Genomic DNA, 131,706 nt, shown 5'->3' with positions numbered 1-131,706 from the left:
GATGATATCACTGGTGCGTTTGCCGAGATTAATCGTAATTACCAATCACAACTAGAACAGCTACGGAAAACAAAAGCACGAAAACACGTTGAGGTGTTAAATCAACTTATATCAGACATGGAATATATTAATGAGCGAATCGTTAAGACAATATCCGATAGCAGCGATGATAATAAACAAAAATTCCTAACCGGGTATAATATCACAGAAGCCGATTTACCCGATTTCAAGTTTCCAGGATACAACGCGCCAGAACTAAGAAAGTCTCTTAATGATTTTCTCGGTCCATCAACTTATATCCTCAGACACGATAACGGAGATGGTGGTAGGCATATTGCTCCATACAACGTAAATATCGCATCGGTGATAGCAATCAATCTAGTGTGTGATGTTATCGAAGGGAGTTACCAGGTAGATATCAATCAATCAAATCAAGCTCAGCAGGGGTATATCCTTTATTCATTTTCACCAACAGCCCCTCCGGGATTTTTAATCGTTGAGAATCCGATTAATCCGGTCTATATGCGATGCCATGATCGGTTTTTAACGAGAATTAATTTTAAACTCACCGATTAGTCAAACAACCTAATTGATCTACAGGAGGAGGAGTTAGTGATCACTCTGTTTGTAAGATCATTGTAAATAACCACTTAGCAGCAGAGGGAGCCGATGACATCGACGCGGTCGTCGATGTGCTTACCGGACGCTGACGACGCTGGGGATCGACGCGCAGAAGGTGTTAATTAAACCAAATGACGACGCGACGATCCCCCAACGACGTCGTCGTTTTTTTTTACCAGCGCTGACTACACCGGATCCGCTGAGTGCAGAAGTAATAATTAAGCAAAATGACGATTGGACAAAATGTCGGATTCGCCCCCTCTGCTGCTCCGTTCGGGGTCCAGAATGCACCCAGAATTTTCACCTAAATGATGAGGAAACTTCCATAAGCTTTAAGAGGGACTGGAGTTTCACATTTCATGGACGATTTGTTATTGGCGACACATACTTGGGAAGAATGCGTGGTTTTACTGAGAAAAGTTCTGGAACGACTTAGAGAGACAGGTCTCACTGCTCGACCATCTAAATGTCACATAGGAGTTTGGAGACTGACTTATCTAGGACACCCTCAGTGAAGATACATTAACCACATACAGTGCTAAAGTCGACCAACTTCGGAACGCCACACGAGCATCTACGAAGACTGAAGTGCGATCTTCTTTTAGGACTTGTAGGTTATTATCGTAAGTATCTCGCAAAATTCAGCCATATTACTAGTCCGTTGACTGACCTGATAAGGAAGAAGGCTTTGACGAAGCTTTTAGAACCGTGTAATCGGCTAGGACTCCGGTCTCTTGCTAAATAAAGTATAAATAACATTCAATCTCTAAAAACATTAATTAATAAATAACTTAAAGAGGTAATATCTAAAAACTTATAAATAACATAACGTAGGAAACACCCTAAACACCTCGACCAGTAATACCATAATAGCCTTGAAAATCTCTCTTCATACATGATTTCTACTAAGAACCTCTATAAACAGCATAGAACATCCCCCCTCCTTTTAGAACATTTTGAAAAAGAAAAAAAAAAGAAGAAAAAAAAATCGAAAAAAAAAATGGCAAGAACACCAGGCAAATGCAACAAGAAACCAGCGATGTAAAGCAAGCAGGACCGTTCCCGAGCTCTCCTTCCCACTAATGACAGCCAAACATTCAACTGTAGGGACCTTTATGGACCCACAGATTGAGGTCAAACTATCAGGGTTCCTTGAATCCATAAAAGCCTGGGGGAGGTGGCACCATCCCCTTCCCCAGGAACAACTAGCAGGCTAGATTTCTTCCGCACCTTCATCCAGTTCTTATTCATCCTCTCAAACTCCTGTTTTTCATTTCCGTTTTCTTTGTCCTTTGTGTTTTCATTTTCGTTTCTCTCCTTTTCCCAGGTATCTTTAATATTTTTCACCTCTACTTCCTACACCATTTTCATCATTTCTTCTGCTTTGTTGAGCTGGTCTAGTTCCCACTTCACAAATTACCACTCTGTACAATACAATGTGTCTTCTAGAAGCACCTGACTTTAATGACATTATCAAGTGCCTCCTTCAAGCTACCCACTCTCACATATTTTGGTGTAATTAATCTTCTTAATTTCTTCACTTCCTCCTCTATCATACTTTCTACCAGATCTCTAGCTAATTTCAAACAGGTCACAAAGTCTATGCTACATGGATACTTCAATTCTTTCTGAAGCCTTTCCACCACATATGCTACATCCATCATCCAGTACCAACTATCATTCAGTTTCTAGAACAACTCTATTGCCATCGTAAATTGTTCAATGCTGAATGGCGCGAACGAGTCATTCATATGAATTTAAGTCGTTGTCGATCATATGGGCATTTACGACTATTTAGTGACCCGTTTGGGGCTAATTGATTTATTTTCGAGGGGGAAGGAATGTTGCCACTTCCTCCAACGCAATAATGAAAGTGCTAATTGATTAGTTCGATTTCGAAACATTGATGTCTCACGGGACTCGTGGCGAGTGGGAATGGCCCACACACACACGCAAACGACGAACGCTTTGACTTTATATCTGTCAAGCACGGAAGTGAAGGAAAACATTCCTTACACTCACTTCACATATTATCTACTATCCATGCAGAAGTAAAGGTAAAAACTATTATATAGTATTAAAAAAATCTACTTTATACACACGGGAAGGAGAACAATCTAACCACACATTTACTATCCACACGCGGTAAGAAGAAAAAGAGAACCACAATTATACTATCAACACAGAGGTAAGGATAAAAAACAAACCACAAATATACTTGCAACACTGAGGTGAGGAAGAAAAACAAATCATACATATACTATCAACACACGGGAAGGAAAAAAAGCAAGCCACAAGTATAGTATCCACACACGGGAAGAGGGGAAAAAAACCACACATATACTGACCACACACGGGAAGGAGAAAAACAAACCGCAATATCTACTATCCACACAAAAGAACGCGAACACATAAAATCACACACTCTACTATCCACACAGAAGGAAGGGAAAAACACTGTATTATCCACACATACGTACGTGCACACACACACACACACACACACACACACACAATGACATCAATAAAGGAGTGAGTGTTTATAATCATGCTGCTCCACTTTCATTCAAATTGGCAACTTGAATAGTCAGTTTTCTAGAGATTTAGATAGCCCTGAGAAGGGCTGTTTTTTTTTTTTTTAAAAACTCCAGATGCACTTGGGTAATGGTGACACCTTCCAGGTCGGGCACCACAAACACAGCGGCGGCTGCAGTCATTGTCCCAGTTGACTGTAGTTGCTGGGAGTGCGTAGGCAGCTTGTGTGACATCATCATCCCAAGGTTCAGTTTGCCGGAACCTGAAGACCTCCCTCTGTCTTCTCCTGTGTCAGACCCGTAGACGATGTGGTTCTCGTGGTTGCTCTCACAACTCCTCCTCACAGTTTTCCGTCTGTGGGATCACTGTCCTTTGCTCAAGTCGTAGAGGTTGTGGCAGTGGTTGATGTGACTGTGGTGCTGGTGCTGCCTGTGGAGGTGTACTGACCATTGGTTTCACCTTACTCAAAGGTCTCAGCATGAGGTGAGGCAGGATGCTTTCCTTCATTTCTTCCTTCTTTTTTTTCTCCTCCTCCTCTTTCTCTATCCTGGCCTCTTCGGCTACGACCTCCACAGCCAGTTCATCCAGGATGCGCCTGATGCATCAACGATGGGTAGCCAGACTATCTATCTATCTATTACTGGATTAACGAGGTGTGTGCACATTAAGTGCATGCACCTTGGATTTATGAATGCACTGCGGCCTGTTAATTGTTCCTGGGGGAGGGAATCAGTGCCTCATCCCCCAGGCATTTATGTGCTCAAAGAGTACTGATAATTTAGCCTCAGGCCGTCAGTCTATACAAGTCCCTAACGACTTGAATGAAGTGCTGACATGAGTGGGAATGGACCCAACACACTCTCATGTGTTAGAAGAAAAAAAATCTGTTTCACTTGATGGGATGAGTAGGAATTGTTCTTATTCACTCATGTGGTTATTGGGAAACATTTATGCGCGCATTGCGTGCTGATAATTGGTGTCTGTCCTTGGCGAGGGAGGATAAGTGCGGGAAGGCAGCTGCTGTCCGTTGTTTCCAGGTTGATCTAAAAATGTTAAATTTATGTTCTATTTTTTTTGGTTGTAATATTGAATTTGGAAATATATTCTGTGTTGTTTAAGTTTAGTATAACATGCAAGTAGAGGTATATTTTTGAAAATAATGTTTTAAAAAATATTTCAAATTTAAGTGTAAATTTAAATTTAAATTTAAAAATAGTTTTTAAAAAATGTAAAATAATTAAATAGATAAATAAATACAGATTGAGGGTTATTGCATTTTATTGTTCCTGTATGTGTGAGGTTTAGGGTTGTTTGGTTTATTTTGCATAGTTTAATTGATGGAGCTATTACTTTATTTCCAGGCTAAGTTTTACTTTATTAAGATAGATATCTTTGCCGAAAGATTGGGTCTCTATGACACGTCAAAGACATCTGATCTTATTTAGTCCCTAGTTTCTAAGTTTATTAGCCTGTTTACTAATATGATAGTTGTTTTATTTTGCTTTATGTGTTGTTATTTTATTTCAGGCTAACTCTTTTTTAATAAGACATATATATTTGCCGAATTACTATGGTCGCTGGGACGGGTCAAGGATATCTGAACTTATATTTTGATTTTCCCCCTAATTTTTAGGTTTGTTAGCCTGACTTCTAGTTATGGTTGTTTTTAGGCTTTTATTTAGAGTAATCGGTTTTTGCATGGAGATAAGTTTAGTGGAGGAGGTTATGTGATATTTGTTAACTGGAGACGAGTTCCTTTGCTGAAAAATCAGGTCTCGTTTGACGTGTCAAAGTCGTCCGTCGTTTGTTAACTGCCTGACAAGGTTGTTTGGGGCTGATTATATCCTATTTTTTAGTTCGTTTTGTTTTCTAGGAATTTTAATATATTGTAGGATGTTAATTGTATGTTAGGGTTTTTCAAGTCTAGGATTTCTGAAAAATGTATAAGGGTTCCAACTGCTTTTGTGCTTTTTGGAAATTGGTTCTTGCTAGTTTTAATTTAGTGCAATAATTGAATACATGTTGCAGGTCTTCCACGGTGTGACAGTGGTAGCAGTTTATGTTTACAGGGTTGGGGCCTATGTATTTGCCAAAACTGCCTGCTAATTTAGTTTTACCTGTCATTATTCGGTTAATTAAGTTTTGGTCAACATTGTTACATTTGGGTTGTTTAATGGACCTGTTAACTGTTGTTAGGACGGAGTGAAGTTACCTACCTTTAGGGGTGGAATTCCAGTGTTCTTGCCATTGTTGATTGATATTGGTTTTTATGAAGCATTGAGCTTCTTGATGCTATATTTAAGTGTGGCTGGGTAGGGGTCTCTTAACATACTTTTTGCGACTTTATCACCCTGTTCATTGCCAGGGATTCCTATATGTGATGGCACCCACATAAACTCGACTATTTGATCTTTTGTGGATAATTCTTTAAGCATATGGAAGATGGAAGGTCCCGGCAAGGAACAGCTGTCTTGATTCAGTGTTTCAGGTTTGAATTGATATTTTTACACCAAGGGAGTCACTCATAATGACTGCTTTTTGGATGTTATTATTTTTGATCCAATGAAGTGATTCAATAATTGCCCAGAATTCTGTAGTGTGTATAGATCAATGGTCTGGTAGCCTGGTTGGTTCCCATTTGGATGTTATATTTAGGGATTACTATTGCAGCTGCCGTTCTGGGTGGCTCAGCTGTTTTGGACCCGTTAGTGTATATTTTAATAAAACCAGGGTAGGTGTCCTGTATGTCCTTTGCGATTATGGATTTTAATTTATTTTCTTGTTCCAGTTTGTTTCCGTATTCTGAGGCCATGGTGTTTATCCTTGGTTTGGTTTGTGTCCAAGGTGTTTGGTCAGGTGGTTTGGTATATTCTTCCTGTTGTTCAAGTATTGTGAGTTGTTCCCTAAGTTCTAGGATTAGTTTGCCACCTAGTATGTTTGGAACTAGTTTGTGGCTAAAAGTAATGTTAATCTGCAACTGACAATTTTAGTGGGATGCGTGTTTAGCGAATCCAGTGGAGTATCTGAGTAACATTTTCTGTCGTCTCTGTTTTAGTGGCGGTAATTCCCAATGAGGACTTGGAGCTCGTCCGATGAGGTGGAGGGAAGTGTGCTTGTGCAAACGATTAAAGCTTTTCTTTGGATGGTATCAAGTTTGTTTAGGAGATGGTTGTTTTGCTGAGTTATACACATGACAACCGTAGTCTAATCTGGATCTTACAAGGGCTCTGTAGATGGTAAGCAAAGTTTCTTGGTTGGACCCCCATGTGGTACCTTTCAGGTTTCTTAAGAGGTTTAACTCTTAATTACAGCTTTGTATAATGATATCTATATGGTGTTCCCCGGTTAGGTGACTGTCAAAATAATTCCTAGGAATCTTACTACCTTAACATATTTGATCAGTTAATTTTGTAAATAGAGGTTAGGGTAGGCTAATTTGTTATTTCATTTTGGGGTAAATATTATTGCTACTGTTTTCTCATGTGAGATTTTAAAACCCCATTTATCCGCCCATCTCCCTATGTTATCTAAACTGTTTTGTATTTCAGTAATGACTGGTTTGCTGGCGGGGTTTCCTGCTCTCCATATGCCGCTGTCGTCGAAAAATTGTGAGATATTAACTTCAGTGGAGTCTATGTTAAGGTCAGGGTCGTTAAAGAGTATTGGACTGAGTACGCTCCCTTGTGCCGTTCCATTTTCAAGGGAGAATTCTTTGGAGTGGGTTCCAACTCTGGTTATAATTTTACGACCTGTTAGAAAGTTTGCAATCCAGTTAAACATGCGTCCAGTAATTCCGAAGTTATTGAGTTTCGCAATCAATCCTTTTGTCCAGACTAGATCAAAAGCTTTTTCTAGGTCAAGAAAGATCGCTATGAGGTTTCTGTCGGTTTTTCTCATGTAGTTGAATGCTAGTTTAATGTCCGTTTCTAATCGTAATAATTGGTCGGTGGCGGAACGCTTGTTACGAAAGCCACGTTGGTTTTCTGATAGCAGATTGTTGCTTTCGAGGTGATGTTTTAATCTATTTGAGAGTATAGTCTCCATAAGTTTACAGATATTATTGGTGAGGGAGATGGGTCGATATGATGTTATGTTGTTAGGGCCTTTGTCTGGTTTGGGGATGGGAATAATAATGGCTTGTTTCCAGAAATTTGGTAGTTTTCCATTATTCCAGATTTTGTGAGTACCTTAATAATGCTTATTGTTATATTGCTGGGGAGATTTGATATATTATATACCCAAATTTATCTTTTCCAGGCGATGCTTCTTTCTTTGACCCTAATGCTGTCCCATTCGTATAACGTGATTTCGCTCTTTAAGTTTGAATCTTTGTCTTGAAAGAGGTGATGGAGCGTGTTTTCTGCCGTATTTCTTTGGTCTTGGAATTTTTTGGAATGATTCTTATCGCTGCTCATGTCGGAAAAAGTGACTAGCACGCATAACGGCTTTTTCTTGATTGGTGGTAGCTTCTTTTAGTTTGGTAGTTGAGTAGGTTGATTTCACCCTAATAGATTTATTTTATCCTAGACTTGTTTCGAATTGGATTTTAGATTTAATTTAGAGCAAAGGATTTGCCAGGATTTTGACTGACTTATGTAAATACCTAGTAATGACTGAGCTATGTAAATACATAGTATGACTGAGCTATGTAAATAGCTAGTAATGACTACCGTATATAAAATTCCAGTAATGACGGACTTATGTCAAATACCTAGTAATGAATGGCATATGTCAAATACCTAGTAATGACTGACCTATGTCAAATACCTAGTATTGTCTGACCTATGTCAGATACCTAGTAATGACTGACCTATGCAAATACCTAGCAATGACTGGCCTATGACAAATACCTAATAAAGACTGACTTATGGCAAGTACCTAATAATGACTGACCTATGTCAAATACCTAATAATGACTGACATAAGGCAAATAATTAATAATGTCTGACTTATGTCAAATACCTAGGAATGACTGACCTATGTAAATACCTAGTAATGACTGGCATATGGCAAATACCTAATAATGACTGACCTAGTCAAATAAATAATAATGACTGACCTAAGGCCAAGATCTAATAATGACTTAACTATGTCAAATACCTAGTAATGACTGACCTAACCTAGAAATAACTGACCTATGTCAAAATACGTAATAATTACTGTACTATGTCAAATACCTAACGGTAACATTTTATCAGAAAAGATGGGGGTATGAATTTATTCCTTTAGAGGTATAATTTGTATCAGAAAAGATAAGGGTATACATTTATTCCTTCAATGGTAAAAATTGTATCAGAAAAGATAAGAGCATGAATTTATTCCTTCAGTGGTAAAATGTTTATCAGAAAAGATAAGGGCATAAATTTATTCCATCAACGGCAAAATTTGTACAAGAAAAAATAAAGGTACGAATTTATTTCACCAACGGTAAAATATGTATCAGAAAATATAAGGATATGAATTTATTTCTCCAACGTTAATAATTTATATCAGAAAAGATAAGGGTATGAATTTATTCCATCAACGGTAAAATTTGTATCCGAAAAGATATGGGTATGAATTTCAGACCGATTGATACTGTGAACAGTGTTAAAAAAATATTAGTTAACATAACAAATTAAACTCAAGTATATTGATCATTAGGGTGTGGAGGACAAAATTAAAATCCAGGAGCTTGGGGGAAATAGAGAAATTTAACATGGAGGGCATTTGGGGTCTTAGTGGAATTTCTATGCGAAAGGCAGCCATACGCTTAAAATGCGGAGGTGGGTGGGGGCGCGAACATGGGGGTTGAACGTGTTTATAGCTTTAAAAGTGTCTATAGAGTCAAAGGGTTTGTGTCAAAAGTATTTTTGGGCTAAATTGGCAAGGTTAACGGTAAATGGTAAGTGTTTATTTTACACTGCTTAACTGTACTGTCTGTCCGTGGCCAAGAAGGGAAAGACGGAACTAAATTTTGCCAGCACGTGTAGCAGGGCTTGATGGTTTTGGGTGGTAACCACCTAATTCAATCTCGAATTCAATCTAGAATTAGGGTCAGTTTGTTAATTTATAAAATCAGATGGGGCCAACGTTTTCCAGACTATTTATAATTTCCGCATTTTTCAGAGAACCATGACGGTCTTGGTTAGCTTAGTACTTTATTATTCTTTCTATGTTTGGGGCGATAAAGTCATTGATTCATTTCTTTATTTTCACAGTTCTTTTCTTGTGTATCTGGGCCTGATGGTTTTGGATTTTGGACAACCTAATAATATGGAAGTTTTAGTCGGCAGCTGTATCTTACTATTCTGCAATAAGGTAAGAATTTTAAATAATCGTGTGGCAGGGCAAGATTGCTTGGGTTTAGAGTCATACGCCATTTTTGTTGGATGTTGTTATTTATAACTGGCTTATTTATGGTTTTTTAATAGCTTAAGACGTATTCAGTTCTATGCGCCATACAGTAATTTATGGAGACAGATTGAAGCTATGTATTTACGGGTTTAAATATTTTATTTTTCCTACTTTTACATATTTGTTAATCTAATATTGGTAGTGAGATAATCTTCCTCCGATATGCTTTTGAAATCATTACAAATCTCAGATAGCTCACATGCAAGAATTTTCAACTTATGCCTAATCCAAGCTGTTTTGTGTGTTTTATCAATCGTAGATATTTGATATTCAATGATCGCAGGCACTTTATTCTGCCAATTCTTTAGTTAAAATATCTTTGGCAAATGTATCACATCAGGTCATCTGTCTTGCTACTGCTTTGTTCTGGAGTTTTTTTTTTTGTATTTCTTCTCACAATCGGTGAGTGTCTATGCCATTAGCATATTATAACACCAATCTCTAATTTATCCTTTATAATCTTCGCTGCTGCTACATGTATTATATCAGTTAATTACGTCATCAGTATAGTACGCACTGCTCACTTGATCCACAATAAATGGCCTACTCAATGCCATCGACTTCCATTTTTCCTACATAATATCCAGTAATAACTTTACACTTTTTTCTATAACATTGGGCAAGCCTAAGTCATTGCGCTTCCAAGATAATCACTAAGTTGATTAATTTATCAAGATTAATTTGATATGTAATTGACATATCATACATATTTTAGGCTCTTTGACAAAACTGTATGATGCAATTAAAAGAAACTGCGAATTAATCTAGTTTGCAATATTAGAAACGCTTCCTTCCACTAGCAATAAAATGAAAATACTCATAAATTCTTTAAAAGTGATATATATATATATATATATATATATATATATATATATATATATATATATATATATATATATATATATATATATATATATATATATATGTCTGTGAATATTTCGATATTTATATACTAGATGCCACGACAATTGTTTAATATTTTTAGGTTACAGAATTTGTATGGGGAAATATGAACGAGTTTTTCAGACGGAATACTGCACGACCTTGGGAGTTTAGTATATCCATCCGACAACACGAGTTCATATTTTCCCATACAAATGCAGTAACCTTGTTATTATTTGCTCATTTTTCTTATTCTACTTATTCTACCTAATGCTTAATTTTATAAATAAAATACACTACAAGAAACAAAGTAACGGAATTTATGCCGTATTCCAAACTAAATACACAAGCACAGATTCATCATTACACAACAACAACATTAATGTGCATATAACTACACCCAGATATATTTGAACTTAGTTGCGCGCTAGACATAACTTTTGAAAGAAAATTGTATTTTGGTCTACTTAAAATTGAAATTTACATTGTGAATGAATGCGCATTGAAACAACTTTTCCATTTGACCTGGAATGAATAGATTTTGGTATTTTTGTCGATTCTACGAAATTTCGTGATTATGGACTGGATTCATCTGTGTAAATTGTACATGAAATACATCGGATAGAAATAGCGAGGGAGAAGCGTGTTGACATCTGCAAGTCTTTCTGTTCTGTCACTGAATATTTGAAATCATTATGTGGGATAAATATCAAGTCCTTCAATTAAAATTATCAAAACGACGCTATGGAATTTCATGTTTATTTAATTTTGAGTGCAGCAAGGAGGATGTAATTGCACTTGGAATATAGTCGAAATTACTGTACAATTTCGAAATGTGTAATCAAGCTTGTGAAAACCAGTTTTCTTACAGTCACAGTGAGCTTGATGTATGACCTCAAAATCACCTCAAGTGAATGCCTTCGACAATCAAAAAAGTGCAGTTGTTGTATGTAATGTAGAACTAATGTTATTTTTAAAAACCAATTTGTTTTTTAGTTACACTGACCTGGACCTTTCACTTCAACAATATAGTTCTTCCTTACCTGAAGTGCAAGCCATTCACAAGGTTTGGTAACTGTAGATGGTGGCGAACTAGCTTAATTCGCGGAAAAACTTTTTATAACAGACAGATGGAGGTGGTGAGTACATAACAAAATTGAGATATTAGTGTGCAATTATTTTAGTCTTTCTAATGTTAAGTTGGTCCCAGCCAAGCAAGCATTGAACTAGGACAATTCAATTTGCACAGTATTAACTAGGACAATTCAATTTGTACAGCATTAACTTGGGACTTAATATTATTGATATTGCTGAATTCAAGTTTAATCGGAATAATTTAATCAATGTTGGAAGAGTTTCTCTTGTAGTTGGAAAACGTATGCTTGACAGAAAAAGATAAGACTTAAGCAGAAATCCATTTTTATCTGTAAACCAAAAGGTGGAACAAAATGGCTTATTTAATGTAAAATATGCATTGCAAAAGACTTTTGAATTGAAAAATTACATAAAGAAAAGTAACAGTTTCAGATTTTAAGGTTCAGAGAGAAGTTGGACAAACAAACTACCTCGGCAAATGCATAATAACTATCAGCTGCATATCTTTGGATTACCAAAAACAATGATGAAAAATACTGGAGTGGCATATCAGATTACAATGCAAAGGAAGAACAAAACGAACATGCTTACTTTCTTCCGATGCCTTTGTAGAAAACTGTAACTATTTCTGAAATAATCATAACAAAGTTTTGCGTGTATAGTAGCATTTTCTCTACTTTGATATGTACACTTGGATAAATTAATATGTCTCCTACAAATGACAAATCACTAACACACACGCACATCTTTTAATGCCATATTAGCATACAAATATGATTTATGTGCATATATACTGTCCTTAAGAAGCATGTAAAAGAATGGACGAACTGACTAAAGGTACTTGTGTCAGTTACAAATAAAATCAACAAATCAAAAGAACTGACGCTTTACTGGAAAAAAAGAATTTTACAGAAATTAGAGATAAGATCATAGTTATAATGGATGTCAGCCTGGAACCAATTTCATTAGGGCCAACAAGGCATCACAAGAAATCTTCTGATGGAAACCCACTGTTGATATGGCCTTCAGTTTTGGATGAATAATAATAACAAGATGGTCTAGACGTGTGCTATGGTGGCTATATTTGGTATCAGATTGTTACAGTTTATACTTAATACCAAGCATGAAAGCACAATTACGACATCACCAGCCATGACTTTTAAGATTACCATCATTTCTTGAGAAAGTCCCTTGTTGAAGTGACCATTTATTCAGAAGGAGTAGTGATACGATTTTCAAGCTAGCAACTGTGGTGACCATATGGGATGTCTAAGCGGTACCATTTTCATAATAGACGACTAATCCATGGGACGAATTTGTGTGCAAAGTTTCAAATTTAGGAGGAATAGTGATAACAAACGTGTGCTAACAGATTATTTGCTGTGAAGTAAAAGCTTGTGTAACAATAATTAGAGGACACACACACACACATGCTTCTGAAATCATTACAAATCTCAGATAGCTCACCTGCAATTATTTTCAACTTATACCTAATCCAAGGTGTTTTGGGTGTGTTAATAATCGTATACATTTGATATTCAGTGATCGTAGGCATTGGACTCAATGAACTGATTTGTGAAAACAAATTTCAAAATTGCCTGACAAAGTACAATGTAATTTTGTCAACAAAATAATTTTTTAAATAATTTAATGGTAATTTTGTCAACAAAATAAATTGTTTCTAATGTAATGGTAATTTGTCAACAAAGCTGACAAAATAGCGTCCAGGTGAGCTTTCCACTTGAGAAAAAGATTTAACAATTTTCAATGCAACAAATAATGAATAAGAAATCTAGGATAAAACAGGAACAAAAATCAATTTCTGCTCCAACACTGTTGGCCCATTTTCACGAATAAAATTGCAAAGTTCATGTTCTTTCTCTTTATATACAAGCAGAATCAAATTTATTTCACAGGTTCAAAATTAAAATGAAAATAATTTGTTGATACAACCCTAAGCATCCCGTGAATCTGAAGAACCATAAAAATGTAATTATCCAGATGACGAAACCTAATAGGACAGCAACCTTTGACTCCACAAATATAATATTACGTTACCATTTTAATAAGATAGGGATGTGTTTAATCTCAAATTCAGACCGCTCCGACGGCCTAGTGGTTAGAGAGTCCGCCTCGGATGCGGGAGGTCGTGGGTTCGATCCCCAGCCGAGTCATACCAAAGACTTTAAAAAGGGTATTAACAGCTGCCTGGCTTGGCGCTCAGCATTAATAGTTAGTGTAAGGACTGGTCGGTCTGGTGTCAGGATAATGTGACTTTGTAGAACATCATGCTACATGTCTGCGGCATGATGCTCCAGTGCTAGACATCACTATAAACTGCCACACTGCAGACATCGTAGCGGTATGACCGAAAATTTGTTAAAGCTACGTTAAAAATCCAAATCACACATACACACACACACACATACACACACTCACACTTACATACACAATCTAAAATTTATACGATTTTGATGATTTATATTTTCTTTGATATCATTATCACGTTGAATCAGACAACAATATATCATTGTTACGATATGTGCTATCACTAATTTACAATTTAATCGAATTTAATGCTTATTGAACTCTGCCATAGTTGATCTTCACGATTTTCTCTTTAGTTTGTTTCTTTCTGTGATCCTTCTGCTTTTATTTGTTTTCTTTAATCCGTCAGTAGATTACGATTTGGCATGTGTTGCTAGCATTCGCTTGGTCTCTTCTTGTTCTCTCTCATTGATTTTTCTGTAGGTAGCTTTTTGATCAGCAGGTGAGGATTGTTTTCTCCCCTCTCCAGGATTCTTCAACGTTTTCTCTGTAAGACAGATTGCATAATAATACATAATTCAAATGTGCGACAGCATTAATTACTTGGAAACATTAACTGATTGTTTAGGAGATATTATGTTGTTTTCTCGCTGTTAGCCATTTTTATCACCATTAAGAATCATAACGCATTACACAAATCATATTGCTAACATCGCTGACAGCCGAGAACAAAACAATACACGAAAGTATAATGTCGTGTGAATGAAAGCACAATGTCATGTGACTGAAAGCATAATTTCATGTGACTGAAACTAATGTAGCATTGCTTTGGCCATTCTCAGCTACACTAACAATGAATTCACAATGATATTCCTTTAGGTACCTAGATAAAAAAAATAAAGAAACAATGCATCTAGATTAACTATACTCGCCATGATATTCCTTTAGGTATATAGAGGGAAAACCCCCACAATGCATCTAGATTAACTAAACTGACCATGATATTCCTTTAGATATCTAGAGAGGGGAAAACAACAATGCATCTAGATTAACTAAACTCGTCATGATATTCGTTTAGGTATCTATATAAAAAACAATGTATCTAGATTAACTAAATTCGCCATGATATTCTTTTAGGTATATAGAGGGAAAAAAACCAATGCATCTAAATTAACTAAATTCGCCTTGATATTCCTTTAGGTATCTAGAGGGAAAAAACCCCCAATGCATCTAAATTAACTAAACTCGCAGTAATATTTCTTTAGGTATCTAGAGGGAAAAAAACTCCAATGCATCTAAATTAACCACCCTCGAGATATTCCTTTAAGTATCTAGATAAAAAACAATGCATCTAGATTAACTAAATTCGCCTTGATATTCATTTAGGTATATAGAGGGAAAAACCGAATGCATCTAAATTAACTAAATTCGCCTTGATATTCCTTTAGGTATATAGAGGGGGAAAAAAAACAAAGCATCTAAATTAACTAAACTCGCCGTAATATTTCTTTAGGTATCTAGAGGGAAAAAAAACTCCAATACATCTAAATTAACCACCCTCGAGATATTCCTTTAAGTATCTAGAAAAAAAATGCATCTAGATTAACTAAATTCGCCATCATATTCCTTTAGGTATCTAGAGGGAAAAACCCCCAATGCATCTAAATTAACTAAACTCGCCATACTATTCCTTTAGGTATCTAGAGCAAACAAACAAAAAACAAACAATGCACCTAAATTAACTAAATTCGCCATAATATTCCTTTAGGTATCTAGAGAGAAAAAACCCACAATTCAGATATATTATCCCAATTCCCCATGATGTTCCCATATGTATCCAAACATAAACAACGACTTTAAATTTACTCATTTCCCCATGGTGTCCATTAGCTATCCAGAAACATGGTCAGCTACCATCAACAAGAGAACCAAGCAGGGCTGATATCGCTCACATGGATTTCTGCATTTTGGTATTGGTAAAATTGTAAAGTCATCTCTGCCAGGATGATGTCTGTTAAATTTGGTAAAATCATGTTGGGCTGGTAAATTTGAACTGGTTTAAGGTTTTTTATTTTTTATATCAGTAGCCATATTTGATAGTGGATTGGCATCATTTAAATAAATCTGCCAAAGTAATGTCAATTAAAATGGTTAATGATGATGAATGATTCTAGAGCAGTTGTTTGAAGTTTTGCCTATATTTTATAATGGCAGCCATATTTTATGGCAGATCAGTTAATCATATGATGAAATATTAATGACCTTTATGTCAGGATGCTTTGTGGGTTTCGTCAAATTATATTAAGCATTTTTGAGTAGAAGTCATTTAAAATTCTACCTATCTGTTATAACATGGGGCATATATGATAGCAGGTTGACATCATTTTAAGAAGTGTGAATGAGCTTTGATAATGCTTTCGTTCAAATTTGGTCAAATTCTGGTTAGAAGTTTTTGAGAAGCAGATGTAAATAACAATCGTGAACAGATCATACCATGCTCCTAGTAATCTAGTTCGACTTTCCTCTGACCCTTGCCACCCAATTTTTGATCTTTGGACATTTATGTTGGGGTGTAACCTGTAGGGTCAGAGTCAATTCCGTATTGAAAAGTTGGAATTCGCCGACACCATTTGGTAGCCGCTTACTAGCCGGCCTAGCAAACTTTAGCGAACTTTCACCGAGATATAACTGAATGAAATCGATAGGAATATCATTTATTTTCTTAGCTGTTGCGAGTAGAGCATTTGTTATACCTTTAATCCGCTGACAGAACAATAGCGTTGATGAAATTTGACCTGGGACTCCCCATTTACATTCCGAGACACAGGACTACACAAATCCCGCGACCTACGTGTCAATGACATCAGAGTTCAAATAGTCACGTGCCATCAACAACAACGAATAAACGGAGAGTTGACGTTTTTTGTTTGTTTTTTTGTGTGGTTTTTTTTTGTAGGGTTTAACGCCATTTTTCAGCACACGATAGGCTGTACATGGCGGCCAGTAATAATGGTGGAGGAAGAACCTGGGAAAACCCCGTAAAAAACCACCGAACCACGAGAAGCTACTGGCAAGCTTTCTCAATACCCACATTAGCCGAATCCGAGACTCGAATCCACGCAGACAGATGTGAGATGGCAGTGATCCGTAACGGAGAGCGCTTTAGGCCTCATAAACGGAGAAAGGAGATGAAGAGAAGAGAGGCAAATGCAGAGAGCAAAGAGATGGAGATGTAGAGAGAGGTAAAAGAGTAGGAAATACAGAGAGAGAGAGAGAGAGAGAGAGAGAGAGACAGACAGAGAAAGAGACAGACAGACAGAGGGAAATGCATTTGCGTGACGAAGAGAATGAAATGCAATTCTTTATATTAAAATAATTGGAAGTACAGGCAAAAATAACTCGTCCGTTTAGCACCCATCTTCAGGGTTTCTTGTTACCAAAATTATTAGGTTAGTACCCCGTTTCAAAGAGAAAGAAATAGATCAATATTTTCCTGAAAATTTGCAATGGCCAAGAGAACATTGTGATTTACTATCACAAAGAGTACATATTGACAGAGCTCGTGAAGTACACACTTTACTGTCAGTACCACAACGTTCTAAGTTTGATGTGCTTAAGGAATGTATGTTGGTAGCTTTGGGGAAAACCCCCCAGACAGATTCATGCCTAATTTTCACGGGAAAATAAAACAATAATTTCGTAGGTGCTGATCAGAAACGAAGGTTGATCAATATTACGATAACCTCAGACAGCTTATATTAAGTGAGGAGTTCAAGAATTGCGTTCATAATGACGAGCAAGAGGTCGAAGCTTTAGATGCTGCTGCTCATGATGATTATTCCTTGACTTACAAAGTTAAATTTGTCAATAAATCTTCCTCTCATCAATGTTTCGGTAAAAAATGACATATCTTATAAGTCTCATTCAGCTGTAAGGATGCGAATTTCTGTCGATCTATGAAGAGCACAATTTTAATTTGGGCCAGAAAACAATTAGATTTATGGGGACAGGTGCTAGTTAAATCGCTATACTGCAATGATTTCTAATGTCTGTGTCGGGAAAGGAAGTGATTCTTAATTAAGCCTTTGTTTACTTTGCTGTTAGACGACTAGAAAATTGACGGTTAACATAGATTTTATATCGGAACTGTCAGATTTGAAAATTTCCAGATCTGTTGTTTGCAATCCTATAAGTCAAGCTGACCGCAATTTTTTGGCGCCTTGTTATAAATGGCTGTAAATATATTTAATCCTGATTGGTTACGCTAAATAAGGGGTGGGGTTTCCACACGAACATTTCTTGGGATAAAATTGCCTCATCGAGAGAAGTCTAGTCAGTCTGCAATTTTCCTGCATGAGTGAAAATATAAAATACTTCGAGACTGAATTTGGAAGAAATTCTCTCGTAAAACATTGGTTGAGGGACCGGATATGTGGAAAGTCAATGGACACAATTTTGGCGGTAGAAGCGAACAAAACTCGTTGGTACCAATATAATGATTTGCTTGAATGTAATTGTTTATGTTTGCATGAATTGATTTGTTTAAATTCGTAGATCAATATTCTTGATGTGTGTATAACTGGTGAGTTCAGATATCTGAATTCGTAAAATGATCTTCTTTATATAAGTTGACGAATTGTTTGAATTAGTCGTCTTGTTTGTATAGGAATTGGGTATTATAAGATTTCATGCTTTACGTTAGTTGATGAATTACGAGAATCCGTTTTGACTTCACCAGTCTTAGATATTTCATGTATGCTAAGGACTTGAATGTGTGTGTTCGCTGTAAATAACATAGTTTAATCATTTAATGAATTTCATTCATTCATTTGTGTAATTGAGACTAGAACGGAACCGTTATGTCTCGTGTAATGTTAATGGGAATCATTAATGAAATAGCCATTAGGAAGTACATTAATCTTGTGAAACTAGGTTTGCTTATGGTCTGCCATGCTTAGCTTGACCAGACAGCCTTTGGTCGGTTGAATTCCGATAGAACGATATCTAACGTAACGAGAGGGGAGTAATGATCTGTTCCCATTAGTACAAATGACAGTGTATATAGGTTGTCACTGTTTATTTTCTATGGGTAGATAGCTCCACGGACGTATCCACTAAAGTATCTACTTACTTATCCACCTACCCACACAAAGTTTGAGGGCCGATAAAAGGCGAGGCAGTAGGGAGATCGGGAAGGGGAAAAAGCGAAAGGACCTGGAGGAACCACCATAGTGAAGTTGGAGTGGACCGGGATAAGCATGTTATGAAGTTGTACAAGGCAATGACTTCGATCGTTCACTCAATTATATGATGAACTAATTCTATCATTTAAAACAGATCGACTATTTATATAAATATATTTGTATTTGAAATTCTGTGAAAGATTTATTCCAAAAAAGAAGCGTATCATCCAAATGTAATGTATTATCCTAGTTGTTTATGTAATTGATTAAATTTTGTTTATCCATATACGGGGGCTCGAGTCATTCTGTTTTATGTGTCTGCTCAGATATCTATTTATTCCATCTATACTTTCAACTTTATTTTAAAATTTACTCGATCCGGACAACAATACATAGGGCGATCACCCTCTAGATAACGACATCCAAATAAAGCGGACACTTTGTAAGAAGGTACAATCCCATAATACCATACCACCAGTAGCAAACCGCTACAACAGCTGATGATTATTCCCTGACTTACAAAGTTTCATTTATCAACGAGACTTTCTCTCATCAGTGTTTTGGTAAACATGACATATCTTCTAAGTTTCGTACTAGTACATCTAAATCACAATCTGGCACATCTTTTAGGAATCATTCTACTGGCGAGACTGGTCAGAAATCCTTATCCCTTCCTAGGTGCGTTAAATGTAGGAAGAAAGGGAACTTTGAATGCTATAGATTGCAAAATAAGCAAAATGAACAAGATAAAGCTATTCCTAAACCCTCTTATTTCCAAGAGGTCACGTATGGAAAGCAATACATATGTTGGGTCCAATTAGACGTAGTATAATTTTATCATTGTGAATTATGAACCATTCATATCGAAAGGTTCTATATCACGTACTGGTGATTCTACCAATCCCATCCATATCAAAATAGAGCTTTTAGCCTGGTGATGGGATTCTGTATCATGCCCTTGCATCAAAATCTTCTTCAGGCTAAGCTGTATTATCCTTATTCAATTGAAAAGAAAGTAAGTGACTTAAATTATATCATGAATACTTACGGAAACAGAAAAAAAAACTCTGTCTTAAGAGCATGTTAAAAAATTATGTCGATAGATATAGCCATAGTAGTCATTCCGTCCCATACAGTGAGGATTTAAACGATGACATGCAATCGGATAGCAATACATTCGGTTTAACTAGTCTTAGGAGTTCGGAACTATTAAACAATCCGAAATAGAAACGTCCACTTCTGCAGCCACAATACGAAGGTGAACCAAAACAACTGTTCTGTTAATATGAGCACTTTCCCCCGATAATCCAGTACAAACAAATACAATTTACCACGACGCTGAAATTGAAGATTCTACACCCATGAAAGAGCATCTTACAAGATGAACCTTCTAAAGTAGGAACGTTTGGAAAAGGATATTCAATATTTGCCGGAGAATGATTTTATTAAACAAGTAAATGTAGCTGGAGTTCACCATGTATTCTTGTACCGAAACCTGATAATAATTTTTGCGTGTCTAAAGACTACAGAAACGCAAACAATGTAACCAAAAACAGATTGACAGAATTGAAAAAGCAAACAATGTCACCAAGTTTGGCCTTTTGAAAGGATTTTGGCAAATTCCACTCATGGAATTTTTTTTATCGACAGTTGGAACTCGAGATGGACGTTATGAATATAAAGTGTGCCCTTTTGGTCTGAAAGGTTCTCATTCAAATTTCCACGATTTCATGAACATGCCACTATCAGATCCAGATAAATGTGAAGATTACATTGATGACGTCGTCATCTACAACGTCACCTGAAAGATCACATTTTGCCATCGTTGTGTTACATTTGTAGGACATATTGTGAGACAAGGTGAAGTTAAACTTGCAGAAGTTATGGTCAAGACGTTACAGTTCAAGTGTATATTAGTAAAAAGCAACTGAGACGATGTCTGGGTATGGCGGAATATTATCGAAATTTGGCACAAAGGCTTCCATAACTTCTGAGATTCTGGTCAATTTGTTGATTAATATATCGATTTCTCATTGGTGTGAGAATTATCAGGAGGTGTTTGATAAATTATGAGGAGATGTTTAATAAATCAAAGGCTATACGTAATGGTGCACCAGAGAATGATTCCACAATTGAGAAGGAATCTTTGGCTTTGATGTTGCCATGGCAACACTTTGAAGTGTATATTAGTTCAGCTTTTTCTCGGATTATGGTAGATAGTTATCACAACTCCCTTACTATCATCAACAAAATGAAAAGCAAAAATCAGATATTGATTCTACAGGAATACATTGGCATTAGGAACATCCGGTGAAAAGATAATCGGATTCCAGATGCATTTTCACGTGCATAGATGGACTATATTGCCTTATGCATATTTTATGACATTCATAACACATCTGTCAATGTAATTTTAATTATCTAGGTATTCTATTTTTATTTGACTAAAATGGAAAAGAGTTACTTATTTCAATTAGTCATTCGAATTGCAAAGTGTTCATTGATACTTTCGGAATAAATCACCATTTTGGGATTATGGAAAATTAAGTTAAAGGCATTTTACATTATATAATTGCTATACATCAATATTGGTAGCACATCAAGCCATTCAAGGCTGTTGGCACATCAACACATTATATAATGCAAGTAGTTCAGAACACTCTATTCTTCTAGAATTGTGATAGAGCATTTAGGACTTTTTCGGATTTAGTCCACAGTACTGTCATTTCTTTTTAAATTTTCACATTGTTGTAGGAAAATATATTATTAGCTGAATTTGAGTAAACTTGTTGCTTTTCATTTTTTTATTACTCAGTTTAAGACCTTAGATTATTAACACATCTTTATTAATCAAATCATATTTATATAAGCAATTTAATGTCCCCCATATCAACCACCATATGATTATATATGCAATTTGAAATTCCTCTGTTTCAATAACAATGTTGCTTTCTTTTCTTTGGCAAATTATGAACTTTATAGCAGATATAATGCTTTATCTTCATTTTCTTTAGGTTCTGTTATAAAAAATAATAAATTAATAAATCACATTTATATAAAAAGATTCTGTCTAAATATATTGAACAGTCATTCTTCCCTTGGACCAAATTTCTCCCAAATGAAGGAATTGTATTAAATTCAATACATCGTTTCTGAGATCATGTATGCTTTTGTGTCTGTGTGATACAGGATGTACTTTCATAATACTCAGATCGCTGCAAAATATTTTAACATGCGTATTCTTTTCTAACAATGTTTATTGTCACGGAATTCAAAATTATCCCTCCTGGAAAATCCCATTTCCTGTTTGTATTACATCTCCTGTGAAACACTAACTTTTCTTATACCTTTCTCCTTTGTAGTTTTTGTTTTTAACTTTTTCTTTGACAATAGTCATTTAAGGCAAAGTGTTTTTCATGAATATCTACCAACTACTCACAGTCTAAATTAGATATCTGATCTTGGTTTAAAATGTCAAATTTTTCTTGCAATCAGAAACAAATCATTTTCATTAATGCCAGATTTTCTTTCAGTCTAAAATTTTTACTGTCAGTTGCTATAAAAGATGAAATAAACACAGCTATCAAGATGGAAGGCAGACGAATACCATTAGCTATAGTGACTCCATCTTCGCAAGCCAAGGTTCTGATGTGATAACCCCATCTACAAGCCACCGCATCCAGTCAAATTATGCTGTTCAAATTTGAACACTCCTCCTACAAGATCGAGACGAGGGGAGCACACAGCTTGAATGGACTGATAAATAAGCAAGTTTCCAGTGCTGGTCCGTGTTTGCACAAATACGTTTCAATTAAATACACCTGTAATACCTTCCCTCTGGTACATAGTCATACTGAAGATGTTAAACTTCCAAAGTATTACTTTCAGGTAAATTACTCCCAGCATTTTCGGCCTTTGTATAATGTACAACGCCATTGGTTAGCTGACATTACATACTAAGGGAGGCAACTCATGAAATCCAATAGATGTCGCTAGGACAAAGCACCAATATATCTGTTCCATCGGCTAAGGTGTATATAGGGTTAACATATCTGAACCTTCGCTAGTGAAAACGAACTGACCCAACTTGCGACGAGAAAGTTGATGAATGAATTGTCATGATGAAGCATCTCGGCGGTAAGTTTCGCATTAAACATATGACGGCAGACGTTTGTTTTATCCACTGTCTATTAATAAACCTCTTAATAATAAACAAAAAACAATAATGACCAGAACAAGACTGCTGCCCTGCCATAAAAAAGATTGTTAGAATTAATAGTGAAACTAGTCTAGAGGAATTCCAACATAGCGAACTTGGTTTTATGGGCCTTTTTCATTTATATGCTCAAGTTATCATGTTTACAATATAAAGATAATAAAGTCTTAGTCACGACCTTTGACCTTGAATATGACGAAACGAAATTAACAAGTCTCCCAGGCATTGTCCAGATATTATGCTTTTATTCCATGATAAGTATTTATTTGAACTGTTCACAAGCCATTCTAGTTTAAATGACAAACTTGCATTCATATAGTTTATTCATCAGATTTGAAACATACCAGGTTTCATAAAATCCAGCCAATCTTATTTCATTCATCACATATTTGAGCCGTTACTAAAAATATTCATAATACAAATAGCACAAAGAGTTGAGTGGTACTAAATTACACCACAGCAGATACTGAATTACACCACATCAGGTATTGATTTAAACCACATTATATACTGATTAACACTATATCAGGTACTGATTTACACCACATTAGCAATTGATTTACACCACATCAGATACTGATTTACACCACATTAGATTGTGATTGACACATCGGGTTCTGATTTACACCACACCAGAAACTGATATACACCACATCAGACACTGATATACACTACACAAGATACTGATTTAAACCACATGCGATAATGATTTGTACCACATGAGATACTGATCTAAGCCACATCTGATACTGATTTACATCACATTAGATACTGATTTACATCACATTAGATACTTAAATACTGATTTACACGGCAACATATGCTGATTTACACCACAGAAGATACTGATTTACACCACATTATATACTAATTTACACTACATTAGATACTGATTTACACTACATTAGATACTGATTTACATCACATTATATACTGATTTACACTACATTAGATACTGATTTACACCACATGTTTACACCATACAAGATACTTTCTTACACCACATTATATACGTATTTACACCTAATAATATACTGATTTAAAGAAAATTGGATACTGATTTACATCACATGAGATTCTGATTTACACTACATGCAATATTGATTTACACCATATCAGACACTGACTTACTGTATCAGATACTGATTAACACTACAACATATATAACCATTCAGAATACAGATGGATTATAGAGTCGAACGATACTGATGTACACTACATCAGGTAAAATAACTGAGATAGTCATGGTTGTTTTTACTGTCACAAATACATATAACAATAATCTTTATATTTGTACTGCATTTTCTCTTATTTATGTCAGAAGAGAATTAATATTAACATTTGAAATGTTATATGAGGAATAATCAAGTGACATAACTATGTCCAATCATTTACCTAAACTTGAGCTGCCTCCCTTGACATAAAAAACCTGCACTGAAAGGTCAGCGAATCTATACTTTCTTATTAATCTATCGAGACTACATTTAGTTTGCTATTATTATAAGTAAACAGAAAGAACACTATACAAAGATTTGAAATTCCTTCAATCAAGACCCCGAGTTGCAGTGTTTGCCACTGAAATCAATATATGAGTGATCGCTATCAGCTTTTTGCCGAAATGCAATACAAAAGTTAATCAAAATGTCCTTGTCACCATCTTTTCAAGTTCAATGAAGAACACAGTCTATGAACTCTGACCTTGGCTCCAAGGTCAAATATCACAGATTATCAAACTGATTCACATTACTGCTGAAATAAACAAGGACATTAGGCTTGGCTGAAATCTGTTTCTAGTTATTAAAGTTATGGTGTTCACACGATATTATACATTGTTACGTTTAGGATCCTGCAAAACGCAATAAGAAAAGAGTGAAGACGACAAGCTTTGTAAAATTTATCAAAAATGTATTTACCTAGAAAAACAAGGTAAAATGAGAAAAAGAACTTACGGTTTTACGAATCAAATCCAAAAATAATCCAAGAATTAAAAAATAGAAGTCCTAGTAATAAAAAGTCCTAACGAAACTGAATTCGAAACCCGATGAACTCCAAAAATGGAAGGCGATGACTGTTGTGGTCAGCGTCGTACTGATGTGTCAACAGTTCTTTGCTGAATCCAGAAAATAATAATCTAGTGTTTGAATTCCGTGCAAATGTCGATAACTGTCCTTATCCAAGAATTAATTTAGAGCACAAGTATTTCCAGGGAAAAATAATCTCTTGAAATCTAAATAGTTTGAAGAAAAATTAAAACTTGAACTCAAACTGGTCACAACAAAACACATTTAAGTGTCAATGGGTTAAAGCCCGATTGCCCAAATTCTCTCTAAAACAGTTATACACTAATTTAAGACGCAAAACAGATTCCCGTATGAGGGTCACATAACCATGATCATCTAGAACAAGATAATAAGCTTTTTACATGCCTAACATTACGTACTACCAGTATGGCCCAACCAATGAATATTACTCTGGGAAAGAATTTTTTAAAAATATTAAAAAGTTGTTTACTTCAACTCTTACTGATTCTGAATCAAAATCAGGAATTAGGTCAGCATTACATACAAAGTTTCTATTATTAGCTATTTATGAAAAAAAGTCAGGTCAAACTCAATTTCTGGAAAATGTCAAATCCGGTAAATATAGCTACATTAATTATACACTAATTTAAGACGCAAAACAGATTCCTGTATGAGGGTCACATAACCATGATCATCTAGAACAAGATATAAATTTTTAACATGCCTAACATCACGTACTTCCAGTATGGCCAAAACCAATGAATTTTACTCTGGGAAAGAATTAAAAATATATTTAAAAAGTTGTTTACTTCAAGTCTTACTGATTCTGAATCAAGGTCAGGAACTAGGTCAGCATTACAAACAAAGTTTCTATTTTTAGTTGTTTATGAAAAACAGTCAGATCAAACTCAATTTCTGGAAAATGTAAAATCCAGTAACTATTGCTACATTACAATAGCATGTAATGGAATAAAAAATTTGAAAACTAACAAACAAACAATTAAATTAAATCAAATATAAATTAAATCAAATATACATAACAACATTCATTCGAACTGATTACAAGGAGCTATAGATCAACTGTCCTCAAGCTCAGAAATGATCCACAGGTCAGTCTGTCCTCCAACTCAGAAAGAGTGCATCTCATAGAAATACAAGAGTCCATTGCAAAGGTGTAGCGATACAATATTTTCAAGATGGCTACGAACATGTTAGTTCACAGCTATCCACAATGTTTATTTAGGTTCAACCTTACTTTGTAATAAATACTTGAGTGAACTGTTCGTGATGATACAAGATAATTAGTTATAATAAATAAATCTGCAAGATAATGGATGCCAGATATGTACCATTTCGATTTAAACCCAACAAAAAATCACTGGAAAAGTTTACGTAAAGCCTTAATGACAGTACGACCATTCATCCTTCCGGAATTTGGGTAAGAAAACATGATTCAAGAAGGCTAGTGTCAAGCATATTGAAAATTAAATTAACTATGTAAATTTGTACTTAAAATTGAATACACAAGTTCTGGTAGTTTTAGTGAAAACGTCAATACGACTTAATCTCTTCTGGATGAGGAGTAATAGAACGATTGTCAAGATGACTGTCATTCAGAACGATTGTCAAGATGACTGTCATACAGAACGATTGTCAAGATGACTGTCCTACCGAACGATTGTCAAAATGACTGTCATACAGAACGATTGTCAAGATGACTGTCATTCAGAACGATTGTCAAGATGACTGTCATACAGAACGATTGTTAAGATGACTGTCCTACCGATCGATTGTCAAGATGACTGTCATACCGAACGATTGTCAAGATGACTGTCATACAGAACTTTTGTCAAAATGACTGTCATACCGAACGATTGTCAAGATGATTGTCCTACAGAACGATTGTCAAAATGACTGTCATACAGAACGATTGTCAAGATGACTGTCATTCACATCATGTTTAAAGTTTCACCATTTTCATTTATGACCATCTCTATATGACATGAAATATTTTGTGTAAACGTAATGCGATCTGAGAATCTGTTCAGGAGAAGTAGGAATTGCCAGATTTTCAAAAACAACGGCACAGCTAATGGTCATTATTTTTATTTACAACCAAGAGTTTCATGAAAAACCATATGTCAATAATACCTTCCATTCTACTGTCATTAATACATATAAAAATACTGAGATAAACAAAAACACTAGAGTTGAATGAAGTCGGTTTCTATTTATTAACATTATGGTGTTCTGACATCATTATTTTCAGATTGGGACCAATTATAAGTTATTAAAAGTTCTACAGGTCATTCCGTCCACTATTTCAGAAAGGGTTTATAGGTCAGTCTGTCCACCAACTCAGAAAGGATCTATATGTCAGTCAGTCAACTAACTCAGTAAAGAAATCAGTCTGTCCACCAACTCATAAAAAGTGAATCGCACTCTGATACGACCTTTCATTGAATCGTACTCTAATATGATCTTTCGTTGAATTGTACTCTAATACGACCTTTCATTGAATTGTTCTCTAATACGACCTTTCATTGGATCGCACTCTAATACGATTTTTCATTGAATCGCACTCTAATACGATTTTTCATTGAATCGTACTCTAATACGACCTTTCACTGAATCGTACTCTAATACGACATTTCATTGAATCGTACTCTAATACGACCTTTCATTGAATCTTACTCTAATACCTTTCATTGAATCGTACTCCAATGCAAAGTTTCGCTAATAACATGTTAGAAGACATCTATTTTTATTCAAGGCCTACCTACCTTATTTGTAAAAAGAATCCGTAGTAAATATTCCGTGGTGATATGGCAAGTTGTTGGGAATTAGTAGTAATAAGAAGATCTCCAAGATACTAGAGGTAATATCTGTACTTTGTCAACTAGAACCAACTAAAGATCACCGTAAAAGTTTACGTGAAAACCTCATATCAATACAACCTTTCGTTCTTTTTGACTTTGGATAAAACCAGAAAAAAAAGATGGCAGCTATTTTTAAAATTAAATCAATAGCTATGCAATATAATCTTCTGGATGACGAGTAATTTAAAGATTTTAAAGATGGCTGACCTTCACATCATCCACATCATTGCTAAAATTCAGATTAACCTCATTATCATTTATGACCAACCACATATGGCACGAAGTGTTTCTGTGAAAACCAAATGCAGTATGAGAATCCGTTCAGAAGAAATAGCGACAGTGTGGCCATTTTGAAATTAGAACAGCATTTTGTTTATTCTGAACAAAACGTTTAATGAAAAATCTTATGTCAATGCTACCATCCCTTCAGAAGTCGTAACAAGAGTTTCAAAATGTTCACTGCTGATTGAAGAATACGTTGAGAAGTAGCTATAGCAAGATTTTTATGACGGTCACCTATAATGGCTGACTTAGGAGCACCATTTTGATTTAAGACCAAGAAGACCCAATTTGTATGACAGCCACCTATAGCGGCTGACTGAGGAGCATCATTCTCACTAATGAACAAGAAGAACACATCATGAAACTGCCAGTTTTTATGACATCCTTCCATGAAATCAAGGGGGGGGGGGGGTGAGTAGTAACAAGAAGAAAGATTTGCTAACAGAAAAAAGGACAGAATGTGACGACTACAGATTGTGAAAGGCACGTGCAATATGAGATATGACTTATGCATAGACGAATTTCTTCAGAAGGTTCCTGATGACTTTTTAACCGCAAAGAAACCTTAGTCACTCCTAAGGTGTTAAATACCATCTTACTATGGATGTGACTCTTATCTCGATTTGTACTTTGAAACGTCACGGACATATACTTTTGTGCAGTAAGACCCTGTTATGTACCCATTTGCACATGAAACTGAGCCGCAAGAACAGTTGGTAGGTGTGCGTCTGGGATATATGCGAGGAACGACAGCATTGACGTGGTTGCAGATTGCATTAACGATAACCAACATCATTATGTAGCCAGTGAAGGGAATAACACAGTGATCCACATGTATCCAGTGAAGGGGATAACACAGTGATCCACAACGTTAACGTTTCTAATACATCCTTGCCATGAAGACCTTTGCACGCCAAATTGTTTTAACGAACCAGCGTGGCACTGTGTATGGCTCGAAAGGTAACCTTGCAAACATCTCTGCAAAAAAGAAATATGCGACTGAGAGGATGCTCACACAAAAACCTCAATGAATTAATAATAGGATGTAAACGATGCTGTAGGATGGGGGCAAGCGGTGTTGTAAGAACAAAGGTTTGACTCAATTACGATTTACAGGAGCTGTTGTGTAAAGTATATGATCTTCATTATTGGTTGTTGCATTCTTAACAAAATCATTTTTGGGTCGTCTGTCCTCGTGCTGTGATCACTGTATCTGGTTAGCCCAAGATTCGACAGCTTTGGTGGCTTCAGTACTCACATCCTCAAGCGTAATGCACTTCCAATTGCCAGATTTAAAATCACTGAATATGATAATCGTTGTTGAGAGGCTTCCTTACAATTCATAACTTGTCTGGTCATCAGCCGACGTCACAATCACAAACAATCAATCCCACTTCAGTCATCGTATCATTATATTCAACAAAAATTGAGTTTATCCTGATCCAGCAAAGCCATTGATCAGTGCACGAACTTAGTTTGGAAATATATCACCATGCCTGAACGGTTTAGGATTTGCCTTTGCAGAGAAGCCACTTCTGTTAAAGGCACCCGCGAATTTCCCTTTTCGTGATGTCATTGCAAAACTACAGTATGCAATACAATCATCTCTCTAGATTGTATACGATGTCGCCCCAAAACAGATACTGCAAATCCAACTCGAGTTCAAACACGTAATTAACGAGCTGTAATAGGTGGAACTTGTGTTAGACGTGGAGTAAAGCTGTTCACAATTAATAGACCTTCAGGTTTATCGAGAATCCCGCAGACATACATGGTCCATTTTAAAAACATTCGGAGGTGATGTCGCTGCTGCATTAACAAAGTTAACGGGAACATCAGAGGGTAAATATTCCGGTGGAAAACACCTTTGTGGATAAAATTACTGTAGGCCTGGTACACGGATGGTTATACGACTCGATTCTAACAACCAACTAAAGCCTGGTGAAGCACCTATGAATTGATGCTGCGTGTTACCGACATGACCCTGCTTACAAGGCATCATACGATATCCGTGCATGTCTACGCGCCGATGTTGATCTCATTCATGGACCTAATGCGATTATGAGACCAGCTCTTGGAGAATGAATTGCAAAGGAGGTATGAAAGCCACGATTGCATTGGGAGGCTCTCATTAAAAGTAAATAATATTAATACAAACAAACAATGGATACAAAGAGCCGGATATTATCGAAAATATCCTATAGTCTGGGTGGATATTGGAGAGGTGAAGACGCCGTGGAAAAAATTAGCAAGTGCGGGAAAGGTCACACCTGGGATTGCTTAAATACGGTTGGCCAGACAAGTTTTGTGACAAATCTTTGTGCCAATGCCAAGAAAATTTAACGTGGTTGATTTGATTTTCAAATACCAAATGTGGTTTAATGGGTTCATTTGTTGTGTCTTCCAAACGATTGTGTACGTGATCGACATAGCCGATTGCAAACGTTACATTATTCACATTAACCATTGTCGATGATGCCAACATATATAAAAAAGCGGAGCAGTTGATCTCAAACGATTCTGCAAGTGTCGCAGATCCACTCCAACACATTTATGCACGCGAACCATTCACGTGGCCATAATTGTTACAATTGGACCCTCGTAAAGCATTTCTCGGATCTGATGCTGAGCTCTTGATCAAACACCGTGTGTTGGACATGTCTACATTCATCGTGACCACACAAATGTGGAGCATTTTAATCGCACTCTCAGAAAGGTTAATCCGTTATCAATAAACGCAGGAATTTTGTATGAGGCCTCAGAGTGATAGCCTTTCGTGTTCTCGGTCTCAAGAATGCGTCACATCAGCACGAAACAGTGAAGTCACACTCAAAAATTGGATTAAAACCAACTAGTGTATGCACCAGGATAGTTAGAAGATGACCCGGTACGGTCCGTCGATATGTTTAGCATTTCAGAACAGATTGATACTCCAAGACAAGCAGCATGTTACCGTTTGGGACCGTCACCGGGTGGATCAAGACCTCCCAGCCAAACGTTTGTGTGAGAGGAATCGCAAATCATTCCAGCAAATACGGAACTAACATATTTGCTTGTACACTCTAGTGCATCTGTTTGACGTGTCATCCGCAAGAGCATAATGGCCAAATGCGTAAGTGGTGATTGCATAGGGGCGTATCCATCGATTGGTATCACGCGGCGACAAACTCACTTTAGTGCATCGGTAAACACCTATGTGATGTTTCCGACAACATATCATTTTGCCGTGTGCGCAAATTCACGTCGGCCTCAAAGACATTCCACGTACATGTAATTCCTGAGATCTTTCTGCCCATTAACCCGTGCGACACCTTTTGTTCTCTTTTATTTGTGGAGGCGTGTGGTCCAACTACGACTGAATAAATATTAGGTCGCAGTTCTACATACTCTTCGATTGGTTTACACGAGCATTCGTCTTTCAACTTACCACTGCCATTCCTAAACAAGAGATGATCTTTCGGATAATCACTGGTAAGAAATTCATTGACATAACATGGTTATGCCATGTCCGCATACACATCGTTAGCTGTGATGTGCATCAACAGCAAATCGGTATCGGTGTACATTATCGTAACCCGATTTGGGTAAAACGTTTTGATTTTGTCATAGTAAAACTCGTACACGAGCAGCTTCGACAAGTCCAACACGGAAGATCCAACGTAGGTTGGTTTTGTCAGCTTAAGTTTTGATTTTCTTTTACTATGAACGGAACAAGTCAACAATCAAAGGTCTTTCTGGATTCAAATGCTGGGTCAGCAATGATTTTCCGAAGCCTATTTTGTTCACTATGGCGAACAAACCGAAATGGATTCTTTTGCGCAGTTTCTCCATTATTTTTCCAAACACAGAATTCTTCATGAGCTTGAAAAGGTCATTCTTAAACTCAATGGTGGCCTTAGTTCTCAGATCTATATTCAGCTGGATGTACGGGGCCATTTATGTTTCCAGGCGATATTCAAACACTCAGTGGATTTTGGTGACACGCATACCCAGTCACAGAAATAGATCTATGTTTCGCACATGCAGTACATAATTGAATTTCGTCCTAAGACATGGTTCTAGTGTAATCATGTTAGTGTATTTGCGTCTGGAATCACGGACGAGCGAGCACTGATACGGAAACAACTACGTACGGCACCAACATCGTTTCTGGTGTTAGAGGATTATCGTTTTTTGCATCAAGTAAATGTTCAGGGTATTCAATATCAACCTCAAAGAAGTACCCGTAGTCGCTGTTGATGTTGTGATGGTTTGTGTTTTTGCACGTCAATGTGTGTGCGATCAATCCACCGAAACCCACCAACCGGTGACAGTTGCATAATTCTTCAGCGACAAAGGTTATTAGGACCACGATGCATGATTTGGCTATTTGGGGCAGCGGGGTCGTATCTGTGCATGTTTAAGTTGTTGGGGTGCGCTAATATGTGACTCAACATAGAATTCACGCCACGAGGTGATTCTCAATACACAGATACAGGTCAATGTCGGTGAGCAATTCCAACTCAATTTTGGTTTTGGACAACAACGCATCACATGCCATACGCGGTGATGTGAAGTAATGATCTAGCCCGTACACCTTCATGGCAGTGTCACTAAATTTCTCAAGCACATCATCACCAATATACAGTACCGCGTAAATACAAATCGTGATAGTCTCCCATGGTTATGCATTTAAATGCAGACCAAACCTTGATCGCGTGCTCGTATCTTTTTCCGAGATACCTTCACGTGTCTGTGACGAATGAAACAATTTTATCGGTGGCAACTGAGTTTCAGCAAATTTTCCCCAGTCACTAATGTACTCGCACTGATACGTTTTTCAATAGGAGGTCTGTCTTGGCTGGAAATTACCAACGAGTGATTGCAAAGTTCTCGAACGTTTGATTACCCACTAATTTCTCCAAGGAAGAATTCATGAACTAATACGAATTGATGAAATGCAGATGAACCTAGCTTAAACGTCGGATATTTTTCCATGTTGATGAGGATCACTCTTTACTGTGACGTTTATGCCGTGGCTACTGCATGCATTATTAAGAGACCACCATAAACACGCAAGTTATGAACACTACAGCGATTTTTGTTTTCTTTTGGTGAATTCTCAGCTACAGATTGCATGCGTTACGTGCAGTTCCTCTATACTCGCCAGTAATGTGACAGTGATCACAAACTTTGGCATCAGTGGAAGTCAAAGCTTCGATACAGACCCAGCAAACACATACTTTGGCATCAACGGAAGCAAAAGCTCCTTCACAGATCTAACAGTGTGTGGCTGTGGAAACATCACGAATATTATCAGGAACCATACTCAGATCAGCTAGTGGATAGAGCTCTTGTCGAATCCATTTCACTGTAACTTCAAGCGATCAAAGTCCGCGTAGATGATATAGGGGACTTTCATCTTTCGTTAGATGCAGTAAATTTGAAAATGTTTGTACCAGATTCTGGCTATATTGTCCCCTGTGGTTTTCACTAATCCCGCCACAGTAAAAGTCATGGTTGGTGAGCAGTTGTTAGGTGTTAAATATATGCATGCAACGTCTATGTAGGTTAAGCAACCGAACAAGATTATTTGTCAGTACGTAGTGTGATGTCGATTCTGATTCTTTCATATCACCCAGCAATAGCAAATCAATATGGACTCCTCCATTACGTCCATGCAAGTGTATAGAAACCAGAGTTAAGTGTTTCAGATTTGTTTAGTGTGACCTTAGTAACCTGCGCGGGAATTTCGATATTAAATGTTGAGTTTACCCAGGTGCTGCCAGTATTTTTGAGTCATGTCTTGGTGATCATTAGCCATATATAAGGAGGAACAAATTGCCTATTCATCACATCTGTTGTCAATTTTATTGACATTTATCACTGACGTTGGTTTGACCCATTTGGTTGTTGGTATAAAACTGGATCCATGAAACGGTTGATATGGTGAAAGATGTAGCTCGACTTGAACACATCTTTCGCGAGCCCATCCAGTTCGTATATCGATGTGTTTCTCCAACGTCTTTATAATCTTTCCCGTGCTTTTGTCAATTTTCATCTTTGACGGCGCTGTTATCGCTACGGTTCAGTACCGGTGTAAATCCATGGTGTAATAGAAATATCATGACTCGATTTATTTAGTCAGCATAACCAAATGCACATTCAGAAATATACTTTAACTCCCGAGGGGCCAAAGTGTTTTTTTTTTATATATCAACGATGTGGTTCTATGATCATATTTATTAACAGTTTTCGGGCGTCTTTACCTGATTCGTATGTGCGTGGAATAATTGTCACGTAATTTTCTACCTTACTATTACATGTATGAAGTTTGAAAGCAGGTACTTGTGATTGCTACACTCGGTCACGTAATTTTCTACCTTACTATTACATGTATGAAATTTGAAAGCAGGTACTTGTGATTGCTACGCTCGGTCACGTAATTTTCTACCTTACTATTACATGTATGAAGTTTGAAAGCAGGTACTTGTGATTGCTACGCTCGGTCACGAACATAATCAGCAGATGCAGGACGTTTTTGTTTACCCTTAATACGACCATGGTATTTTTCACCCTCAATATGGCGAAAGTTTTGCTCGAATGCGTCTACTGTCTCGAGTATATCAGCTTTTCTTGCACCTCTTGGTATTTCTATTTTGCTCTGACGTGCAAAGTGTTTTAATTGTTGTACTGTTGATTTTGTATTATTTTGGATTAGTGACCGGTGATGGATTCAGTGTCAGTATGGGTCTGAATAATTCAAGCCTTTCGCTTATGACTTGGTATGTGTATTCTATGCTGTTATGCAATTTTTTTTTAGGCCGAAGCACGGTAGGCATGCTTATAAAAGGGTAACGGCTTTTCTAATGACGAAATCTGTCAATAACTTGTTTTAGTCTTTGCATTCTCCATATTATTATTAGTTTAATATATTTGTGCAATCACAAGTGTTCGTGCAGTCACAAGTGTTCGTGTTTCGCACGTCTAAGAATATCAACAAATGCACATGACAAGCAGAGATGCCGCATTTAAGACATGGACGAGCGCCTTTTCCAGTACATAAAACTAGTATATGTGTTTTACCGTATTTATATTAGCATGTTCTGCCGCAGTGTTAATACATTCCAAGGCATACACCTTTGCCTTTGTTGCGTGCAAGTACCATTGAGCTCTCTCTCTGTCTCTCTCTCTCTGTCTCTCTAGCTTTCTCTCTCGCTGTTTCTCTCTCTCTGTGTCCTTTCTTTCTGTGTCTCTGTCTCTCTCTGTGTCTCTGTCTTTCTGTCTGTCTCTCTCTATCTATCTATATATATCTATATATATATATATAGACATATTATAGTTTATCTTATTGGGTGTAAATACGTGATATATCGTCAGTGATCTTGATCTCAAATGCATGTTGGATTTTGAAAAATAAACAAACCGGCGCGTTATCTGAAAAATCCTTAACAAATAAATCCATAAATCCATCGAGAATGTCTTCAGTTCATTTCGACTCAGATAAGCTCAAATGATCAATCGCTAAATACTGTACCAACTCCCATAACTACCGTTTGGTGCATAGAATCCAATAATTTTAAACATTGTAGTTTGTTTGTACTTCTCAGATATGTTTGTTGCTTTTTCCTGACTTAGAAAAGGGGGTGTGGGTCATAAAATCGCCACAACGGGTGCATGGATGCCATTGATTCTTCCAGTCACCGACACTGTATCTCGTGGCATCCACACCATGCTGCGTAAGGCACAAATCCGATTGGCTGTCCATGTTGTCCGCATGCCGGTAGAACGCCTACCTAAGAAGGTCTTCTATGGAGAGCTATAGCACGGCAAAAGATCTCACACTGGTCAAAAAAGAGGTACAAGGACACCCTCAAGGCCTCGCTGAAGGACTTATGCATTGATCCTGACAGCTGAGAGAATGTCTCTGCTGATTGATCTGTTCGGCGCAGTCAAGTCAATGCAGATGCGGCATCCTTTGAGCAGAAAAGACTGGTGGACGCATCTGAGAAACGTGATCTGTGTAAATCCAGGAACAGCATTTCCGCAACTCCCAGTCGGCAACCTGTACATCCATGTCTCCACTGCAACAGACTCTTCCGGGCCCGGATCGGGCTGATCAGTCATCTCCTGACCCACCCCAGGGAATCAATGACATTGAATGGTCCTCATCGACAACAATGGACGAACGTCATCATCATCATCATCATCATCTCGTATAAGTCTTCAGTGGTATTTTATACAAAACATGTGCAACCCGTGTAGTCCGTCAAAAGCAATATGAACCTGTAAATCAGCCATTGTCAAATAATTAAAGGTGCCTATTTCAGAGTCCTCATAGTGAAATCCCTTTGCGACGCTAAGAATTTTCAGAGAGGAGTCCGCGTAAATAAGCTCAAATGGCCTATCAATGTGTACAATGCCAGCAAACATTTACCCAATAATGTCAAATATCTTGTAAAGTTCATCAATACGTTTAGGTTGTTTATGTTCGACAACACCCATCATTATTTTCCTCCTGTGCTCGAGGTGTTTCTCATCTGCATCGAGATATATTATTTTGTAAAACAATTCAGATTTCATTCCGTTACAAGGCCCCCAAACCATCTGTTTAAATGACCGGCTCTTGAATGTAATCATCTTTAAAGCTATTACATTCACTAAAGTCTTCCAAAGGTACTCTACTTTGTCTTGCATAAAATTGTTTAACTTTCTCTTGGTTTTATATTCAATGCCTGCTCTAATTTATCCCATTTCATTACAAACATCATCCAAAAGGTAATAAATTTATCGTCGTGTTTGAACTATGTCTCTGAAAACTCATATAACATCCTTTTGCTTTTTATAATTCGATATGATGCACTGAAACCATACAGCGATTTAAGTTTTTCTGATAGAAAATTTATGTCCCAGTCATTTGGTAGTTTTAGAACATTTCTATAGACCTCAATAAATTCCATTCAAGTATTACTAGCGTCAATAGGATGTTTGTCATAACGTACCACAGTAATTATTCAATATAAAAGGAAATTTCTCCATTCAAGCTGTGCTTTATAATTAGTTCTTAGAAATTTTGGCACGCAACTAATTGTAAGTATGTGAGGTTTGTAGAGTCAGCTAATGTGTGTAATTTCAATCTGTTTCAGATACGATTCAAAGATAATGCGTGCCACTTATCAATTACTGGAATAAAGATTACGATCATCAGATTGGACTTTCACTTTTTACATTTTGTTTCCAGCTAGATTCGGTTGTTGCCTAATTAATGAGAAAAGTTTCTCCGAAACTTGGATTCGAGTCAAGGGATCTTCCGTTTGAGAGTACGATGCGTAAATTGTCACGGCTATGGCTTGTGTTTAGTGGCAATGAAATCATTTGGAAAATACGTAATGGGCCCCTCTATTTATCAGCTGATATCTAAAAATAAACCATTACTATTTATACCCAGTGTAATGGTAAACACTTATAGTAATTGTAGGCCAAACAGTTCTTTACAGCCCTTTCAATATAAATATTTAGTCAGTTTTCTGTTTTAGCAAAAGCTGTTCTAACCTGGAGCAGATTGTTTCAAACTAGCTTAACTCGTTTTGAATTTCAACGCACGTAAGATCAACCATTGTCATACTTTCTGCGTCAGTTGTAACAAGTTCATATCTTACATGGCAAGCTTATATAGCAGGGAAGTATCGATCAATACAGCACTGGCTTTCTAGAAACCTATCATTGATATATACATACACCATTTATAGTATCAAACTCGTGTCTACGTTTTCATCATGCATGGGTTGCACATAGCATGAACAGTGATAATCTGACCGGTTTTTGGTCCCTTTTACATTTTTGGGCTCTGATATACGTCATAACCTATATCCCCCATGAATTGTCACTACTCGTGGATTATTAATGCTGATCAAGACTGTGTTGCAAATTGTATACAATATGCGTACTAATCATGTGGAATAGAGGCAGTGACGTCTATCAGGGCTCAAAAGTGGCAAAAGATTGGCAAAACCGGCATCCTAACATTACTCAGTGCTTACACATTCTGATATATTCACAGTCAGTCAAATGCTCTGCACAATAACTCATTAAATGTTTACGCATTACGGAATATACAGTTCCGGATGTGTCAGACAATATTTCTTTAAATGTTTTCTACTTTTAAGTCTTACCTTAATTATTCAACAAAATAAGATAACAGTGTAGGTCTAAATTTAAGATAGAACAAATAGAAGAAATCAAAATATGGACTTATATTTAATGTCACATTATACTTGGACATTGGAAACAGATTTTCTTGTACATATTGGCTATCATGTGAATCCTATCTAAAGGATATGCGAATCCTTTGAAATGACTATTACGTGAATCCTATTCAATGTCTACAATGTGAATCATGTCTAATGGACACTAAGTGAATCCTATTCAATGGCTATGTGAATCCTATCAAATGGATATTATGTGAATCCTGTAAGATGACTACTATATGAATCATCATATTCAATGTATATCATGTGAATCCTACCCAAAGACTATCATTTGAATCCCATCTAATGGGTATCACGTGAATCCTATCAAATTGCTACTAGGTGAATGCTATTCAATGGCTATGTGAATAATATAAGATGAATATTATGTGAATCCCATCTAATGGCTATTGTGTGAATCATATCCAATGGCTATTATCTGAATCCTATTCAATGGCTATGCTAATCCTATAAGATGACCATAATGTGAATACTATCCAATCGCTATTATGTGAATCCCATCTAATGGCAATTATGTGAATCCTATCCAATGGCTATACGAATTCTGTAAGAGGACTATTATATGAATCCAATCCAATGGCTATGTGAATTCTATCTAAAAGCTTTTATCTGAATCCCATCCAATGGCTTCTATGTGAATCCTATCCAATGGCTATTATGCGAATCACATCTCATGGCTGTTATGTGAATCCTATACAATGGCTATTTCGTGAATCCTAAATGATATCTATTATGAGAATCCTATCTAAATGAACAACTGGATTTATAAAAATAACTTAAGTTTATAAAAAAAAGAATCTGGTATGCAGTGCCATATGATGTGATTTATTTTCCTTTCGTTACGCAGTACTAAGTGAGACTTTGGAATTCTATGCAGTTCAAAAAGTACTCTATTTATACATTTTTGTAAACAACTTGATCTCAGAATAAAGGGATCTGGAATGCAGTACAAACCATGCAATTTTTTGAGTCTTTCGACAGTACTCAATTTGTACTTATGAATGCTCATTAAAAAGCGTTCATATTCATCCTCCTAATTAGGAAAACCAGAAGTACTTGTACTAATACCGAAAATTTAACAAAAGTATTTGTACTTATATACATTGGAAAGAACTTGTACTTCAGTACATTAAAATGTACTTGCACTTCAGTACATCAAAAAGTACTTGCTCTTCAGTATATCAAAAAGTACTTGTAATTCAGTACATTAAAAAGTACTTGTACTGCATTACTTTAACAAGTACTTGTACTTCAGCACATTAAAACATTTCTTCTTTCGACAGCAGACTTCCGACCATTCAGCCAATAAATAAATCAGGTTTTTGTGTATATTGCACATACAATTTTTGAATATCATGGTGAGTCCAAAAAACGAAAAGTGTACTACAAAGGGACACACTATAGGAGTTTGATCCAGTTGAAATGAACCCACACCCTTCTGGTCACAAGTTCCATGCCTTAACCACTGCAACCACACAGATCCATGATTTCAATTATGCAACGTTCTACTGACAAATAATATAACCCTTAACTAGAATTTCCTTGTCTTGGTCCAAAATCCCAACAAAGATTTTATTAATCAAGGGACACTCGGGCTATACACATTACCGGCCACAAAAATCTCAACTCTCCCAACAACTACAGAAAACTTAGTAACAGCCAGAAATGTGTTATGCCACTTGAATGAAACATATACCTACAATCTGTAATGACAAATAATGCACTTACTAGATAGTATGAATCCTGTATCCGTTTACACATTAATCCATAAGCAAATTTCACCGTATTACTTGCCATATTTCCAAGGCAGAAAAAGTAATTTTCATAGAAACCGTGAACCTGAAAGTTCAGCACATTGTTATCCGCTAGGGTCCGTATTTGGAGGGTCTTTCATGCACGGGGGTAATTTTACAATCAATATTAATTACAACACAAGTATGTCACAAAACACTTTCACCTCCTCCAAAGAAAAGGAGAGTCATATACAATAGTGACACAGATCTCTAATTACCCATGAATAAGCTAATGCAACATGTTACTCTTCGTTACAGCTTTTACTAAGTATAACCACAGTAGCGACGTGTACCCAGTATCGTTTCATTACTTACAATATAAATTTTCAAAATTGGAACTGATGAAAATGAAACATTTTCTTGTAATAGATATTAATTATTTATTGTTAATTTCATATAATATCCATATATTAAATATGATAATACCTCATTACAATGCGACGTTTTATATTGTTATTTTTCTTTGCTCACGCGCAAAAAACTGTGTACTTCGGATGCAATGGTCACACCACAGCCCTCATTAACTTATTGCTATTAATGAGCTGCATGTAAACATTTTGGACGTGAACTATATTACACTAGTGAAGAGTTCTTTTTACTTTAAAGGAAAATATTGGGTGAGAAAAATAATCTACGTTGGGGTTTGGACCGAGACGAGGAAATCCCAGTCGCGGGGTTACATTATATGCCTCTCGACTCGGCAAGCCTCGTGGGGAGACAATTAATGTAACCCCTTGACTGGGATTTCCTTGTCTCGGTCCAAACCCAACATATATTCTATATGTATTGATTTACTTGGGAAATGCCTTTCATGATGGGGACAATCAGCTTTAATCAACTAGCTGGAATCAACGTAATTGAGGAAAATGAAAATAAGCACTCAAATAGTTAAAATTGGAAAAAGGTGTGTTTGGAAAACAGCCCTATAACCCGCTGATAGGCAGATATGAAAATAAGAATCACTGAGCACAAAACTACTCCTGTACAAATCTGTCATTGCTTCAAGGTTTCATTTTCACATCATGTAAATTTATTTCTCTTGCAATAATTTCCAAATTGACTGAAAATACAAACAAGCAATAATTACATACCTTTGGAAGCAGACGGTGGCATGGTGCGCCCGCTATTGGGGCGGTTTCTGAAGTAGCACCAAGCTGAGAAAAACATCACCAAGAACATCAAACACATACAGATTCCAACAATTATCCCATGTATTAAATTCATTCTCACACCTTCCTCCACGTTTATGCTAGGTGCTGAAAAGTTAAAAATGAGGTACATTTCCTGATCTCATATCTTTTTCTCTGCAAAATAAATCAAAGAAATATAGATACAAATATCAGCAGCAGCATCGTGCTCATCGTCATCATCATCATAGTCATTATTATTATTATTATTATTATTATTATATTATTATTATTATTATTATTATTATTATTATTATTATTATTATTATTATTTATGTAATGTTAAAATGGTATATCACTACCATCATCATCATCATCATTATCATGACGCAGTGCTAGAGGGGACGATGGGTGACCAAGCAGTCTAAAGCACTCGTCTTTACTGATAACTACTATCTCACCTGTCTGCGTTGGATTACGAGACCACGATTAGTCTATCTGGTGGGTATATGAGAAAGCTTGCCAGTACCTTCTCATCGGTCGGTGATTCTGCCAAGGATTTTCCCTGGATCTTCTTACACCAGTTATACTGGCATTCATATATAACCTATACTGTGCACTAAGCCCAGAAGAGAAACAACAGTGCTCGAGTCTCTAATAGTGTCCATTATAATCATCATCATTATAATTAATGAAACACTAGATTATCTTATAGGGTCCATCATCATCATCATCATCATCATCATCATCATCCCTGCAATGCTATAGTGTCTTATATGGTCCATTTGAGTGCATTCTGTGGAATATCACCACGATCAAAATCCATTTTGTATATGAAATAATATTTTTAATCTTAGTATTATAATTGTTATTATCATTTGTAACTGCTATATATTTACGTTTATAAACAACATCATCTCCACATCTCGGGTACACAGTGGCACTGAAGTTATACTTAGGAGTCGTTACCATATCATCGACTACAAGATCTAATTTTAGTGTGTGGGCACTACTGCACCATGGGACTTCCATAGACTTCTGGCAGTTTTCTTCCTGTTTAAATACAAAATAGATTTTTCTTAAACTCTGTCCAAATACGTTTGACATATTCTAAACCATTTTTTAAGAATAATAGTTTTGCCTTTCTATTATTTTTAATATGCATTTTAAAGAATTTTTATAACTATGATTTTTCATCGAAATATACCAGGTATCAATATTCATGGTAGCCCGTTAGCCCAGGGCTAGTAAATTTCCCGTTGGACTAATAGCCTTCAGAATTTCAATAATCCAGTCGCTAGTTAATCTCGTTGTGTAGCATTGTTTTGTGGGAAGGACTGGTAAAGATTCAACAGGTTAGCTAAATTTCTGATCTACTAGTCCTTCCAGGCACAAAGAAATTATGTTAAATTCTAGGCATGTACACTTAATGTTAAATTCTAGGCTAATAAATACATAGCAAGAAAATATGTTTATGCACAGTTTTATACCCTAGTAAATACATCATAGCACATATATTTAAGGAAATCTTTATACGCTATTAAATACATACATAACACATAGGTTTAGGCAAACCTTTATACCTATTAAATACATCATAGCACATAGGTTTAAGGAAATCTTTATACGCTATTAAATACATACATAGTACACAGGTTTAGGCAAACCTTTATACGCTATTAAATACATCATAGCACATAGGTTTAAGGAAATCTTTATACGCTATTAAATACATACATAACATGTATTTATGCAAATCTTTTTACGCTAATAAATACATACATAGCACATATTTATGCAAAGCTTTATACGCTAAGAAATGCATACATAGCACATATGTTTATGCAAAGTTTTATGTGCTGGTAAATACATACATAGCACATATATTTATGCAAAGCTATATACGCTAAGAAATGCATACATAGCACATATGTTTATGCAAAGTTTTATATGCTGGTAAATACATACATAGCACATATATTTATGCAAAGCTATATACGCTAAGGAATGCATACATAGCACATACGTTTATGCAAAGTTTTATATGCTGGTAAATACATACATAGCACATATATTTATGCAAAGCTATATACGCTAAGAAATGCATACATAGCACATACGTTTATGCAAAGTTTTATATGCTAGTAAATAAATACATACCACGTTTTTATGCATATTTTTACACACTAATAAAAGTATACATACCAACAATGTTGATTCAGTTTTTTTTACATGCAAATATCAAGAGTCCCTTGAATGGACTAATGCTTTACTGGGCAGAGAATATCCAGGAATACAAGCTAAGACAAGTGTTTCCTTAAAACCTGTGAGTCTCGAAACACTCTGTTATTCTAAAGTGATAACGATTTTCAAAGCAGCTGCTCTCTTAGACATACGGGATTTAATATTAGAACCATTATTATTAAGGACAAAGCAGACATGCTTAGAAGTCTTTTGGACAAAATTCCATGTCTTAATAATCATCCATTCTGTTCTGGGGGAATAGTGACAAGCAAACCATAATGAATGTACGACTTGCACCATTATCATTTAGGACCAACTACGTTTCATAAGAATTCTATGGTGAAAACCCCATGTGGACAGCATTCCATTTGGGAGTAGAGATAACAATATTTTCACGATAGCCACCATAGTGGACAGTGGCCATACTGAGGTTTGGTCATTGTATTTAGGGCCAACTTTAATCATCAGAAGTTTTCAGTGAAAACCCCATGCTGATATATATATATATATATATATATATATATATATATATATATATATATATATATATATATATATATATATATATATATATATATATATATATATATATATATATATATATATATATATATATATATATATATATGCTGATATGACCATAAATTCAGGAAGAGTTGCAATAACAAGATTTCCACTCATTGAGGTGGTATTGATATTTGACGTGTGAGCAGCGCTATTTACTTCCATGACCTACTAAACCAAAGGATGGATGTGTGCATAAAATTTCATGGCAGTCATTCTAGTAGTTAGGGAGGAGTAACAAATAACAGACTTGTGTTAACTGATAGACGGACAGACAGATGAATGATTGACAACAGACCATCAGCTCTTCACGTTTTTACATGGTAATAAATACACACATAATACACATATTTATACACGTTTTTACATGGTAATAGCAGCAGAGAGGGTGAACAGACCATAGAATTCCGACAAAACAAATAAAACAAACAAATAAATCATCTCGTAGAAAGGTCCAGATTTTACAAATGAACTTTCCTTGAGATGTTTATTTCTGCAATGACTGATTGTGCTAATAAAACCTCAGTTCGAAATAGTAGCTGAAAAAATAAAGTACTCTACGTGTTTATTTATTTCTTGTTTATTTTTTTGACGACCAACGTTGGTAGGTACCCTCTCTGCTGCTCCCCCTGTTACCCAAATATTTTATCAATACCCACACGATATCTTGTTAATGGATCATGTAAATTTATTGTTATAAATCCATGCGGGGTAGCTTGCGCTCGTGAGAAGAAATTTTTGAATTTAATTATATCCATGTCACCACCACACCAAGTTTGATGAATATTTCGCAACGTGTGTGTGTCTACGCCATTAAACACAACTAAAATGTTGCAGTTGTCTCTGATCACTTTTGGTATTTGTGTATATCGTTGAGTAACATAGATCACGTCTGTATTTTTATGTCTCCCTCGGGAAAATATTCTGGCTGGATTTGATTGTTTATCTAGCATCACATCGTCGTATACAACTAAATTATTAATAAATCCGTCTATGGAATCTACGGATGGTGCTTCATCAATATCGGTTATAAACTCTATAACATCATTATCCTCATCCAGTAATCGCGCGTTTTCATTGAAATCTTTAAGTACATCATAACATCGTTGATCATCAACGGATGGTGCTACTAAATACAACTTATCCCATTTCAACCATCTCATTATCAGATTAAGTAATAATTGCGTCTTACCCGATCCAGATGGTCCTATGATAATCATTCTGATGGAATTCGGTAGCGCAGGATGATGCTTAACTGGCTCTCGTTGCCGAGTTGCTGAGAAATCAATTATATCCATATATGTTATAACATGAATTTATATTGTTTACGCTGTAGAGTTAAAACTCCAACTACTGATTTAGCCACGGTTATAACAAAAAACAAAAAAATAGCGTACGGTGGAAAATGTTCTATATGCGGTAGAAAGAAATTTTCGTTTTTACCTAATAAGCGCGGTGGCGATATTGCTAATTTGATGTCAAAGTTTCCAGGGGCTCCATGGGCTAAATATAGTGGAGAAAAACATCTACCAGGATATAATTATTGCGGTCCTGGTACTCGACTTGATATCAGGCTCGATAATCAAGATCAACCAAAACCAGGCGAGGAACCAATAAATGCTATTGATCGAGCTTGTCATGCTCATGATGTAGCTTATAAAAGTCAAAATCTACAAGATAGGCATATTGCAGATGTAAAATTAATTCATTCATTAAATTCTATAAAAAATAAAAATATTAGAGAATCATTAGCTAATTGGTTAGTAAGATCCTCGATGAAAGGTAAATTAGCGATTGGGGCTGGTAATTAATAATGGAATCAATTTATTATTCACCGAGAGGATACTGGAGAGGCAAAGCAGCAATTGGTAAACTCGCTGATGCAGCATCGGTTAAACATTCTACTGCTAAAACGTGGTTATCTAAACAAGCAATATGGCAAATTTATCTACCACGTCCTAAACAAATTCAGTACTCGTATTTCGATGTCAGTGTTCCTAATGAAGTTCATCAAGCTGATATTCTGTTTTTACCGCATGATACTGTGCGTGGAAAAACGTACAAGTACGCGCTCACCGTAGTTGATGTTGCAAGTAGATATAAAGAAGCAGAGCCGCTATCAGCGAAAACATCATCTGAAGTAGCCGATGCGTTTGAACGAATTTATCAACGAGGACATGGACCACAAGGTGGTCTACGATGGCCACAGCTACTACAGGTTGATCCTGGTAAGGAATTTCTTGGTCCAGTATCATCGTTGATGAAACAACATAATACCAAAATACGACGAGGTCATACTGCAATTCATCGTGATCAAGCAATTGTTGAGCGATTTAATCGAACACTTGCTGAGCGGTTATTTGGATATCAATACGCGAGGGAATTTATTCAGGATAAAAGATCTCGCGAATGGGTTGCAAGATTACCAAATGTGATAGCTGCATTAAATAATGAAATCACACGAACAACCAACATGAAACCCATTAGCGCGGTCACAAAAATAAATATACCAACACAACGAAAAGATGCTGGAAAACAAAAAATATTAGGTGATGTCACAGTCAGATATTTATATGAGCCTGGTGAACTTGAAGGTGGTAGCGCGAGAGCAACTGATCCTATTTGGAGTGTTACCACACACAAAATATCTACCGTGACAAGATCCACTGGAAGAAATGTAGGCGTTTCCAGACCTGCAATCTACAGATTAGATTCTGCTGCTCCTCAACGTGGATTTACACGTGAACAACTACAAATAATTCCCGCGGATACACAACTACCACCGCGATCACTTCGGTGATTTCGATCACTTAACTAGCACTAGTGCCTCTACGTCGATTACACTCAAGACAGGTTAACATGGTATTTTCTCGTGTATGCCCGCGACTATTATCTTTTCTATCTACGGTAAATTGTCTTGAATCATTACTCGAATATCGCCATAACATTATACAATTACAACTGATGCAATGATTATTCTGCTGCTGTTTTAACTTAATAATAAATTCAACATCAAGATCAAAGTCACGTTTATTTTTTTTGTCAGATTGTTTGTATCCGATTAATTTTTTTCTTATTATATCATCATCGATGATGTTAAATTTATCAACGATTTCAGGAATTATGATTCTACGTAATTGAGATATATTTCTGACCCTCGATACCGCTAAATAAACTAAATTTGACCACTCGATGCGATCGTCTACAATCCAGACTCGTGTATCAGAAATAGTTAATCCTTGTGACGAGTGGATCGTCATGGCGTATCCCAACACCCATGGAGATTTGTCAGCGCGTAATGCATCTTCGACTACACTGATATCGACGGCGACAATATCATTGAATACGAGAATCTGTTTCCTTGACTCTGTCTGTCCTGGAATATCAACATTAATATTCTGTTTTCGTGTATCTGATGGTCTATAACACAACGGAACGGGTAATTCTGAATATTGTTCTTTATGTAGTTGAAATAACTGCTGTTGTAAAGCGTCTCTGATTATTTTTCTACTTGCTACGATCAAATCGTTGGGTCTCCATGAGTTCAAAAAATCACTCATTGATGTCTCTGAGATCACTCCACGTAATATTTCACACTGAATTTTGTTTGATTGTAATCTGATTAATTTTTTAAACTCCTTCAAATTTGCATCAAGAGCTCTATGATCATCATCTATTTCTTCGTAATAATCAACGAAATTTTTTAACCAATCATGTGGAGATGGTCCAACAAAGGGCGGAGGTTGACCATGATCGCCACACATTATTATGGCGGTATTTTTCGTCAACAACCAATCAAGAAACATTTTTAATGTATCCAATGACACCGTGCATATCTCATCCCAAATAATTATTTTAGGTATATATTTTTCTCCCATCCGTTCAGGAGTCCATGTATCTCCGCGCCACCGAAAGAAACTATGATACGTGCAAGATTGTACTTGCCGCTGTTTCATCTCCCGTGCAAGTCTATGTGTGGGTGTCAGCACGATTATATCTGAATTTCTAAAAACATTAATCGTTCGAGTTGTTTTGCCGCATCCACCAGGTCCATTGAGATATACTGTCTTATATCTGGTTATTGGATCACTCAATGATGGTGCTTTCGACATTTCTGATATTTTATTACCCTCACGATAAAAATCTCTCACTGGAACATCTGCTGATTCTTCATAATTGTGTAATAGTTCCTTTTTTATTCTCCACGAACCCCATCGTTCATCATTACTTGTAAATTTCATAACAGGTTCTAAATATTTACTTGAAATATAAAACGAATCTGTTGCGACTCTGACTGCGGCCTCAGGAAATCTATTAATCATCGATAATAAATTTATGGAAACATAAGCCAACATGGAAGATCTTAGATGAGTATATTGCGGGGATACGTCATTTATGTAACTAACGATCGTACCTAATTTTGTTCCGTCGGATAAATAAACACTCTCTCGATTTACAAATGTATTTTTCGCCGTTGTATCAGCGATTATAAAATCGTACTCGGCATCATCTAAAATTAATCGTGCGTGATGTCTTTTATAATCATATGCACCACCTTGAGTAAATTTACCTATAATTTTTCTACCGAGATCTTTTGCGGTTTTGAGTTTATTAGGAATATCATCCTTAAACTCGCTAATAACTTCAGAATCTGACATGGGCAACCAAACTTTGGTCTGTGCATGATATGATATAATTGCCTCACTGACCACCAACGATGTCAGTATCGCACAATCTAGCATATATCGCAACAAAACTATAGGTGCCCAACGTTTTTCACAAAAATGTCTGCCAAACCAAACATAACAAATCTTGTGAAGATTTTCGTTGAGCTCGAACGACTCAATACAGGCGAATCCAGTCAGATCAAAATCAGGTAATGGTCCATTAATTGCCACTCGCGTCATCTCGTTTGTAGGGTGACCAAATCTTTCAAAGTACGTAGAACAATCTCCGTATCCCAGAAAACTTCCTGGATAACATGCAACCATATCAACCGAAATAACATCATTGTAATTGTATTTGGTATTCCATAATCCACCGTGTCCATATTCGACGCAACTTGCGCGTACGTCCTCGAGTAAATCAAATCGTGTTGGTTTCCATGAATTTCTTTCTCTGGCGAAATGAGCCGCAACAGATGGAACGGTAAAACAATTAGTTAGTAATTTGTCAGTATTTTCCGCGTGCTTGCACTGTAAAAACGTCGCAAGATTTTTCATCTCGTCATGGAGGGATTCTGTGCGATATATTTCACCGTTCGGTTTGACAAACTGATCAAATTCACCCTCCTCATTACTTTTGAATAACCATACCGATACAGGATCGGTTTTACTTATTTCGTTGATAAAATCAAACATATCTGTGGGGTAAAATCTAACAGTTCGATCACGTGGAAATATTGTTACTGCGTTAGTCCATGCGTGCGCGTTATGATCGATAATATTTATTGGAGCTCCTTTCGATTTATATTTCGACTGGTACAGTATTTCTCCCGTTATTGTCGCCACAGTTATTGGAAATTTTAATATTTTTCCTAACTCAGCAACATCTTTTATTGTAGCACCAGTATCCTTAACTGAATCAGCCCACGAGTTTATTTTTTCACGCCTTAAATCAGTTAATCCATTTCCACGCATCGCGTTTGTAAAGTGTTCTATTACTCGTTCAGCTACACAATTTAACCTTGAAAATTTCATCGGCGCTAGTTTATCAACGTTGGGTTTTTTATTTATCTCATAAATTCCATAAATAACTGCTGTTACAGGATACGCTCGCTCATAATACGGTTTATCAATACCAGTCAATAGACCCGGTCTGGAATTTTTACTTAATATGATAGTTTTATTATTACCAAGGACAGGATCATATTTGTCACGGATAATCCAACTATCTGTTTCTGTTAATACAATAAATTTTACTCTGAAGAAATATTTTTGATTGCCCTCGTATTCAGCGATGTAGTTAATGATAGTTGCCGCTCGCTTGTCGTTCATTGTGGCGTCCGTGACAGCGTCCTTGACGGAGTCAGGGCGTATAATCTTGAACGTTGACCATGTATGAGATGCACCATCCGTGTAAAATTCTTTCTTAGCGTCATGAATTTTCGAGATCAAACTTTTATTTTTCGGATCAACCAGATCTCGTACTGGCAAGTCAGAAGATAATCTGTCAAGGTTGAATTTATACTTAACAGGCCTAGTTTGGGATAATCTCTCAAACTCGTTCATATAATTAAAACAAATATTTAAATAAAGAAAATTATATATATATATACAATGTCCCAATGTAGATGGTTGATGATCGGCTCAGTAAATCGATGCAACAAATCCTGCAGAAAGGAATTTTGTTGGATGCACTCACAAAACATACGACGAGGAAGTCTAGGACCAATACCATGTCTACGGTGTGGTATTGGAGTGCGAGGAAAGACAGAATTATGTGGAAAGTGTGGCGGGAAACGGTTCAGAGAGCTTAAAAGATATTATGACAAAAAAAATAATAGCGGTGAAAACGCTATAAAATCCGTGAGGGATTATATATCAAGATTTCAGACAAACAATGATTTAAACATATAATATTATTATAATGGAGCAAAATATATTTGTCCCACATCCTGTCATAACAAACTATGAATCAAATATTAATGGTATCATCAGACACTGCAAGTTGAAGAGACCAGTTGGTTATGTTTCTAATACTGGCTATCTTAGATTTGTAGTTGGAAAGAAAAATTATCATTGTCATCGTTTCACATACGAGTGTCACAGGGGTTTGATCAAAGACGGTCTTGTTATTGATCATATTGACGGGGACACTCAAAATAACTCCCTACACAACCTTCGTGTTGTCACTCGAAGCGTGAACTCTGCATGTGGTAATACAGGAAGATGTAAGACAATCGGAAAGAGGGCGGTAATTTCTACAAACATAGAAACCGGTAAAGAAATTATGTTTCAGTCTATGAACGCGGCTGCGACATATTTTGATATTGAGTCGCGTGTGGTAAAATACGTCGCAGATAATATAACCAGATCTACTTTCTCGAAAAAATATAAACAGAAAATTACATTTCAGTATCAATAACTATCATCACCACATTATTAACTATCATCACCACATTATTAACTATCATCACCACATTATTAACTATCATCACCACATTGAATTAATTTTTTTAATTTATGTCACAGTAGGTCCTCCATACACTACTGAATTTTTGATTACATAAGGGAGATTACTTTGTAATATATAGTTTTCTTCGTAGATGGTTGGTTTTTTATGATCGTAATTAGTCAGTTTAACTAATTACATCGTATAGTGCCGACGAACCTAACTCATTAGACTCATAAGTATTATTTATGGTTTTTAAATATTTTCCCATCATACAACACATGATAATATTATTGATCCGTAGGAAGCTGTGTGTGAAACAGAAACCGTTACTCATTGTAATTGACCTGCAGTTGTGTGTTCACTGAACTTACATTCTGGAAAGTTCTTTGACTGGTGCATTAATGCCACTGTTATTATTGATTTTCGGTCTGCTTAGGAAACCAGCTACAAATACAGAAACTATTATTCAGAAACTGTTATAAATACAGAAACTATTATTCAGAAACTGTTATAAATACAGAAACTGTTATTATCCAGAAACCGCTACAAATACAGAAACTGTTAAATACAGAAACCGTTATTATTCAGAAACCGCTGTTTAGTGTAAATATTGGTTCCTTAGCTATATAGCTAGCTATATATTAACTTCCGAAACATATGTTCGTAACAATGTTTGATAGCTCGATCAGTATGGTATTGGACTGTGGCGCTCGCGGTCCAGGATCAAACCCCCATGGCTGACAATTTGTCGGTGGTGCGCATAATTGCGATTTTTATAATAGTGGGGGGAACCGCAAGAACCCACCCCGCTCAGCAAAATTCACAACCACAATATTGACTTGTGGTTGATACATATTTTCGTATCACCCACTGGATTAATTATTGTGGGTGTGATTTTGCTGAGCGTATATGTTTGTATTGTCCTTAGTTAAGTTATATGTTTGTACTTCATTCATAATCTGAGCTCGCTAATACACTCGATAGGGGCTCTTCATTCATTGTATATAACCATTTCATTGTATATCATTCATTTCATTGTATATATCCATTTCCTTAGTTAAGTTATATGTTTGTACTTCATTCATAATCTGAGCTCGCTAATACACTCGATAGGGGCTCTTCATTCATTGTATATAACCATTTCATTGTATATATCCATTTCCTTAGTTAAGTTATATGTTTGTGCCGTCCAAGCATAATCTGAGCTCGCTAATACACTCGATAGGGGCTCTTCATTCATAATCTGAGCTCGCTAATACACTCGATAGGAGCTCTTCATTCATTGTATATGTTGTGCTGTCCCTGAAACATCCCGACGAACTCGCTAACACACTCGATAGGTGTTCTAGGGATATTTTTTTTATTTTAAAGATTTATATATTATATAATGAACCATGAAAATATCAATGATGTAATTGTCGCTATTAAAAAATTAAAAAAAGATGGAATTAATATATCTGATGAACTTAATCCTGAAAAAATAGTTTCTGACTTTGAGATTTTACAAGAACGTAAAACCATGGGGACACACACACTATCATCTGAATACAGGCTCATGAAACGGATTCAATCGGCAATGTTTCAGTCGCTAGCTACCGTAGAAGATGATCATGTGAAGGAGTTCGTTCCTCTTTCTACCGCCGTAGAAAGAATTAAGTCGTTATTATCCCACGAGTATGAGGCAAAGAAAACGATTAGTACTCGCATAAGACTATTAAGAAAAATAATGTCAGATCGTGAAACGATCCAGAGTAACTTCGTTACTGGTGAAACGATCCAAGGTAACTTCGTTACTGGTGAAACGATCCAAGGTAACTTCGTTACTGGTGAAACGATCCAAGGTAACTTCGTTACTGGTGAAACGATCCAAGGTAACTTCGTTACTGGTGATAATGAAAATGAAAGTTTTGGTAACTGGGGTCCAAGTCAACGCTGACCACGTGTATTGGTAGTCAAAATCAAGAAAGTTCTAACCTTGTCAAATTTGTTCCTAATAAATTTTATTTATTATAAATTTTATTTATTATAAATTTTATTTATTAATAATATTATTTTTACTGAGGATTTATGTTTTTTTTACTAAAATCAAGAAAAATGCACAAATTACTTGATTCTGACGGGGTAGTTGGTAGTCAAAATCAAAGAAAAATGCACGAACTACTTGATTTCTGACGGGGTAGTTGGTAGTCAAAATCAGGAAAATTGAGCAATTTCGTTGTATTTTAGTAAAAAAAAATTAAAAATCTCAGTAAAAATAATATTATTAATAAATAAAATTAATTTATAATAAATAAAATTTGTTAGGAACAATTTGACAAGGTTAGAACTTTCTTGATTTTGACGGGGTAGTTGGTAGTCAAAATCAAGTAGTTCGTGCATTTTTATGTTTCTGACGGGGTAGTTGGTAGTCAAAATCAAGTAGTTCGTGCATTTTTATGTTTCTGAGGGGGTAGTTGGTAGTCAAAATCAAGTAATTTGTACAATTTCAGTAAAAATCAGGAAAATTAATAAATATTATTTTTTTTGTGATAGAAATTTTAATTTTACTTTCATCGACTAGCTTTTTTAGTTGCCTAGGCCGATTAATTTGTACCAAACACAAATTTGTGCCAGTAATAATAAAATATTTTTTTAAGTTGATCGAATTTGATTCTGAAGATCTACGACAAAAGTCCTTAGACAGAAATCCTTACGACGGAAGTCCTTACGACGGAAGTCTTAGGACAGAAATCCTTAAGATTTCACATACAGATTTATTACAAGCTCTTCTTCACGTATGTCAATCAAGCGATTAAGGTGGTCTGTGAGTTTAAAATTGATTCGTGTTAACATATTATTGTGACACCGCAAATACACGGGATTAGTTGGTTCTTGCACGATTAAATTTCCAGGGGGAACTTGTGGTGTGAACGTGTATAGGATGTATCCTTGTTGAGCCTGATTTGATCTTCCGAGATCTATTTGATAGCTGCCATCGATTACGTCACAAACTAGATTGACCGCGACCGTCGGTGTTATATTAACGATCCGCGGGGATACGTGTCTTCCGCCGCCATGTGGATCATTATCATGTCTGAGAACGGTTGGAGGTGGTACTAGTTTTTTCCATGCATCGAGTATTTTAGGGAAGTTTTCGTCGATAAGATCGTTTAATAATTTTACTAGTTCTCCAGCATCAATCCCCGGTATTACAAATGTTGGTAATTGTTGTTCAGTTATTTTGTAATGATTGAGAAACCATGGTTTAGCTTTATAATTATCAATATCTTCATCACCGTGTCTAACCATGTTCACAATGATAGTTTTATTAACGTATCTAATATCTGATATGACCTGATTTAGATGTTTTATCGTCTCAATGATTTTTTGTTTTACGTCATCGCTGTAGCTATCAGTAAAGAAATTTCGTAGTTTGTTGATTGATTGTTTAAATTCAAAATTAACAGGATCAGAATATGATTTAATAAATTCTTCATCTACGAGTGGATATACTCTAACACCTGAACGATTACTACGTACATTATTTATTATTTTAGGAACGTCACCATCAGGAGTAATTGTAAACACGGAAAGACCACCGGTCTGGATCCATGGATATTTACCTCTATATTCAGGAACTATCATAAATTTTGCTTCATCTGTGATAAAATCATCCCGAGTTGGTTCTGGTGGTCCTTCATACACCGGGGGAATTTCAGGCCAACCTAGTACGGATCTGATTGAAGATTGATAAATATCAACGGCATAATCAGGCGAGTTTATTTCAATCGTCGAGGACAACGTCGGCTCATGAACGTTTATTGATATTTTTGCTTCTTTTCCTGTTATTGATTTTATTCTACGCGCAAATTCCTCACTGATCTCTTCAATCTGGTAACTGCCGGTTGGTATTCCAACAACAACCCAGTCAGGTGTTCCATCGGATTTGTTCTTGTTAGTAAATACAAGCGAATTATTTGCTGGTGTATCATGAAATGATTTTGATCTGATATTTGGCCAGCTGTAATATACCCGTAATTGCGCTAGTGCTATTTCTTTTACTGGAATTGCAATAGGAAAATTAACACTAAATTCAGGATTAATTGAACTTACCGAGATCATCGTTATCTTTGGCGGAGTTGTGTTGGTCACGATCTGCTGGAGTAATTCTGTCATTATTGATACTTGTATCTTTAATACCGATACCTTCGTCGTATATTTTGGTTATCATTGAAAATTCGAAATCAGATATAATTCCATCACTGAGACTCGCTGATAACAACGAGGATAATTTCGAGTATGCTACCGTCGCTGTATGTAATTTTATTTTGTAATCGGATAATTTTTCGTTCGTACAAGTACATATTTTTTTTGTGATGATACCAAGCACACCTGCAATAGTTGTTGCTGCTGAAATACAGATAGTTACAGCTACTGGTGCCATCGTTGTCAACGCTGATAATATTACACCGGTTCCAGCAACAACAGCGGATACTGAATAAACAATCACATCAACGATAACCAATCGTCGTCGATATTTTTTTACTTTTACTGTATATTGATCGACTTGATCTTTTAGCGCCGCCTGCCATTCACGCGCTTGATTGTATCTGTATTGTGCACCGTCCATATATATTTTTATACAGTAACCAATTGATGTGCTTCAGCTACAAATTCCAAACACCACCAGTAAGATGTTGCGGTTAATGTCCTATCAGCTGCTTCCAGAATAAATATTTCCTCGGCTCCGATATTTAATATAACAGATACAACCCCGGAAAACCTGTCGGTGGAATGACGCCATGGAAACGTTGTAAATATTTCAAATTTTGCAGCACTAAACACAGACAGCCTGTACACGCCAGTGCTTGTTGCGGTATATTTGATAGTATTATTTTGTTTTGACCATGTTGCAAATCCCGATGATACCGTGCATACGATGTTTGTGATATGCCCGGGAGTTATTTCAGCTGGAATTTTAATCAGATTGGTTTTATTGATAATCTCAGGAATTCCCGCTACGATGTCTAGTTGTGTTCGTTTGATCGTGTCTAGGTTACTTTTGATATCAACGAGTTTCATGTCAATGACGGAAGGAGTTCCAAAGAACTTATTTATGGCATCATCGGTTTTCTGAAAATTTCTTCGAAGCCTTGTAAACGCGCCCGTGTGAACGTCATACTCGGCCCGCAGCGTGGATAGTTTTCCATCCACGTCGTCAACGTATAGTTTGTTTGCGACGTCGTTGTCAGATTTTGGAGCTGTTACAGCTACTATTTTGTTCCCGTTCATGCTAAGTTCACCTGTCATCGTGTCACCGGTGTTTCTCACGCGATTAGCAACACTTTTTGCAATTTCATCTCTGATGGTTTTAAGTGACATACTTGAATCTCTGATTCTACCACCGTCAGTAAACACGGGAATATTATCCGTAACTGCACCGAGTACTCGCCGGACTATATCATTCCATTTGATATTGCTGGTTTTTAGTTTACCATATCGATCTTGAAAAATAACAACTTCATCTGGGTCAACTCCAGCAAGGTTCGTAATATCAGCGAGGTCATCTTTAGTCGCATACTTTGACAGATCAACGTCGGATTTTATTTTCTTACTAGTAGAAGATCTTCCGTAAATATCAACCATTATAATAAGATCCGTTGTTTAAAATGCTTTACGCGCAACATATCGGTTGCTTGTATAATCGTGCACGACTTTATGTGGCGGCCTGGATGATTTTGATATTGCGTCGAGTACATTAATTACTTCACGGCCGCATATTGGCGGATCTGTCATTGTTTGTGTGGGTAGCGTTGAATACCAAACTTTATAACCGCTAGTTGTTGCGTGGAGTGGTGCGACATACTTGATAAATTCAACAGGTGGAGCTAACCCGTACGAATCAAAATAAAATTCCACGTGGATCAACCGCGTATGATACCCAATGAGTACCAGGTCCGGAACGTTTGTCGAGATTAATAATACCTGTTTCTAGTTTGTTTGGTTGTTTCGGTAATTGATCTCGCATAAAAACACCTCTAAAGGCAGATATTTTTAATTTTTTAGCAGCATCAAGTAAATCAAAATTTGATGATGGAACGTCTAACGAAGTGACCCTGGAAGCCTTAGGCCTCTCCCCCAACGAGATCCCGGTAATCTTAGACCGCGTCCCTTTTTTTTGTTATATCGTCCACCAGTAACTTTTTCGAAAACTTTTTTACCCGCCGCTCCAGCAACACCTCCAGCAACACCTAACGCGGCCGCTTTTGCTAAGGCTGGAGCAGCTGCAGCTATTAATGCCGGAATGGCCGCAAGAAATGGGAATATACCACCCGTTTTAACCATGTCTTTGATGGCGCTCGGGGAGAGATGGAATTGAACTCCAGTTTTTGATTCTAGGGCTTTATTGAAATGTTTAATCTGATTATTTGTCAACGATAATTTGTTTGGACCACCACTAATCTGATCTCGTTTTAGTGATATTTTAGTTCCGCATTTGTTGGCGGTTTTTGATTGAAGCTTTTTTACCTGACCCGGGGTCAGAGTAACATTAACATGACTATACGACATTTTTATATAAAATATATTTTTCTAAATAGCACGATTAAAGATTTTCCACCGGTGCATCAACAACCCTCATTCGACCACTACCACCTTCAAGTAACATGGCCTTGTCGCTAAGTATGACCGCGATCGCTCTGTAAGGACCATAAACAACTGGTGGACCAGCCGCGATTTCTGGCAGGGCATTAACACGAGCTCGAAAGTGTATATCAACAACAGATTGTTTGGATAAATCAAGATGTTCTAGTGAAAAATAATAAATCGGATATAGACCTGTAAAATCTAGTTGTGATATTTGCAACCCGGTATCTATATTTTGATCACGTCCCATAAATGACATTAAACGATGATATGCGCGCGCTACATGATTTTGTGCATAATTTAGTTGTATATCCTCGGATGGTTCTTGATGTCCATTTATCCGTAAAGAAACTTCACTAACTCCAAGGTTGTCAAATATCATATGTGAACGTTGTTGATTATTCGTCCGAGCATTTTCTTGTAGTGCAATAAAAATATGTCGTGGTGCAGAAACACCCTGTTGTGATGCTATATGCCATGTAAATAAACCATTAATATCGCTTTGAGCAGCATCTGTGGTTACTGTTAACCATGATAGCAATGATTTACCGCCTTGATCCATAAAAGATAGTAATTTTTGTTCCTCAGTAATAGATGGAGTCATTACTGGCATCCATAGTGAAAGTTTTGATATATTTACTTTACCAGCATCAGCAACACCAGCACCTCGCCAGATTGCATCATTATCATTACCTTTTCTTACGAGCACAATTGTGTGTTTAGCTCCAAAGATGACTTTTCTAACATTTCTGCAAAATCCAAAGATGTGAGATAATGGAATTGCACACGAAAAATTTCTATCACCTCCCGACAGCGCTGCTTGGCGTGTTGCAAATCCTAAGTTGAAAGTCGTGCTATCACCTTTTACAATATCAAAAGCAGCAGCTGGTCTGGCTGCGTATTCAGGACCATCAGCAACCGGTTGTGGATCAGATGCAGTACCTACTGGTGTTCGTATTTTAGCATACCTGATATGATCAGCGTTGTCAGTAATATCCTTAGCAAACATCATTGTTGGACCAGCTGATCTTGTAAAGTCGTCAGAATATCTCGCCAGACCAATTATTGTTGTAGCAACATCAACATCCTTCTGAACTGATTCAATATTTTTTCCATCAATCATGTATGTGGCGTTATCAAACAACGCCATGATCCCGTTGTTGACAAAACCAACACGTAAATTAGCAGCATATGGCGTATTAGCTACAACATTCGTTACAAGTCTACCTTCTACTTCAATAAACGCCTCAGCGGGCAAGAAATATCTACTTGTATCATGAACCTGTAATTCGATTCTCCCCGGATGATTTGGTTGTCTTGCGTCATAAGAATAAAACTGATAATCACGTACTGACTCGTACTTAAGGACAGGTGCCTCCATATCAAATGCTGGGTCTGATTCGCGCCTGAACATTTTTATTATAGTTACCATTTTTCCAAATGATGATCATCGTCGACGAAGACCACTTCCTGCTATTAAATTTGCTGTTATATTTTTTTCCGCTTCTTCAGATATCGCCGCTAGTTTTTGATTTGCAGCCTGATTTATTATTTTACTTACGTCTGCAGGCATCACCTCAGTACTTGCCAGTTTCACCGGTGGTTGTTGTTTTCGTCGCAATAATCGTGCTAGTCTTTCCTTGATCGCCGAGAACGCCTTACCAGCAACATTGACAATTGCACCAGGAGCTTTATCACGAACAATATCAATAGCCTTCATCGATAATTGTTTTGCGACGGGTGCTACTTTTGGAGCTATCCTCGTGAATAATCCCCGAATGACATCACCAAGTCCATCTCCGTAAATAACACTATAGATTGGTAATCGTGAGTTTACCGCTCTAACCTGTGTGGGTTTACGATGATTATCATGCACAATCATCTTATTTTATTTACCATTTATCTAACAACTAGTCATCAACGAGCTCATCAATAAGTTCTCGGTAAACGCCAATATCCATGATACCACCTTGAAATAGTCGCCGACAAATATCAGCTGCTTCATTGGTTATTTCTGGTGAATTATTTCCAGCTCGTTTTCCTCCTATGAGAACTTCTAACCGTGACACGTCATTGATGATATTATCAGGACATAAACCATGTCCTGTTTTAGGTTCATCTTGAGGTGTTTTAAATACTGGTGGTTGCATTACCGGAGTAAGTACTTCAGCGGTGGCCGGGGGTGAGTCACCTTCTCGAAATCCATGTGGTGAACCTGTCGGTGTAAATGTCATTTTCGGTGCAGAAATTTTCTTCGAGGGGAGTAATTTAATTAGCTCTTTAGTCCTTTTAATTTCCGACTTCAACCTTTGCTGCGGCGAAGAAGATTGTTGTTGTTGTTCTATTTGTTGCAGAGGTGGAGGAAGCTGATACTGGGAGGACTCTCCTTGTTCTAGTTGTTCCCATCTCTCTCTATAAAGTCTTTTTACTTCTTCTTTAAGTCTTTCAAATTCTGGACCTCTAGCTTGTTTTTTGTTGTAATATACGCGATATATCCATTTAATGAAATTATCATCATTTGTTTTTTCATAACGGGGTTTTAAAATACTAGATTTATTAGATATACTATTTAATATTGCTTCAGGTAATCTCTCTCTTTCAGTTTTTCTAATTTCCTCAACAACTCCTTCGTTAAATTTTGCAATTAATTCTACGTTTTCTCCTGCTGGTTTGGATTTAGATGCAAGTTTTTTTCTCACATCGGCGACTCCGGTACGAAGTTCTTCAATGCCTTCACGTATTTCCTCATCAACAGGTGGAGGTTGAGCTGCAGCTATGCCAGTTGGAAGATCTCGTAAAATCTTTTTTGTTTGTTTGGTTCTTCTTGCTGTTTTTTCAGCCTGCACTGCAGTTTGTTCTAATACCGGAAAAATACCCTTTTTCCTCTTCTCATCTTCCTCCGCAATATCTCCCCATATAGTTTTTTCAACAGCCGATGCAGCTTTCTTAGTAGCTGCAGTGACGGGTTTAAATAGTTTTTTAGTGTCTTCTTCGTACTCAACTTTTGATTCTTGCTGCGCTTGCAGATTTTTTCTAAATGAGTCTCTGACAGGAAGAAATTTTTTAATTGTTTCTAATCGTTCTCGTGCTGTTCTTGCAGTATGAGATTCTGGATGTATCATTTTATTATAACATAATAATTTAATTAATATCAGCAGAAGAGGAGCAGCAGAGAGGGTACCTACCAACGTTGGTCGTCAAAAAAATAAACAAGAAATAAATAAACACGTAGAGTACTTTATTTTTTCAGATACTATTTCGAACTGAGGTTTTATTAGCACAATCAGTCATTGCAGAAATAAACATCTCAAGGAAAGTTCATTTGTAAAATCTGGACCTTTCTACGAGATGATTTATTTGTTTGTTTTATTTGTTTTGTCGGAATTCTATGGTCTGTTCACCCTCTCTGCTGCTGTAATAAATACACACATAATGCACATATTTGTGCACATTTTTACGTGGTAATAAATACACACATACAATACATATTTATGCACATTTATAATTGGTAATAAATACACACATACACGTTAACGCACGTTTTTGCATGGTAATACATATGTATATTTATGAACATTTTAATATGCTAATATACACATATATAGCCTACCATATGCATTTATGCATATGTTTTTTTCATGCTAATACAAGCAAGCTACATATAGCATTCCAATATGACACACAACTGCAAATGATGAATACTATCAACTTATACATTTATCAATCCTGCATCTGAATACCTTGTGTTTTATATATTTATTTAGGGGCCCCGAGTGGCGGAGTGGTCTAATGCGCTCTCCGTTACGGATCACTGCCATCTCACCTCTGTCTGCGTAGGTTCGAGTCTCGGATTCGGCCAATGTGGATATGTGAGAAAGCTTGCCAGTAGCTTCTCGAGGGTCGGTGGTTCTTTCCGAGATTTTCCCGGGTTCTTCCTCCACCATTAATACTGGCCGCCATGTATAGCCTATCGTGTGCTGAAAAATGGCGTTAAACCCAACAACAACAACAACAACAATATATTTATTTATATCTTCTGGGTTTGCTGATAAAGAACAATATCATCTATACACCATGATTTTTACCTGCTCATCGCGTACAAGTATATGATTTAAACAAGTTCAAACGAAGCCAATGTGAGCTTTCCCTAGTGTGTGCACAACTTAAATTACTGTACTGTATGCTGCATTCAGGTCAATGGATTGCCGTATCTGTCCACCACTCAGATCATTGAATGCCACTATTAACAATAGTAAATATAAATGCAGAGATTGTATTTTCTGTGCGAGAGAATATATTATTATTTACTGTGAATATATTTCGATACAATATAATATTCCTAGATTGTGCAAGAATAATATGGCTACAATATATTTCAGATTTTTAAAAATATAATGTATAAGAAATTGATTGTGGCATATATTAAATAAAAAGCAAAATCTTCACAGATTGATGCACATATTATTTTGACAGCTCTGCAATCAGATTGCCTTAAATATGAAGTGTATGTAACTTTACAGAAAAAGATTAAATGCCTGGTTCGATTAACTGCATGATACAGATTGTCGAGGCTCGATAGTTGCAGTACGATTTTCAAATGCGTATCTGGCCCAATTAATCGATTTAGATTTTTTTTTTTTGGAACAACAGGAATATAGACTTGGTGAAGCTTATAAGAAAAAGTGTGAAAAATCATTGTGTGATATTATACAAGAGTAAATGAAGTCACTGTCTAGACCACCCAGTATAGATCATGAAATGTGTTGTAAATATTCTAAAGAAAACATTGAAACCACTGGTCAATATTTTAGCAGCAGTGAAGATGATCCAGGTTGCATTAATCAGAGCGATGCCTTTAGCATTCTAAAATATGGCAATATCAACGGCACGTTTAGCTGAGTACGATAAATATCTGCAAAATCAAGAGTAAAAGCCGAAGATGTAATATCAGCATTTGTGTGAAGTAGAAAAAAAACAAACAAAAAAACAAACACCCCCCCCCACAAGACACATAAACTATGGAGTCAATATACAAGCAGTGCAAGGCATTGTACGTCATCCGACGTCATTGTACAAGCGGCGATCATTATGAGTTGGTAATATTTTGTTCTCATCAGCCTGCAGTGACGTCACCAAATACTGAAATGGCGATGTTTACAGTACAAAACAGAAACAATCCGTGCGTGAGGGTAACATAAAAATATTAAACTGTGAAAGAAACGATAACATCCTTGTATTATCAAGACTTGTGGTAAACCGCATCCGTTTGAGACAGTGCCGTGAAACGCCAATATGATTAGATAACAAAATTCCTCCACGAGTCAAGCTGGTGGAAATTGCAGTTTTAAAGAACACACACACACACACACACACACACACACAAGAAAAGATTAACGTCCGTTTGTGGAACGTGTTATCTGCGGTGAAATTGCTATGGTAAGCCACTAATACGCGGGCGCTGACAACCCAAACGTAGACGGATACGACCCCTCTGTCGAAAACAGTTACATCAAATATCCATACATGTCACACACAAAAAACAGGCAACACAGATTTCCAAAATTTTGTCAGGAGTTTGACATCAAACGAGGAGGGGTTTCATCGACCCGACTTTCGTTTTGCTTGCGAATGGTCAAATTAGAACGATTGAACAAATTTATTACTTTTATATTAAAAATATGCAAATTATCTCATGTTACCAGTCCTTTCCAAGTAACGTGTTGCTATTCATACTATTTTGTATGTATCGCAAACATCTTTATCATTTATCAGGAGATGATGGCTGGATTATATTGGTGGTAGTCCTAACCAGGGCCGGTGTAGTGTTAAATTTGGACCCTCGTTGAATTCTGACCCTCCGGGTCTGCTTTTAACGTTGAAAGTTGACCCAGGGTCAGTTCTTAACGTTGCATTTTGATTTTCACAGTCGTTGAAAACTGATCGCAGCGTTGAATTTTGATCAGATTTCCGGGTCATTTTTTAACGGATATTGTTTTAAGTTATGCATACATGGGTTTATGAGTCGTCAATAAGGAAATGCTTAGTATGTATAAAATCAACAAAAGCAGTGTAATGCAGTACATGTAGTAATGAAATTATGAATATATTTATCTTCCATATTTGAAATGGATATAATGTAATTTTGTTTGTACTTCGCCTGCTGCGTTCCATCAAACTATCAATGACCCTCTTCGAGCCTTAACGAAACAAAATCAACCATGGGAATGGAGTGAAAAACGATAAAGCGTTTGAAAAACTCAAACAGAATTTAATAAAATAACGCAATAATAGCGTAATTCGATCCTAATAAGGAAACGCAATTACTTGTACATGCAATTCCTGTCGGTCTAGGCACATTATTAACTAATAATTGAAAGATTATTGCCTACGCCTGTAGAGCACTTTCAGATGTAGACCAGCCTTTAAAGAAAGACATCAGAGTAGTATAGTGGGACGATAGGGCGATAATGGGAATCAGCATTACAAACCACCCTGGACGATATGGCGACAAGAGTTATAGCGACAATGGGAATTACCATTACAAGGTCCCGTGGGACGATATAGCGACAAGTACTTTGAAGTACAACCTGGGCCTGTATAGCGTCAAGGGGAAATAAACATGGGAATATATCGTGGATTATAAACACTGATACCACATTTAAAAAATAACTTTTTTTTTGGAGGGTTAGGCATGAAAGTCATTTGGTTCTTCTGCTTTTTCTTCTTCTACTTTCTCCATTTCTTTATCCATCTCCTAAATTTTCCCAATATTCCTTTTTTTGTGTTCCGACTCAGGAATCCGGTCTGGATGACCTATCGCTCTACATTTCTCCTGGACATTCATCCAGTTTTTGTTCATTATCTCAAATGCTTCTTTTTTCTTTCTGTTCTCTTGTTCTTTCCTATCTTTTGCCCATGTGTCTTTAACGTTCTTGACTTCTTCTTCCAAGACCCTTTTCATAATTTCTTCTGCATCATAGACTTGGTCCCGTCCGCTTTTGACAAAAGCCCACTCTGTCAAGTTGAAGATATCATCCAAAAAACACCTGACTTTGATAAGAATTTCAAGATACTGCTTCAATGTTCCGATTGTTACATATTCAGGTGAGATGAAACCTCTCAACTTCTTTACCTCTTCTTCTATCATCCCTTCAATGTTCTCCCTGGCTATTTTCAGATTGTTTGCAAAGTCCAAGCTGCCTGGGATGGTTGGTTAGTTGGATTATAGTGGTTTTCGTTCTTTTGAACATGTACCACTTGTTTATTCACGCACTGCGTGATTTTTAATTACTCCTGGGGGAAGGAAAAGGAGCCTCATCCCCCAGGCTTTTATGTACCCACAGAGTACTTTTTAATTTAGCCACTCAGGTGTAGGACTAACTAGTCCTTAACAACCTGACGGAAAGGCTAATAAACATGAGTGGGAATAGTCACACCACACACTCATGTTTTTTAGTTGGATTGAAATGCCCCAGGTGTCAACCCAAGCAGTATGTGACGCCCGCTACGATTGGTCGGCAGCGATGACGTCACATTAGGACACCTGGTCTTGTGGTAGGTGGAAATCGTTCCACATACTGCCACGTGTACGTTGTCCGAGCGTGGTAAAGGAGGAAAGGTACTCGGAAAGCCAGCCATGGATGTCACGTACTCCCCAAAACGCCAGCCCGTACTTATTCCAAATCATGTCCAGTTTTACTAATGGACAAAATGTACCAATAATGTGTTAGCCACCTCTGCAATTAATCAAATCATAAGAGTTATAAATTTTGAATAAATTTTCCGAACAAGTTTGAATTTAGTATACATAGTGTACATACTTATTGAAATTAAAAACCAATCGGTCAAGTCTAAACGACTTATAGCAGTTGAGTAACGCATGGTAAAAGAGTAAGTGTGAGAATGTAATAGGCGGTACCAAAACAGATCAATTCATATGTAAGATTAGTTGATCTAGGAGGGATACCAAGCCAAAATGGGCTGCCTGGGAACTTCCATTCTCTTTCAAGTCTTTCCACTACATACTCCGGATCTATCATCCAATACCAGCTCTCCTTCAACTGGTTAAACAAGTCAGATACTGCTACCATCTTCTTTTCGCTTATTCCTTAGAATGGCGCGAATGACGGGCCCTTTTTACATTTATATCTAAAGCACGGACGTGAAGGAAAACATCCCCTAATTTTGTCTTCTCATATTACTATTCACACAAAGGTAATGAGACAAAAACCTAACCACATTATATACTATCCACACACGCAGAGATGCCAAATCAAACCCCAAAATCTACCATCCACACACGCCAAGAATCAGAAACAAACCCACCATTTACTATCCACACACGCAGAGATGCCAAATCAAACCCCAAAATTTACCATCCACACACGGGAGAAGCTAACAACATAACCACAATCTACTATCCACACACGCTGCAAAGCAGAAACATAACCATATATATTGTCCACACACACGCTGAGAAGCCAAATCAAACCCAAAATTTACCATTCACACACGCCAAGAAGCAGAAACAAACACACCATTTACTATCCACACACACACAGATGCCAAATTAAACACAAAATCTACTATCCACACACGAGGAGAAGCCAAATTAAACCCTAACTATACTATTCACACACACCGGGAAGTAAAAACAAAACCCAATTATACTATTAACACAAAAGGAAAGTTAAACAACCACACACATTACTATCCACACAAACCTACTTGAGCGCTTACAAACCCCAGTAATCTACTATCCACACACGGAGAAACAGAAACATAACCATACTATACTATCCACACATGCTGAGAAGCCAAAACATAACCACAATCTACTATCCACACACGCCGAAAAGCCAAAACATAACCACAATCTACTATCTACACACGAGAAGAAGGCAAATCAAACCCAAAATTTACCATTCACACACGTCAAGAAGCAGAAACAAACCCACCATTTACTATCCAAACACGCAGAGATGCCAAATCAAACCATACAATCTACCATCTACACACGCCAAGAAGCAGAAACAAACCCACCATTTACTACCCACACACGCAGAGATGCCAAATCAAACCCCAAAATCTACAATCCACACACGGGAGACGCTAAAAACATAACAACAATCTAATTTCACACACACGGAGAAGCAGAAACATAACCATAATATACTATCCACACACGCTAAGAAGCCAAAACATAACCACCCAAAATTTACCATTCACACACGTCAAGAAGCAAAAACAAGCCCACCATTTACTATCCACACACGCAGAGATGCCAAATCAAACCCCAAAATCTACCATCCACACACGTGAGAAGCTAAAAACATAACCACAATCTACTATCCACACACGGAAAAGCAGAAACATAACAATAACATACTATCCATACACGTGAAGGTTTAAAAAACTATACTCTCTACTATCTACACAAACGTACTTCAGCGCTTACAAAACCCAATAATATATCATCCACACAAACGTACGTGAGCGCTTACAAACACATAAACACACACACACACACACACACACACAATTACACTAGGAAAGGAGGGAGTGTTTATATAAACACTACTCCATATTCTCACATTGGCAAATTGAATAGTGTTTCTTTTCTAGAGTTTTTGGTTAGCCCTGAAAAGAGTTGTTTTTTGGAACTCCACATACACCTGTTAGTGATGGCACCTTCCACAAACACATCTTCTGCTCCAGTAATTATCCCAGTTGACTGTAGTAGATGGGAGTGCAGAGGCTTGATGATTAGCCTCAGCACCCCAATATTCTGTCTCTGGGATAATATAAACTTCCCTCTCTCTTCTTCTATGTCGCAGTCTAGGATGTTGTGGCCTCCTTATTTCTTCTTTCCAGCTTTAAGTTGGGCGAACCACAGATAATTGTACTACTGGTGGAAGAGTCTGTGGCTGTGGTTGACGTTGTGGTACTGTTACTGTTGTTTGTGGAGGCGTCCTACCCTTAGGTTTCACCTCACACTTAGGTCTCATCATAGGGTGAGACCTGATCCCTCTCTTCTTTTCCTCCTCTTCTTTCTTTCTTCTCTGCTCCTCCTCCTCTTTCATTCTTTCTTCTTCTACAATGGCCTCCGCTGCCAGCTCATTCAGGAGGCGCCTGGCATATTATAAGTGCATCTGGAGTTCGAACAGCTTGCTTATTCTGCTACTCATTCTTTACTGATGTCTCGTCGACAATGGGTAGCCAGACTGACGAATGTTTCCGTATATATACTTGAAGCACGGACGTGAAGGAAAGCATCCCCTAAGACCCAAATCTTACATTACCTATATGATTACAAAAAAAAAAAAAAAAAAAAAAAAAAAAAACCACAAAAAAAACGCTCGGACCTAAAAGAAACACTCACTTTTTTCTACTAATAATTACTTATTCAACATTCCAAAAGGAAATCAGACAGGAACCTCATAGCGGTATTCATAGACTTTGAAAAGGCATTCGACCTAGTGTGGATTAAATGCTTATTAGCCAAATTAAATCACTACGCATAACAGGCCGAATGTACAACTTCATCGAATACTTCCTAACGAACCGCAAGATAATAACCAGAGTCGGTGACACTCATTCTGATTTACAACCCTTAGAAAACGGAACTCCACAAGGAAGTGTACTCAGTCCCACTCTGTTCAACCTCATGATCAATGACCTAGATAAGAACTTGGCATCTAACCTAACTGAAATATCGCAATTTGCGGACGATAGTGGAATATGGAGAGCAGGAAACCCCTCCAACCACAAAATAATTAAAGACTTACAAGATAGCTTAAACAACATAGGAAAGTGGGCTGACAAACGGAGTTTCAAACTAGCACACGAAAAAATTATAGCCGTAATATTTACCCCAAAACGTAAAATAAACAATCATCTCCCTACACTGACAATACAAAATCATGAAATTAAGTACGAAAAATTTGCACGATTCCTGAGAATGTATTACGATGAGCACTTAAGCTGGGGACACCACATCAAAGAATTAATTAAAAGATATAATAGAAACCTCTACCTCCTCAAAAACCTTAAAGGGACCGACTGGGGATCCAAACAAGAAACACTGCTAACCCTATACAGGGCACTGATTAGATCCAAACTAGACTACGGATGCCAAACATACAACTCAGCACCTAAACAGCGTCTTAAAAAACTAGACAATATACAAATTACAATCACTGGCGCGCTACCATCAACAGCTCTAGCAGAACTCCTAGTGCAAACCGGAGAACTCCCGCTCTGTCTCCGACGACAAGAACTGATTCTAAGATACGCAGCCAGATTAACATTCCACTTAAACTCCCACCCCACTAGAATAGCGATAGAAAAATGTGACAAACCATTTAGCAATAAACTGCAACACCTAACCCCTACAGGGAAATTAGTGAACGAACTTATAGAGCAACTCTACATTGGAAACCTCTAACATAAAACAAACAAGCACTTCGAAACTGAACCTTGGACCAACGAAGAGCCAAAAATCAATATCTCCCTCATCAAATATGGCAATAAAAAGGATCAAGAACATCAGTTACACACCATCGCAACAGAAGAAATTAACACCAACTACTCAAATTTCCTTAAGATATACACTGATGGATCAAAAACGTCAGCCGCATTTGTCATCCCTGAATTAAACATCAAAGTAGGACATAGACTACCCGGCCACTGCTCAATATATACGGCAGAATTCTGGGCCATAAAAGAAGCACTTAAATGGGTCGAGACTAACAACACTCCGATGACAGTAATTATAAGCGACTCACTTAGCGTCATCTCCTCAATACTTAACAACAATACCAAATACGGAGAAAATTTTCTGAAACAAACCAACTTAACGCTAAAAAGCTTAAACAACAATAAACAGCACATATAATTCCTATGGATTCCATTCCATATAAATACACCAGGCAATGACCTAGCAGATTCAATAGCTAAACAAAAAATTAACGAACTTAGCCACGTCCAATTAGACTACAGTGTTAGCGAAATATACAGCCTAACAACATCATTAATGACAAAAAAACGGCAGCAAAAATGGAATGACAGTACCCAAGGTAGGAAACTTTACAACATCATTAATGAAGTCAAAAGAAACGGGAAACCACCCGTACTCCAAAGTAAAGATCAAAAGATAATTAATAGAATATATACAGGTCAAACCAAACTGGCTACCAGTTATGGCAAGCACATAGGACCATTCCCACACAATCCTAATTGCTATTATTGCCGAGTCCCTGTGGACCTACCACGCATATTCAATATATGCCTTAAATTTAAAAAAACAAGGGGACATATTCAAAACAGATCAAAATAAAATAGGATCCCCAGTTACCTTCAAAGAAATCCTAAACAAATCCAACCCTAACCTGAACAGTACCTATATAGATATAATAACCTACTTACGTAAAACAGGTTTAGATAAAAAAAATATAATAGCCAATCATCGATATATCAATAACTAGTAAAATAAGGAAAACCCAATAGGGACCAACCAGATTAGATGTCCTTGAACCCTCTTAGAAGGTTCGAGTAATCGACAAGGATATCTATCTGGGACTAAAATAATTCTGATCAATTAACTTCCCATAGGGTACAATTAAACTATATATCAAAACCTGTTTATTTTTGTTTTATAAAAAAAAACAATTTTATCATACAAAAATACTATAAAAATACTATAATTTTTTTTTTTTAACTATTCATATCCATTGACATAACAATACAAAATAAAATAAAGAAAACGCAATAGGGACCAACCAGATCAGATGTCCTTGATCCCTCTTAGAAGGTTCGAGTAATCGACAAGAATAACTATCTGAGACGAAAAGTAATCTGAACAATTAACACAAATAGGGAAAACACTTATTAATACCTAAAAATAAAAACATCATAATAATAAACAACATAAATAGGAATCAGGATAAATAGATAGAGGCTACCCAGATTTAAAGATAGGGAACCAACTTTATATATATATATATATATATATATATATATATATATATATATATATATATATATATATATATATATATATATATATATATTGATCACGTTGAAAAATTACCGACCGGATCAGAATTCAACGAGGGTCAAAATGTGATACTACATCTGGGTCGTTATTTAACAGGACATTTCAAAAAAAGGGTCAGATTTTAACGTGAAATTTTGATCACGGTCGTTGGAAAATGACCCGGCGGGTCAGAATTCAACGAGGGTCAAAATTTAACACTACACCGGCGCTACCATATAGGCAAACTAGGCAGCCGCCTAGGGCGCTGATTTCAGGGGGCGCATTTTTTAAAAAAAAATATTGTTTGTAAATTCTGAAATTGATATTTTCGGGGGGGGGGGGGGGGCGGGAGGGAGCGCCAGAATCTAACGTTGCCTAGGGCGCCAGATAGTCTGGCCGGGTCTGGCGCCGGCCCTGGTCCTAACCTTTGTTGATCTTGACACTCAGGATTCCATCCAGAGTCAGCATGAATTTTCTCAGAATGGAAAATGTCATTTTATTGTCTGCGTTGGAATGTGGCAATGTCAGTACAAATCACAAACGAGGGACAAACAAAAGTTCTACCGGTGCTAACACCTTAAATGAGATGGCTTCATCACTTGCATCCAGGTTCAAATGCATTTATGTTGACAAACAACACGTTCAAGATCTTGTGGATCGGATGGAAAATCTAGTGGGGTGAGTTCGTGAAGGCAACAACTAATCATTAGTTGTAAATGAGGCGGCATCATCTTCTTAGTGATCACTTACTAACAACATGATGGACCGGGGTACGTTGCCCTTGTTGATGCACAAATTTAATAACTTAATGAAGACATCAATGATAAATGTGATGAAACTAATGATGAGTTTCGAAGCAAGTGTTAATGTTTTGCACATAATGTATGTTGTGATGTTGTTTTAAATACAACCCAGAGCGACATATCAGTGATTACAATTCTATCAATGAACCAGAATTATATGTGACTTTCTCTACACCAATCAATGCTGGAGAATCCCGCATACTTGAGGTTGCACTGGCATCGTTGCGCTTGTATTACAACTGGTCTAATATCCAATCACAGTAGTTCAGTGGTCTCACTCGCTTATATTTTAGTCAGTTGGCGGTACCTACTGTAATGATAGTAAACTCCCTACCCCCTTTGTATCCTGTATGGAATCTATAAATTTAGATATCTGATGGAGAACTACTTACTTACGTTGAATTAAAGTGGTTTTCGCACAGCAGTGCATGTACCGCTGTTTAATGCCTGCTCATCAGGCTGTTTAATTACTCCTAGGTAAAGGAATTCGAGCCACTTCACCCCTCCCCGACTTTTATATGCTCACAGAGCATTGTTTAATTTAAGCCGTCAGGCAGTGGGACTAATATAAGTCTTTAGTTGTATGTATGGAGGGCTTGGTGGCGAGTGGGAATAGACCCAGCACACACTCAAATTTTCAGTCTTAGTCTACCGAACAGCGCCAGGTGTGTATGAGTGGGAATGGACCCATCACACACTCATACTTACGATGTAATTGTGTCGGTATATACTGATCAATGCATGGTGGGAATGGACCAATCACACACTCATACTTATGATGTAATTGTGTCGGTATCTATTGAGCAGTGCATGGTGGGAATGGACCCATCACACTCATACTTATGATGTAATTGTGTCGGTATCTACTGAGCAGTGCATGGTGGGAATGGACCCATCACACACTCATACTTATGATGTAATTGTGTCGGTATATACTGATCAATGCATGGTGGGAATGGACCCATTACACACTCATACTTATGATGTAATTGTGTCGGTATCTACTGAGCAGTGCATGGTGGGAATGGACCCATCACACTCATACTTATGATGTAATTGTGTCGGTATCTACTGAGCAGTGCATGGTGGGAATGGACCCATCACACACTCATACTTATGATGTAGTTGTATCGGTATCTACTGAGCAGTGCATGGTGGGAATGGACCCATCACACTCATACTTATGATGTAATTGTGTCGGTATCTACTGAGCAGTGCATGGTGGGAATGGACCCATCACACTCATACTTATGATGTAATTGTGTCGGTATCTACTGAGCAGTGCAAGGTGGGAATGGACCCATCACACACTCATACTTATGATGTAGTTGTATCGGTATCTACTGAGCAGTGCATGGTGGGAATGGACCCATCACACACTCATACTTATGATGTAATTGTGTCGGTATCTACTGAGCAGTGCATGGTGGGAATGGACCCATCACACTCATACTTATGATGTAATTGTGTCGGTATCTACTGAGCAGTGCAAGGTGGGAATGGACCCATCACACACTCATACTTATGATGTAGTTGTATCGGTATCTACTGAGCAGTGCATGGTGGGAATGGACCCATCACACACTCATACTTATGATGTAGTTGTATCGGTATCTACTGAGCAGTGCATGGTGGGAATGGACCCATCACACACTCATACTTATGATGTAATTGTGTCGGTATCTACTGAGCAGTGCATGGTGGGAATGGACCCATCACACTCATACTTATGATGTAATTGTGTCGGTATCTACTGAGCAGTGCATGGTGGGAATGGACCCATCACACTCATACTTATGATGTAATTGTGTCGGTATCTACTGAGCAGTGCAAGGTGGGAATGGACCCATCACACACTCATACTTATGATGTAGTTGTATCGGTATCTACTGAGCAGTGCAAGGTGGGAATGGACCCATCACACACACTCATGCTTATGATATAATTGTACTGAATTTCAGTAGCACTAAGGGCGTGCACAGCGCGCTGATTGATTTTGATGTCCAGCCGAGGCAAGGGACGATAGGGTGGAAAGGACGGATCCCAGTTCAGAGGTCGGTGCTCCTAGACTCCAGTATATATGGTGTAAATTTTTTCGTCTTAAACACTTTTGAATACAAACTGTGCTGTTTTTTTTATTTAGAGTTATGCTGAAGAGAGGTACCTTGGGTGACAGCTTTTAAGTCAAGTTTGCCACCTTGTGTGGCTGGTCCTGATGGTCTTGGACTTTTTAGACCACCTTATATGTTGGATTAAATTTGGGATGATATGACTGAGTGATTTTAATTTTGTTTGCAGCCTTGTGCTGCTGGTCCTGATTATCTCTGGTGTTTAGATCACCTTATAGGAGCTAATTTAGGGTCTTACTTTCATAGAATTATTTATTAGATTGCCACGTTGTGCAGCGGGACCTGATAGTCTCGGGTGTTGGACCACCATATATGTTCTAGTTTAGGGACTATTTGGTTGTTTAAGTGATCAGTAACCCTTGCTAGAATTATAGCTGTCACCTTCGGCTAGAGTGTGTATCGTTTTCCCAGAGGTATTATGTTATTAGTGTACATGCAGGGCTGTTGGTTAGGTTTAGTAAGAAGATGGGTGAGAGGTTGAAAAGAATAATATAAAGCAGTGGTAAGTGTAGAAAAATATTTTTTAAAAACACATTTAGAGAGTTGAGAGGAGCAGCTTGTTTCCTCCTCCGGTGGTGGGTCCGAGTTCGCGCACTGGCGATTACCATGTCCTAGTGATATGCATACCCTCGCCCCTCACCAGTAGGTTAGCACTCTGCCCCCCCCCCCTCCCCACAAGTCCTTCCGTGTGTGCTTTCCCCCCTATTTGCGTCCCTATCTATACCTATTTGTGTTATGTTTGTAATCCCTAACTCAAAGATGAAGTTATTTATGTGGTCTGATTTTGATTGCAGGCTAACTTATATTTTGTGAAGACAGATATCTTTGCCGATTATTCGGGTCTTTACGACTTGTCGTCAGAAACATCTGATTTTATTTTGTGTCCTTATTTCCGAGTCCTGATTTATGGATGAGGTTAATTATTTTATGTATGTATAATTTAGGTTGGGTTTTGTACTCATTACAAATTCTAGGAATGGTACGGGGGATCCAATCTTATTTAGTTCCTTTTTAGTATCGATCTTTCTTTCTTTAGCTTTTGGCAGTTGTGAAATAAATGCGTTAGGTCTTCTGGAACCGGTCAGTGGTAACAGTTATAGTGAGAGGGTTTAGCTTTTGGCAGTTGTGAAATAAATGCGTTAGGTCTTCTGGAACCGGTCAGTGGTAACAGTTATAGTGAGAGGGTTTAGGTCGTATGTACTGTCCAAAACTGCTGGCCAGTTTAGATTTTCCGATGTAGATTCTGTTTATGATCTTTTGATCGGAATTATTAACATTGGGAGGTTTCCTAGTTCTGTTAATGTCTTTTAGGATGGAGTATAATTTCCTGCCTTTGGTGTTTCGGTTCCTGTCTTCTAGCCACTTGCTATTGATAGAGTTTTTCATTACACTGTAATTAACGTTAGTATGGTTTGGGTCGAATAGTATTGCTAATTGTTCAGCTAATTCGTTTCCTTTGATATCGTGTGGATACCATTGTGGGATGGTATCCACACGAAGTCGAATTTTTGCTGGTTATTATTTAGTTCTTTAATTGACAGGTATGTTTGTTTAAGGAAATTTTCTCTTGATTTAGTGTTATTGGTAAGTATAGATGAAATGATGCTTAGCGAGTCATTGATTATTACTGCTTGTTCAATATTGTTTTCTTTAATCCACCTTAGGGCTTCCAAGATGGCCCAGAATCCAGCTGTGCAGATAGAACAGTGGTCAAGTAGTCTATTTTCCATCGTAATGTTCAATTCAGGGATTACTACTGATGCTGCTGGTTTTATTTTTTTTTGGGGGGGGGGCTATAATATTTTGGACCCGTCAGTAAATATTTTAACCCAATTAGGATATTTGGCCATTATTTCCGTTGTGATAACTATTTTAAGCTTAAGCTCTTGTTCATTTTTGTTGCCAAGTTTCGTTATTTGTGTGTTAACTGATGGTTTTGTGTTAGTCCATGGCGTCACTGACTTAAATCATGCATTCACGTTTGATGAACAAGGTAAACGTAGTAAAGCCATGGGGCATAAAAGGCGTTAACTAAGGTATATTTTAACACTTCATGCGGTATTTACCTAGAGGTCTCATTAAAAACTCAATCTGACACATGCCAAACTTGAGGAATCATTGAAATTTGTATGAGAAATTCGAAAAAATGTTGTTCATATATAGCGACGACACTCGAACATATCCCAAGGCATTACATCTTTTTTTCAAACTGCATATGGAGTTACACGACATCACTCACATAGACACAATCTCGTAAGCGCATTTCCGGTCGGGCATGGCAACATAATTCCTGTATGATCCTTGAAAATGCATCTTTAAATAAAGGCGAGAAATAAAAGACAACGTACCTGAATGACGTCAGGTACCGATTCTCCAAAATGAATTTCAGTGGTAATCAATTTGGCTGAGCAATCAGCAAAGTTCGAACTTCTCAGATTGAAGCAGACACCACGGCAGTTTTGGCTTCTTTGCACATTCATTCTAACACTGCACATGCTTTTCTGGACCATTCCCTTGGATACTAGCTGCAGCTCATTTCCCTCCTTGATTTCAAAGGGATTGCCATAGCACACACTGTCTGGACCATCAAGAGACGCTAAACAAGGAAAGACAGTCAATACCCAAGGTGTTTGATAAACACCATATAGTTCCTGCAAATACTACGAGCGTCTATGGGGTATAACAAAATTATACAATTGATTCTACCACAGTCAATGTCACATGACACTGATACACATACTGTAAATTTCTATATGGCTATTTTGATAAAATTACTAAAACTGGTTAAACCCTACAAAACAAACAACATTATTCCCTTGAAGAAACCGAACCTTTGCTAGCTGAAAAAGAATTACAGGAATTCGAGATAAAATATCTTACTCATAACTGCAGAGTCCTGAAACTATCTTTGACACTGTACAGCAATAATACGAATTTCAATTAGCTATTGCGGTGGACTTATGGATGCTTGCTTGACACCATTTTCATTTATGATCAAGATGGCATCGTAAGAAGTCTTCTAGTGAAAACACCACGTTGATATGATTTTCCGTTTTGGAGAAGCAAGCATAAAAATTGTTCAATATGGAAAGAAGCCATATTCGGTATCAGATTGCCACCACTTCTATTTAGTACCAATTAGACATCATACAAATCTTTTGGTGAAATCACGATGTCGATATGACCAGCCATCTAGAAGAACTAATTGTTACTAGTTATTAGAAAAAGCCTTCAGTGAAAACACGTGCTGTGATGACCATTTAGTCAGAAGAAATAGAAGATTTTCAAGATGGCCACTTTGGCGGCCATATTGGATCTCTGAGCGGCACAATTTTCATTTAAGGCCAACTAGACCATGGCTTGAAAGTGGGAGCAAAGTTCCTTGGCAGTCCTCTAAGCAATTTAGTAGAAATAGCAATAGCAAACGTATGCTAAAGGATGGATGTAAGGTAGACGAAAGACCATCCCAAAAGCTTTCTTGTCCAGACGAGTAGAACTAAAGGCTAGGCATAACCTCTATAAGAAAAAGGAATGTCAAGCTAACACTGTTCATGTATCCCCCTTAATACCCCCCACCCCACCTCTATTTGCTATATACATGAGAAACCAAAGGCTTCCGAACAAGTTAATGTGTAGATCAAGCATCTTCAGTCCTCACACTAACAAAAGGTGAATAGAAAATGTGAAACAAGCAGATAAAAAACAAAAGGTAATGGAAAATGTGAAACTGGTGCTACAATATCCAGACTTATAGCCAATTTGACAGTTTCCTCATATTTATTTTATCCTATTATAATTTGTGAGTAGGACAGTGCCAGCTCACTAATAATAACAATTATAACAGTACCGAGATTTCCAAAAGAGTGCAAACTCTCTCCAAATCCAATTTTACAAGCGTCCCCTGATGGTCAAGAACTCCAAAGCAATCGCCTTCACAAGTCACTGACATCTCACTACGTGGGTTCAAGTCTTATCAAGGTCAATATGTGTATTTTAGAAAGCTTGCCAGTAGCTTCATATGGCTCTGTGGATCTTCCAGAGTACTTCCCTACTAAATAAACTGGCCATCATGTATATCACGTGCCGAAAATGGCGTATGCATGTCAGCACTATAAATGACCTATTTCTAAACAACACCATGTCAATAGGACTTTTTGTTCAGGACCAATAACAACAACACAGTGTCAAGCTGATAACAAATTGGATGTCACTTTGGTACCATTTTCGTTCATCATCAACTAGACATCAACTATACTTCCTAAAATACTCTTTTAGTGAATATTTCATTTTGATATGAAAGTCCATTCAAGAGGAGTAGCAATAACAATCAAAAGATTTTCCAGCTGGTTTAAGTGGAGGCCATTACTAGATGTCAGATTGGTATCATTTCACATATATCCACTGATGCAACACGGCTTTTTCCGAGATGAGACTCCAAGCTTCGTCCAGATACTCGTCCAATATTTCTTCTTGGCTCGGAATCAGACATTTTGCGTGTTGAATTTGACTTGGATGATCGTTTTGACATCGGTAGCAATCTTTCTTGATCAATTCCGTAATTGTTTTCTACCAAATGTTTGGCAAATCAGGCGACTAAATGCTCTTCTTGTCCTGACCAACTGGACTTCATCACTATGACCTCTTCGTCTTTGTCTTTGGGTTCTGTTTCAATGGTATCCTCCCATTCATTTCCAACAATTCTCCAACATTCAAAGATGGATTACAGTCTTCCATTGCTTCTCATAGTCTAAAATCACTTATCTCAAACTGTTGATTTGTATATGTATTATCAAATCTGGCATACAAGAGGATGTTCTTATCTTCTTTGTCCTTTTTATCTTGCTCCCATGAGTCCTTCCAGTATTGTTCCCAAAACTCCTTTCAGCAAGGGTCCTAACAACATTGGCAAAATACCTACGCACTGTACCGACATCTTTTTCTTTTGACGAATGGGTATTTTCTTTTGAACCATTTGGCGAAGAACGTGACTATGTTTGGCTAAGCATTTTTCTGGTGTTTAGACAAAGGTACCGTACCTTTGAAGACGTTCAAACAAAATTCGCACACGGTATCGATGACGTCTTTGAAGGCTGTTTGTATTAGTTTTTGTCGCATGGGGGGGGGGAGAAGCTTTGGACAGTACGGACAACATGCCCCCATGTTTGACTAAACGAGGAGGAGGTCTCTTCCTTTTCTCTCCTTTGGGGTTAAAAGAGGGATGGCTTCTGGGGGGTGACATCTGTGTTCGTTCCGAAGCACAAAAACACTGATCACATCCTTTGCCTTAGGTCATTTTTGCACTGGGACGCGTGGCCACTAATTGTCTTTACGTCGTATCAACTTAATGACAGGCATCACAAGTCGTGGAGGAGTTCGCAAAGGATTAAGTCGGGACAGTTCTTGCTTGGACAAATCCAGTAAACTCTGTAACACGCCCGATCTCTCTTGGATCTTGACTTAGGGAGCAGGTGTTTTAATATCAGCTAGCAATGTAGCTAAAGAGAACGAGGGTGTCACTGGAGGATAAGTTATTGGAGACGCGGGTTGAAATTGTTTCATCAAACGAGGAAGAACGGGTGTCAAATCGGGTTTGGCTGGCATCACCAGCAACGGAGAAGTGGAAGAACCTGAGGCTACTGGAGACGCGGTCACCGTTGCTACATGTCGTGGTTTGCGAATGTAAGGTTGCGTCCTGGCCGAAGTGTCACTCTTGACGGTAGAAGCTGTTTTCTGGGGGATGGGGTGTCTCGCCACTTTCGTTGTCGGATTTTAGTCAAAGCCACGGATTAGATGCGTAGTTTTGCAATGCATTGGGCTTTTCTTTTACTGAGGACTTTTCTTGTTCGTTTTCTGTGGGTTTTCTTTTTCTGGGGTCATCACTGGGTCTTGACACAGCTGCTCTTTTTCTTCCGGGTTGGTTTGGCTTTTCTGGGAGTGGCTTTTTCTTGGGGAGAACTTTAGAGACATTAGGGTCCCAGTTTAAGAGGGAGCAAATGATGACACCCTCCTTGAGTACTGCTACCTCCAGGTTTCAAAATAATTTGCTTTTTGGTTTAAGTGTCTATGCGGAGATCAGCCAGGTGCTTCACGGTTACTTTGTTTCTCTCAAAAAGCGTTTGGTTTGATGACGAATATGAATGATGCCTTGCAGTAATTTGACGTGTTGTCACCATAAACCATCGTAAGACTTGTCTGAGACTGGCTACTAAGACACTAACACGTATTTCTGGATTTTTTTCGCGACTGATGCCATACATGGCACGAATCAACTTGACGGGAAGATGAGGTTGAATGTACTTCATGTTGATGCTGTATAAAACAGACCCAAAGTGTCTGAGGTTTAAATAGATTTGTTTGTTAAGTCGACAACGATGACGTGTACACGACAGGCCCTCAATCTTGGCACCAGTGGTGAAACAGATGGTTATGAAAAACTACAAATAATCGGGGTGGGTGGGTTTTAAATCCACGAGTAAATATGCGTATGGGGTTTGAGTGGCATCGTCGTACGCATGAGTCAGCCAAGGTGTTCCTGTTTGGCTAAGACTTGCGCTTGCGATTTATCTCTAGGGCTTTTAAAAAGACAATGTAATGAACATTGAGACTGATGGTGCGATGGGCTTTACTTTGTTGGAACACATTTTGGATGATGTCAATGACACTGGCATTACGATGATGCCCTTTGCGCGTAAACCCCAGTTTAATGTCTTCCTCCTCTTCTCCCAATATGTCGTAGAAAATAACCAGATGGGTTTGACTGGGATGAGACACGATTCCGTAGTCTTCGCCAGGAATGCTTTCCACAAACACGATGGAATCGACTTGACTTTCTCGACAGAAGCTGCACGCCGATAGCTACTTTTGGTAACACCACACGATACGTTGAGGTGGACGATCAATCAAATGATGTTTATGTTCGATCAAGCGTTTGACAAATTCGGTTTTGCCTGAACCGCTAGGTCCGGCAACCAACATGTTAAAGGGATGGCAAGGATACAAAGCCTCCCAAGTGGTTCGTCGATGACTTTGAAAGTGGAGGAAGAGGGAGCAGAGACAGTAGAGTTAGCCATAGTACAGGGAATGTCACTTTTGACACAAAGAAAGTTTTTATACTTTTTTCAGGACACGTTTTTTGATATTTTTAAAATCAAACAACACGAAAAACAAAAATGCATGAAGGCCAAACGATTAAGTACAGCGATAAAATACACATCAAAACGACCAAAGTGGAATATAAACAAGTGACTGTACAGCATAATTTTACACTAGGGACAGTGTGTAATAAAGTCTCTACATTAGGTACAGTCACACAGGTGTCCTCCTGTTCTGAAAGGAGTGGTTGTCCACGTCAACCCCAACTGAATGGACACAATTCATCTAACAAGTGCTGGTAATCCTACACCGTTTGTATATTCTAATCGATTTCCTTCCACGGAATCTGTTGTATCACCATTGATAAAGGTCGTGACATGGTAGCCTGTTTTTATACCTCCTTTTGTCGGAGGAAATATGTGTACTTTCTGCACAGAGATGATTGTATTTCACTTCTAATTGTCCTTATTTTATTTAAAATCTTCTCCTAGAGAGAAAGTAATGGACTTATTGAGTAATTTCTGACCACTCCCATCCAGGGTAAGGTTCAACAATGTCAATAAAATCTTCTAATGTAAATGGTCTAAAGCAGAATAATAGGATGAACGCAGACTTTAACCAGAGAAATTTGACGAGTTTGTTGACTTTTTTCTCTTTCCTCTTGTGAATTTCTCGACAAAAATGTTCTACAATCACCAGTTGAGAATTTGCTCTGGCAAGTCCCTGCCAAGTATCCTTGTAGGTCTTCTCTTGCAGTTCGTTTGGTAATCGTTGAATTTTACTTTTCAAATGGTGTTCAATAACTTGTCAAAGTGTTGTCCAACGTTAGACTCCTAGCCAAGCTGGGTTTTTAACACTTTAACTCTTGGATGTTTTTGTCATTTTCGCCTGAAATTCGAATAGGGAACACATTTTGAACGCTATTTCTGAATACATCCTAACACAACAACTTCCAGATGATTGTCAAATAATCTAATGCATAGATGTGTTAGAAACATAGTTTTTCATTGGCATATTGGCTCGCGCGAGAGCAGAATGGTATAAGTTGGAGATTTTTTTGTTGCTTAACGGACCAATTCTGTTTTGTATCAAGAACACTTTTTATTCCAAATGCCCATCTTATCCTCCTTTTTTGCAAAGGTTCATCCGTGTGTTTGCAGTTCATACCGGTCTGCTTAGATCTGAGACCAAAAAGTCTAAAATCCGGACACAAAATCAGATTCCGACCACGGGCGAATTTTGGGTGGAAAAAAATCGGGTCCAAAAAATGAGGTCTTTTCCTCTGTATTTTGTAGTACAATTATAACTTCCATATTACTTGGTATCATTGTAGAGCTACATCTGTCTACCTTTCTATAATATCACCCACTTTAGTGTATCATAGATGACCTTGAGGCCACAGAGCTCGGCAGTAGACTACTACCTCCTGCCATGTAAAATCGTCGGCAGGGGTTAATGGGTTAAACGACAAGGCATGCTGATTCAATGAATACGTCCCATTAAAGGTAGGTAGTGACGATCCGGAGACCATTGAGCATGTTCCAGGTAAGCTGAATCTTTCTGCTCCCACTGCTGATGTGACAAACCGCAACTAAAGCACTTGATTTTATCCCCTTTACCCAAGTAGACAGATCCGGCTATGGCTAATTCTTCGGTGGTAGGTTTTGCTAGATATTTAGGCCATCTTCCTTTGACCGTTTGGAATTAACTTTCAAAGTTGCAGTATTCAGGCAAGGGCACAGTGAACAAATATTCGTCCTTCACAGGATCATTCCGATGAGGGTACGGTGAAACCCACACGAGTTTGCTCATTTTGGATGACATCCGTAGGATGGTAGCTGCATGGTGTCACGTGGAGGATGACATCAACCATGAAAATCAGTAAAGATTCCACGATAACGAGTGGTATCGCTTTCGCATCCATCGGGTTTGACAAGCACAGTATCACTTTCCATATTAGGTATGGTAGTAGTAGTAGTAGTCATAGGAAAGTTCACATGCTACTTTATTGTATCGCTCAGGATACAGCGTACGGTATCGTTCTCATGGCAAGGCACTGCATCACACTCCACTTGAGAATCATCGAAATTGAATAATGTATATTTAAAAGGATTCGTCTGTCTCGCTTGGTCTTGGTAGTTACAATGACTTATCGGCCTTGGAAGTTGTCTCTTTGTATATGCTATCCAATATCGACGTGTCCGTACGGCAAAGTGAAGTGGTTGGGAAGCTGAGCTATCTTCTGGAACACAATTTGATACAGTTTGTACGGTATTCGTACCCGTAATGTTTAAGATCACCACTGGCAAAACTTTGAATCTTGTCGTCGGGTTGCTAGTCTGTACAGGCCCTAAAAAGGTTTCCTTCGATGTCAGAGTGACGTTGACACCGGCGATCGTCGTAGATGCAGCTGTCCGTGTCAAAGTACAGGATGCGAAGCTTCGTACAGTTTTAAGCGAGTATGGGCTGTCACGTAAGCCGCAATGATAACATTTCCAAATTCGTCGCCTTCTACAAAGTCCAGTTCTTCTTCGTAATTGACTAAGATCAAGTCCTCACGAACGACGTCCACGTGTTTCATGTATTTTGGTTTTGTCAGGAATCATCTAAAAGTAACGGAATGTTTCTGTCAAATACTCTGACTTGGGTAAACACGATCGTTGTGTCATTTTGCCCCACAAGCAATTTAACATCACTTTGACTAAAAGCCGCCTTCCTTCGTTTTTCTCCACGTGGTCTAAAGTAATGGTTTCCTGCTTCCAGTATTTCCCTTTGAATTTATTTTGTTCTTTGGGAGTTTGGCACCAGGAAGAATATCCACTGGCTTCTTGTTTCAATTTCGAAAGACATCCATGTAGTCTGTGAAAATGCTTTTCTGAGTCTCGTCGCACGTGTGGTACTGTTCTGTCCTGGGAAAGTGGTAAATACCGTACACTTCTAACAGCTGGTATCTCAGGTCCAGAGCGTTGAACAATTCCACACTGACCCACGTTGCCGTCAAGGCGCGTTCTTTCTGGGTGTGCTGACAAGGTCGGTCTTGATTGGACGTTTCAGCACAAGTACGACACAACGGAAACAAGTTTTCCTTGGCAATGGTGAGGTAAAACGGGATGGTACAAGTCCATGGGAGGCAAGACTTTGCACTTGATCAATACTTTGTGTTGTTAAATGATGTCCAGGTCAATGTCTTTGTCAGCAATTGAGGATGCCCTGCGTGAAAGTGACACTATGGATACAGCGAACACACGGTCAAGTATCTGATTTCTTTTCCTTTCTCCTCGTAGATTTGGTACAGCAAACAGGTGGCATTCGTCTGTCCTCCATACAAACATTCCCGCAGCTTCAGAGGGTCCACCAGCTTGAAACTTTACACGATGCGTTTAAACTCGGGGTCTGTTTCCAAACGGTGATTGTACTCGTGTTCCCACATTTCCACCACTCGGTATCCTTGCTGTTCTAACTTCAATCACCGCTGACAGGTGGCCTGGTTCAGGTCTTCCATGATCTGTTGTAAAAACTGATTTGTGATGTCACGTTCAGGGCAATAGAGGTGAATCCACGCAATAAGCAACGTTTAAACTCGTACACGATCTTGGTGTTTTCTAAGTCCCAACCATCCACCGAATACGTTCCGATGTTTTTCTCGCCTCCTCCGTTGTGGGTATGTTGAATCCATTTGTCTTCATTGTTGCACAAGTAATGTAGCCAGCGTAGCGCTTTGACCGAGTATTGATGTTTGACAAAGTCGCTTGAGGGCTTATGACAGCCAGGGTGCTTTCGAGCATAAATCGCTGGCGGTACACTAAGGAACACGCTTTGCAATGGTGCAGGCTTCTTTCAAAGGATCGATCCCTCCGTGCTCCATGAATAAATCTCGAAATTTTCCACTGCAACATCGTAAAATCTTCATGTCGGAACGACAATGCTTTAAAATTTCTTCCTGAAAGTCGAAGGGAGTCCGAGTCTAGTACCAAACGTAGAATGCTTCCCTTTGTTCGGTACGCATGTTGCCGGTGTATTAGGTAGTGAGCATTATTTGCAGTTCAGGAAAGTCACAGTGTGTGTATTTTGGATAGCCTTGCTTGCTGTAACAGTTCTGCTTCACTACGTTCTTTGGCTCGGTTCGATTTTTGAATTGTTTGCCAAGCTTTTTTTCCATTCTGCCGTGTCGTTCTTGTCGGCATACGTTCGTCCCACCACGATGGCACATCTGGTCTTGAGTGTTGTTAATTTGAACGAAGCTACGTTTGATGCGGCTGCGTTCGTCAGCCAATATCACATTTTTGCGTCATGTCCCTTGGGGAAGAGAAACGTGTGTCACGAACAGTGTCGCTTTTCCATCGGTGAAGTGAAACTTGTCGTCGGATTGTTGCACGTGCTGCATCTTGTCGATGACTTTGGAAGGTGTCAGCTCTGCCAGGCTGCTAAACTCAATCCAAACGGGGGACTTCAAACTGTCGTGATGAATGGAAAGTCTCAAGCGATCGTCTTCTTTAGCATCACATTGCCGTTTCAGTGTTGTTAACAAAGAATCCCACACCTCAGTGATGAACCTCTCTGCTTTCTCCAACGGTACTTCAGACTTGAAATCTTTAAACTTCACAGTGTACGTGCAAGCCGTATTTCTAAATTTTGTAGAGGAGCGCCTTTCAGTCTCTCGAATGTGGTACATCTTCAAAATCGTTGCCATGAATATGAGCCAAGAATTCAGCTACTGTGCGACGAGATAAATCACGTTTCTGCCTCTACTTTCTGTGCGACGAGATAAGTCACGTTTCTGCCTCTACTTTCTTCTCCTTACTCGCCAATATGATACGATCGTTTCATCTTGACTGCAAAAAGTCAAATGACTACGTTTGAAACGCAATGGGTCCCTATATTCATGTCAGACTAGTGTCTTCACTATATAAAGGGTCAGTGTCTTCCCTCCCAGTATTCATTTCACTCTCAAACCGACCAAAACGATGGAAGAGCTCACACAGATCGAACTTCTGATCAGAGCTTTGCGTAGTGTCACACGAAAGTTTTCTTCACACAAGCCGACAGACTACTCCCGCTCTTTTCGAGATAAAAGTCAAGATACTTGCTATATCTATACGAAGAAAGGGCATTGGGCTACAACATGTCCAATCCATCAAAAAAGCAAGACAGGTGCCAGAAGAGACAAAAGTCAAGATACCTGTTAACATTGTCAAGAGAAAGGACATTAATCTTCAGGATGCTCTAAAACATAACAGGAGCATGTGGACGAGAGTGGTTCAGAACAGGAAGAAGAAGTACCCTCCCAGAAGGAAGAATCTAGACAGATCCAGAGTGTGAAAAAACAGAAGAAAAGAAAACGAAACAAAAGTGAGGAAGTAGACGATGAAAAACCCGTGAAAGTGAAGAAATTCAAAAAACACAGAGAGAGAGAGAGAGAGAGAGAGAGAGAGAGAGTGTGAACAAGCACACATAAGAAGTCTATGAACTGTTTAAAGTGTTGCGTTGAGAATTGGATTGTAAAGTTTGTAATCTTTTTAGACCAGACAGAAAACGTAAGTGTCTCTTGGTTTTGATTTCTTAGAATAAGAACATACACTCACACATTTCACACACGTACATCATGTAGCAAAAAAGGGATTTTGAATTGTAATTGATTTTGGCAAAATGAATGCTATCTTTTCTCGAGAGAAGTCGGTGGCCATGAAAAGGACCGTTGGGTGTTTGTTTTTGTTATTTTAAAAAAAAACATACACAGAAACGGGACATAATCCGCTTTAACTTCCTTAAGCCTTTGCCACGGCCAAGGCCTACTTCTGGACTTTCTCCTGTCAATAATTTTTTAGAAATCACCAGTGATGGTATCTCAGATGTAGCAGCAGGATTTAGCAGTTTTGCTCGGGAATGTCTTTTTCGCTTGGGTCGCACTAGAGAAGTCTGATACATTTGTTCAGACTCATTAACTCTTCCAAAATGTTTAAGAGTATCGTCACCGTTTGACTTTCACCGTCATCATACTCTTCTAGACCTTGTTTCTTCTCTGCTGCTGTTTATTCTTCCTGTCGTTTCATTCTTCTTCCTTCTTTTACTTGCTGTTGCTGTTGAAGGAGAAAATCTTGTATTGTTTCTTTCTGCAGCTGTCAAAATTTCTCGAATTCTTCTTTCTGTCTCTGTTTAAAATCCTCGAAGTTTGGTAAATAATGAGAAGGTGGCGAAGGTACTGGTATCGGAATAAATTTTTGCGAAGAGAGAAAACCGACTAAATCCAAAATAAAATCTGCCTTCTGGAAGTAAGACTGTGTTGACTTTGGTAGCCGCTGCTATGCCATCGCTACTCGTCCCCACGGCCGGTGAACCCCAATTCAGTAGTTTCCGTCAAGACGAAAACTCTGTTTTATTGATTCGCTGCGCACAAACGCTAATGCGTCTATATATAAAATGTGACGTAACAGTCAGCTCTCTTCGGATTGGAAGGTAGACTCCGCACTGTAACTGAACTTTGTTACGCGTGTTTGGATTGGTGAAAAACTCAATCTGTTTCGATCCGCTCTTCTACTATAACTAACCCAGTTCACTGCATTCCCTTCACCTGTTTTCGTCACAAGATGTGGACTAAAGTTGAATCATCTACTCTCGTATCGTTGATGCTGTTCCGTACGGACTTAATCAAGTATGTGAAATCATCGTGGACAATAACCGGATCACCGGTACGAGCGTTTGGAAAAACAGAATTGATGTGTAGAGGCAAAGCTGTCTAAAGCGAGGTCTCATCTACGGTCCAGAAGTCAGAAGAAGCTTGAGGATGAGATGAAGACATATGCAATGCACTCTATGTTAACGGAATGATGTTAACAAAACACCAAAGGCCCTTTTCAGGGCCACTCATATACCTCGAAAAGATTTGCTTTCTTACCTACAATTGTTTTTAGTCGGCTGTATAATTGTTTGTGTGATAACTAGATGTTCATCCATCAATGTCTGTATGTTGTATTCTTTATATGTTATACATGTATATGTCCTGCCAAGCGTTCAAAGTTTTTTCCGCTGTTTGGTCAAATTGAGGTCAGCCCCATGCTACATTATTACCAATCTTCAGTACCGTGATGTCACCTTACCTGTTCCATTCCCATCGTCCCTCTATTAATGGTTAGCCCCATTGTCCCTATACAGCCCCAAGACCTTTATAACTGGAATTTCCCTTGTCCCTATAAATCTTGTCCCTATACAGCCCCACGAACTTTTTTACTGGGTTTTCCATTGTCCCTATACAGCCCCTCTATACTACTAATATCTCACCTTTTGTGGTATCTGCTTTTGCTGCATGGACACACATTAGGATGAAAACAAGTGAGACGTTAACGCAGGCCCTCATCATAGTTCACTCTTCTCTCTCTTCTGGAATATAAATGAATACGTAAAGATGAATTCTACAATAAAAGATTGGCTTAAGAGCCTTTGCAAATTGGTGACATGCATATTTTTGAAACTGTGTGTGTGTGATTTGGATTTTTAACGTAGCGTTAACAATTATTCAGTCATATCGCTACGACGTCTGCAGTGTGGCAGTTTATAGTGATGTCTAGCACTGGGGCATCATGCCGCAGACATATAACATGATGTCCCATCCAGTCACATTATTCTGACACCAGGCCGACCCGTCCTAACACTAACCTCTTAATGCTGAGCACCAAGCGAGGAAGCTAATTAGTACCATTTTTATGAGTCTTTTGTATGACTCGGCCGGGGATCGAACCCACGACCGCCCGCATCCGAGGTGGACGCTCTAACTACTAGGCCACCGGAGCGGTCTTTTAGAAACTGAAACTGACACTAGTCCAATACTTACCTTCATGGTCACAATATATTCTTCAAACAAAGACTAGTTCTACAGTTGACTTATGGTCTCAATGCAACACACAACAACTTCTTAGATAATTAATCAGAAGTGTATCTGGTTGGCTGCATATCTGGACAAACTGTTAGATAACTTTTGTCATTCGACACAGCCACAACCTACATAAAAATATGAACATAAAAGATTACAATGGCCCCAAGATTGGAGCTTGTGGTAATCTACAACCTATCACGTCATTTTCAAATGGGTGTCCAATTAATGCTACCTGTTGAGAACTATTGCTCAAATCGGACAAGAACCCGTTAAGAGTATCTTTATTACACTGATAGATTTTAAACTTTACAAGAAGGATTCAAATCTCTATTTGTCAAAAGCCTTTCTAAACTCAGTCCTTATTGTGTCAACTAAATTTCCTGCATCTATGGCTTTCAGCTACTTGTCACAAGCCTTTCCTAACTCAGTCCTGACTGTGTTTACTACATTTCCTTCATCTAAGGCCTTCACCTACTTGTCACAAGCCTTTCCTAACTCAATCCTGACTGTGTTTACTATATTTCCTTCATCTAAGGCCTTCAGCTACTTGTCACAAGCCTTTCCTAACTCTATCCTGACTGTGTTTACTACCTTTCCTTTATCTATGGCTTTCAGCTTCTTGCCACAAGCCTTTACTAACTCAATCCTGACTGTGTTTACTACCTTTCCTTTATCTATGGCTTTCAGCTTCTTGTCATAAGCCTTTACTAACTCAGTCCTGACTGTGTTTACCACATTTCCTTCATCTAAGGCCTTCAGCTACTTGTCTCAAGCCTTTCCTAACTCTATCCTGACTGTGTTTACTACATTTCCTTCATCTAAGGCCTTCAGCTACTTGTCACAAGCCTTTACTAACTCTATCCTGACTGTGTTTACTACCTTTCCTTTATCTATGGCTTTCAGCTACTTGTCACAAGCCTTTACTATCTCTATCCTGACTGTGTGTCTACTACCTTTCCTTTATCTATAGCTTTCAGCTACTTGTCACAAGCCTTTCCTAACTCTATCCTGACTGTGTCTACTACCTTTCCTTTATCTATAGCTTTCAGCTACTTGTCACAAGCCTTTCCTAACTCAATCCTGACTGTGTTTACTACATTTCCTTCATCTAAGGCCTTCAGCTACTTGTCACAAGCCTTTACTAACTCTATCCTGACTGTGTTTACTACATTTCCTTCATCTAAGGCCTTCAGCTACTTGTCACAAGCCTTTACTAACTCTATCCTGACTGTGTCTACTACCTTTCCTTTATCTATAGCTTTCAGCTACTTGTCACAAGCCTTTCCTAACTCTATCCTGACTGTGTCTACTACCTTTCCTTTATCTATGGCTTTCAGCTACTTGTCACAAGCCTTTACTAACTCTATCCTGACTGTGTCTACTACCTTTCCTTTATCTATAGCTTTCAGCTACTTGTCACAAGCCTTTCCTAACTCTATCCTGACTGTGTCTACTACCTTTCCTTTATCTATAGCTTTCAGCTACTTGTCACAAGCCTTTCCTAACTTTATCCTGACTGTGTCTACTACCTTTCCTTTATCTATAGCTTTCAGCTACTTGTCACAAGCCTTTCCTAACTCAATCCTGACTGTGTTTACTACATTTCCTTCATCTAAGGCCTTCAGCTACTTGTCACAAGCCTTTACTAACTCTATCCTGACTGTGTTTACTACCTTTCCTTTATCTATGGCTTTCAGCTACTTGTCACAAGCCTTTACTAACTCTATCCTGACTGTGTCTACTACCTTTCCTTTATCTATAGCTTTCAGCTACTTGTCACAAGCCTTTCCTAACTCTATCCTGACTGTGTCTACTACCTTTCCTTTATCTATGGCTTTCAGCTACTTGTCACAAGCCTTTCCTAACTCAATCCTGACTGTGTTTACTACATTTCCTTCATCTAAGGCCTTCAGCTTCTTGTCATAAGCCTTTACTAGCTCAATCCTGACTGTGTTTACTATATTTCCTTTATCTATGGCTTTCAGCTACTTGTCACAAGCCTTTACTAACTCTATCCTGACTGTGTCTACTACCTTTCCTTTATCTATAGCTTTCAGCTACTTGTCACAAGCCTTTCCTAACTCTATCCTGACTGTGTCTACTACCTTTCCTTTATCTATGGCTTTCAGCTACTTGTCACAAGCCTTTCCTAACTCTATCCTGACTGTGTTTACTACCTTTCCTTTATCTATGGCTTTCAGCTTCTTGCCACAAGCCAACCTTTACTAACTCAATCCTGACTGTGTTTACTACCTTTCCTTTATCTATGGCTTTCAGCTTGTTGTCACAAGCCTTTACTAACTCAATCCTGACTGTGTTTACTACCTTTCCTATATCTATAGCTTTCAGCTACTTTTCGGTCATATAAATAAGTGCAGTTAAATAAAAATAATCATTTCAAAAGCCTGAATTATTTTCAAGAAATAGATGGTAAATGTTGCCTTAAAAAATCTTGGACCCATCATGTCAAGTAATGTATTTTTAGAAATATCTATGTCGTTTAGGTAATCCTAAACAGTTTAGTATCATTTGGAAATTTTGTGGGACAAAATCTATTTTAGTCCTGATTGATCATCTCATTTATGCTGTACAATTTTAGAGGCAATGTTTACAAAGAATTCATTGAAAATAACTGTAATGCCATCTGGATGATAAATATGGTTACCATCATTACAAACTACAACTAATGATGATATACGTGTCTAATATTTGCACTTTCTTACTCTAAATTCCTTAAATAGTTTGCAGAGAGTTTTGAGGTTGTTACTCTACTCACCATATATATTTAGTTTGGTTTCGTTTTGCTTGTTTAGTCATTTCGCCTTCATGTTCCTCCAGATTTTGTATTTCTCTGCATTACATACAGATTTTAAGTGGTCTCATCTTTCGACGCATCTAAAATTTCTGTGGTGACACAGCCATGTTTATGATTATACTTCATCTATGTGTCTTCAAATGTGCATGGTTGTTAACAACTTCCAAAAACAGATCAAACCAATTGCTTAATATATCATCAGGATCATCACAAATATCATCAGAAACATCAAACATGTTGCTACTAACCCAGGGGGGTTTGCTTTAAATCCATTAGGGCATTATTATCATTAAAAGTTTTTAGGTGACCGGTATGAGGTTGAATTGTGAACATTCGTTTCTCACGCATTATTCCTTAGGCTTTCGTTTGAGAATAATTTCAACATGATCGCTTAAACCAAGTTATCGAATGGAAATTCTTGCCTATATGCATGACCCACTAAATACGGCTTGCGTTTATAGGGGTACTCTGAATCCATACTGAATTTTACTTCTTTCTTTTGTAAACTGTACCCTTTTTTACAATAGAATAGGAGTCCCCATCGCCTCACTTACAGTCGTTGGGAACAGGGTTGTCACATCAAATAATGCAGAGAAAATTATCAATCTACTATGCAGTCACCTGGGTGGCTGAGATGCCAAACAAATGTTCTTTGTAATCTGGACACGTTAAGATGAGTCTTACTTTCTTCATTTACCCTTTGAAGCCTTGAATATTTATATAACCTATTTTAACACATTTTCCTGAAATTGCTAAATTCATGAATGAAGCATTAACATGATTTCAATGTATATTATGTGGAGACATGATTATTTCTAAGTACATCTGCATTGCTTGCTTTTGTTTCTACATATATTAACTATGTTTGTATAGCTATCATTTGTATCGTTATTGCTATTTTTGGACCCATTTTCATGCATAGTGTTTTGTCTATGTCCTCTTCGGTCTAGTATTTACAATATATCTAGTTTTGACAATCTTCTCGGCTGAGCACCACCATTCAAACAGCTGTTCTTTTTCTCATGCAAATTCACCATGGGTCTGTCCAGTTTCTTTGTATACATTCCTTGATAACATCATACTTAGCACTTTCTTTTACTGCCAGCGAAGTGTAGACGTAACCAGCTTTCTCAGTAAGTGCACTTCGTAATAACAGAGTCCAATGCTCTCTTGGCCATTCCAAATTTTTCAATATTTTTTCTTAAAAATAAGAAAACAATTTGTTTACTTCCTTTACTTTAAAAGGGGGCTCTCATCTGATATTTCTGGTAACATCAAAAAGTAAATTTTTGTGTAATGAGGAAGAACTGTTTTCCATTTGCCACTTCTAATTCCCTTTCTTTTCTCTTTGTCTCTGTATTTTCATCTCTTTTATCGTTTGCATTTGCAAATATTCTCTTTTTTCCCCTCCATTTCTCTGTATGCAATGCAACAACATTTCTCTATCTCCTTCCTCTTTCTAAAGATGGAGCCTTCTTAACTATGACCATAAAGTGTTATAATTTCATTTCTATTACTTTGATTTCAGAGCTGGATAGAGACTTAATAATAACACCCAAATCAAATACTTTCAAAAATAATTCTTTTCTACCAAATAGAAGTCCATAATATGTTATTTCCTGCTTCTTTAAAGAAGAATCATACTCTCCGGCAAGCTGGAGCAATTCATACTTTTTACAAGGACACTAACCTTCCTGGGTGGGATTTGAGATAAAGTTTTCCATTTTAGATGACATTGTGAAAGTTATTTGTTTTCACTATAGATATATCAAGTTTGTGAAATTAAAATTCACAGTACTTAGAAAATTCATAAAAGTGAATTTAAATTAAAAAAAACAAAGTTTTCTTAAATATTTTAGAGAAATTCGTATCCCGGAAGTGCAACGACTCTAATGTCTTACACTAAGTAACAGAAAAGAACAAAAGACAACAAGTGTTGCAAAATTCAACAAAAACATTATTTCCCTAGAGTACAAAATTAAAATGTAAAAACAGCTTTCAGTATTGTGAAGTAAACTTCAGTTAGTCATAAAAGTTATATCAGGGGTCCAAATGTATAGAGTTCCATCTGAGTTCCAGTGGCGTTGCTAATTAATTCCAATATTGAATGTGCTGATGTGCATATATGCTAATGTGTCAATGGCCTGGAATGTGACGATGTGTTAAAAGTCTTTTGATGAATCACAATAATATAATCCAAAATGTTCTTGACTGAATTCTTTATATTTCGAAATTAATATTTTAGTCCAAGAATACTGTTGTGAACTTTGTAATTCAAGTCAATAGTAATTTAAATAAATAAATACATCCAAATTAAATACCCTTCCATTTGACCTAGGTCGCAATTACAATTTTCTGGAAATACTTAATGGAACATTAATTTTTCCACACGTTTCATAGGAAAGAATCAACACTGTATCTTTAATTTTAAGTAAATTGAAGTAAACACGTTTACTATTAATATTGATCTGAATATTTACAATAAAATCATAGAAAAATATTAACATTGTATTATGTTGTTTAAAAATAAAGGTCATTAGTCAGGTATGTCATTAATTTGATTTTTGATAAAGGTCAGTTGCAAAACACAGATATACATACCCTATAATCATTAACAAAAATATCATTACAAAGTAAATATTCACAAATTGGCAATTTAAACGGAATTTTCATGGAAAAATGGCAAAGTCGCAGTGATCACCCTTTCGGTGTTTATGGATTTACATGTCATTTAGGAAACAAATCCATTTGATATGACCATTCAGGTAGGACAAGTAGCAAGACAGAGATTTTCAAGATGGCCACTGTGATAGTCATGTCGGATTGCAGATTGGCTCAATTTCCATGTAAGACCAATTACTCATCATGACTGCAGTCTTAGATGTCAGAGTAGCACAATTTTCATCTAGGACCAACTAAAATATGGGATGAATGTGTGTGAGAAGTTTCGTGACAATATTCCAAGTAGCGATAACAAATTTGTGCTAACAGAAGGACGACAGACAATCCATAAGCTCTTTCGGTCTATGCCTATGACTAGTAGAGTTTAAAACAATCCAAGTAATCAAAAAGACACGTGTTAAATGTACTTGTAGATAGATCTGTAAACAATGGAAAAAGGAAGAATCAGAATGCAGATTTAGTTAGAAGAGCAAAGACAGACATATGCATTTATACAGTAGATACATTAATAGATAGAAAAAAAGACAAGGTTTTGGAAATGGCTATATTTTTAAGAGTTTTGGTTATGTAAAAGTCCATAAACTGAGAAATAAAACATTCAGGAAGATCATCAAAATTTTAGCATCAAATCAAGTAAGAAAAGAACAAAAAACTAAATCCTTTAGTCAAATATTCCAGTGTCAATTAATTCATTATTTTCAATGGCGTGTTGTATCCATCGAGTGTTTTATCCATTAACATGACCGCTTCTGATTCCAAATCATCCAGTTCTCACCTTGAAATCGGCGACATATATCTGTACAATCTTTGATAAGCCGACTTTCGAAAATAATTTGAGGATACTTATCTGTATCCATGTAATATTTTTCAAACAGAAAGAATACATCGGTTCCTGTTTATAGTCTTTTAAGCAGATGAAAACCAATACTTAGGGGTGGCTAATCGTTTGAGATGATTGTCTTTTATTTCCGATCATACCAAATAAATCTCATGGCTTCTATTATTGTTCTTTATCATCTAGTCAACTTGAGAACAACTGCATGTACCAGCACAATCTTTGACTCACCATTGTTAGGAGTTGGTAATCTTGGCACATTCGGAGCTCATTTTCACAAACTGCCAGTGGGTAGGTTCGGACTCAAAAGTCAGGGAATAACATTTGCGTATAAATGTTCCGAATGAAATATAGCTGGCAAGTAAGTTGCTATATCAATATTTATTTCTTATTTGTTAAAACTTGCTTTAAATATTATATTCACAATATCATATCTTGGCGAGAAAATGTGAGACTGACCATGATATTGACAACAAGGAATGAGAGACTGTCAGTACATATCGAACGAAATAAGGGATCGATAGATGAACTAAATACCAGGCATTTATGTATTTGAATAACTCGATACATATTTTTAAAAAAATGCAAAATAAAGCTGTTGATATATGTAATGTGGAGAGATCGCAGATTATACATTCTACAGAACACAAAGCATTGCGAACTGAAAAGCGGATAGCTACATTTCACACATGAGCTTGCCAGGGCCAATTGTAACTTCTCCAGAGAAAGGCAAGTGTATTTGCAACGTCCTGCCAGGGCCTGAATATTTCCTTAAGTAATCTTGTCTTGGGCTTGAAATTTTAACTTGCCCTTGGGAGATCTGAGATTGCTCCAAATATAATATTTCCAACTTTCGTTTAAATTCCGTACAGTAAACATTATGGAACATTTAAAAGAAAAGGTTTTATATTTAATTAAGAAAGAAATAGTGTTAGTTTCATTTTATCTTTGTGTGCAGTTGAAAATCATATTCCGATAATTAAAGCTATAAAAACAAATATGTGTAAATAATACATAAATATAAATGAGAAAGGGTTGGAATACAAATATATTTACGAGAGCAAAGAGAGATACATACACGTGGGTAAGTAGAAAAGAACTTTAAAATAGCTACATTGAGAAAGAGAAGTGTTTAAGTAAAAGATTTGCTATCCCATTTTTACCTCAAGCACTTTTGCCATAATTTCTGCAGAGGCTGCAGAACATTATATCATTTTATGAGTTGTACTCAAGCCAGTGTTGCTGATCACCAGTCGTACTCAAGCCAGTGGAACTCATTACCAGTCGTATCCAAGCCATTAGTACTCATTACCAGCCGTACTAATTACCAGTGGAACTCATTACCAGCCGTACTAATTACCAGTGGTACTCATTACCAGTGGTACTCATTAATCCATGACTGAAATTTACTTGCACGTTTCTCAGCATCATACTGACTATTTGTTCTTAAAATATGTTCCTTAGGTCCGCTGGTGGAGCTTCGTCAAGTTTTCTTAGTTAGCTCAGATAAGATTTTTAACTAAACTTTTCACCCACATCAGCAATAATGAAAGCTTGGCGCTCAGCTTTAAGAGGTTAGTGTTAGGACTGGTCGTCCCGGTGTCAGGATAATGTGACTGGGTGGGACATCATGCTACATGTCTGCGGCATGATGCCCCAGTGCTAGACATCACTATAAACTGTCACACTGCAGACATCTTCTGTAATTATCACAATACATCACAAACACCAACTGTTGGTGCTAAATTTTCAGTACATAACGATTTAAATCACATCATCACGATTAATCATAATATGTCAGTACCTTTTATATTCAAACACACATGTCAAAGAAATCTCACAAGTTATATTACAGACAGGTATCATCTACTGGCAGTAAGAAGGCGACATAAAACGGACATGATGTTTGATTCGAGGCCGTCAAGCATACAATCTGCCCAAGGTTAGGTTAAGACATCGAACTTTGCGAAACCCGGATACGTAATAATATTACGATTAAACTGTAACTTAAACATAAAATATACTATATATTCTCACAAAGCTCGTATTATATAGTATTATCGCTATTACTTATAGTATTATCACGTATCACATCGGCATAAATAAATGCGAGACTGACCCTGACACCGACAAGATGGAAATGATAGACTGACACTATATATCGTTGCAATAACAGATCCATCGATAACTGTCTGTACCTAGTTACGCAATAAAAGAAGTGGATACATCTAAACACTAAACAATGGTATAGATTAATGTAATGATGCGAAATCGCAGGACATAAAGCAATAAACAGTTGCAAACCTGAGCTTGCTCGAGCCGCACTTGAGCTTGTCCGAGTGGACGGGCACGTGGATTTAATTCATTAGATATCTTGTGGACATAAGCCTTTTCCTCGAGCTTCATTAAAATAAAAATAAATGTCTGGTGCATGAATATTGCCTATTGTCGAACGTGTCCAAAAGCTTCGTGATATTAGCCCATATTCCAAGTTTGATCAGAATCGAATAAAAAATGCAGCTTCCAAAATGATTACAAGCGCAGCCTATCAAAATCAAGATGACTACATTAACAAGCATGCGCGTCACTCATTATCGAGCATATCGAGAGCAACATCGGACCAGAAATACGTACTCGAGAATGGTAATAAGCTTATCCAGTCAGATGCAAGACCACCTCATTATTAAACGTGGAAATCAGGGATATTCGAACTTGTCTGAGATATTCTGAATATATACTATACTAGCAAGATGAACAAAAACATCGGCTCAAAAACATTGTCTCCTGGTCGTAAATAGACGGACACACTACATGGCGATAAGAATTTCCCCGAATGCAAGATAAGACCTTTTCTGCTTTTAAACTGCTAAACGTTTAAACCACCTGATAATCTTCACAATTAGGTTCTACAGAGGATATATTGAACATCGTATTGTTACTTTTTCGATTATGCATCATTAGAAGTCCTTGGGTGTTTACACTATGTCAGTATGATCATCCATTCCGGTCGGGGAGGGAGGAGTAGCGACAGCAAAGGTTCAAGACAGCCGTTGTGGCAACCATATTGGATGTACGATTGGCACCATTTTCATCTAGGGCCCACTAGGTATCATAAGAAGTCTATTCATAATAACCCCATGTTGATCAAACTGTCCATTTGACAGGAGTAGAGATAACGTTTCCAAGACAATCGCCGTTCCGGTTCCATTGGGGGTAAGTTTGCATCAATATCCAATGCAAGTGCTGAAATGATGATAGCTTTGAATTTTGACAACATAAGAAGTCGTTGGATCAAAATCCGATGTGGAAACAACTTCCCTTTCAAGAGTAGTAGTAATAACAATATTTCAAGATGGCTATGATAACGGGCCATAATGTATATCAAATTAGAACCACTTTATGTGGGACCAACAAGACATTACAACAAATCTACTGGTGAAATTCCCATCTTGACACGACTTGCAGTGTTGAAAGAATAACAATAACAATGTTTCTAAGACGACTGCCATCATGGTCATCATGAACAGCAAATGTGCATTATTTCCATTTTGGACCAACTAGACAGCATAAGCAGTCTTTCTTGATATGAACATTTGTCTAGGAGAAATAGGACAATAAGATGTTCCAGATGGCCATCAATTCATTTTGTTTATAGCTCTGCTGGTCATAGACGAGAAGAAGTTATGGATTGTTTATCATCCCTCGTTCGCCCGTCCGTTAGCACAGGTTTGTGATCACTACTACTCTTGAAAAGGTTGCCATGGAACATTAAAAGTATTAATCTTATGCTCTGATTGGTCAAAACGAAAATGCTTCCGCTCCAATCTCTAATATGGTTGACACAGCGGCCATCTTGAATATCTTTGATATAGCTACTCCTCCTGAAGCAAAGACATATTGGCATTGTGTCTACACATGAAAACTTGGCATCATGTCTAGCCGGCAGAAAAATAAAATGGTTCCTTTCTTATATCAAATATAGTCGCCACAGCGGCAATCTTGAAAATATTGTTATCTCTACTCCTCGTGAACAAAAAAAACCATACTGATGTTGGGTTTTCGCGTCAAATATGGCTCTACTGCTGCCATTGTGACAATCTGCTTACATCTACTCAACCTGAATGGCCATATAAATATGGGAATTTTACTGTTAGGCCCCGTACAATGTCTAATTTGTCTTTAACGACAATTGTCTCATTCAGTCATCCAGTATAGCCAAAACAATGGCGATCATTAAATTTCGTTCCGTCATCCGGAATAGCCACAAACAACGGCAATCATGAACTTTCGTTCAGTCATCCAGTATCGCCAAAACGATGGCGATCATGAAATGGATGTAGGTCTCTGATACAGTCTGGATGGGAAGTTGTTTAACATGAGGAGGCTTCAAGCCAAAACCAAAGTCAATGTTGAAAACAATCGCGACCTCATGTTTGCAGATGAATGTGCTCTCAATTCCGGCACGGAGTAAGGCATGCAACAGAGCATGAACCTTTTTTCTACAGCTTGCACCAACTTCAGACTCACCATCTCTTCTAGCAAGACCGTGGTTCTGCATCACTACCTCCTTGAGAAGATTACCTGGAACCATCCATCACTGTCAGTGGTCAAAAGCTCAAAAACGTATACATATTCACATACCTCGTCATCACCCTCTCACAAGCGGTTCACACAGACGATGAGGTCAACATCAGGATTGCAAAATCCAACGTAGCATTTGGTAGACTCTGCTCAAATGTCTGGGATAAGAGAGGCATCAAGCTTGCAACCTAACTCAAAGTCTACTCAGCGGTTGTTCTTCCTACCTCCCTCTATGCTTGCGAGACCTGTTATGTATATAGCCGCCATGTTACAAACCTGAATCACTTCCATATGAGCTCTCTGAGAAAACTACTGAAAATTAGATGGCAGGACAAGGTACAGAGCAGAGGTACTCACTCTGGCCAGCATGACAAGCATTCACACCATGCTGTGCCAGGCACAACTCCAATGGACTGGCCATGTTGTTGGCATGGCGGTAGAACGTCTACCTGAGAAGGTCTTCTTTGGATAGCTACAGCAAGGCAAGAGATATAACTGGTCACAAATGAAGTACAAGGACAACTTCAAGACCTTGCTGAAGAACTTAGGCATTGATCAAGACAGATGGGAGAATGTCGCTGCTAATCTATCTGCTTGGCGCAGTCAAGTCAATGCCGGTGCGGAATCCTTTGCGCAGGAAAGACTGGTGGATGCAGCTGAGAAACGTGATCTGCGTAAATCCATGAACAGCAGTTCTGCAACTCCCAGTCAGCAACTGCTACATCCATGTCTCCACTGCAACAGTCTCTTTCGGGTCGGGATCAGACTGATCAGCCATCTCCGGACCCACCCCCAGTGAATCGATGACAAAACAACGGCAATCATGAAATCTAGTTCATTCATCCAGTATAGCCAACATAACGGCGATCATGAAATCACGTTCAGTCATCCATTATAAGCCAAAACAATGGCAATCATGAAATGTTTGAATGGTTCTCATCGACACCGATGGACGAACATCATCATCATCAATAGCCAAAACAATGGCAATCATGAAATCTCGTTCAGTCATCCAATAATTGCCAAAACAATGGCGATCATGAAATTACGTTCAGTCATCCAGTAATAGCCAAAACAATGGCGATCATGAAATGTTTGCTACGTCTACTGAGTGAATGGCCATTTCAGCATGCAGGGCTCAGGCAGAGCACTAGACCTGACCGGGCAAAGATTGGCTGGGCCTAGTTAAACGTTACTACGTTACTATATTATCAGAACCGAGTGCAAGCAGAATCGACCCTTGAGAATAATTTAGTATGGTTCCCTGCTTCGTATGCTCCATGTGTTGTACTCCGCTATATGAAGTCAGGCGAGCGCCGACACCATATTGTCACGTGATCAAGACAAATGCGATCGTATTGAAAGATCTAATTAATTTAACAGCGGCACATATATTCCTTGAATACTCTATTTCTTAGTGACACAATGTGAACTTTACTAATACTTTTGATTTCAACTATGGCAGTCGTAATCTTGTGTTCAAGCTTAACCACCAATTTGTCATATAATTATTTTAACAAATGATTTTACTAGAAGGCGAAGATGAAGGAAAAGGGTACATGCAACATTATTTTGTTAATATTGATCGTTTTACACAGCGTCATCTCAACAATTACTTTACCAATCGATTTTTGTATTAATTTTATATCAAAATTGATATAATGTGATACAGACAGCCTAAATATAGCCAAAGACTAAGACGAAAATATACCCCTCTTTTACAAGGAGGTGGGGGTAAGGATTGTTTTGCAAATATTGCACACTTCACACTAAGTCTGCTAAAATATTCTGGTTGCAACAAATTTCTCAATCAATTGTATATCGATATTGATATCTCGCTTTATATGACACCTCAGACTTTACCAAATATTAGGATCGAAATAGCAACCCTATTTCATGAGGGGGTGAATGTGACGATATTTGGTCCAATATTGTGCATTCAGAATGCACTATGTAATTTGCAAAAGATTCCATTTGCATTCAATTACCTTCGTACCTTTTATATCAGAACTGATTTAAGACAACAGACGACAGGTTTTGATTGCCAAAAAATAAGATCAAAATGCTATCTCTTTTATGAAGGTGGGCGGTTATTGGGAAGGAGCGTTTAGGTGGTTATCTGGGTAAAGCATTAAATAAAACTACGTGTACAGTATGTATGTATGTATGTATGTATGTATGTATGTATGTATGTATGTATGTATGTATGTATGTATGTATGCATGAATGTATGTATGTATGTAAATAAACACTGGATTATAACCAGTAATTTGTTTCGGTATAAACTGGATTGAATTTTGATATCTAGTGACTTTAGAAAGGTTTGTTGTTTCATTAATAACTTTAATTTTGTTTTATAAAACGGAGTGTCATCTGGCTTCCATGCTTATTCTAAGGGGCAAAGGTAATCGCAAACAAGAATGACTCCAGAACAGGTAAAGAAGCATAGACAGAAGTATGTTTTATTAAAATCTCATTTGCACAACAAGTTAGCAACATTCAATGTACATTTGACCAAGGAATCAATTACAAATCGAACTTTCCGATGATGTAGTCTCAGATACACTTTTTTGAGAAAACGTTTCCATCGCCACCCCTCTGTCATATAAAGGAGATGGTATTTAGGTCCTAAACCATTGGCATATGAGGGGTGTCATATACCATCTTTCATCATATACAACAAGTTATCAATATCAATGTAAAATTGATCCAGGAATTTATTGCAACAAGAATAGTGTAGATGATTTGGTGTGAAGTGTGCAATATTTTCAAAACATAGGATAACCTCACCTATCGGAAAAGAGGGGTTATATTTTCGTCCTAATCTTTGGTTATATTTTATCTGTTGTACATCATCTCATATCAATTTCGATGTAAAATTCATCAAGAAATTGATTGAGAAATTTTTTAGGAATTTTTTAGATGACGCTGTGTAAAATGTGCAATATTAAGAAAATATCTTTGTGTGTACCCTTTTCTTTAATCGTCGCCTACTAATAAAAATATTTGTAAAAATTATTATATAACGTAATTGGTGGTAAAGCTTAAGCATAAGATAACTGTTGCTATAATTGAAATCGAAAGTATTGGTAAAGTTCACATTGTGTCACCAAGAATCATAATATTAGAGGAATAAATGTGCCCCTGTTAGATTAGTTTGATCTCTCCATATACGGCCATTTGCTTTGATCACGTCACAATATGGCGTCAGCGTTCACCTGACATCGTATAACGCAATGCTATGCAAGGAGCATACAAAGCAGGGAACCAGACTAAGAAATATATTAGAAAGCATTTTCTACCTTTCCCAAACGCAGAAGTTTAACGTCGCTTGACATCTGGCGTGCTTCAGTTAAAAATTACTTATGCTCAATCTACCTACTTGTTGTTTGTCGAGAACATGTTCCAAAGAAAACCACTTCAGTTTTAACACAGGTATCTGATGTGACTGGATGCTAAATATGTTAACATTATGAACATGGTTTGCACTTTTACGTTTAGTCCTCGATGTCGTAATAGAGTTTTTGAATTTACAGTGATACATTATAGTACTTTAGCCCTGAATGTCGTAATAGTGTTTGAATTTACAGTGATGCATTTAAGGTGGCGCTTCACAGTTTCGTATTTTGCATAGGGTTAGGATTTTAAAGAAAAAGAATTTCCCCGGCTTTCCTCACTGGTTATACTGGCTATTTAAAAAAGACCTTGTATATCTTAGGTATAATGCAAAGAACCTTTAATTCCCTTTATTTTGGTGTATGATTGATGGGTGTACTATGGGTTATAGAGTATACAACTTGGCCTTACTTCAGATGTGAACCTTTCAAAAAAGTGCTAGCTCTACTTGGTTATTTTCAATTCCTGAACTTCAGAGGTAAATTGTATAAAAAAAGGCCGATAACTTTTTTACATTTTATATATTTGGTAATTCATTCATTGCACTTTCAGAAGCTGGTGTTGTCTAGTCTGGCAAAATTCATTTTCCCTATTTTAATAACTGCTATGTATAGTGTACTTTAGACTAATTCAGGCTGATTTTTTAACACAAGGGAGCAGTCAGTTTAGTTAGCAGTGTGCTTAAATCATGTAAAATTTCCAAAAGTACAATATCCAAAAGAAATATCATCCACATTACATTAATGTAGCATATAGGTATGCCAACATTCTCTCCATTGTGCATGTTTTAAATGCGAACTACTTCACCTTACATACGTCACTCTCTCAAAAATACATATTATCTGGTGAGCGCCCCCATAAAGAGAATATAGGTATTATTTTTGTATGATTTAACTATGTTTATATGGCCGAAATATTTAAGTCGCAAGCATCAAAACAATCCTTTTTAATAATTCTCCTGCCTTTCCCCCCACAGAACACTATTTATGAGTGTCAGAGTCTCTAACAAGTCCAGCCTCCCCCCCCCCCCATGATAAAAAGTGAGCTATTTTAAGAATGCACATTACATTTTGTAAACATAGCAACCAATGTTATGCTGAATGACAGGAACATGAAATTAGCCAGAATTATTTCTGAGATATCAACAATGAATTTTACAATTTGAAAAGGGAGGTAACTCATCAGGTTCATATAGATCAAAGGTCAAAGTGTAAAATATTTGCCTATTGTTTAATATGGAAGAAGCGAATTCACTTTCTCTTCGTTTATTTTTTTATTTCATTGCAAATAAATGAAAAGAAACATTTTCACCATATATTTCTGTCACTTATGGCAACAGTTTTAAATTTGAGTTGACTCTATTCCTATATTCTAAGACATCTAATTTCCCCATAATTAAGGTCACTACTCACTCAAACATACCTCATGGCAAATTATGTAAGCAAGAGCAAAATAATCATAATTAGCTTATTTTCATGCTTAACATCAATATGAATGTACCATTTTATTCAGAACATCATACATAATTATATGAAAATAAAAAAAATAATTGCAAACATTTTTATATCTGTTTAAAGGTGGTGCTCTACAGTTTCGTATTTTGCATAGGGTTAGGATTTTAAAGAAAAAGAATTTCCCCGGCTTTCCTCACTGGTTATACTGGCTATTTAAAAAAGACCTTGTATATCTTAGGTATAATGCAAAGAACCTTTAATTCCCTTTATTTTGGTGTATGATTGATGGGTGTACTATGGGTTATAGAGTATACAGCTTGGCCTTACTTCAGATGTGCACCTTTCAAAAAAGTGCTAGCTCTACTTGGTTATTTTCACTTCCTGAACTTCAGAGGTAAATTGTATAAAAAAGAGCCGATAACTTTTTTACATTTTATATATTTGGTAATTCATTCATTACACTTTCAGAAGCTGGTGTTGTCTAGTCTGGCAAAATTCATTTTCCCTATTTTAATAGCTGCTATGTATAGTGTACTTTAGACTAATTCAGGCTGATTTTTTAACACAAGGGAGCAGTCACTTTAGTTAGCAGTGTGCTTAAATCATGCAAAATTTCCAAAAGTACAATATCCAAAAGAAATATCATCCACATTACATTAATGTAGCATAGAGGTATACCAACATTCTCTCCATTGTGCATGTTTTAAATGCAAACTACTTCACCTTACATACGTCACTCTCTCAAAAATACATATTATCTGGTGAGCGCCCCCATAATAGTAATTTAGCCCTGAATGTCGTAAAAGTGTTTGAATTTACATTGATGCATTTTAGTACTTTAGCCCTGAATGTCGTAAAAGTGTTTGAATTTACAGTGAAGCATTTTAGTACTTTAGCCCTGAATGTTGTAACAGTGTTTGAATTTACAGTGATAGATTTTAGTAATTTAGCCCTGAATGTCGTAACAGTGTTTGAATTTACAGTGATAGATTTTAGTAATTTAGCCCTGAATGTCGTAACAGTATTTGAATTTACAGTGATAGATTTTAGTAATTTAGCCCTGAATGTCGTAACGGTGTTAGAATTTACAGTGATACGTTTTAGTAATTTAGCCCTCTTTATCGTAATAGTGTTTGAGTTTACAGTGATACATTGTATTAATCAAGGCTTCAGTCCGATGCGCAGAAAGATTTCTTTTACAATGATCCATCACACATCTTTATGAATGGAACATTTTATAAGTGAATAGACAGATAATGTCAAAATGTGTAATTTTATTTAATCTGGCCAAGCAATGTTACAGTTGCCGCAAGTCACAAGTATTTTCAAGACTGAAACTGTATTGATACATTGTCATGCCGTATTGATACATTGTCATGCCATATTGATACATTGTCATGCCGTATTGATACACTGTCATGTTATATCGCTACATTGTTTTGCTGCATTGATACATTGTCATGCTGTATTGATACACTGACATGAGATATTTCTAAAAGTAATTACTTTTGACAAGAAAAATGTTGCCAACATACCGGTACATATGAAATGGGTATTTTAAGTGTATCAGCCGAATATCAACAATTTTCACAACATGCATGCTGCTGTATTCTATTGATAAAGCAAATAATGTCGAAACAACAGCCGATTGGTCAAAATTCAGTTGGGGTAATGGCTTAGAAATCTATCAGTTCTTTAGGGCAATCAGCAATCTTCCTTTTTATGGCGATCGTGTGTAGCTCTCTATAATGGTTGTTTGACCAAAATGAATTATTTAATATGGATGTTGGTGGAAACTGAGACGGTGGGAATTCTTCTTTCAAATGCACGTTACTGACATTTGTCTGGTGAAAAGTAATTAGATTATTGTATAAATATATGCTGGCGTCTTTACTTTGGCGTGACAGTGTATTAATAAAGTCACACAGGCTTGGAACTATTGGTGATTTGGAGCAAGCATAACACTTTCTTACCAGATGAAAATCCATTCTCCGTCTCTTAATTACTCCCATATATAATTCAGTGGCGTCGCTAGGGGGGTGCGGGGGGTGCGGACCGCACCGGGTGACACCATCTCAGACGGGTGACACCAAAATGAAAAATTGCAAATTTTACAGAGCACACACTGCTCGGTCTAGTCGCATTTCATAAGCGGATAACCGATCATAGTTAAATACATGACTAGCAGGCACAGCAGTGGCGTCGCTAGGGGGATGCGGGGGGTGGGGGTGGGGGGGTGAGGACTGCACCGGGTGACACCATCAGAGGGGGTGACACCAAAATGACATTACTAAGGATTCTGTATGGTCTGTTACAGAAGGAGGACCATGGGGGTGACACCATGATCTACCGCACTGGGTGACACCAACCCGAGTGACGCCAATGATATAATTCATAAAGATGTGTATTCCTTGAATATATAATTAGGGCACACGACACTAAAATACCAGCAAAGACCGACCGATAGAAATAAGTTCTAAAATTAACATTCCTATCTACATCTCGCTGCCCCAGTTGCATGATGTAGGAAAAACAAATTGGTTTTTGTACTACGATGCGTTGGTGCAACACGTTGACGAGGTTACATCAAAACCTGAAAAACGAAACATTATGGTACTACAATACATCGTTAATCTGGAATTTGGAACAGCAATAATAAATATTCAGAGCGTGAATATATTCGCGGTTGTATATTAGAAATCCATTTTCCAATCCGACCAAAAAAATAATTTCTAGAAGTGCCAATATTGGCTGCGTGTCTGTAGAAGTAAACTTAAATTGTTTAATTTTTTTTATAGAAGATTCACATATATGTGAGTAAATATTTTGTCGATTGAAATTGACAGACGACAGACAGATCATCCCAATTGTCGATGGGCATGGACAGACGACAGACAGGTCATCCCAATCCCGTCCTTACAACACTCACGTAAAATTAGGTTAATTATTTACGTTAATTATATGAAAAGTTACTTAACACATAGTGGATCCACAGGAGCTCTTATTGTTGCTTACAATTTGCCTACAAATCATATATGTACTAAATAATCCCGGATTCTATAGTACATGTATGGTTTGTTGGTAAATTGTAAGCGACGAGACAATCCCCTTTGTGTGGATTCAAGAATAAGAAGGAGGGGTGCAGACAAAATAAATAATTAATTCAGATCCTATCTCAGCATTACTAGGGCCAAACCAAGTTCAGTATTTACTATTTACGTTTATTTATAACAAAAGCAAGAAATTTTAGATTAACATGTTGTGGTGGTGTATTTTTAATCACCAGCTGTTTTTCAGCTCCTTGGCACTGAGGCGGATCCTAAAATGAGGAGGATGAGGTTCGGAAAAAAAAAACGGAAAAGTAGACGATAAAAATTAATTCAATTAAACCTTTCCTTTTCATAAAAAAACAACAAGAAATACGAACATTAACAGACAATTTACTGAAATGAATAGCTTGATGTCATAATATAGAATTGTCTCGTTAAATATCTAAAATATTATGGAGTCCTGCCTATAGTTTTTCCCAGTAACTGCCTATTGGGTCGGTCTTAAATACACAATGGAGCTCTATTACGAAATGGGGTGAATTGGATGGTGTACGAGAACTTGAATTATAATTATTCGTTACATCTTGGAAATATCCATTTCATTCAAACTTATTGAGCATAAATTGCTTCAATTAGTTATAATTATTAATCTGAACAGAAATTTTAAAATAGTGTGACCTTTCATCGCGTTATGCATAGTTTTTGAAGACCAATTCTGAGAAATGGAAATTACTCTTACATGAATTCTTATCATGATTAAAAAATGTCCGTATAAACATTCCCACATCTGACACGCAGTTGTTTCCGGCAGAGAATCTAGTTATGTTAAGAACCTTGCTGATTTGTCTTGCACCTTCGCTTGTCAAGTCCGAATGCCGCCGTTACGTGCAAAAACAAAATGGTATATGCCAGATCATCTGTATAATACTGAATCTAGAAATACCATGTCGAATTATCCTCAGCCCAAGTTCACACTTCATTGTATTCTATCTTTCTAGTTAATCGCATATATTCATCCGTGTTATATCTATTTTATCTAATAAACGCTTTTTCTTTTCAGAACCGCTTAAAAAGCGGATTTGCCTCTTTTTTATTCCCTCTCGTATCAGTTTGTACGCCATATGCGAGTATGTTTGTTTTAAATTAAATTAGTCACTAACGGAATTTGTCGAATGTATCACGTCGCTACTTTTGGAGCACTCCCAAAAAAGAACGGAACTACGGACGACTTCGTTGAATGAATTAAGAGGTGGTACCCCTTAATTCTAAACATAATATTTGAACGTCGTTTAAACCTAACATAGTGATTATTTCAAAGAACAGTTTATGCCAGATAGCTTTTTGAACAAATCATTTCCATTCTTAGATTGGAAAAATGGTGACATTTATGATAAACGGCTGCATCGAGGCTCGTCGATACACTTTGTTCCACATCAACCATTAGCAAATGTATCAAGCGAAAACAGTGTTTTGAACAAGTGCCCTCTTGTGGGTAAAGGATTTCGCCCATAGCAGGCTAAATCAGTTAACGTGTATGCAATAAGGCAATCTCCACATCATCCAAAGAGTATGATTCAAAACTAATAACAGTTTAAATCGGAAAAACTTGTTTGCAGCGTGTGTTGTTGTGTAAGAAGGCCTCCATGCTTATTCTCAACAATCTCCATATTTAACTGTAATATGGGATCTGATTGGATCCGTTCCCTTCAGCTGCATCCAATCAGATAGCTGGGCAGCGGATACCGTTTTAGTCATCTGCATCTGCCAACGGTTGATGTGGGACAAAGTGGATCGAGGACCCTTGGTCATACTTTCTAAGTTCCTGTACTTTTCAAAACCGATCACGTCTGTTTAGGCATTATGGTATTGCGGACTACATGCAAGATTTATCTACGTCTGATATTAAACAACTTAACAAGGTACAAAACGACTCACCAACGAAACTGAAGATTTGACAACGGAAGAGCTCTAATAGCCACAGTCAATTTTGCACTTTTGAAAAACACATGTTGACACAATTTTTTAACGAAGAATTAGTTTATATTGCAATCAAAATATATATTAGATTGACCTTTGCAAGTCATGAAAAATTAAAATAGTGGGGTCCGTATTTGGAACAAATCTGTTAACCTTATTATACAAACGTGATCTCTGAGGTGATCGGTGTAGGGATAATATCCAAAAAGAGTAAATCGCCAAATACCCGAGGCACATGCTTAGCGGACATTGTGCAGATAAGACCCTTGGCAAGCGAAGATGGTCGTATTTTAGCTGACTGCCATACCAAGGCAGGTCTCAGTTATTCGTGTATTGAAGAGAAAACTGTCAAATCAGTTTCGTTAGACGGATTACTTTTCAAATGACTATTGTCAAATCCAGCGATGTTCGACCTTAAAAGTTCTTTGAGCGTTTATTTATCTAAGATGTCAGAATGCTGTCAATAATTAGCACGATAAAGAAGGAAATGAAAATTCTTTAACCTAAGACATCCAACATGAAGTGAAATAGCACAACATTAAACATACGTTTTGTATTTACATCATTACGTCTCACAATCTGTAAACAAAAAAAGGTTTTCTCCAACCAAGTTCGGCTTGTTTTACTATCAAGCTTAACAACACACCCAAATGCAGTGCATAATCGTGTAGGTTATCCTTGCCACAGGTTTTTTACAGAATGGAAAACCGGCCAAACATAAGGTACAATTTCATATTGATATAATTTTGTATTTAGAACCGAAGATAACTGTTACGACTCTATGGTCATTATACGGACTAAGTAATAGAAAGAAGCAAAGTCAACAAGTTTTGTAAAACTTAACAATTATCACATTATATCAATGTAATAAAAGAAAATGTGAAAGGAACGTACAGTATTATGAAGTAAATCCGAAATAATCCTGATAACTTCGAAAGTCGAAAAGAATGACAAGTTCTGCATAAATTTCAAAACCGGAAATGTACTGATCCGCCAAGAATCATGATGTTGTCAAAACGACATGGTCCCTATGAGTAATTCATAATAGTTCCAAAATAAATTTCCACTGAACAATCCAAAGAACTATTTTCTCTCTCAAATAATATCTAAGTACAACATAAAACATGTATGCAGACTTCCAGCACGAACACAAGAAATGAGAATGACTCTAAAATAGGAATGAATCCGATTGCTCAGTTCTCTCCTTATATGCACATACTATTACGAGTCTATTTCGAAACAAACCCCAACGAGACAGATCACACTATACAATTTATTTCCAAAATGCCTGTTCATGTGAAGTAGCACAGCTAATGTGAAATTACTTAATTGACCTATCGCCAGTTGTCAATCATTCTGCTCAATTGACCAATCAGCAAGCGCTATTATACACCCCTCCAGGCACTGTTTACGTCCGCCATTTTCCTCCAACAAGCTGCTTCTGTCGATATCGACTCGGCTATTGTATATATTTACAAATTTCGCAACGGTTCGGGGAAGTCGCCCCACTTCGCCCGGATAAGTCGCCCCAAGGATCATATATAGTAATTCTGAGATGTCGCCGCATGGTTAAGGCTTTATTTACTGTTTTTTTTTCTTCAACTTAATAACTTATTAAATTTATAAAATTTGCAATTTTTCAACTTTTCCATTTGATCAACTCCACTTCTGTACTTAACGAAAAATAAGTGTTATCTGTCCTTTTGCTCTGCTCTTCAAATTATTAGATACATTTTAGTAATATTTGTAGAGATAGTGTTATCAATACTTTTTATTACATTTACATCTAAAAATGAAACATGCGTACTAGATGCAGTATAAGTAAACTTCATTGTCGGGTGAAAATGATTTAGGCGATCAATAATTTTTTTCAGTTCTTCTGCTGAATGCTTCCAGATCATAAATATGTCATCTTAAAATCTGAACCAAAAGATGGATTAAACTTTTCGTTTTGAATAAAAATCCTTTTCTAATTCACCCATGAAAGGGAAGAGTATATAGGAGCCATATTAATACCCATCATCTGTATGTAATTCGTATTATTAAATTGAAAATAATTATTTTCCAAGATAAGTTTTTATTATTTTACAAATATCTTCGCTAGATAGTGTACTGTTATTAGGATTGTTATCAAGAAAATATTTGCACGCTTTAATACCATCTGCATGCGGAATGTTGGTATATAGCGATGTTACATCTAATGATACCAGGATTGAAATTATCAGATAGATGTGGACTAGACTTCGACTTTTTAATGAAAGTAGTTGTATCTTTAATGTATGAAGGAAGTGATTTCATTAAAGGTTGTAAAACACTATCAATAAATTTGGATAGGTTTTCAGTATATGAATTACAACCTGATATAATGGGTCGTCCTGAAAAATTTAAAGGTAAATTATGGTCAGGATTTGTATGAGTTTTGGGTACTATATAGCATTGAGGTGTACGTATGTTAAGAGGGAAAATATCAAATTCCTCATATACAGAATTATTATTTTTGAGGTGTACGTATGTTAAGAGGGAACGTATCAAATTCCTCACATACGGAATTATTATTTTTAGCGATCTCATTAATGCATGCTGAAATTTTTTATTTAATTTCTAATTAACGTTCAACTTCTTTAACATAATCACCTTGATTGACAATAATAATAGTGTTTGACTTATCATCCTTTTTAATCACTATAATGTCTTCATTGATTAGATTATATACAGACTTAATTTCGTCCTTATACATATTACTATGATATTGCTTTAATTTAGTTAATATCTCTTTTGTGATCGCGTATATATAAAAATATATATATGAATCACGTAAAAGATGACTTAATTCTGTTATAAAAAGGATATTTGGGTGACAAGTTTGGGGATGACTTCTCCAACCAATTGGGGCGACTTTTCCAACCACTCTGGGGCGACTTCTCTAGATACGTGGGGGCGAGCTCTCTATGGGGCGGCTTCTCCGCATACCGACGTAACTTAGAGAAGTGCAAGCGATGGATAAATGCTCTCGCTTTCCTTTCTCTGTCTCAGTGTTGTTTCATATGGCAAATATAGGTATATCTTTTAATGTTATCACGCCCGCCATTTTCACAGAATGTTTGTCGGAGGTTAAGAGGTTGTCAAGTCACGTGTTCGGTAGGCGGAGCGATCTACCTTCTGGCGTAAGGTCAATTCTTATAGAACTGTCCAAACCCCACCAGCCAATTAGAAATTAACCCATAGTCGTCAGCAAGTCTTACTATTAAGGATATTACAAAGTACAAGCCATCCACAAAGTCTGGTAAATGACAGGCGGGCGTATACAAATATTAACTGGCCCAATGCAAGGAAGGTAAATGGCAAGCGGGCGTGTACAAATATTAACTGGACCTATCCCAGGAAGAGATTCCACTCAGAGCAAGCGTTCATTCCACTTTCTCTGTTTTCAATTAATGTGTTGCTTTTACAGTGGCAATTCACAATACAAACTAAAGAAATCGTTGAAAGCATATCAAAATTGTAAAGGTCAAGTTCACCTGTTATTTTTTTCATGCAATAAAATGTGACACTAAGATTATATAACATAGAAATATTTCCCAATATCACTCTACCATAGGTAAGTGATGATGCTGCTGTAGGTCCATGTCTTTGACTATTTACAAATACCGAGACAATTGGTGACTCAAGCTGACGTAGTAGTTCTATGTTAGAGATTCGACATTGCCTTATTGTGAATGTATCCATGGTTACGAACCTATGATCTTTAAATAAACAATAGAAAAGAGCAAAAACCCAACAAGTTTTGTAAATTGCAACAAAGAATTGATTTCACTAGAATAAAAAGTGAAAAATTAGAAAGAACTTAAAGTATTGTGAGGTAAATCCCAAATAGTCCGAAAGGTTTTATTACAAGTACAAAACTATGAGGTTCCAACCGAATTACAGTGGTGTTCCAAACAAATTCCAATACTGAATGTGTTGATTTTCCGGTAGCATCGAATGTCCTAATGCCGTAATGGCCTGAAATGTGGCGATGTGCTAAAGATCTTTTGATGAATCACAATAATGTAATTAAAAATGTCTGAATTTACTAGAATCCCAATGTAATGTTTAGTCCAAGAATATTATTGAGCATTTGTAATTACAGAGATTTAACATAACAATAAGTCCTCTTCCGCTTCAAGAATGAATAATTTTTCAAGCAAACAACATTATGTAAAAAGCTAAGAAAGAATAATAGAGCCAGGATAAAGGGTAAGTTTCCTTTCTCAAACATTCAATGTTGTCAACACGTTTAGGATTTTCCGAGTGAAAAACAAATATCTAATATTCAGATAGAAGAAAATAGGTTTACCTAATTAATTATGATTTGAATATTTATTCTATAAATATAGAGAAATGTTAGCTATGTGTTATGTTATTTACAAAAAAAAGTGTCACGTCAGGTACACAATTAACTTGATTTTTGACAACAATACATTTATACAAAACATATATTCATTGATAAAAGCCAGCAAACAATACAAAATAAATATACATAACACCGTGGGTTATATTAACTAAAGGTAAAACATAGGCCATCTTGAGAATGGATCCATGGGGTTATATTAAATAAAGATTAAACATAATGCCATCTTGTGGATGTAGTCAAGGGGTTATATTAAATAAAAATTAAACATAATGCCATCTTGTGAATGTAGCCAATGGATTATATTAAATAAAGATTAAACATTGGCCATGTTGTGAATATTTCATGGGATTATTTTTTAAAAAAGATCAAACATTGGCCATCTTGTGAATGTTTTCAATGGGTTTATGTTAAATAAAGATCAAACTCATCATCTATCACTAATATTTCGGACTCATCATCTATCACTTTAGGAAATCTTTTGATATGCTTACGAACCAAAACCTACTTATTGACATTCTAGGATGGGTGGATAATAATTCTGTCTTTTCAATTAGAATATTCTTTACTAAGAAAAATATTTTTACTGTAACCAGTTTCCCATGTATATCCTATTCTGACTATTCAGTGAAAAGAAGTCAATCTCCTTACTTTATATGGAACCAATAGTCAATCTCCTTACTCCAATACAATATTCAGGCAATACATATATTTTCTGTCACTCCACACCCGATAAATGGTCGGTGTCGAACAAGACACAGAGAGAGAGAGAGAGAGAGAGAGAGAGAGAGAGTTAGTTACCCATAGCATACACACGTGCCCTCAGAGTTGGTAGGATTAGGGAAAATATTTATAAAAGTAAATCACCAGGTGCGGCGTTGGGGCAGAGTGCATTGGTCTTAAATTAATTTAATTTGTTTAACTAATATACTGGAGATAAGGTGTTTGTACACGCGTGTGTCTGTATATGTTTGGTGGAAAAGGCTTATTAAACTAAACCAAGAATATATTATTTTCTCACTTTATTTACAGCCGAATGTACTTTCTCCATATAAAATGCACCTGACCTGAGAGCCTAAGTAACGAGCTCAAATACGTTGCGAAAGGCCAGAAAAGACTGATCAGGGATCTGAAGTTATGGAACTGTCCCCCAGACTTGCAATACTAAGAATGCGTCGCACACAGTCCCCTATATATTATATAAACGTATTTAAGTCCCACATTAATGAAGTAACTGGAATCGGGGAAGAAGCCCTCCAGCTTGGGAACAATACTTCCCCTATATGAAAGCACTCAACATAATATGAGAGAGAGAGAGAGAGAGAGAGAGAGGGAGAGAATCGTGTAAACCAAGACTATATTATTGGTTATCAGTACTGTATATCAGTACGTGTGTATGGGCACCTATATGTAGGTAGCTGTTTATTTTGTAACACCTGTACTGTCTACCGAAGCGTAACGTTTCAAACATCAATAATAAACTTCACTTTACGCACTGTTAACGGCACAAAAAAATGGGAAACTGATTCATATCTCACTTTGCACATAATTCGCCAGCACGTGCCGATGCCGTGTCCAGTTTAGCACATATTATATTGTATCTTGTAGCTAAATATACGCAATGAAAACTGCCCTAATTATTACCAATACGTGTACAGCAGTATGAACAGCTTTGATTACGACCTTTGAAATGGCGGTGAACAAGAGTACATTGATAAAGCATTTGAATTTACTACTAAGAAATAAATCATCAAAGAATTTCTTAAAATAATGAACCTAGGATCGAAATCATTTTGTCATCAATTTTTTTTGTTCAACGATATACAGTTAAAATAATCTTGAACTATTATTGCAAACATCCATCATCCAGACTCACTCAAGTGATGTAAGCAAAGAATATGTCATTTCTCGCGGCTTTCGCTCTTCATTAATATGTTATTTGGAACCGCAAAGAAAACTGAAAATTCATTTCATCCAGAAACGACTTTCATTTCAATGCTTTATGTCAAAATCAGGAAAAGAATTGAAACTTACCGAACAAAAGATGGCTAAATAAAAGAAGCACTGCAGCCTACATCAAAATCAAGAGAATTGAGATGACTGTCACTGTAAAATAGCGTAATCTGACCTCAACGGGATTTCCACTCCAGGGAGCAATGAATCGTACAATACCTTTACATTACGGTTTTGAAGGGCATGAACATATTCGTATCACGTGGCATTGTGACGTTACTGCTCGGTTTGGGTAAAGCAGTTATTCAGCATTATGTTGTATAATGATACGTGTTTCCCCATCCACAACCTGTTATATTATGAGACGCTAAATTTTATTTTCACTTATATTCAGACTTCTTTAAATCGTTCTATTAAGAAACGTTTATAAATCGCTCTGACTTCCAAATTAGAGCATTGCCAATATCAAGCCCTTTCGCCAGTTGTCCTGTAGAGTAAAAGTGCATTTCACCTCAAACAGGTCAGCGACAATAGGCGATTCAAGTCGTCTATAGAAGTGAATATTTTAGTGGCACATACGAGAGGGAGGAGTGAGTCGACATTAGCACTGAAGCAGTAATTCACCGAGAAGGTATATCGTAAAAATATTTCATCAACGAAATGCATATAACCCTAACATTGCCCCTATACTTAAGGATGAAAAGGAATAAATTAAAACTTTTAGAAAGATGTTAGTTGGTTTCAACGATACTTTTAAATAATTTACTATATAATGCCGAGGATACGACAGCCAATTAGTTATGTTACTGTCCGGTCAGTTTTCTTAACGTTTTAGAGTGACGTCAAAGTAATGTGAACAAATTCTCGTACACACTGAAAGATTATCTTGTTTAGAACCAAATATAAATGAATTGCTGGGACTACACTAATTTGTCAATACCAGCTAGAGGTAATCTACATGTTATAGAACTAACACGTGAAATACTGGATCGTTGACTGCACCACCAAATGCTAAATTACTCCGGATTGTTTCTCCAACAACGCATTGTAAATCACGACTCATACCAACGCGGTTATGTTCAGTAACGAATACACCAACAACATCTCAAGTGAAACAAACATTATATCGACTGCTTTTTCAACAAGAAGGCACTTTCTGTGTAGCAGTTATTGGGCAAAAACGAGAGCGATCGTTTAAGACACCAGGCACGAGTTGAACCAGTATATTTCTAAATGACCGTAAAGCTCAGCGCCCAGAACGTAGATTTGTTATATACAGCATTAAGCACACACACAATTTCGCGAGAGATAGGATTTGATAGAGGTTCTGTAACTGATTTGCTTATGTCCGTCCAAACACCTGCCTACTCGGTTACTCTTTGATGAGACTTGCATAGGAAGGCAAACTCTCCTCCGGTACCAAAGATAGAGTGTACCATTCTGGAAGACCCGTTTTTCCACACCGTACTATCCCTCCTAACGAACACCAGGTAGGGCTTAGACTAGGTCACTGTCATTTTTCTGAAAGATTTAGATTGACGGTCAAAGAAATGCGAAAATGTAGCGCAGCGCCATCTGCTTTACACCTCGGATTAAATGTGCTAACGTCAGGTTCATTAACTCTGACCAAGTTCTCATTACTTCTAAAACTACACACGATAGCCCTTGAACTTCGGAATGTTCGTCATTTTTACCGAAATCTCTTGCGTAATATGCTTTCAATAAAACAATTGCACAGACGAAAAAAATACGCTGTCTACCGAATACTGTTTGGCTGTCGCATGCATTATTTGGATATCACTTTTATTTTCATTGATGATCCCAGGCTGTTATTGAGTCTGTGTATTGTTGAATGCACTCTTGCCTCAAAGTTTCTGGAATAGTTCACATTTTTAGGTATTGAAACACTGATTGATCAGTTCACCGCCTCATATTTCTGTGTGTTTGTGTTCAGTCTCAGTCTTTCTACAACATCACAGGAGAGTTTCATTTTCAGAACTTCTAGCAGGATATTCTTATCATTTTCTGTCATGTTGAGATGAGTCACTGGATGAGGGCCCAGGTATGCTGATCGCATCCACCAGCTGTTAGTACTTCCTTCCCCACAGACCATTGAATAATGCCGGCATTTTGAGCAGTCCATTGAATAACAGCGCAGAGTGGCATCCAGTACTTGGGGAAGTTGACATTTAATTTTTGTAACATCACCACTATTGTCCTCCATCATTTGCTTCGTAGAGGGACAAGTACAACATCAAGTAATTTTTGGGTCAAAGTTAGGTTCAAAGGGTATGGTACACTAGGTCATGCATCTATACGGACTTCTATCTTGGACCTTACGTAGTGCTTAAACTCCAAAGGTTTTTCACCGATGTTGCCGATGATTCAACGTTTGGGTAACTGTCTTTAGAAAAGGTGATCTTCGATCATGGATCAGTGTTCAGTGGTAACGTTGAAGGCTTTCGTTTCCTCTAGACGTATGAGGTACTTGGCGGTCGTTCTGCTCATGTTGTTTCCAACTTTAGACATCGCTTCCACACGACACGTGCAGTCTTGCTTCTTAGATCATGATTTTGTAATTGTTAGCATGCGACATCAAATGGAAGGCGGCACTGCTTCGATTCAGTCTTAGACAGACATCAACTTCATTCATCAAATACTTGCCTAGCATCCATCTATCCGAATGCAAACGACCCATCGTCTCTAAACTGCGCCATTGTTGGCCTTTCTTTCGACGGTCGTTAAATCTGACATTATGAGAATTGTCATTTTTACCACGGTAATGCCATTGAACTTCTCCAACTTATCAGGTTTCCATATCGCGCAAGCATCCAGATGCGTGTTCTTGGCTTTTTCTCCGTACGTAATGTGAATTACTAGCTACGCTCTGTGTAAGGATAAGTATCCATGATGCTGACCGGTCTGCTATTCAAAAGCAAATCCACTTCTCTGAATAACGAATGCATGAAATTATTGGCAGGAGCTACTCTTCTATCAGCTCCTGGAGAGATATTGTCCGTTTTGAGAACTTTGACATTCATGTACAAGTGACTGCTATTCAAATCGATGTCATTTTGGCCTGTCGTTTGGTTTCAAATTCGATGGTGGTTTAGGCCGTCAAAGACGTAAATGGATGAAATTCTACCCTTTCTGATTCTTTCATCGTCACCATGGTCGATGGCATGGCAAGCAGATTCAGCTATGACTTGGAACATTTGTAAGAATCTCTGAGTATCAGTTTCTGTTTAATAATCAAAAACGTTTTTCTAACTCTCTGGCTGTTCATCTTTTCTTAGTCTTTCTGGCAACGTGTTTATGAGCTTTGGCTGGTTTTCATAGTTTATTTCGGCTTTGTCCTTGCCATGTCGTGAATGAGGAAGGAAATGCTTCTTCAACAGTGTGCAGTGCATTTACAAGGAACTTTCGGGGGGGGGGGAGGGAGTGGTGGTGGCAAAAGGTCTTTTACAGTTTGGAGCAACACATTTTCGCCTGCTCTCAGGAGGCCTTTATTTGGATGTTTATCGATGATGACATGTTAGAGAATTCTTTTCTTTGCGTCAAAACTGTATCTTTCAAGTTGTGCAATTCTCAGGTGACCATCTGTTTTGCGATGGGTGTCACTAACAGAAACATATATTTGAGCATATCTCCTAAAACCATGTCCTAGTTGTCGAGCGACTACTCGCTACACATGATGAGTGACGTACAAGTCGCTAGAGAATCTTTTTCAAAAATATAGATTGACCGTGACTTTTCCTTTCGAGAATGGAATATTTTGCTCCGGATCTCTTTTTATACCAAAGCTGACACTGTCGAAATCCCAATACTGACAGGATGTACAAAAAATTACAGTGAATGTGATACATGTTTCCACCCTCATCGTAAGAAGCCATGACAGAAACTGCTTTGAATGCAGTGACTTGCAGTAACGACGCGACAGTGTTTCCTACCACGTTATAATCCAACACAGCGGGGTAAACAAACAAGTAGGTAGTCAGACGAAGATTGGTTGCTGATGGTCTTTTGACTTTGTACATCATCGCGTCATTTTTGTCCAACTCTTCTTGCACTTTCTCGTTCAGCATGTCAACCATGAAAGTATATTGATTTTCGGTGATCTTTAGTATTTGGGTGGCCAATCGTTTCCACCAAATGTTGAGCGCTAAATAATAGCCTGCTGAAAGTTTCATGCTATAGGTGCTTAACTCTGCATTTGCTAGTGATGGCTTTTTGGATTCGTAAAAACCAGGGTGGCTGGCATCCAACTGTTTTTTTTTTCACCTGTTCGTTTAAGATTTCGACGAAGACCTCGTTTGATTTCCTCTGACATTTTGGACTTTTATGATGGATTAATGATTTCGACCAAGACCGCTTCACGATGTGCTTAGTAATCCAAGTTGGATGGCCTGAGGTAATTATGCCGTGAAACAGCACAGAGTGTTATTAAAAACGTATCCATATAACTACCGCTTCATAAAATTAAATAAAATTAGTAAGTCAAACTTCGAGGGTTATGCTGTCCGATAAGTCACTGAAGGTCACAGGATGTTTCAAACAAGGATTGTTGATGTAGTTTTTGTGGGGTGAGTGGCCTTGGTCGCAAGACTCCCGTTGTTACTGGTCTATTTTAAAGGAAGTATTGTGCAAAATGTAACCGATGCAACTGTTGAGTAAAATGGACCACAATTGTTTGTCTCCTTCTTGCAAACTCAAATTGTCTATGGCAGCGCCGATGACACAATGCATCACAATGAATTGGCAGAAAAAGATGATTTGTGGTTTAGGCACACGTTCTCCGCACCACACTCACAATGGATGCTTTTGTTCATTTTGAAGAGAAGAATTCTGAGAGGGAGCGGTCACTGCTGCTGTGTTGAATGGCATGATGGTCACTTTTTTATTGTTGATGACATGAGACTATCCGTAATCAAATCTCGGGGATATCCTTTCCAATGTTCTATTATTTCTTTGATTCTGCGTTTGGTCAATTTTACGGATTCTTCGATCGAGAATGATTTCGATGTTGTACACGTCTTCTTTTTGTTTGGTCACTTGTTGTAATTCGGGCAAGTAGAAAGGTCCTTTAAACGCTTTCGCCCTTCATGTCTTTTAATTTTTAAGCGGGATGATAGCTGTCACACACTCGTCCATTGACGTGAAACAATTCGGAGGTCCAATCGGTAAATAACTTTTGTCGAAGGTGCATTTAGTTTTTTCCATTGCACATCCAGTCTCTCGTCGTTAACAGTCCAACTTTCTTGGGTGCAGTAAGAAAATTTGCGAAAAGGCGTTCAAACACGACCACTTTGTTGTCGAGGGTCACTTATTTGCAGGCGTATCCGATGCTCCGATGGTAAGATTGTTTGTAAACTTTGACCAGATCCGGTAAAACGTCGATGTACTTGTGCGTGTGTTGATAATATTTCCATATGCATTCATTTCAACTGCAATAGAAACTATGCTGACTTTGGTTTCAGGATTCTCGGTGGTGAAGAAGTGGATATCTCTCTTCTGCAATTCGTTTTGGAAAGTTTGGCTCAGAAATTCGATGTATTGATCTGTTTGCAATAGGTGAGGGTGGAGATAACTTAGTTTTAACACCAGTTGTAAGGGTTTCACTAACTCAGGGCTCGTTTCGGAAATCTAACGCACAACACAGGAGAATTCGGAAAGGACGTAGATAACACCAAACAAATATTTGCATCCGCAAATGAGAAACATCGGCTAAATTGACTTGTATGATTAATACCCTACACTTTGGTTCGAATTCTAGAAACATTTCGTCGAATGGGTTTGTGCAAGGTGTATGTGGCTTGTTCTTGTAACCAGCGCTGCACATTGGGTAAACGTACACTTTTCAATTGGGTTATGGCAACACATACAATGTTTGAATTCCTACGTAATCGCGGGATGGGCAGGAGTATAGTTAATGCTTGCAAAAAGACTCTACATCAGGACTCTCTTCAGTAAGTCACCCACTGTTCACTGACGCTACTCGTGGTTTCGTGGGGAATGGAAACGGTTTGACTTCCCTTCTTTCGTTTGGATTTCTGTCAAAGAAGGAGCCGACATCATCTTTTAACCGGAAACGCTGAAATCGTACTAGGGATTGGAACCGGTGGTGTTTGAAAGACTGGCTTTTAATTATGGTCCTGAAGTCTTCACAGTTTATCTGTTTGCTCTAAAGCTTTATGGTAAGAGAGTTGCAGATGTTGCATATTTTGACCATATCATTGCGATTTTTCATTTTCTGACATATGTGTGCGATCTATTAACGATTGTAATTTTTGTTGTGACGTCTCTGTCAGATTGGGAGGTACATGATGGGTCCTTTATTCTTGCCAACGATGGAATTCCATCCATTATTTGCAGGGCATTGAATTCAATTTTTTCCTTCCAGGAGATCCCAAGCTACACGATATGGCGTATTTCCAGAAAAGAGGTCCATTTTACTTCATTCAATCTCCTTATTTCTTGATGCTGGATAAAAAGTGTCCAACAAGTCTTTCAAAAGAGGAGCGGACACTCCTTTAATCAAGGGTACTAAAAGCTAGGGTGAAATTCCCCCGCGTCGCACCAACATGTTTTTGTTTGGACTGATGTATCTCGTCTTTTTGACTATTTGGCGACGAATGTTATAATCCTTCTATAAGCCTTCTTTCTGGTGTTTCGAAAAAGATACATTTTTCCTTTCAAGACATTCAAACAACATTCACAAACGGTATTGATGAATTATTTTGGGACTGTTTTAATTAGACGTTTTTCTTTGGGTGGATGGGTTTCTGATAGTACCAATATTTGGCAAAAAGAAGAGGTAGACCTTTTTCCGTTTGTGGCAGGAGAGTTGTGGTGGTGTGCACTTCTTTTGGGTGACATCTTAGCAAAACACACACACCTCAACAACAACAAATAAACACTGAATCGAATCGCCTGCCACGGGTCTTTATTATACTGGAATGGGTCTCCACTGATTGTCGTTACGCCGTATCATCTTCATGAAGGGCATCATTACACGTGGTGGGGATTACATCGGACTAAATCATGGCCGTTCTTTTTGGATAAATTCAGTAAAGTCTGTATCACTCTGAATCTTTCTTGGACTTTTATCTTGAGGGATGGTACTTTCTGAGCGGCTGCCGCTGAGGACAAAGAGGAAGATATCGTTGGTGGAGAAGTTCCTTTAGAAATGGATTTCGATTTGTTCATCAAATTCGAAAAAAAACGCGTATAAAGTCGGGTTTTCACCTGGCATCACAAGCAACGACGAAGTCGAAGAAGCTGATGCAGACACTGTCACCGAGGGTTGAAGTTTGGAGGAGTAGAGTTGCGCATGGGAAAGACTGCCTCTCTTTTGGATAGAAGCTGTTTGCTTTGGAATTTTATTTGCCTTGGGACTATTCTTCTGGAGATGTAAACTGAATGTGACACTCTTACTCTTCTTCGGATGACTTTGGGGAGAGGCTTTTATCTCTGGGTGACTGAGTAAACCTTTGGATCTCATTTTAAGAAAGCACGAATGAAGACACGGACAGGCACTTGTGGAACGTTTCGGGACTGTTATCTAACAGGGCTCAAATTAACTTGGCTGGCAGATGAGATTGAAAGGAAGACATATTGACTATTGTGAGACGAAAAAGAAGTGACAGAGGTTTTATAAGTTTTTCATACTGATGGAGTAACTGACGAGACTTCCTTCTCGACACCAGTCGTGGAGCAGATGACTGCGAAATCGTAGATAAGCGGGTGGAGTGGATTTTTAATGGAAACGTAAATAGGCAAGAGATATTGGAGTGGCATCGTCGTATGCATAAGTCAGCCAAGGAATTCCTAATTGTTTGGCTAAAACTTGCACTTGATATTTATTTCTGAACCTTTTTAAACAATACCATGTAATAGGCGTTGTAACTGATGGTACATTGAGCTTTACATTGTTGGAAGGAATGTTGGGTAAAGTAAATCATATTGGCATTATGATGGTGCCCTTTTTGTTTAAACCAAAATTTAAATTATTTTTTGTTTTCTTGTAACAGGTCGTCTAAGATGAGTAGATTTGTTTGAATCGTCCCAGACACGATTCCGTCCTCTTCGCGAGGACTGCATTAAACAAAGACGATGAATCCTCATTGACTTTCTTGAAGGAGGCTGTAAGCCGATTGCCACTCATTACAATACATGATATGTTCGGTTGGACGATGGTTCAGATGAGTTTAGCACTCAGTCAAACATTTGACAAATTTGGTACTGCCTGAACCAGTCGGTCCAGTAATCTACATATTAAATGGATGTCAAAGATATAGTACCACCCTCCCAACTTGAGCAAACTAACGTTTTGTCTATGGCTTTGAGATCAAAAGGAAGAGGTAGAGGAGGAAGATGTAGTCATAGCGAATTTTAAGAGTGACATAGACAAAACAGGAGATTTTATAATTTTCATACACTTTTGTTCATAGTTCAAAAGTCACCACTTGACATGAAATACAAAGGTACATAAGAGCCAAGTGGTTAAGCACATCCATAAAATGCAAAGCAATAGGACCAAAGCGCAATAAAAGGTCAATGCGCAACAGTGTCAATTAAACTGTACCCTATAATATCTAGGGGGACGCTGTAATTGTCTTTGAGTTTCTAAACTATTAATAGTCTCGAATTTTTCCTCAAAATGAATTTTCATTCATGTCGATGTCGACGACGGTACTGCCATCTTGAATTTGGTTTTCCTCTGTTTCTTTTTTTTTTGTCACAGTGGCTAACGGTTAAAATATCACATTTTGCACTTGACATTTGAACTCCACTTTTTCTTGGATCAATTACAAAAATCATTGGCATAATCAGACATCTTGCGTCCGTGCATCGATGCTAAAACCTTTCCAGTCAGTTACATCTTACTAGTGACGGTTTAGGTCACAAGCTACACACACATAATGGTAAGTATCCAAAGTCGATAACGCCTCAAAAATCTTTTCTTCACGAAGAGGTTGAGAAGTATCGAATGAAAGTGCAATGCTTTTAACAGAATTAGTGAATCGTGCACATTTAAATAAACAACCATGACATCTTTGTGGGTAATATTCATAAATATAAAGTTTAAAAGATTACGTTTACGCAGGAACTGTTCGTACATAGTCCACAAGGAATCTGATGGGAAACTAAGTGCTAGAAATATAACCACTAACACTATACGACGCCCAAGGTTCAAAGGTAAAAATTCTTATAAAAAGTTTTAGTAATCTTCCAAGGTCTCACTATTGTCATTGACTTCCTTCCACGGAATCTGTTGCAGTGCTATTGATAATGGTCCTGGCATGACAATAACATTTATACTCTCGTTTGTATTGATGACAGAAATAATGTCCTCCAAGAATCAGTTTGTTTTCTCCTGGTCGTCGTAGTGTCGTGGCCAATACCATCGTTTATATTTTTGAATGAAGTAGTATTCTCCAGGAATCAGTCTTCGTATACTTCGGAAAATAACTTTAAAATTTGGATCAATGAATTTGTGCTTACGATTCATTTGTATTTGACAAGTTCTTTGTAAATCCGTTCTCTCAGCTCCAGTGGTAGATTCTGAATGTGCGCTTCTAAACTAGACATTCACAGCAATGTCTTTCGTTTGGAGGTTATATATATTCTTTCTGCAAAGAGCCTCTTTTCCTCCAGTGTCGAACCGAAATATGTTAGTCACTAACCCACATGCCACACGTTGCAAAGATGTTTCCTCTTGAATCAACACTAGTTCTTGTAAACATCTGTTGTAATCCTCTAAGTGTTCCTTTGGACATTTTTGTGTAGTATTGCCACCGTGTAAGTGGAAGTTGTAACACCAAAACCGTCTGAATATCGGGTAGCTGATAATGTCTAACTATTTGAACAATTTCAAAGAATAAATGCTCTTATGGCATTCATGCACCAGTGGTTAAGACATCGGTGATATAAAGGATGCAATTATGATTGGCGTTCCAGTTCTAGCTTGATGAACTCATTGTAAATGCGTTCTCTCAACTCCAGTGGCAAACCACAAATGTTCGCTTGTAAAATATCCATGTAATATTACATTGGTCCCACTAAAGGAAAGTAGTGACAGTGTGGCGACCAACCAACATGTTCCAGGTAAGCATAGTGTTTCTGTTCAACTCGTGCACTGACAGATCGCAACTGAAACACTTGGCTTTATCTCCTTCTCTCAAATAGACAAATTCAGCTCTAGCCAATTGGTTGGGTGTAGGTCCAGATATATAGTTAGGCCATTTTCCCATGAATGTTTGGAATCGACTTTCAAATTCGAATGAACCAGGTAAAGTCACAGGAAACGAGAATTCTTTTTTGACGGGTGCATTTCGGTGAGGTGGTGATGGTATCTTGGATACGTTTACTCAGGGAGGGATGATATCATATTGTAGCAGACGCACGGTATCACCTTTGCGAGTAAAACTGAGTGGTCGCGTAGCATCTAGCCCATTGAATGGTGGACGGAAATAAAAGGTGTCACCTTTACATCCGTAGGGTAGTAGATGCATAGCATCACTTTCTAAGGTAGCATTAGAGAAGTTAGCACGCCATGCTGAATATATAGTGTCACATGCAATGGCATCGATGCTATCCTAGGGTACAGCATCGCACTCGAGTTCCACGTTGGAACTGAGTTACATTCTGTGTGGGGGTGTAATGACGCATCTTTGGAACTGAATTCCTCGCTGTGTGGAGTGTGTAATGACACATCTTTGGAACTGAGTTCCTCGCTGTGTGGAGTGTGTAATGATACTTATTTTCTTCTAGCTTTGCGCTTCTCGTTGTAATGAAGTGTCGGTCCTATTTAGAAACGGGCTGATATAAGCATGTCCGTATGGTAAAGTGAAGTAGATTGGAAGTCGCACTCGCGTTTGGTATACAATTTGATACATTTTTACAAAGGTCGACTGACTATTTCCTGAGTTGGTAACAGTACAATTTGGCGCGGCTCATAGGCGGTCACGCTAAAGTTTTGATCATTTCATACTGCAAAGCTTCTTTCAGCACACCAAAATTCGCCACTTGCCTCGTTAGATGATTCAGCGTCAATTCTCTGACATTGCAGCCGTTGTGCAATTCTCCTCTTTGGTCTCTGTACTCGTAGCCGTACGTTTTAGGACCGCCTCTAGCAAAACTCAGAATCTTGTTTTGGGGGTGCCCGTCTGTCTATGCCCTTAAACGGACCTAAGCGGTCTCCTTCGATGGTTAGGTGAGGATGATCAGGGCGATCGATGTAGATGCAACTGTCCGTGTCAATGTACAGGAATCGATCTCCTAACTGCTGTAAGGCTTCGTACAATTTTAAAAGATCGTGGGCTGTCGCATAAGCGGCAAAGATACAATTTCCAAATTGATTGGCCAGTACAAACACTGTTTCTTCTTCATAATTAACCAGGATCAGATCAGGTAAACGACGTAAACGCGTTTCATTTATTTTCTTTTGTCGTAAATCACGTCTTGGAAGCTGGAGGAATCTGCCAAGTACTCTTGAGTAAACATGGACGTTATGCCAATTTCAACACGACTTTTGCAAAGAGCCGTCTTCCTTCTTTTTTGGCGACATGTTCTGAAGTGGTGCCTTTCTTGGAACGACGCTCGTCTTTGAATTTATTTTAGTCTTCAGGAGTCTGGGACCAGGACGGATAACCGCATGTTTCTTGTTTGTTTCAAAAAGGCATCGACCTAGCTGAAGAAAATGCTGTTCTGAGTGTCGTAATCATTATGGTACATTTATGTTTTGGCAAAGTAATAAATGTAATACACTTCTAAAAGATGGTATCCCATTTCCATAGCCCGAAACAATTCCACGCTGACACATATTCCTGTCAAAGCGCGTTCTTCCTGGGTGTGTTGACTAGGTTGGTCATGGTTACAGATTTCAAAAGAGGTACGATACAAAGAAACACCCGCTTTCCGTGACAATGGTAGGGTAATACGGGATCGTAAAAGTGAGTGAGAAGCAGGACTTTACATTTGATCAAGCCTTCGTATTGACGAATGGTTTTCACATAAATGTGTTCTGTCAGCAATAGTGTGTGTCCTGCTGAAACGTGGTAATATTCGCACACCCAAAGATACAGCGAACACACGTCCAGGCATTTGATTTCTTCTTGTTTCTTGTGGTACAACAAGCATGTGTCCTTCGTGCGTCCTCATTATAAACTGTCGTTTTGTGTCTGAAGGTCCGCCTTGTTGCAATTTTCCACGATGCGTTTAAACTCAGGATAGGTTTTCAAACGTTGATCGTACTGGTGCTCCCACATTTCAACCATATGGTATCGGTTTTGCTCTAACGTAAAGTGACGTTGCTAAGTGTTCAATTCTTCCATGAAACACTATAAAACCTTTCTATCCCTGTAAACCCTTTTGTCTTTATACAACTCGAAACGTCAAACAGCGATCAAATCAATCTGGTATTGCTGGCCTGTACGATCCACGAGAACCAAGAGATCGCAAGATACTTCAGTTTAACCCGAACGCCTTAGGATCGTAATGGACGTGGTTCATTACCCATCAACAACTCTTTTAAAGGCTAACCAACATTCTTGCCATCGAGCATCTATTTTGGCTAGGACGGACATTTTGATATTACCAGTTACCCTTTTATGGCATTTTATCCACCGCCGTTACAATATCCTATTGTAACGTGGAGAACCCATGGGCTTAGATATTTGTTTCGTCAATGTAATTTCCGTTTCATTAAAGCTTTTGTTCTGATTTTAAATGCTTATTGGATTTTGTAGTGCCATCAAACGTCTTAGTTTGGGGTCACATATATATTTGTACCAACTGTGGCTGCTACGGTGGTCTGTGTTCGGAAGCGGTATAGTGTAAAGACGTTCACTGCAAGTGTACCAGTAAAACAACCATGCCAGAAAAAGCACATGTGGGACAAGATCTTTCGAAGACCAAAACACCGGCGCTACAATGCTCGTCCAAGAAACACAGAGATCTTGCGGTAATACACGTTTCGACTGAGGGTAACTCTTCTTTCATTATTTCGCACTGTCGTTTCTCTTTGTCCATCTCCATCGGATTACGATACGACTCTGAAACCAAGTCGGCGACTGCGACAAATCTGCGACCCATTCGGCGACACTGCGACCTAGTCGGCGACTCTACGACCAAGTTGGTGACCAGAGCAAGACCAGTCAGCGACCCTGCGACAAGTCTGCGACCCAGTCGACGACCAGAGGAAGACCACTCAGCGACCCTGCGACACGTTCTGCGATACAGTCCGCGACTGCGACCAAGACTGTGACACAGTCGGCGACAAGAAGCAAGGAATAAGACGGTATCCTGCTGAGGTAAAAATCTGTCACACTCTGGAGCGCCAGTCCTCATATAGATTCAACGGTGTTTCACTCCAAATACAAGACCTATCCTAAAGAACCCGAGATAGAGAGGCTCGTAGTGGTGTAGCCGAGGGAGTATTCCGCTACACTATTAACTGCTAAGAGGGCAGAGCAAAACTCGAATGGTCTATTGACCTTTATTTTCAAGTTACATCCTAACTGGAAAAGTATACTTTGTACACGAAATTCCGAATTTTGATCATATGTATATATATATAGGAAACTAGTAAATATGTGGTCCGTGACTCTAATTACAAAGATTGCCAACATTGTATTTGCAGTAGGGATCGGTCCAGTTGAAAAGAGCAGTATCTGAATTTCAGTACACCCAGGCGTTTCATGTATGCTCGGAGCATCGTTTGAAGCCTTCATATGAGCCCTTCCCTGCCTTTTCTCTCTCAAACAATCAAAGACGAGTGTGTCGGGCGATTTCCACTCGTCTTGTCAACAGGTTCCCCGATGAGTGTGCACGCATGGAACCGGGGGTGGCGTCTTGAGTGGGGAATTAATCCCTACTGAGCGTCTTAATACGTTACAGACTGTATCAGGGTATTAAGATGTTTATGTGTGTGATTCAGTTCCCACTCATCTAATAAACGTGTCAAATGGGGCTTAATTATCCCAACATTTTACTATTTATATAGCATTCTCTGTATGCATAAACGCGTGACTATGATTTCCACAACACTATTAATTAAGTAACCCACTTTGTGGGCATAAACTGGTCGTGCGGACCATTATGGCGAATACAACCTAAATTCAAGCATAAGTAAAAAAGATGCTGAAAGGAAATGAAAACCTATATTCGCAAGGAGAAAGATGCAGCACCAGTCCGTGAAACTGGTCATCATTTTATCCAACGAGCTGATTACAGTCAATGAATTAGACACTGCTAGACTCTAGATGAGACCTGATTGGAAGGATTTGGTGATAGCCTACCTGATCACTTCAATAAAAACAACTTTGGACGAACCATTAAGAAAATTGTACCATATAGATCATACAATGATTCCTGTTTTCTGATGAGGCTCAACCTCGGCCCTTCTAAGGGTTGTTTAAGATTATCAAAGGCTATCATTTTTAACTTGATAATCCTATACAACCTGACATGATCCTTTAGCTCAAAGTTATAAATTATTAACTATCACTGCCTAATAACAGCTGTAAAATTCAATTGATTACTTAGACCCTACTATTTCGGTTATTTTAGGGCAGCAAACGCACACAATGTACACTAAATTCAACATTATTTTTGTATGAAAATTTACAACTTAATTTACTAATATTAAGATTGTAGTTTTTATAAATTTGGTCTCAGAAAAAGCCGAATAAGATAACTGGGTAGGATTGGGATAAGTACCGTCAACTGCGTTTCAAGCAACGTCATTAATGTTCCCCATCCGGGTCATTTACCTCTTTTCCTTGCTCGGACATTTAAGACGAGTGTGTGGGCTGATTCCCACTCGTCTAGGAAACAAGTGTCCTGACGAGCGTGTACGTACGGAACCGGAGTGACGTCATAAGGGTAGTGCCCAATTACACCTAACGTCTTACGATGCAATAAAAGATAGGGTACTATAATAATCATAATAATAATGAGGACTTTGTATAGCACCTAATCTTTAGAAGCTCTAAGCGCTTTACAACATTAGACAACACCTATAAGATAAGAAACGTAATAATATTATTACAAAAACAAACAACATGAAATTAGAAAAACATTAAAAAAATAAAAAACATGCTGAGAATATTTCAGGTAGGAAACATTATTAGGTCTTTAAGTTTGTTCTTCCTATCGAAATAAGTGAGTTTTGAGAGCCCTCTTGAATATGATCACTGTGTCTTTGTGTCTAAGTTCAGTGGGCAATTCATTCCACGTTGCTGGGCTCTGGTATGCAAAAGAACGCTGTCCATATGACTTTGTTTTCATAGTGGGAATAATGAGCATAAGAGGCGCGTAAGTATCTTGCTGGTGTGAACTCATGGGTGAGGTCAGATAGGTATGTTGGACTGGAGTCCGACAGTGAAATGTAGCACAGAGAACAAATTTTGTGTTTGATTCTGGATCGAATGGATAGCCAGTGTAGGGTACAGAGCAGCGGGGAGGTGTGCTCTGATCGTGGTACTCTAAGTATGATCCGAGCAGCTGTGTTCTGAAATTTTTGAAGTTTCTGGAGTAGATATTGAGATGA

General features: G+C 37.5%; 1 protein-coding gene across 2 annotated transcripts; it reads right to left on the bottom strand.

Moving 5' to 3' along the window:
- Positions 1-11,841: 11,841 nt before the first annotated feature.
- On the bottom strand, positions 11,842-116,384 carry LOC149788558 (uncharacterized). 2 transcript variants are annotated; one of them, XM_089974593.1, is made up of 6 exons: positions 116,235-116,384; positions 88,429-88,527; positions 76,410-76,657; positions 42,445-42,598; positions 41,510-41,674; positions 11,842-14,344 (listed from the first exon to the last, which is right to left on the bottom strand). In XM_089974593.1, exons 2-6 carry the CDS (start codon positions 88,505-88,507, stop codon positions 14,211-14,213), a joined length of 780 nt encoding a protein of 259 aa, XP_089830719.1. In that variant the 5' UTR covers positions 88,508-88,527; positions 116,235-116,384; the 3' UTR covers positions 11,842-14,210. The 2 variants fall into 2 exon arrangements, with proteins under 2 accessions (XP_089830719.1, XP_089830720.1); XM_089974594.1 differs by lacking the exon at positions 116,235-116,384 and adding an exon at positions 110,705-110,725.
- Positions 116,385-131,706: the final 15,322 nt, after the last annotated feature.

This window comes from Sinohyriopsis cumingii, chromosome 11 (assembly GCF_028554795.1).
Source record: "Sinohyriopsis cumingii isolate HCF-2022 chromosome 11, ASM2855479v2, whole genome shotgun sequence".
NCBI classification, from domain to species: domain Eukaryota; kingdom Metazoa; phylum Mollusca; class Bivalvia; order Unionida; family Unionidae; genus Sinohyriopsis; species Sinohyriopsis cumingii.
Note: the sequence above shows the minus strand (reverse complement) of the source record. Positions and strands in the feature narration are given on the sequence as shown.

Excerpts from the sequence above, each read along its gene's own strand:
- LOC149788558 (XM_089974593.1), bottom strand. The coding sequence starts at position 88,507 with ATGATGAGGGCCTGCGTTAACGTCTCACTTGTTTTCATCCTAATGTGT. Across the intron at positions 42,599-76,409 it reads CGGTACCTGACGTCATTCAG|GAAGAAAACTGCCAGAAGTC; the intron begins GTACGTTGTCTT and ends GTATTTAAACAG. Across the intron at positions 14,345-41,509 it reads GCCACCGTCTGCTTCCAAAG|AGAAAACGTTGAAGAATCCT; the intron begins GTATGTAATTAT and ends TCTGTCTTACAG.